The sequence below is a fragment of the Scyliorhinus torazame genome, chromosome 12 (genome assembly GCF_047496885.1).
Source record: "Scyliorhinus torazame isolate Kashiwa2021f chromosome 12, sScyTor2.1, whole genome shotgun sequence".
Classification (NCBI taxonomy): domain Eukaryota; kingdom Metazoa; phylum Chordata; class Chondrichthyes; order Carcharhiniformes; family Scyliorhinidae; genus Scyliorhinus; species Scyliorhinus torazame.
Window position 1 is genome coordinate 210,690,760 of NC_092718.1, and position 144,179 is coordinate 210,834,938.

The window sequence follows — 144,179 nt, forward strand, 5'->3', positions numbered from 1 at the left end:
TGAGACTGAGCCCAGTCTCATTCCCACCTAATGTCCGCACACATCGGCCTTCCAGGATGGCTCATTGACAATGGTGATGGAGAATGGAGTCTCGAGCTGACGTTTCTGTTCCTTAGCCCAGAGCCACTGAAGCAAGTGCTGCTCTCTAATTGCCCCTCCATTGAGGGCAGCAGGTATATCCCAGGCTTCTTTACAAGGAGCATTTCAGCAGCTGATAAAGGCACTAAGCTCAAAACTGATCGGAATCACCGCAATTCCCTCATTTTATACAGGATACATTATGATGAATAAATATGCACATTCTGAATATTAGGGCAGCACAGTAGCACAAGTGGATAGCATTGTTCCCGTACCAGCCTCCCCAAACCGACGCCGGAATGTGGCGATGAGGGGCTTTTCACAGTAACTTCATTTGAAGCCTACTTGTGACAATAAGTGATTTTCTTTTCATTTTCATTTCACTGTGGCTTCACAGCGCCAGGGTCCCAGGTTCGATTCCCGGCTTGGGTCGCTGTCTGTGCGGAGTCTGCACGTTCTCCCCGTGTCTGCGTGGGTTTCCTCCGGGTGCTCCGGTTTCCTCCCAAAGTCCAAAGACGTGCAGGTTAGGTGGATTGGCCGTGATAAATTGCCCTTAGTGACTGGGTTACGGGGATAGGGTGGAAGTGAGGGCTTAAGTGGGTTGGTGCAGACTCGATGGGCCAAACGGCCTCCTTGTGCACTGTATGTTCTATGTATGTAATTCTATGTAATAAACTCACCGTTGTGGCGAGGCTAACAGCGTCCAATTCAACTTTTCCCGAATGACCACAGAACGCAGAGCTGACAATAGACAGGAGAGCTGTCATCAGCTGTGACAAAAACTGTGAAATGAAAATGAACGCTGAATAATATACACCGGCCACTTCATTTTAATTAAACTCTTTTATATCTAAGAATAAGTGAGAGTAGGAAAGATAGCTCACAGTGTGCCATGAGGCACGATGGTTAAAGAGGCCAACAGATTTGTCTGTGCGGAAAGCTGTCACTCTGCAGAATGAATTTCGTGGGAACAGACAGAACGACAGCTTGCAACTGGACATTTTGCTGATTACACTTTGTTTTGGAACAGCACGACCAACACTCTCTCAAAGACGAATGATCCCTATATGCTACAGGATTGTTCAACTTAACCCTTCTAAAAAGCAGCAGCTTCCGCGATTTCAGCAGCGATAACCCTGGGACCAACATTCACAAGGATCCTGAGTTTGAGAACTCAGTGCATGTCCAACAGGGCGAGCCTGGCCTAGTTCTTTCCACGGGTAGTATATTTTGATTCATGTTGTGAGTTGATGTACCGTCAATTACCACAAGACGAGAATGGTGGAACAATCAAGGCTTTATTGAACGAGATGTTGTGCCTCCTGTAGCTGGAACAAGAATGGCTTCAGCGCAGGAGAGCGCACATATTTATACGCAGCCTGCTGGGTGGAGCCTCTAATATACGGACAGTGCCATAATACATATAGTATACCACTAGTGGTGTTCACCACATTCATCCCCTGTTAAAAAAAGAGTCCGGAAGGGGTGGTGGAAACATTACAAGTTAAGTCTGTCGGGGGCCTTGACCCTCCTCCGTGATTGCCTCAGTGCTGGTGGTGATGTGGGCGCCGACTTGCTCACCTGCGACTCCGGGAGCGTGTTGTCCTCGTCTTCGCCACCCCTGAGTGGATCCAGTGGGAGGACGGGTCCTGCTGAGGTGGGGGCTGCGGTGAGGTTCGCTGGAGGGAGGGTGAGTGACGCAGGGGTGAATGAGGCAACTGGGGGGGGGGGGCAGGTCGGGGGTTGTGGGTGGGGATCCAGCGGGTGCCAGGTCCCGGAAGTGTCCTTTCTTCCCACACCCATTGCAGGCCGCGCTCCGCGCCGGGCAGCGCTGCCTGGGGTGTTTGTTTTGTCTGCAGAAATAACAATTGGGGCCCCAGAGTTGGCTGGCTGCCGCGCAGCGCAGGCTTGCGGTGAGCTGGAGTTGGCAGCTGATGGGGCCCATGATGCCCACGAGGGTGCCGCACGGTCGGTGTCGTAGGACTTAACGTTACGGGAGGCCACTTCTAACGAATTAGCGAGCTGCCGAGTCCCCGCAAGATCGAGCGTACCCCCTTCCAGTAGCCTCTGGCAGACGTACGCAACCTTCATGCCTGTGACGTAAGTGTCTCTAATTAAAAGTTCAGTGTGCTGGACTGCCAAAACTGCCTGGCAGTCACAGTTCCTACCTAAGATGTGCAGGGCACGCAAGAAATCATCCAGGGTCTCCCCGGGGAGTTGCTGTCTCATGGCCAGGAAGTGCCTGGCGTACACTTGATTCAGCGGTCGAACGTAATGTCCCTTCAGGAGCGTCATCGCTTCGGAGTAGGTGGGCGCATCCCGGATGAGAGGAAAAATGTCAGGGCTCACCCGTGAATAGAGGACTTGGAGCTTCTGCGAGTCCGAGGGTCTGCAGCGGCTGCTCTGAGCTAGCCTACGAAGCAGGCTAGCCAGTGGTCGAAGGTGGACGTGGCATTGGCTGCTTGACAGCTCAGCTGCAGGCGATCAGGCTTGATGCGGAGATCCATCGTTTAAAAATCTCGTTCAATAAATTGATGCACCGTCAATTACCACAAGACGGGGACAATCAAGGCTTTATTGAACGAGATGTTGTGCCTCCCGTAGCTGGAACCAGAATGGCTTCAGCGCAAGGGAGCGCACATATTTATACACCGCCTGCTGGGCGGAGCCAGCAGGCAGGGATTTACCATTGTACCTCTAATATATGGGCAGTGCCGTAATACATATAATGTACCACAAGTGGTGTTCACCACATGAGTTTTGAAGCTTATGTAACTGTTTCAATGAGCATATAAATAAAGGTTTAAGTGAGTTAATTAAAGTTGTATTTAAAAGTCAATCAAATCTGAGGTGAGCATGCAACTGTATATAAAATCGAAAATGCCAATCAAAAATATATATTTTTAAACTTGCAGTATTAACTTGCTATGTCATCAGTTTATGCCAGCAGAGGGCAGCAACATAATCAAATTACACCGATGACATACCTTAAGGAAGATGCAATTTTCAAATGTTTTCATTGAGGTTTTCAAGGTTATGAAGGGAAAGTGTCAAAATTGAGCCAGGCAAAAAAATTATTCAGTGATGAAGGATTCAAATATCAGGACGCACAAAATTAAAAATTATGGTTTTTGAAAATGTTCAATTTCAAGGGAGTAAGTTATGGAGGACCTTCCCAGGCCATGTGTTGTCATTTCTGCTGATTGACCCTTTAAGGGTAACACAGCGGAGTAAGGGTCACCTGGTTTGGAAGACAAATTGGGACCCAGAGTGGGTAATCACCCCAGGGGGTGGAATCCTCTCTCAGGCAGAAGACATGTAAAATACCAAGGGCAGCCATTTGGCTGTACAGTTTCTTGTTTCTAATGAAGTGTGTTAAAGTGCATCATTACATCTGGCGATGAGGATATAATTAGCATGACACCGCATCTGGCCCTGTTAGTATCCTGGGCGGGAATCTGTCATCCTGAGGCCAAGTGTTGACGCCGTCGGAAACGCTGTCACGTTTCACGACGGTGTCAACGCGGCCTCAGGATCAGCAATTCTAGCCCCTGCAGGGGGCCAGCACGGCACTGGAGCAATCCACGCCACTCCAGCTGCTGATCCTGGCGTGAACTGGGCGTCGCGGGGCCCGCGCATGTGCAGTGACACCGGCGCCAACGCACCCATGCGCAGTGGCACTGGTGCCAACATGCGCATGTGCAGTGGCTCCCTTCTCCGTGCCGGCCCCGACGCAACATGGCACAGGGCTACAGGGGCCTGCGTGGAAGAAAGGAGGCCCACAGCCAGAGAGGCCGGCCCACCGATTGGTGGGCCCCGATCGCGGGCCAGGCCACAACGGAGGACCCCCCCCCCCCCCCAGTGTCGATCTCCCCCTCCCCCCCACAGGCCGCCCCCGGACCCTTCCACGCCGAGGTCCCTGCCGGCTGAGAGCAGGTGTGAACAGCGCCAGCGGGCCTCGGGTTTTTTGCGAGGGCCGCTCGGCCCATCCCGGGCTGAGAATCGGTGCAGAGAATCGCGTCCCGGCGTCGGGGCGGCGTGACACGATTCGCGCCGGTTGCAGGGATTCTCCAGCCCGGCCCCGGGCTCAGAGATTCCCGCCCCCTGTTTCAATGAAAGTCTGAAGGAAAAAAATTACTCACCCAAGTGCCTCGTATGGAGAGAAACAAATAAGAGAAAATAACCCGATGAAAATAACCCGAGCAGCAGCTTTAAGTTTGAAAAATAACAGAACTTAAGTTCAAAGAAAGCAGAGTTGGTGCAAAGTTTTTTTTTGAAAAGAAAGGAGAACACAGAAAGAAGTGTTTGGAGTGAAGAAGTAAAAAATGTCCCGAGGAGGTACAGCCAGATCTTCAGCAGCACAGGAAAATCAAGAGGCTGGAACTGACAAGCTCCCAATCGGAAGGGAATGTGTGGGTGTTCCACGGCAGCATTCTTTCCTCTGACGGGCTTGAAAGAGAGAAGTTTGAAAGCATTAAAAAGAAGAAAATTGAACCCAAAAAACAGCGCATCAGACAGAAGAAAAAGACAGGCTTTCCAAACAGCCAGAAGATAAAAACTGGGCGGGTCCTCCGAGCCTCCGCGGCAGTATCGCGATCGGCACGGGGGCGGAGAATGGGCGTCAAATCCGAGATCGGCTCTCCTGCAATTCTGCTGAGAATCTCCACCAATCGCGCGCGCGGTCGACGCGGCGCCGGTCGGGGGCCACTGAAAGAGGCCCCCGCGGCGATTCACCGAGTGCAGCTGGCCACGTTCCCGCCGGCGTGGTTCTCTCTTGGTTCCACCCGTCGGGAACTCGGCGTGGCGGCTGCGGACTCAATCCGCGGCCGCCCTGGTGGGGGGGGCGGGGTGAGCATTCACGAGGCTGGCCTCCAGTATGGCCAAGCTACTGATCACGGGCCACCGATCTGCGATGTTTTTGGTGCTCATCTGTGGTGTGGGTCGGCCAGGCCGCGCGGGACGGCCGACGCAGGCCGCTGCTATGCGCATGTGCGGACCCCCGACCGGAGGTGCAGGGCCCCGTATCGGTAGCCAGAGCTGCGAGGGCTACTCCGGGGCTCTGCTAGACCCTTGCAAATCGGAGAATCACCCTGGACTTTCTCCAGGTAAGCCCAGAGTGATTCGCACCCGTTTTTCCGCGGGCACGAGGACATAGCCCCATTATTGGAGAATTCCACCCACTATCTCTGAAGTGAGTTACCCTTAAAAACGGAGAAGTTTTAAACATTTAAAAAAAGAGCAGCCAAGTTCGTGTCAAAATGTCAAAAGCACGAGAGAAACACACAGAGAAAGGCAACTCAGTAAAAAAAATGGCAGTTTTAAAGCAGCAATGTCTTTGAAGAGGTAATACATTTAAAGTGGCAATATATGTAAAGTAGCAATGCATCTAAAACAGCAACTACAAGAAGGCACAAACAGTTATGGACAGGAAAATTGGAGAAGACCCCAGAAAGGGAGCAATGAAAGATCCCAGAAGGGGGCAATTAAAATCTCCAGAAAAAGGGTAATAAGAGACCCTAGAAGGGGGGGCAACTGAAGACCCCAGAAGGAGAGCAAATTAAATACTCCAGAAGGAGAGCACCAACCAAAGACAGTAAAGGATTAAATGAAGAGCAATGAAAGAATTGGAAAATGGAAACAAGTCAACACTTTGTCGGAGACAGACCTGACCAACAGTGAAACCAAAAAGGGTTTGGCTGAAGTTAAGACAAGTAGAAATGATGGTTCCATTTGTGAAATGTATATGTCCAGTCGGAACATAATTGATTCTCCTCCAAAGAAATGCCAAAATTAAAGGCTTCAAAAGAAATTAGGAACTATTGAACATAAAGAGGAATCGGCAAAAAAGAACTGAATCCCCCGAGAAGCCAATGAACGTCAAAATTAAGTAGCTGACGGCAAACTTGGAGATCAGAAAAGTTGCACAAATTAACAAAAAGAAGTTAAGAAGAAAGAGAACTGAACGAGACAATGGAAAATAAGCCGAACTGCATGAAAAAGCAACTCGAAAATAAGAGCAAGTCCAGCGAAGAATCGAATCCGGAGAAGAGCTCGAAAAAGGGGAGCTTGACAATGAGAAAGTCACTGGAGAGGTAACGAGATTGAAATTTACAGCAGAATCAGCAGTTCAGCCAGAGAAAGAAAGCCGAGAATACAGTGCCAGAGCAAGACTGATGAAATGGTCTCGAGAATGGAAAAGCACAAGAACCAATGTGGTGAAATGGTCGATGGAAAGGATGCCGAATTGGAATGCCGGAAAGAGAAGAAATGTCATCACTCGCCTTAAGTACCAGAAACAGAGTAAGCCAACCATCGTGACCACATGTGATGGACCAAGATTGTGAAGAAACTATCAAGATCATATTTGCAACTGTACATACTCAATGGAAGTGTTTATCTTTAAACACACAAGCCTCAAGATCTTATCAAGAAGCCGTTGCAACATCGAAAACCCATATTAAGTACATACTGTGGCATGGTGTCATAGTGTGAAACTTCCCAGTGATTCAAGTTAGATCCATGGAGTTATTAGGGGGATTTTCTGCGTCGGGAAAACTGCGGCGAAGGTTCGTTGTGGGTCTCACTGGCGATAACATGTGACACACCGAATCTTCACAGCGCCAGGGACATGGGTCGCTGGCTGTGCGGACTCTGCACGTTCTCCCCGTGTCTGCGCGGGTTTCCTCTGGATGCTCCGGTTTCCTCCCACAAGTCCCAAAGACGTGCTGTTAGGTGAATTGGACATTCTGAATTCTCCCTCAGTGTACCCGAACAGGCGCTGGAGTGTGGTGACTAAGGACTTTTCATGGTAACTTCTTCGCAGTGTGACTGTAAGCCTACTTATGACAATAATAAAGATTATTATTATATCTCCGCAATATCCGCCTGATTGCCTCTGAGACCGGACATTTGCCATACCAAATGGACATTCGTAAATACGTGGACCACTTGAGGAGTAGTGAGACGTTCCGGCATTCAGTGCTTCTATCAAGAAAGGTTTTCAAACCTGTGAGTACCAAAGTACCTGATCGACCTGTTGTTGACATGGCTGATGCCTCCATGGAAGCAAAGTGGGAATGAACTGCCTGTGCCAGAAGAGGCACCCGTTATTGCAGTTCCTGTTACTGTTGATACCATGGAAGCATCCCAGACAACACAATTACACCGCTCTACAAGAAATAGAAAAACCCTCAAAGACTCGAGTCACAATTGTCCAACTCACGCATAAAACGTTTAGCCAGAATTTAGGGCGGAGTAACCTTAGTTACCGAAGATTGTACAAAGGGGTTAAAGGGATTTTTGGTGATTGTCCCCTGAATGGCAACACAGCAGAGTAAGGGTCACCTGACTTGGTGGACCAATTGGGGCTGGGAGTGAGTAATTATCCCAGTGGATGGAGTCCTCTCTTAGGCAGAAGACATATTGTGCAGTAAGGGCTGCTGTACAATTTCTCTTGTTAATAAACATATTTTGTGTTTCTAATGAAGTCTGAGAAAGTGCAGGATAACACGAGGTTACTGAAAGGGATTTCCTAAACAGGCTCAATAAAATTAATTGTATAAATGGAACCACTGAATGGAAATTATCAATAGTGTGTGCTTGTATAAATGGATAAGTTAGGGAGGACTATATAACTCACGCAGTGAAGTGCATTGCTTAAATATGTTCATTGAAGGTGATAATATCAATACGCTTAGTGGGTAATTGGATCTTTTTCTGTAGAGTGTAATGTTTGACCAAAATGGGGAAATATTAGGTGGGTTTAAAATCACCACTGGGCTCGCCAACCTGGAAACACATTTCACATCCTGCCAGAGTGTCTTGGGTTTCAATCTCCTCACCTTCCTCAGGAACAGGTTATCACAGCTTCCACGGATCTTTGTAACATTTTCAGAGCTCGGTTGCATTGCATTCTCTATTTTTCCAATCCTTCATTGCAAATCTTTTTAAAATATGGTTATTTTACTTCTCCCATTGGGACGTCCCTCCTTCCAGACCCCTGTCCCAAGAACCATCCCAAGTACCTTACCCCTCCCCATTAAGTTCCACAGTGCGACACCCCTCCCCCCCCCCCCCCCCCCCCCCCCCGTAGCCATCTGGGATGGCCACTTACAACAAGAAACATGGACGTTCACAAAGCCTAAAGGGAAATATGGACAATGTAAGATTGAGGCAGGCACAGAGACTGAGTGTATATTCGTGAGCAGAGAATCCAGACAGAATTGAAACCCCCAACCGATTAGCATTTTAATGGCCCATCTCCGTAAGACAAAGGACTGATACTCAGGTAACCGATACAATCCCAGACACATCGGCGTCACTCCCTTTACTCTGGAAGCATAAACAGCAAGGTCGATGACCGCTTAGGACACGCCCAGCCATCAAGCACCCGCCCCTTTATTGGCTCAGATCGAAGGCAGTGATCGAGAACTGCCCAATTAATTGGGTCCAAACCTAAGGACCGCCCAAAAGAGCGCAAAACCCCCCCAGGATAAAGAGAGACACTGCCATGTGTTCGATCTCTTTTGGAGCTGGTGCTCCAGCAACGTCCATCTCCAATCGCAGCACCACGACCAGAAGCAAGTTCAAGTTCAACCCTCGCTACCAGGCGGATGAGCCCAGCTGAGCAGCAGTTACTTCTCCAGACCCAGCAGATCCAGATTCGAACAAAGCCCACTGTTCCTCTGACCGAAACCGGTGCCTGAAGTTAAGTACAGGTTGTCATAGTTGTTAGGTATAGTTTAGCTCATAGTGTTTATGTTGCATGTATAAGTTAATCTTGTGTGTAAATAAAGTGTTATTGAACTTGAACTAACTAACTGGTTGTTGGGTCTTTGATCGATATCAAACCTTGAACCTTGTGGTGGTATCATTTGATACCTGCCGACTCTGAAAGCAAAATAATATCGATATCCAGATAAAAGAAGGGCAACCTTATTGACTTCCATATTTATAGCGAGTAAATATAGCAACACCCCCAACTTCTGATGCAAGATATGGGTACAATCTTAAATCAACGTCAGCTGCAGTGTCAGATAGTTCAGCAGTTCCTGAGCGTGCGACTGTCATGGAGAACATTGAATCGACAAGTTCTGAGCAGCAAAGTCAAACTTTGAGAAGATCAACTGGAGTCAGAAGAAAACCTGATCGACTCAATTTGTAGATTTTGACTACTTGTACATGTTGGGCTGGATTCTCCACAAATGGGGCCATGTCCGCACGTCGGTATAAAAGCACTGGCCTTTCACGACAGAATTTCCTTAAAAAAATTAAGACCTATTCTCCTACCTGCAGGGGGCTGGCAGGGCCCCGGAGTGCTCCTCACAGCTTTGGCTGCGGATACGGGCCCCCGCACGTCCGATGCCGAGTCTGCTCGTGCGCATGGCGACGGCCTTAATTGGCTGAGCCGAAGGCGATGGCGGACACAGCCAGTGGACCTGGACCAACAAAGAAGGTCCCAACGATCTGCCCCGCGCCGCTCCATGTAACCCACCCGATCGCTGCCCCGGCCGCTCATGAGGCCCCCCACCGGTACTTGAATCCCCCACCCCCCCCCCACCAGGGCGGCCATGGACTGAGTCCGCAGCCGCCCTGCGAGAGTCCCGACCGGCCAGATGTGGTTAGAATCACGCCGTCGGGAATTCGGCCGGTCGGGACCGCAGCATCGCTAGGAGGGCCTCTGTCAATGGCCCCCCAGACACGCAGCGGGACCGGAGAATCGGGCCCGATTCAGGTGTAAAAGTGGATTCTCCGCCCCCACGCCAAACGCAATTTCGGCGCGGGCGGCGGAGAATCCAGCCCATTATGATTGATGTTCTTTTATATAAATGTTAGACCAGAGAACCATAGAATTTACAGTGCAGAAGGAGGCTATCCGACCCATCGAGTTCGCACCGGCCCTTGGGAAGCACACCCCCACCTAAGCCCACACCGCCACCCTATCCCCGTAACCCAGTAACCCCCACTTAACGTTTTTGGACACGAAGAGTAATTTATCATGGCCAATCCACCTAACCTAACATCTTTGGACTGTGGGAGGAAACCGAAGCACCCGGAGGAAACCCACGCAGACACGGGGAGGACGTGCAGACTCTGCACAGACAGTGACCCAAACCAGGAATCGAACCTGGGACCCTGGAGCACTGAAATAACAGTGCTAACCACTGTGCTACCGTGCCGGCTGTTAGGTGGGGTTACTGGGTTTATGGGGATAGGGTGGAGGCGTGGGCCTAAGGAGGGTGCTCTTTCCAAGGGCCGGTGCAGACTCGATGGGCCGAATGGCCTCCTTCTACACTGTAAATTCTATGATTCTATGAAAATGCGCAAAAGTAGTGGTTATGTGAGCTGAATCTTACCAACTATTTAATTACCTATTGCTTAATTTCAAAAATGTCGTTTAACGTTGCCGACATTGATGCAGTAACTGGGAATCAAAAGTATTTTACCCCAAAATAAGTTGATTAAAACAAGAGAGAAAAAGAAGAAAAAAATGGTCAATGAAGTACTTTCAAAGTGAAATCACTTTTGTGAGGGAGGAAACACAACAGCTGACTTGCACACAGCAGCTTCCAGAAACAGCAGCATTATAATGGCTACTTTTTTAATAATAATAATCTTTATTATTGTCACAAGTAGGCTTACATTAACTGCAATGAAGTTACTGCAAAAATCCCCTAGTCGCCACACTCCGGCGCCTGTTCAGGTACACAGAGGGAGAATTCAGAATGTCCAATTCACCTAACAAGCACGTCTTTCGGGACTTGTGGGAGGAAACCAGAGCACCCGGAGGAAACCCACGCAGACACGGGGAGAACGTGCAGACTCCGCACTGACAGTGACCCAAGCCGGGAATCGAATCTGGGAACCTGGCGCTGTGTAGCAACAGTGCTAACCACGGTGCTAACGTGCCACCCAATTAAATTATAATTAAATTAATTAAAATTATATTTAAATTATATTGACCGAGGGGTACGTATTGGGGATTAGAAACTGAGAATAATTTCCATGCACTTCTTTGAAGTACCGGTTGAGATCTTTTGTGTTCACCTGAAGGAGTAGATGGCTTTGTTAGTATCTCTCGCAAAAAGACGCCACTTCAGAGAGTGCAGCAACAGGGGTGTGGTTCTGCCGGTGCGTATCTGTGCACCGCCCCGGCAACTCCTACTAAAATCGTTAATGACTAGTCCTGTAATCCACTACTTTGCATGATTCACAGGGACCATAACAGATAGTTACCAACACTGCCTGTGGCATTTAGTCACCCACCCTTAACGCAAAGAGCTCTTGAGTCAACTCAACCTGTCCAAATGCAGTCTGTCTTTTCTGGCAACAACACAAATCGGTGCTAAGGGAGTAAATCACTCACAAAAGACTCATAAATATAAACCGTGAGGTTAGCTGTGACAAACATAACAGAACAGAAGATTAGTAGCTAGGAAAGCCATTCAGCTCCAACCTTATCCCACTTCCGATGCCTCCTATTTTACCTCTAGCCCCTCCTATTTAAAGTGTTATTACACCCTCGGCGGGTGCGTGGTCAATTCCACCCCCACATGTCCCAGAATCACAACACAAGTGAACTAACCAATAACACTTGTAAAAGTATCCAAAGTCTTTCAGCTGCATTCTCTGCCGGCGGGATGCTCCATTTTGCCGGCAGCAAGGGGGTTTCCCGACGGAATGGGGCTGCTCCACAATGGGAAACCACATTGACTAACCGGAGTAATGGAGCATCCCGCCAGCGGAGTGAAACAGAAATATGGCGCAGAGGGACGGAGAATCCAGCCCTTTGTTTCAGAACATGGGCGGGATTGTCTCAGCACGGGGCCGGGCCGGAGAATCCCCACGGCCGGCGCGGATCGTGCCACGCCGCCTCAATGCCGGCAGAGCAGAGAATCGGCGCCATTGGCGCTGCTGTGGTTGGTGCGGTGCCGGTCGGGGGGCCACTCTACGCGGCCGGCCCACCGATTCTCGGCCCGGGATGGGCCGAGCGGCCATCGTGAAAACGCCGAGTCCCGCCGGCGCCGTCCACGCCTGCTCTCAGCCGGCGGGAATTCGGCGTGGAAGGGTCGGGGGGCAGCCTGTGGGGGGAGAGGGGGGTCCGACCCCAGGGGGAGGCCTCCGATGTGGCCTGGCCCGCAATCGGGGCCCACCAATCGGCGGGCCGGCCTCTCTGGCTGGGGGACTCGTTCCATCCGCGCCGGCCCCTATAGTCCTGCACCATGTTGCGTCAGGGCCCGCGGGTTGAAGGAAGGCACTGCGCATGCGTGCGTTGACGCCGGCGCCACCGCCCATGCGCGGATCCCCCAGCACCCAGTCCACGCTGGGATCAGCAGCTGGAGCGGCATGAACCGCTCCAGTGCCGTGCTGGCCCCTTTTGCGGGCCAGTATTAGTGGTCGGGTCGGCCCGTTCACACCGTCGTAAAACGCGACGGCATTTGCGACGGCGTGGACACGGGATTAGAGAACATAGTTTTTCGTACACCTGCCTTCACAGCAAGTGTGCAAGTTAAAGTCTCTGTCTGCAGCCTGTAATGGTCTTCTTGTCGATTCATTCATTCAACCTACACCTCAGAGACTACAGCGGTTCAAGAACACAATTCTCCACCACCTTCTGAAGGACAACTAGGGATAGGCAATAAACGCTGGCCTAGCCAGTGACACCCACATCCCGTGAAATTAATTTTTTTTAAAGGACAAAGAGAGAGCTTTTCAAAGGTAAATGGAGATTAAAAAGGTTTCATTAGAAATGGAGAAGTTCTAATGAAATGGATAACAAGAGAAGGAGATGGGCAGAGGATTTCAGCTTTAAAACTGACTGTTTAAAAAGAGACACTACAGCAGGTTGAAGAAGGACATAATTCAGGACAAGAACCAAGTGGGGAGGTGTTTAGATTCATAGACGCTCTTTCAAATGTTGACGGAAAGGATGTGGAAGCATTCTTTATTTCATTTGAAAAGGTAGCTAAAAAGATGAAATGGCCAAAAGAAATTTGGACATTGCTTTTACAAGTAGACTGGTAGGTAAGGCTATTGAGGTATTGATATACCTTCAATTCACTGAGAGGCAGAGATAGCGAGTGAACATTAGGCTTCATTAGACATGAACTTGCCCAGCCAGAGTCGGTTGTACAGATGAATGCCGCCCACAGGCGGCCGGTCTACATATGACCCCGGTGAGGGCGGAGCCAGAGGTGGAGCCCACCGGGGTTACAGTACAGTACCTGGAAGCAGCTTTATCACCACTTCCAGGTCATAGGTCATAGGTTACAGTATCATGCATGCATTAGGTGAATACATTCACCACATTCACCCCCTGTTAAAAAGTAAAGTCCAGCGGGGGTGACGTGGGGTTATTACATATTCAGTCTATCTGGAGGCCGGATCGTTCTCTTCAACCTCCTCAGCTCTGGTGGTGCGGCGGGCACGGTGTTGCAGGTGGTGACTCCAGAGGCGTGTCTGGAGCTTGAGCCTCAGTCTGGCATGTCGGAGACGGTTGGGGTGTGGGGGTAGGCGGGGGGTGATGGGTGGCGGCAGTGTCGGTGCGGGACAATACAGGAGACCCAGGGGAGCATACGGGGCACTGGGGGTGGCGGCGGGAAGTGGGGAGGGGGGCACGTTGGTAGGGGAACCAGCTGGCGCCAGGTCCTGTAGGGAGCCCCTATCTTGCCGTCCGTCCTGGTGCGCGATGTAGGCGTACTGGGGGTTGGCGTGGAGCAGCTGGACCCTCTCGACCAGGGGGTCGGTCTTATGGCTCCTCATGTGCCTCCGGAGAAGGACTGGTCCCGGAGTTTTCAGCCAAGCTGGAAGCGAGACCCTGGAGATGGACTTCCTGGAGAAGATAAACAAACGTTCGTGAGGGGTCTCGTTCGTGGCTGTGCAGAGGAGTGATCTGATGGAGTGGAGGGCGTCGGGGAGGACCTCCTGCCAGCGGAGGATCAGGAGACTTCTAGACCTGAGGGCCAGAAGAACGGCCTTCCATACCGTCGCGTTCTCCCTCTCCACCTGCCCATTTCCCTGCGGGTTATAGCTCGCAGTTCTGCTCGAGGCGATGCCTTTGCTGAGCAGGTACTGACGTAGCTCATCGCTCATGAACGATGTGTCCCGGTCGCTGTGGACGTAGGCAGGGAAACCGAACAGTGTGAAGATGCTGTGCAGTGCCTTTATTACAGTGGCCGAGGTCATGTCGGGGCAGGGGACAGCGAAGGGGAAGTGGGAGTACTCATCGATGACGGTGAGGAATTATATATTATGGTTGGTGGAGGGGAGGGGCCCTTTGAAGTCAATGCTTAGGCGTTCAAAGGGCCGGGAGGCCTTTACCAGGCGTGCCTTGTCTGGCCAGTAGAAGTGCGGTTTGCACTCCGCGCAGACTTGGCAGTTCCTGGTCATTGCCTTGACCACCTCGGTGGAGAAGGGCAGGTTGCGGGCTTTCTTGAAGTGGGTAAGCCGGTTGACCCCCGGGTGACAGAGGTCATTGTGGATAGCCCGAAGTCGGTCATCTTGTGCGCTGGCGCATGTGCCACGGGACAGGGCATCTGGGGGCTCGTTGAGCTTCCCAGGACGATACTTGATATCATAATTGTAGGTGGAGAGTTCGATCCTCCACCTCCAGATTTTGTCATTTTTTATTTTGCCCCGTTGTGCGTTGTCAAACATGAAGGCGACCGATCGCTGGTCAGTGACGAGGGCGAACCTCCTACCGGCTAGGTAGTGCCTCCAGTGCTGCACGGCTTCCACTATGGTTTGTTCTTCCTTCTCGACCAAGGGGTGTCGAATTTCGGATGCTTGGAGGGTCCTAGAGAAGAATGCTACTGGCCTGCCCGCCTGGTTGAGTGTGGCGGCCAGTGCGATGTCTGACGCATCGCTCTCTACCTGAAAGGGGATGGACCTGCATGTCTGCGACGGCCTGCTTTTCTTTGATGTTTTTAGCTGTGGGTTTACTCTGAACAGATTGCTCCCAAACGCGGGACAATCTTTTAACTACCCACTTCTCGTTATGGGCCTCTTCTGAGGGATCATAGCTATTACAGGCATTCTGTCCTGCATCTGTGGCATGGGAGATAAGGGTGCTGGTCCATTTGGCCATGTTGTCTGGGGACAAATGGGCACGGTCTACGTCTCCAAAAACGGCTGCGAAGTGAATCCACAGGCGTCCAGCGAACGCTGTGGGGTGCTCAGATCTCTTCTGCCTACATTTATTTCGGCCATCTACGGGGTCACCCCGGTTATACCCGATCGCATCCAGGATCGCGGTATGCATTTCTGCAAGGGTGCCTCCTCCTACATTCTGTGGGTCGGGAAGGGCTGCTGCTACCGATGGATATAAACTTAGAACCATGAGCTTTACATGCTCTCTCTCATCCAGGCCGTACATGTTCGCCTGATGTTTGACGGTGGCAAAGAAATGGTGGGGGTCTGCGGCGGGGAGGAACGGTGTGATCTTTGCACACGCCTCCCGTAATTGGGTCACTGTTAAGGGGGTGGAATATAGGAATTCCGCATCGTCCGATGTGGCTGTGCGGTGGGTAGTTACAGGGTTAATTGGAGCCTGAACTACCTGCTGTGTGGAGGGTTGGGGTGCTTTTCTCCTTTGGGGCTTTCCCTGCGCACATGTTCCCTGAACTTTTCTCTGCGCTGTTTCTTGTAACTCTTCCCATCTTCCCAATCAGGGCCGTCTTCCTGGTCTAACTTTTCCCCAAAGGTTTCCTGAAATCCTTTCTGAACAGAAAGCAGTGACTGCAGCTCTGCAATCTGCTTCCGGCACTTTGCATGATCTATTGTGCTCTGTCTTTGTTCTGTGGTGGGAGCGTGGCGTGCTCTCAAGGCTGCCTTGAGATCACTGCATTGTTTCTGTAGCGTCTCCACCAGCTTTTCTGTCTCTTTCCTTACCAGGACTGCACGTTGCGTGTCCTGATAGGCCTTTTCGTACTGTGATTGGAAACTGCTTAAATGCGCCAGACAAGACTGGTGACCCCGTTTGGCGTCAGCCACCTCTTCATCCTTTGCTGCCAATTTTCTCCTTAACTCTAAATTCTCTTTCTCAACCTCGCTTACATTGACTTTACTCATCCGATGTATGCCCTCTACTTCTTTGCGGAGCGTCCTGACGACCTCCTCTGTGCCTCGCAATTGTGCCAAACAGGACACGATTGCCATCGGCTTGCGAGCTTTTCCCAAGCTCTTTTTATGTATCTCGCTCAGGTTCTCCCACCAAGTATGCCCTATACTTCCGGGACCTGATTCTTCATTGTTACAGAAATCATTCCACAGGGGTCATCCTTTCCCCTGGAGATATTTCCGGATTTCCTCTTCCCAAATGGGACACTGTCCCACTCTACTGCTGCTGGTCGCTGCGACCGCAAATTCCTCAGGGTTTATGAGGCGCTGCATTGCCTGCATGGCCATCTTTCCTAACCGATTGCTTTGTTTAAATTTGGAACAGGGGGCTAAGGCGGTGTTGTAGATGCGGGTACGGCTTTCGCTAATTTCCGAAAATACAGACTTCCGACAGTTTTGACGCAACAAAAATCTATCAGTTTTACCTTATAGCCCTGTTAGTTACGCATGCATACACACACTTCCGAATTATGACTATTAATCAGAACCGCTTGAACACTTGTGGTTTTATGTTTCCAATTAGGTTTCTAATTCAAATTTCTTGGGTTCTCCCGGAGTGGTTTTCCACTTCTCGATCGGGTCCCGTCAGGATGTCGCCAAAATGTTGCTCGTTTTCGCCTTAGTTTAATTGCTCTTGTTCTGTCACCTTTGCTATTGAGTCACCAGGTATCTTTCTGATACCGCCACGTGGTTCAAGTCCGAGAAATGATTAATAATCCAACACACCGCTTAGTAAGAGTTAAATCAACGCTCATTTATTATATACAGCAATCAATACTTACACATTAATTCTACTTCTAAGCTACTTCCTACAACTAACAGGCCAATACTTAACTTTGGAAATGGCCCACCAGGTCAGGGAAACGAATGGCCTTTCGAATGGGTTCTGAGCCTGCGGGATTCAAAAGCTGGTACAAGTCGATAGTCAGGAGTGCCTATCTGGTAGCGATCGTTGGAGTAAAACTTATTTACGTTCTCTTGCAGAAGGGTCTCGAATGGTGCGGAGAGGAGAAGAAGGGCCGATTTGAACTTGGCCCCTATTCTTATAGTCCCATGGGGCTTCCCGCCTCTCGGGGCGGACCTTGTACCTGGTTCCAAGTGATTAGACTTGGTGCCAATCACTTGGATCGATATTCTCCAATACTGGAGCGATTCCTTGATCGAGGGGTGGTCGTTTACCTTTCTTTGTGTCAGCTCCTGCTGGCGCCGAAAGGTCTGGGTCGGCTTTGTGTGTCTATTTTGTATCAATTGTTCCCGGGGATTGCTGCTTAATATGCAGATGGCTGGGGTGTTGTCATGTTGATGGCTGCAGGTATCGATTCGGTCTGGCTTCTCCAGAGGCAAATACACGGTCTTACCTGCAGCTGTCTGTTTGAGTCCAGTTGGCTGGTTTTCCCATCAGCCTCTTCCGTTCGCCATTTTAAATCGGGGTTTGGCCATTCTAATCGGGAGTCAGCCATTTTACATGGCTACATTCGTTAACTAGGGCTTTAAGTGTCCTTAATCGGCAGCCTGAGCGAACGCAACAAAGGAGGGTCCATATGATTATGCAGAGGAGGATGAGAAGGGCAAGGCCTATCGCGAAATACTTGAGGAGGGTCTTTGGAAATCCTACAAACCACCCGCCAATATCAGGGAGCCATCCCCATCAATCAAAAGGCTTTTCTTGAGCCACAGAATGGAGAAGGCGAACTTGCTCCTGTATGTTGCTCACATCCATCTCGATTCTTTGGTCCTCATTGACATAAAAGCAGCAAGGTTCGTTAGTGTCTGCACAGACTCCCCCTTGCGCTGCCAATAGGAAATCAAGAGCCACTCGATTTTGGAGTATCACCTTCGATAGGGATTGAATTTCTGATTGCAACCCCTGGATAGCATCCACGGTTCTGGTCTCAATGATTTCCATCGTGGCAGCGATGTTAATGATAGCCCTTTCTAATCCCGATACTCCCAGACCTGGGATTAGGGCCCGTACAAACTGGTGAAACCCGGTATTACGGGTAACCAGTGGATTCGAGATCGATCTTCTAGGACGCCCGGAGGTCCCAGGTGGTTATGGAGGGAGTGAATGGCAAGGTGTTTGACCCACGAAGGCTTCGGGGATAATATTGCCAATGGCGCAGGTCCCTATCCAATCAACGGGAAGTGACTCGTAGGCGCTATTCCCACAAAGCCAGTAGGAACCATTGCGAACAAGGGTCGGGTACCAAAAGGTATGGCTCTGGTGGTCTCTAGAAGACCTTCATGAGGATGAAATCGCCTGGTTGGTACCCTTCAGCCTCAGCGACCAGAGAATGCAAACTTTTAAGAGAAGTAGTCAATGCTATGCGGTAACCCAGCAGTCCCTCACCATGTTGTGGATGTCCATCTGTTTAACAGTGAGGGGTGGGGAAACAGTGAGGGGCATGGGGCGTCCCATCACTATTTCATGTGGTGAAAGGGAAGTGTTATGGTTGAGATGGGAGCGCATGGTCATGAGGGCCAAAGGCAAGGCCTCAGGCCACTTCAGACCTATTTGGTCACACAATTTAGCCAACTTGTTCTTTAGTATCCCATTCTGCCTCCCACTGCCTTCGTAGACTGGGGGTGGTAAGGACAGGAGAGGTGGTGTTTACATTGGAATGCTTTCAGCAATTCCCTTACCACCTTTCCTGTAAACGGGGACCATTGCCACTGGATATGATTTCAGGGATCCCAAACCTAGGTACATATTCAGGTAACAGTAACTTGGCTACGGTAACAGCATTATTCTTTCTAGTTGGGTATGCTTCTACCCATTGTGAAAAGAAGCACACAACAACAAGCACATAGCTATAGCCCTGTAGGACCATCAATATGACGCAAGGCAGGTTGTATTAACATCAATCAAGGCTTTATTGAGCAGACTTGTTCCCCAGCAGCTCGGTTACAGAATGCAGCTGCTGGGAGAACCTGGGTTCTTATACCCGCATTTCTGGGTGGAGCCCAGTAGGCGGCAGATCCTATAAGGACCCAGTATCCATCCACCAATAGCCTCTCGGCATCATGGTGTACCGTATTACCCCTAATACAGACCACCACAATCCCATACACTTGGGCATTTGAATAAAGCCCATTTGTAAATGCACAAACGGGCCCCACGGCTGTGGACCCGCCGGTACAGTCACTGGGGGTGTCTTTGCAGGGCTATGGCGTTGGCAGAGCAGGCACTGGGCAGCAACCTGCCCTGCCATGGTAGAGAATCCTGATGCAAACCATACCTTCAGTGCCATCCTTATCATCCCTCCCTTGCCCGCATGAGTAAATTCATGTAACATGCGGGCAAGCCAGGGCAGGAGTGACTTAGGGCCGACAGCTCGCCCTTCCAGGGAATACCAAAGGCCATCAGAGCGCTGGGTGCATTTGGCTTGTACCCACGCATCCTGTTCAAAACGCGGTGCAGTGGACTGTCAATGAATAACATGAAAGTAGAAGTAACAGACGGAAAAGGGGTGGCAGCCTGTTAGAGGGAAAGCAAAACGGAGCTGACCAGCCTGCTAATAAATAGCCAATACCCGTTCCCCCCATTCAAACTTAATTTCTAGTTCTCCTGTTGGAGGCGAGAAACCATAGGGCCAAGAACCTTGGCCTGTGAGCCATGAGTCACAGAAAGGGGTGACATGTGGGGCTACATTTGGCGGAGCTTGAAAAAGGACGCAGCAGAGGGCGGTAGGGTGACAGAGGCAGCGGCCCCCTCAGAGTCAACGCAAAGGGAGGTGATGGTAAGATCGTAACACTCAGCCAAGTGGGCAGATACCTCTGGGTCATGCTGAAGGTCGGGGCCATCCGCCGAGTAATGTGCAGTACAGTGGAGATGGTCATGCCAGTCTTCTAGGGAGTGACAGCCGTCACCGAGGGTCTCTTGAACCGCTCATCAGCCAGTAGATGAAGGGATATATTTTGCAGGCAGGACAAAAGGTTGACTTTATCAAAGTTTCACCACCACACTTGGGGTTGAAACGAGTGTTCAGCGACCTGAAGTAAAGCACAGACTGTTGGACAAGTTGACTTGGGACTTTGAGATGGACACCTTCGGTGGAACAAATGAGTATTACATCCTAGGCTGCAGAGGAGACCACGACCCACGGAGGTTGTTAGTAACATCAGAGCTGAGGAGGATTCGGTGTTCACCAGGTTGTCCTGTGAGGGAGAACGGAACCTTGATCACATTGTCCTGTGATCTGAGTCCAGCGACTACAATGAAAATGTTGATGAAGAGGATGGTTCCTGGATTCATCCTGTGGCTTTGTCTGTCATCCGTGTAGTTCTAGGGATCAAGCATAGTGTTGTGTTATTATCTTTATGTTTAACATCTGTATTTATCACTCTTTCTCTCTTATTCCGATTATCCGTTATAGTTGTGTTGACTGTCACTATGCGTGACTTCCCCATTTTGTTTTAAATAAGTATAAGAGAGAGTCAAGAAGTGCAAATTAAAGTGCAGGGAATTAAGTATGCCTGTTTCTCACAGCTTGTCTGGCCGAGGCTAAGAGTGGGCGGACGCTTTCTTCGACCAGTCTCTATCTTGATCACAACCATGTGTGGTTGAGGCTTTGCTTAACCAGCCGAACTTCAGGGCGGCCAGTTTCATGAAGTTTCGTCCCGGGAGCGCAGAGGAATTTTATTGTGGCACAGAAGTTCCAAGATTGTCAGGGCTGAATTTTAGGACAGCCCGTGTTCAGCAGTGATCAGCAATCATCGTGTTTTAAGTGTAAATAGCGTGTGGGAGGGGCCCAAAGGGATCTGGAAAAGTGAAAGAGGCCAGGGCTCAGAGTGGACAGAGTGTTGTGGGAATGCATTCTTCATCCCACATCCAACCAGAGAGTTATAGATCAGAGTTGAGGAGAAGATTAAGACCTGCCCAGGTCTATGTATTGTGGAGAAAGCCATTCCAGATAGTATGAGGGTATCATGAGGTGCGTGTGGGCCGCTGATGGTGACGAATGTGTGGGATGCCCGGGGTAGTGAGGGGGGGAAATGCCGTTTCTCCACTACCCGAGCAGTGTTTGACCATTTCGGAGTCCCCAGGCAGGGCGGGGAATAGTGCCGTGTCTCCCTACCTGAGTGGCTGTAAAGAACAGGACAAATTTGTAATCATGGGGATTGCACCTCGATAAGGCGGCATACTTGTATGAGTTTGACGCATGCTTCTATGAGTTTGGTCAGCTGTGTGAGACGATTTGGTGTCGGGCCGACATGAGTGCGTAGGATCACGGTACCATAGTGCAGTGTTAGGGGATAGAGTCGGGCGGTCATGGCCTGGGATCAGGGAGATGGAAGCAATGCCACTAGGGGAGTGCCGAAAAAGCAGTAGGGCGCGCCAGTCAGTCATGGGTCCTAAGTAAACCAAGTCACTGTCCTGAGAGAGGTAAAGCACGTCCTCTGTTGCAATTGCGTCGCCAGGTTCGCTATTCTTAGAAAGGGAAAGTAGGTCGGTAGGGTCGCTGCCCTCAGGAATATCAAGCCAGTCGCTAGTGTTGCTGTGAAGATCAAGCAGGACGTCGTCTGAGTCAAGTTCAAGTGTGGCGCCAGCAGGTGTGGGCGGTGATGTGTTGGGTGTTCTGGATCACATACAGGTCACCAACACTTGAAATAGTGCAACACTATTTTATTGAATCATTAACTGTTTAAACATACTCAGACTGTGGGTTAATACGATTTTAGCTTTAACTAAAGACCTTTGCCTTGTCCTAACCAGTCGATGCACTCAGCACATGGTGAATGTCTGTGTTACAGGCTGTGAGCTCTGTCCTCCTAGCTAGCTGCAACTCGAATGAGCGGGAACTCTGATGCCCCCTGTCTTTATAGTGCGTGTGCCCTCACTGGTGATTGGCTGCGGTGTTGTGTGTGTTGATTGGTCCCACTGTGTGTCCATCAGTGTGTGTCTGCACCATGATATACTGGTGTATATTATGACAGGCGGGGCAAAGTGAAGGGTGTCATCATGAGGGAGGAGTGGTTGGTCAGTGGGCGGGATGACATCATCTCCCATTGCCAAGGTGACGTGGTGGGTGTGGTTACGTTGGGCTCCATAGGCTTTGAGTTGATTGATGTGGAACCAACCAGTGTTGCCGTTAGGGTACGCTATCTTGCTAACGGAGGGGCTTTGTCTGAAATGGTGTAGGGGCCTGCGAATTTAGGGGATAAGAAGGAGCTTGGGTTGTACAGCGAGATCATAACTTGCTGGCCGACTGTATAGTAGCCTATTGTGGGCGACTACATACGCTATGGCTGCAAGTTCTGCGGCTTGGGCTCCTCGGCGTCCCAGCAATTTTAAAGCTACTTCTTCCAGTGAGCGTCCCTGTGAATCTCCATATATATACCGCACCCAGTTATCCTGACACCGTCCCAATAGTGCAGGAGCCATCTACATAGATTTTAAATGTGTCTCTTTATTGTTGTGACAAAACATAAATTTCTTTACCCGTCAGTCTGGCCTCAATAAAAGTCGAGATGGATTTGCAGGTATAGCATTAGTTATTTTATTTGACTTGCAAGTCTGACTCATTTCACACAGGTTCGAGTTTGGAAGAGTAATTTGCTACGGGCCGGTGCTTGTCCCCATGTTGCTGGGTGAGTACCGCTGTTGAACATCCTTCCAGAACAGTACAGTATATCTGGAACGGTCGGTCGTACAAGGGCCTCCCGAGGGCCGGTGCTTGTAACAAGGCCTGCTTCAGGCAACGGAAGGCCTTGAGTGCCTCGGTGGTGAGAGTAAAATTCCCCCCTTTACTAGTGTAAGGCGTCAGCAGCTTTGTATAGACAGCGATGTTTGGTATCCACTGCCGACAATAATTCACCATACCCAGCCAATGACGGGCCTCCTTGGCTATGGTAGGGGCGGGGAATTGGCATATTGGTTCAATCCTACTGGGTTCGAGACTTCTTTCTGTGGCTGTAAGTAAAACTCCTAAGAACTTGACCTTTCTCTGAGCCACCAAGACCTTTGATTGTGAAACAACATAACCCAACGAGGATAGGTGGTTTAATAGCTGGATCACATCATCCCTGTTACTGGGCTCGTCAGGACTCGCTACCAATATGTCATCTACACACTGCACTAGAGTGGAACTATGCTCCAATGTCAAGGCCTGGAGTTGGGTCTGCAGACATCTGGAGAAGAGCGTAGGTGAGTTGACGAACCCCTGTGGCAGTCGGGTCCAGGTATACTGCTGTCCATTGTAAGTGAAGGCAAACAAATATTGGCTTTCAGTTGCAAGTGGGAGGGCAAAGAAGGCGTGCTGAAGGTCAATTACGGCGAAGACCCGGGCTTGAGCTGGAATTTGAGCCAGTATGTGGGCAGGGTTAGGGACGAGAGCATGTAACTGCTGTACGATGGCATTGATTGAACGTAAATCCTGTACTAATCGGTACTGGTCTGGTTTGGCTGGTTTAGGCACAGCAAGTATGGGGGTGTTACATTCTGATTGGCAAGGGACCAAAATACCCTGATGCAACAGCTCTCGGATTAATTTGTCTATAGACGGGGCAGCTTGGCATTTCAGGGGGTATTGCCGAATGGAAGGCAGCTTTACATGGTCCTTAATCGTTACCTTAATATGTGTAACATTTGTCTTTTCCACATGTGATGGGTATTCCGCCCAGACCTGTGGATTGACATATTCCAAAACGTCATGTCCCCGGTGATGCTGCAGTCAAGTGTTAATCGTTTCAGGGACCACAAAATATTTTATGGCAGTGCCGTCTGGTGTAACTTGAAGTGCGTACTCTGTTGGATCTGAATGATCCACTGCCCTCCTTACCATAGGCCCCAGATCCCTGGCATGGTACTGGTCGTGGACCTGACGTGTAATATGAGGGCTTACCGAAGCTGACTGTGGCCATAAATGTGGTGGTATTGTAACAAAATCGGCTATACCTTCTTTTCCCGTGACTGTGGCTGTAACCTTGACTGGCCATTCGGTCCCAATTAATGGGTGAAAAATCCTCATCGCCACATTCCGGCACCTGTTCGGGTACACGGAGGGAGAATTACAGCACGTATTTCGGGACTTGTGGGAGGAAACCGGAACACCCGGAGGAAACCCACGCAGACACGGGGAGAACATGCAGACTCCGCACAAGTGACCCAAGCCGGGAATCGAACCGGGGACCCTGGTGCTGTGAAGCAACAGTGCTAACCGCTGTGCCACCGTGCCGCCCAGTCCTGTAATTAGGTTCTGATTAAGTTCTGTAATCAGCTCTTGTCATTCTTTATTTCTTCAAATGACTGAATGTACTGTGTCATACTTCGCATACCAATCACTTTTGGACATTGATATGTATTTTGTACAGATTTGTGTAATTTTAATGGTTAAAAAAAACTAATTTCAATAAATACCGAGAGAAGTAAGAACGACCTTCAAACGACCTGCCCAAAACATAAACAGCATATTTTCCCCAATCTGAATAAATGGGCAAGGGAGACATAAAAATATGAATATATCCCCAACAACAAGTAACATAAAACAAACATGAATGAGAGGGTTGGTCTCACAAGTAATTGACATCTCAGAAGGCCAATCAAGTGGACCAAAGCACCCCTGGGCTTATTTCATTTCAGGGACCAAAGGAAATGATATCAATAGACGACCATCACTCTCGAGACACCAATTAGAAATCGATAATATCCACCTAGACTTAGAGCCTTGATTGATCGCAATTACTTACCATTCACTGATCAATTTACACATTGAGTATCGAACTCAAGGTTCATTTCCAATGCCTGCTGTTCAAAAGGGAGTAACAATTGTCACGTTTGGGAACAATGGTCGAACTGGAGAGACCGAAGAGGGCAATTTGGGCATCTTTAGACAATAGATATTATACTGCAACCAGTTTAAAGCCTCCAGTTCCATTATTTACTGGGGGAATTCAAAGCTTCAGTTCTGACTGTGGGAACTGCCAATTGTAGCAAACACTACAAGGGCAGCACGGTAGCACAGTGGTTAGCACTGTTGCTTCACAGCGCCAGTGTCCCAAGTTCGATTCCCGGCTTGAGTCACTGCCTGTGCGGAGTTTGCACATTCTCCCCGTGTCTGCGTGGGTTTCTTTCGGGTGCCCCGGGAGCACCCGAAGGAAATAGTGGCAGCAACGGGCTAATGGATAGCATTAGCATACTTCGAGAGGAGCCATTAAACAGCAAGGAGGAAGGTGATTGATAGCTGCACCCCAGATATCGCATCACCAATATCACTAATTGCGAGACAACATGCATGTCTTTGAAATGATTGGATAGTTCACAATTAAGCTCGCGGATCTTTAATGTGATTGGTTAATTATTCACGTGCATTATGCATGATGTAACCTTAATTGATAATCATGATTGGACATAGCTAACTAGTAACAGATGATTGATATATGCTAATTTCTTGTACTCGAATCTCGATGTATCAGTGTAATATCCTTGAATCTGTGCTTTTTTGCCCTTGCTATAGCTTGTAATAAAGGACTAGTTCTTTAGCTCCAAGAGTCTTTGTCTGGATTCACGTGAGTGGGAGAGTGAAGTACACTGAGGTCGAATAGCTGTACTTTTCTCCACAAAAACTGCACCCAACAAGCTTTCCAGGAAGGTGTCACTGATTTGGACATAGCACTCTTCTTCACCTCCTACTCATTTGTGGAAATTCATGGGTTGCAGACATTGAGAATGATATGAGCGTGTGCGTTTAAATATGGAGTCCGTCTGATCCGAACGGGCGCTAACGCTATGTATGGGTTCTGCCTTTTTCTTACTGAGAGTGCCTGTTTGTTGGGCTCTCGGTGGCTTTTTAGGGGCATTGCATTCTTTGGCAAAATGTCCCAACTGTCCGAAGTTGTAGCATTCTTGCGGTTTTGCTGGGGGGCTGCTCTTTCCCTCGTTTACCCAGACGGGGTTGTGAAGAGTGGTTCTTACTGCCTGCACGTCTGCGGCAGCTTGTTTCTCCTCGGGGGTTCTAGCTGCGGGTTTGTTGTGGGCCGACTGTTCCCAAACACGGGACAATCTTTTGACCACCCACTTCTCATTATGAGCCTCCTCCGAGTGGTCATAATTACTACAGGCATTCTGTAGTAATTACAGATAAGGGTGCGGGTCCATTTGGCCATATTGTCTGCGGACAAATGGGCACGGTCTACGTTGCCGAAAACGGCTTCAAAGTGAATCCACAAGCGTCCCGCGAACGCTGTGGGGTGTTCAGACTTTTTCTGTCTGCACTTATTTAGGCCATCTACGGGGTCGCCCCGGTTATACCCGATCGCATCCAGGATCGCGGTATGCATTTCTGCAAGGGTGCCTCCTCCTATGTTTTGTGGGTCGGGAAGGGCTGCCGCGACCGATGGGCCTAAGCTGAGGACAGTAAGCTTTACCTGCTCTTTCTCATCCAGGCCATACAAGGTCGCCTGGTGTTTGACGGTGGCAAAGAAATGGTGTGGGTCTGAAGCGGGGTGGAACGGTGCGATTTTAGCACACGTGTCCCATAATTGGGTCACCCCAATTATGCCCATAACCCTGGCCCATAACATGGTCCTCAAGAAAAAATATCAAGAGAACTCCAAAATAGGAAACAGCCGCAGAACCATCCCATTTTACATTCAAGGAAAATGGACAAAAAGACAGAGAGGAAAGGCAGATGGAAAGACAGATCGAGGGAGCCACAAACAAACCTGAAAATATTCAAAAAACCTGTGTCAATGAGCTGCCCTTATGTAAAGCATTTTGCAAACTCAATTTGCAAATGGACCTGGCCTCAGGGTCTTTTGCAAAGTAAAGTCAGGTTAATTTGCCCATTGCTCACGCAAAGCAATGCACCCCCCACAAAGCTTTGCCATCTGCTCATTGTTATTTTGACATGATCAGTGTCTGGTGTGTCAGACCTCAACGCGTCGTCCCAAAACCTTGCTGACGGGAATTGTGGAACAAAGAACTTCAGGTACGTTGCTAACAAGCAATTATTTCGAAGCATTTGGAAGACTTGACGTTATAACATAGTTATGCAAATCAAACATAAACTGTAACAGGAGATGTTAACAGCAGAAACTTCATAAAGTTCTTGTAGAATCACTGATCTCGACTGTCAGTCTTGAATGGTCGTGAAGAATAACAACTTGCATTTATACATTAAAAATCTCAAGGTAATTTACAGCAGTGTGACCAGTCAAACACCAGCAGGTTGGGAAGCAAGGTCAGGGGCAAGGGGTGAATGGGACTTGGTGCAAGTTAGGAGTTGAGATGTAGAGTTTTGGGTGAGGACAAGTTGATGGAGGCTGCGAGTGAGTGATCTTTCCAGAGATCAATGCAGTGACTGTCACTGGAGGCCAGTTGGTTGGTGAGGTGAGCAGCACAGGAAGATGGTCGGTGAGTTTCGCCCAGAGCGGGTGTGACGATATAAGAAAAGAGCTGGTCATTATTTCAAACCTATTTTTTAAACACGTTTCCCGACGGCATGGGTTGGCCCACAATGGGAAACCCCATTTTCCGGCTGCGGGAACGGAGAATCACGCTGCCGGCGGGAGCCGGTCGCACCGGAAAATGGGATTGGCGGGACAGAGAATCCCGTCCAATATCCCTCGTTCATAAAAAGTGTGGAGCAAAATAGTTCAAATTTGACATTTCATAAAGTTTCTTTCAGTGCAAGTATTGCGTCTTACTTAATGGAATGTCAACCTTGAACTGATGTGTTATATCCTTCTACACTTATATACAGTGACAGGTTTATTAACAATATACATTTCGTATCGAACATGCAGCCCGAAGGGTTTGACACCGGTTCCAGCCCCTCGTTAGACATTGGGAGACCTTACACTGTGGCCGTTTCTCATGAACCTTTGCAGGGATTAAAATCAGTGGTGAGTAACTAGAAATTTAGATATAGGCCTTAAGTTTTAGGATGGTGGGAACTCGGCCCCTCCCGTGTTGGTGGGGAACACACCCTCGCCGACTCCAACAGGCCCGGTGTCACATTACGTTCTGATGAGCGCTGGCTGACGTAAGATGGGACCTCACCCTCAAGGAGATCCCGCCCTGGGGAACTGCTGAGGCTTGAAGAAGTACTGCAAGGGGGCTGCCACTAAGCAATGGGAACCAGAGAGCAAGGGTCCCAAGGCAGGAAGGGTAGGGAACACTTGGGACACTGATCGTGAGGCGATTGGGGTCTCGGGGGGTAGGTCAGAGGGTAAGGAAGGTCTGGAGAATGCCAATCTTAATGGGGAGGATGTCCCCAGTCAGAAGGGGGCTTCTGATGGAGGTGACCCACCCCCGCTTCCCGCCCGAGATTCAACTTTCTTTAATTCCACATTTGCCTACCACCCCCCACCACCCCCCCCCTTCCCCCCCACCCCCCATGAAAACTGAGGCTGGGTGAGAATCTGCTCTTATTTAGCCATTAATTAGCCACTTAAAGGCGTCAACTGGGGTAAGGGTGGTCTTCCCATCCAAAGCCTTGCTCACCCCAGCGTGAAATTACTGCACGGTTCGGGCGAGCAGGAAACCAGAAGGAATCCCGTCCGTGCGATTTCATGCTTCCCCGCACCCCCTCCCCCCCTCCCCCATCCCACTCCGAACCGACCTTAGAACCTGTGGGAAGGAGGATGGGGGTGGGAGGGGGACTGTAAAATTCTGGACAAGGGGCAAGATTCTCTAGGCCTCCCCACGGCATGTCTCTCGCCGGCTTGGGAGTGGGGGGGCCCATTGGCGGGATCTTCAGGTCCCGTTACTGTCGGTGGGATTTACCAGCATACCCGTGGCGGGTTTGCGCTGTCGGCAAGAGGCCGGAAGACCCCACCGAATGGGAACAGCCGGTCCATCTCACGCTAGCGACGTCATCGCGACCCCAAGATTGAGTGCATCCCTCAGCAAGTTGTACTGGATGTGAGAAGGGACCTGTCCCTAACGCTCGGTCATGGATGGCTTTTTTGTGCTGGAAAGCCAACAGTTGTTGGCAGATCAAAAAGCACCTTTCAAACATATTGTCAAAAGCACACACTTGGCTATGGGATCTGCTCTCACATTTGCTCTGACTTAACCAGCATACCTGCATTGTCCCTGCCCTTTCCCCTCCTGAAAATCGGATTAGTGTTGAATTTCCTGGGGCGCGATTCTCAGGCCATTGGGACTCCCTTTTCCCTCCGGCAGCGCACCCCACCCCACCCGGCGGCATGGGGGGGGGGGGGGGGGTGGCCGGGGCCGTCATTGGGAAATCCCATTGACAAGCGGCGGGAAGAGGGAATCCCGCACCAGCGAAGGGAGCGGCAGCGGCAAAAGCGCGGCTGGGGGACCCGAGAATCCCGATATCAGTTGGGGTGGAGCTCGGGGTGGTACAGGGTCACAGTCAACCCTGAGCCAGTGATGGGGTAAGTGAGCCCGGATTCCAACATCCGGTCACCCGGCAGTAAACCCTGCTGGAGAGGGTGAGGAAGGTCAGGTTCAGTTGTGATTCTGTCCACAGCCAATGCCTATTTGACAGTTTCGGATTATGCTATCCAACTCGTACACCTGTTGTGGGAAGTTGGGTTTTGAATATTTTCTTGCCCAAGTCAAATAAACACAGTAAATCAAAGAATCATAGAATTTACAGTACAGAAGGAGGCCATTCGGCCCATCGAGTCTGCACCGGCTCTTGGAAAGAGCACCCGGCTTAAGCCCACACCTCCACCCTATCCCCGTAACCCAGTAACCCCACCGAACCTTTTGGACACTAAGGGGTAATTTAGCACGGCCTATCCACCTAACGCGCACATCTTTGGACTGTGGGACAGAACCGGAGCTCCCGGAGGAAACCGAGGCACACACAGGGAGGAAGTGCAGACTCCACACAGACAGTCACCCGAGGTCAGAATTGAACCCAGGACCCTGGAGCTGTGGGGCAGCAGTGCTAACCACTGTGCCACCGCAGTTTAAAATGTATGCTGTGCTGAATCAAGCCACCATCTTTCTCCCTCTCAATCTGCCCCTCCCATGTCGCTCCCGCTGGGCGGAATTTTCCATTATTTGCACAGAGTGCTGGCTGAGAAAAGAAAGCCGGCGTCCAGCTCGCTGTCGGCACAGATGGCATTTTGCGCCACTTTGTGCAGCATTCTGGACAGAACGAACCTCCCAGCATGGTCCATTAACAGGGCAGGAGGGCCTAATAGAGTTAGCAATGGCATCTCTGGCTGGGGGCAGTGCCAGGTTACTGCCTGGATATATCCCTCTCCCCGTCAGGGGCTTAATTGCCTGTGCCCCCCCCCCCCTTCGCCTGGTTCACGTTTTGCAAAAGCATGTGTAAACCTCGCTTACGTGAGGCCGTGCTGGCTCGGGGGCAATGTTGGGGGAGGGACAGTGGACAGTGCGGAAGGCCTTTCATTCTATTACAATTCATTGTAATTAGGTTCCCGATCTTCGTGGGCGGGAACCTCATTCCATCACCACTGTGGGGGCGGGGAGACGGAAAATGTGGGCACAGAACTGTGGCATCTTTCGCTCTCTCTCTTTCCCGAAAAAGCATTTCACACTCATTGAAGCAACATTATTTTTGGTTCCTTTGCTTCAGGTTGTCAGCCATTGCCTATTGCGAAACGTTCTTCCGTTTCTGAGTCAGAGAGTCATTGCTTCAAGTCCTAGAGGGGAACTCTGAGTCCTTCTTTCAGGTTGGTACTAAGGGAGTACCGGGGGTTGGTTTAACTCAGTTGGCTGAACAGCTGGTTTATGATACATAGAACATACAGTGCAGAAGGAGGCCAGTCGGCCAATCGAGTTTGCACCGACCCACTTAAGCCCTCACTTCCACACTTTCCCCATAACCCAATAACCCCTCCGAACCTTTTTGGGCACTAAGGGCAATTTAGCACGGCCAATCCACCTAACCTGCACATCTTTGGTTGTGGGAGGAAACCGGAGCACCCGGAGGAAACCCACGCAGACACGGGGGGGAACGTGCAGACTCCACGCAGACAGTGACCCAAGCCGGGAATCGAACCTGGGTTTGTGGTGCAGAGCGAGGCCAGCAACGGGGGTTCAATTCCTGTACCCGGCTGAGGTTATTCATGAAGGACCCGCCTTTTCAACCTTGCCCCTTGCCTGAGGTGTGGTGACCCTTAGGTTAAATCACCCCTGGTCAGCTCCCCCCCCCCACCCTCAAAAGAGAAAACAGCCTATGTGAATATGGCGACTCTACAACTGAGGGAGTGCTGTCAACACTTGGGTGTGCCATCTTTTGGATAAGGTGCTTAGCTGAGGGCCAGCTGTGCCCACGTGTTACTTTAATTCCTTAATTCAAAGGCTGCAGCTGTCACTGGCAAGGCCAGTATTTAATGCCCCTCGATGAACCCATCAGTGAAGAGCAAAGGACCTCCCCTCGGGCTTGCTGACCCTGTAGACACCTAACAGCCACTGGGCAATTAATTGGCTCAAAGCGGAATTTGTGTCCCCATTGGAGATGAAGTCTAGCGTTAGAGAGCTGTCGGCTAATCCAATGGCCGGCAATAATGGTGACCATGAAACTATCATTAAATGTCACTAAATGTTCACAATCCGCATCAAACACAGACTACAAAACACCAGCACCTCAATTTTGGCATCATTTTAAATGACATCCCATACCGCTTATTTTTAATTTGCGGGATGTGGGCGTCGCTGGTTAGGCTGGCATTTATTGCCCATCCCTAGTTGCCCATCAGAAAATGGTGGTGAGTTGCCTTCTTGAACCGCTGCCGTCCCTGAGGTGTAGGTGCACCCACTGCGCTGTTAAGGAGGGAGTTCCAGGACTTTGGCCCAACGACAGTGAAGGAACAGCGACGTACTTCCAAGTCAAGGTGGTAAGCAACTTAATAATAATCTGCATTGTCACAAGTAGGCTTACATTGCAATGAGGTTACTGTGAAAAGCCCCTTGTCGCCACATTCCGGGAGAATTCAGAATGTCCGAATTACCTAACAGCACGTCTTTCAGGACTAGTGGGAGGAAACCAGAGCACCCGGGGGAAACCCACGCAGACACGGGGAGAAGGTGCAGACTCTACACAGACAGTGACCCAGCCGGGAATCAAACCTGGGACCCTGGCCCTGTGAAGCCTCAGTGCTAATCACTGCGCTACCAACTTGGACAGGCACCGCCAGGTGATGGGGTCTGCTGTTCTTGTCCTTCGAGATGGTCGAGGATTTCGAAGGTGCTGCCTCAGGAACTTTGTGGGATCCTGCAGTGCATCTTGCAGATGGTGCACACTGTTTGTCAGTTCGGGAGGGATTGAATGTTTGTGGAAGGGATAACAATTTTCCTGGACGTGTCAAGCTTCTTGAGTGTTGTTGGGGCTGCACTCAGCCAGGCACGTGGAGAGTATTCCATTACACTTCTGACTTGTGCCTTGTAGATGGTGGACAGGCTTTGGGGGGTCAGGAGGTGAGTTACTCACCATAGGATTCCCAGCCTTTGACTTGCTCAGATAGCCACAGTATTAATATGGCTAGTCCAGTTCAGCTTCTGCTCATTGGCAGCCCCCCAGTATGTTGAGTCTGGGGGATTCAGGGATAGTAATGCCATTGAATGTCAAGGGGTGATGGTTAGATTCTCTCTTGTAGGAGAAGATCATTGCCTGGCACTTAGTTGATTAAATCGGATGCCCTATGATCCAGTTTGAGGTCGTGCACCGGGCCCACATGACGGTGGCCCGGATGAGTAAATTCTTCGGGCTGGAGGACAAGTGTGCTCGATGCGCCGGAGGGCCGGCTAACCATGTACACATGTTCTGGTCGTGCCCTAAACTCAGGGGGTACTGGCAGGGATTCGCAGATGTCACGTCCCGGGTGTTGAAAACTGGGGTGGTAACGAGCCCGGAGGTGGCAATCTTTGGGGTTTCGGAGGACCCGAGAGTCCAGGAAGAGAGGGGGGCCGACGTTCTGGCCTTTGCTGGCCTGGCGACGAATACTGTTAGCATGGAGGGACTCAAAGCCCCCGAGGGCTGAGGTATGGCTATCGGACATGGCGAGCTTTCTTGGCCTAGAGAGAGTGAAGTTCGCCTTGAGAGGTTCGCTATTGGGGTTCGCCCGAAGGTGGCAGCCATTTATTGACTTCTTCGCAGAGGAGTCAGCGTCAGCAGGGGCGGGGGGGGGGGGGGGGGGCGGGGGCTAGAGTAGAGTAGGGGGATATTGAGGCAGGTCCGTGCGTGAACAGAGTCGTGGTTAGCATTATGTTTAATGTGGAATTGTGTCTTGACTTCTTTTTTTGTTTGTACTGGACAATGTCACTTTTTCTATGTGCCTAAAATACCTCAATAAAATTGTTTGTAAAAAAAAAAATCGGATGTCCTGCGGTCTGGCAATCCGCATAAGAATTCAGAGCACCTTTTTCTTTTGCTTGGCCACTGCATACAGTCGGCGGTGTTGGGTTGTATATTGTCATGGGTTAAAATCTCCAACGTGACCATTTCGCCCTTCCCCAGTTCACCTGTCTGCCTGCTTCCGGGACTACCCGAAATATCAAACTAACATTGTACACAAGACATGAATTTTTGTTGACAGGTACCCTGCCTTTGTTTCAGAATCAGCCAAATCTGTTGAAATCTCATTGCAGCCTGCGCTTTCTGCTTCTGTATGTTACACGCACCATTACATCGACTGCACTTTTAAAATGGTGCATGCAAATCGTGGTTAACCGACATTTGTATCAAGCAACCAACCTGCAACTGTAAACCACTAATATCCTGATTCACAATTATATCATCTGCAAATCACAAAACCTGTTTCTCACTCTCTGACATCGGTTTATCATTGGATAGTGATTTGGTCATTTTATTGGAGTTTGTGGGAGTTTTCTGTGTTAAAACTGGTTACACAGTAACATAGGAACATAGGAATTAGGAGCAGAATTAGGCAATTCGGCCCCTCGAGCCTGCTCCGCCATTCACTCAGTTCTCGGCTGATCGCTTCCTGGTCTCAAATCCATCTCTCCACCTGTTCCCCATATCCCTTGAACCCGTTTTTAAAATCAGAAATATATCTGCCTCATAGAAACATAGAAAATAGGTGCAGGAGGAGGCCATTTGGCCCTTCGAACGTAAACACCATTCAATATGATCATGGCGGATCATGCGAATGTAGTATCCCACTCCCACCTTCTCTCCATACCCCTCGATCCCTTTAGCCGCAAGGGCCACGTCCAGCTCCCTCGTGAATATACCCAATGAACCGGCCCCAGCAGCTTTCTGTGGTAGAGAGTTCCACCAGTTCACAGCTCTCTGATAGACAAAGTTCTTCCTCATCTCAGTCCTGGGCATTCCCAACATCGGGAACATTCTTCCCGCATCTAGCCTGTCCAGTCCCATCACGATTTTACATGAAATCCCCTCTCATTCTTCTAAACTCCAGTGGGTACAAGCCCAGTCGATCCAGTCTTTCTTCATATGTCCGTCCTGCCATCCCGGGAATTAGTCTGGTGAACCTTCGCTGGACACCCTCAATAGCAAGATTGTCCTTCCTCAAACTAGGAGACCAAAACTGCGCACAATACTCAAGGTGTGGCCTCAGCAAGGCCCTGTACAACTGCAGCAAGACATCCCTACTCCTCTACTCAAATCCTCTCGCTATGAAGGCCAGCGTGCCATTAGCTTTCCCCACCCCCTGCTGTACCTGCATGCCCACCATCAGCGACTGTTCCACCATTTCACCCAGGTCTCGTTGCACTTCCCCTTTTCCTAAACTGCCACCATTCAGAAAATAATCTGCCTTCCTATTTTTGACACCAAAGTGGATAACCTCACATTTACCCACATTATACTGCATTTGCCAAGTATTTGCCCACCCAGCCAGCCTGTCCCAGTCACCCTGCAGCCTCTTTGCATCCTCCTCACAGCACACACTGCCACCCAGCTTAGTGTCGTCCGCAAATTTGGAGATATTGCAATTCCTTCGTCCAAATCATGAATGTATATTGTGAACAGCTGGGGTCCCAGCACTGAACCCTGCGGTACCCCACTAGTCACTGCCTGCCACTCTGAAAAGGACCCATTTATTCACACTCTCTGCTTCCTGTCTGCCAACCAGTTCTCTATCCACATCAATACATTACCCCCAAGACCATGAGCTTTAATTTTGCTCACTAATTTCTTCTGTGGGACTTTGTCAAAAGCCTTTTGAAAGTCCACATACACTACATACACTGGTTCACCCTTGTCCACTCAACTGGTTAATCCTCAAAATAATCAGCAAGATTTGTCAAGCATGCTTTCCCTTTAGTGGATCCATGCTGACTTGGACCGATCCTGTCCCCGCTTCCCAAATGCTCATTTATTTCATCCTTAATAATTGACTCCAACATTTTCCCCACCACCGATGTCAGGCTAACCGGTCTATAATAACCTGTTTTCTCTCTCCCTCCTTTTTTTTAAAGTGGGGCTACCCTTCCAATCCATTGGAACTCTTCCAGAGTCTATAAAATGCTGGAAAATGATCACCAGTGTGTCCACTATTTCTAGGGCCACTTCCTTAAGTACTCTGGGATGCAGAGCATGGATTTAAATGCAATCAATTTCCCCAATGCAATTTCCTGACTAATAAGGATTTCCTTCAGTTCCTCCTACATGCGAGACCCTCTGTCCCCTCGTATTTCCGGAAGGTTATTTGAGTCCTCCTTAGTGAAGACAGATCCAAAGTATTTGTTTAGCTGGTCTGCCATCTCTTTGTTGCCCATTATATTGTCACCTGATTCTAACTAAGGGACCTACATTTGTCTTCGCCAGTCTTTTCCTCTTCACATATCTATAGAAGCTTTTGCAGTCAATTTTTCTGTTTTCTGCAAGCTTACTCTTGTATTCTATTTTCCCTTTCCGAATTAAACCCTTTGCCCTCCTCTGCTGAATTTAAAATATCTCCTAGTCCTCAGGCTTGCTGTTTTTTCTGGTCAATATATATGCTTCCTCTTTGGCTTTAATACTATCCCTGATTTCCCTTGTTAGCCATAGTTGAGCCACCTTCCCCGTCTTACTCCAGACAAGGATGCACAATGTTTGAAGTTCATCCATGTCTTCTTTAAATATCCGCCATTACCTGTCCACCGTCAACCCCTTAAATATCCTTTGCCAGCTTATCCTAGCCAATGCATACCTCATACCACCAAAGTTAGCTTTCTTTAATTCAGGACCCTAGTCTCAGACTTAACAGTGTCAATCTCCAACTTAACGAAGAATTTTATCATATTATGGTCTCTCTTCCCTATAGGACCTCGCATCACAACATTGCTAATTAATCCTCTCGCATTGCACAATACCCAGTCTAGGGTGGCATGTTCTCTGGGTAGTTCCTCGACATAATGATCGAGAAAACCATCCCTTATACATTCCAGGAAATCATTCTCCATCGCATTGCTACCTGATTGATTAGCCCAATCAATATGCAGATTGAAGTCATCCATAATAACCCTTACTGCACGCATCTCAAATTTCCTGTTTGATGCCATCCCCAACCTCACAACTACTGTTTGGTGGTCTGTACACAACTCCCATTAACGTTTTTTTGCCCTTTGGTGTTCCGCAGCTCCACCCATACAGATTCCACATTGTCCAGTCTGATGTCCTTCCTTACTATTGCGTTAATCTCCTCTTTAATCAGCAACGCCACCCCACCTCCCTTTCCTTTCCTTCTATCTTTCCTGTATATTGAATACCCCTGGATGTTGAGTTGAGTTCCCATCCTTGGTCACCCTGGGGCCAGGTCTCTGTGATCGCAATTTCATTATATCCTTTAATGATTGTGTGCACAGTTAATTCATCAACCTTATTACAAATGCTCCTCACATTGAGACACAGAGGGCTGGATTCTCCTACAATGGGACTATGTCCCCACACCAGCGTAAAAATGCTGCCATTTTACTCTGTAGATTCCTGGGAATAGGTGGAGCTAATTCACAGCCCTGCAGGGGGCGAGCAGGGACCCAGAGTAATTCACGCAGCTTAAGCTGCGGATACGGGCCCCCGCACTTCTGGTTTTGAGCCCGTGCATGCGCACGGCGACCGCGCAGAGTGACATGGCAGACTCGGGCCGCAGAGCCACACAAAAAAACTAGACCGCTCCCCCGATTGGCTGCGTGCACGAGCATCCGACCGCGCGGATCTGTCCCTGGGCCGCCTATAAGGCCCCCCCCCCAACGCGTGTCCGATTCCCCCGCCCCCCCCCCCCCCCCCCATCAGGGCGGCCGCAGACTGAGGCCATGAGCATCCCGACCAGCAATAGGTGGTTAGTTCCACATCGTTGGGAACTCGGCCGGTGGGGTCCCGGAGAGTCGCTGGACCGTCGCCGGGCCCAATTTCGGCGTGAAATTGGATTCTCCGCCCCCGCGCCGAACGGGATTTTGGTCGGGGCTGCGGAGAATCCAGCCCAGAGCCTTCAGGCTTGTTTTTGTGACACTTATTGCCCTTTTAGAATTAAAGGGCGATTTTTGATTTTTGTCCGACAAAGGAGTGGTTCCCTGATGATTGCCCTTTTTGATTTTTGTCTTTGGTTTCTCGGCCTTCCACTTTTCCCTTTACTGCCTTTTGTTTCTGTCCCCAACTCAACTCCCTCCAACTTCCTGCATCGGTTCCCATCCCCCTGCCATATTAGTTTAAACCCTCCCCAACAGCACTAGCAAACACTCCCCTGAGGACATCGGTTCCAGTCCTGCCCAGGAGCAGACCATCTGCTCCCACCTCCCCCAGAACGAGTTCCAATGTCCCAGGAATTTGAATCCCTCCTTCTTGCACCATCTCTCAAGCCACGTATTCATCTTATCTCTCCTACCATTTCTACTCTGACAAGCATGTGGCACTGGCAGCAATCTTGAGATCACTACCTTTGAGGTCCTGCTTTTTAGTTTAACCCCTAACTCCCTAAATTCAGCTTGCAGGACCCCATTGCATTTTCTACCTATATCGTTGGTGCCTATATGCACCACGGCCACTAGCTGTTCACTCTCCCCCTCCAGAGTGCCCTGTAGCCGTTGTGAGATATCCTTGAGCCTTGCACCAGGGAGACAACGTACCATCCTGGAGTCTCGTCTGCATCTACAGAAACGCCTGTCTATTCCCCTTACCATTGAGCCTCCTATCACTATAGCTCTGCCACTCTTTATCCTGTCCTCCTGCGCAGCAGAGCCAACCAAGGTGCCATGAACCTGGCTGCTGCCGCCTTCCCCTGGTGAGCCATCTCCCCCAACAGTATCCAAAACGGTATATCTGTTTGGGAGGGAGATGACCGCAGGGACCCCTGCACTGCCTTCCTACTCTTCCTCTGCCTGGTGGTCACCCATTCTCTCTTTTCCTCAGTAATATTTATCTGTGGTGTGACCAACTCATTGAACGCGCTATCCGTGATTTCCTCAGCATCGCGGATGCTCCGAAGCGAATCCACCTGCAGATCCAGAGCAGTCACGCTGTCTGACAGGAGGACACAGTTGGACACAGTTCTTGCCTGTGAAGGAGTCAGGGGCACCGGAAGGGTGCCTGAATTCCCACATCGTACAGGAGGAGCATGACACGGGTCTGGGATGTCCTGCCATGACGTAGCCTTTCAGTTAACTTTTTAGAAACAATATATTTATTCAAATTTTTCCAACTAATTTTTAACAAACCCCTCCCCCCAACAAAAAGAAAGAAACAAGAACACAACAATCAGAAATTATACATTGGATTTCCCCCATATACAATAACCCCCCAGAAAACATTTAAAAACACAAATAGGAACCCCCCCCCACCTTCACCCAAACGCCACCCCAAAAGAACCCCCCCCCTCCCTTCCCCCCTCCCTTGGGCTGCTGCTGCTGACCTCCTCATGCTCCGCGAGATAGTCTAGGAACGGTTGCCACTGCCCGAGGAACCCCTGCACAGACCCTCGCAACGCAAACTTTATCCTCTCCAGCTTGATGAACCCTGCCATGTCATTGATCCAAGCTTCCACACTAGGGGGCTTCGCAACTTTCCACAGTAGCAAAATCCTCCGCCGGGCTACCAGGGACTCAAAGGCCAGAATACCGGCCTCTTTCGCCTCCTGCACTCCCAGCTAGTCCGATACCCCAAATAATGCCAATCCCCAGCTCAGCTTGACCCGGGCGTTCACCACCTTGGACGTAGTCCTCGCAAAACCCCTCCAAAACCCATCCAGCGCCGGGCACGACCAGAACATATGGACGTGATTTGCCGGGCTCCCCGAGCACCTCCCACCTCTGTCCTCCACCCCAAAGAACCTACTCAACCTCGCCCCTGTCATATGCGCTCTGTGAGTAACTTTGAACTGTATGAGGCTGAGCCTGGCGCAAGATGAGGAAGAATTAACCCTACTCAGGGCATCAGCCCACAGTCCCTCATCTATCTCCTTCCCCAACTCCTCCTCCCACTTGCCCTTTAACTCCTCCACCGAGGCATCCTCCTCTTCCTTCAGCGCCTGGTAAATCGCCGAAACCTTGCCTTCTCCAACCCACACACCCGAAATCACCCTGTCCTGAATCCCAAGTGCCGGAAGCAGCGGGAATTCCCTCACCTTCCGCCTTTCTCGGGGGTAGCCCAAACTCCTCCTCCAGCGACCCTAGGCTCGCAAACGTCCCATCGATGAACAGGTCCCCCATTCTTCTAATCCCTGCCCGATGCCAGCTCCGAAACCCCCCATCCATCCTTCCCGGGACGAACCGATGATTCTCCCGAATCGGGGACCAAACCAAGGCTCCCACCTCGCCCGTGTCGCCTCCACTGCCCCCAGATCTTCAGCGCCGCCGCCACCACCGGACTCGTGGTGTACCTTGTCGGCGAGAGCGGCAGCGATGCCGTCACCAGCGCCCTCAGGCTCGTGCCCACACAGGACACCATCTCTAGCCTCTTCCATGCCGCCCCCTCTCCCTCCATTACCCACTTACGGATCATAGCCATATTGGCTGCCCAATAATAACCACACAATTTTGGCAACGCCAGCCCCCCCCTGTCCCTGCTACGCTCCAGAAACACCCTCTTCACCCTCGGGGTCTTATTCGCCCACACAAATCCCATAATGCTCCTGCTTACCCGTTTGCAAAAGGCCTTGGGGATCATAATGGGAAGGCACTGGAACACAAAGAGAAACCTCGGGAGGACCGTCATTTTGACCGACTGCACCCTACCCGCTAGTGAGAGTGGCAGCATATCCCATCTTTTAAAATCCTCCTCCATCTGCTCCACCAACCGCGTCAAATTGAACTTGTGCAGGGCCCCCCAACTCCTAGCTACTTAGATCCTTTCCGCCCTCTTCAGCGGTAGCTCGTCTATCCCCCTTCCCTGGCCTCCTGAATGCACCACAATGAACTCACTCTTCCCTACGTTGAGTTTAAAACCCGAAAAGTCCCCAAACTCCCTCAGGATCTGCATGACCTCCGCCATCTCCTCCACTGGATCCGCCACATACAGCAACAGGCCGTCAGCATACAGCGACACTCGGTGCTCCTCTCCCCCCCGGACCAGTCCACTCCATTTCCTGGACTCCCTCAGTGCCATGGCCAGCGGCTCAATTGCAAGTGCAAACAACAAGGGGGCCTTGTCCCCGGTACAGCCGAAAGTACTCCGACCTCTGCCGGTTCATAGCCACACTCGCCACTGGGGCTCTATATAGTAGCCTGACCCAACTGGTGAACCCCTCCCCAAACCCAAACCTCCGCAACACTTCCCAAAGATACTCCTACTTCACCAGGTCAAAGGCCTTCTCCGTGTCCATAGCTGCCACTACCTCCGCTTCCCCCTCCACCGAGGGCATCATAATCACATTGAGGAGCCGCTGCACATTTGTATTTAGCTGCCTACCCTTTACAAATCCCGTCTGGTCCTCATGAACCACCCCCGGGATACAGTCCTCAATTCTCGTAGCCAGCAACTTAGCATCAACATTGAGGAGCGAGATCGGCCTATACGACCCATATTGCAATGGATCCTTGTCCCGCTTCAAGATCAAAGAAATCAGCGCCCTAGACATTGTCGGGGGCAAGGTCCCCCCCTCCCTCGCCTTATTAAAAGTCCTCACTAGCAACGGGCCCAGCAGGTCTACATATTTCCTGTAGAATTCAACCGGGAACCCATCCGGCCCCGGGGCCTCCCCCGCCTGCATGCTCCCCAATCCTTTAACCAGCTCCTCCAGCCCAATCGGTGCCCCCAAACCAGCCATCTGCTCCTCCTCCACCCTTGGGAACCTCAGCTGATCTAAGAATCGTCGCATCCCCTCCTCCCCCGCTGGGGGCTCAGACCTGTACAGATCCCCATAGAAGTTCTTAAATACCTCATTTATTTTCACCGCACTCCGCACCGTATTCCCCCCTCTATCCTTAACTCCACCAATCTCCCTCGCTGCCTCCCTCTTATGAAGCTGATGTGCCAGCATCCGACTCGCCTTCTCCCCATACTCATACGTCGCCCCCTGCGCTTTCCTCCACTGTGACTCTGCTTTCCCCGTGGTTAACAGGTCGAATTCCGTCTGGAGATTCCGCCGCTCCCCGAGTAGTCCCTCCTCAGGGGCCTCTGCATATCTCCTGTCCACCCTTAAAATCTCCCCAACCAACCTCCCCCTCTCCCTCCCCTCTCTCTGCTCCCTGTGGGCCCTGATGGAGATTAACTCTCCCCTGACCACCGCCTTCAGCGCCTCCCAGACTACCCCCACCTGCACCTCCCCGTTGTCGTTGGCCTCCCAATATCTTTCAATACACCCCCGCACCCGCCCGCACACCTCCTCATCCGCCAATAATCCCACATCTAGACGCCACAGCGGGCGCTGGTCCCTCTCCTCCCCCAACTCCAGCTCCACCCAATGCGGGGCGTGGTCCGAGATGGCTATGGCCGAATATTCCGTTCCCTCCACTTTCGGGATTAGCGCCCTACTCAAAATGAAAAAATCTATCCGGGAGTAGGCTCTATGGACGTGGGAAAAAAAGGAAAATTCCCTGGCCAGTGGTCTGGCAAACCTCCATGGATCCACTCCCCCCATCTGGTCCATAAACCCCCTGAGCACCTTGTCCGCAGCCGGCCTCTTACCCGTCCTGGACCTAGAACGGTCCAGTGCTGGGTCCAGCACCGTGTTGAAGTCCCCCCCCCCCCCCCATTATCAAGCTTCCTACCTCCAGATCCGGAAACCGACCCAGCATGCGTTTCATAAATCCGGCATCATCCCAATTCGGGGCATATACGTTTACCAGTACCACCCGCACCCCCTGCAACGTACCACTCACCATCACATATCGACCTCCATTATCCACTACAATATTCAGTGCCTCGAACGACACCCACTTCCCCACCAGTATTGCTACCCCTCTGTTCTTCACATCCAGTCCTGAATGAAAGACCTGCCCTACCCATCCCTTTCTCAGCCTAACCTAATCTGCCACCTTCAGGTGTGTCTCCTGGAGCATAACCACGTCTGCCTTCCGTCCCTTTAAGTGCGCGAACACCCGGGCCCTCTTGACCGGCCCGTTCAGGCCCCTCACATTCCAAGATATCAGCCGGATGGGGGGCTACTCACCACCAACCCCCCCCCGCCCGCCCCCTGCCGACTAGCCATCTCCTTTTCCAGGCCAGCCACGTGCCCCCGCCTCCCGCACCCTCCAGTCCCCCAGGCGGCGGACCCCCGCCCCGACTACCTCTCCTACTTCCAGCTCCCCTTTGGCCAATGCAGCAGCAACCCAATTCCCCCCCCCCCCCCGCTAGATCCTCATCTAGCCACTTTGCTCCCCCCATGACACTCCCGTAAGTCAGCTGACTCCTGCTGACCCCGGCCTCTCCCGCCATTCCATCGACCCCCCAGTGTGAGAATCCCCGCACCCCTTGGCAGTCAGTGTGCGCTCCTCTCCAGCACCGCCCTCCCCCCCCCCCCCCCCGACCCCGCCCCCATCCTTCCCTAACGCGGGAAGAAACCTGCGCTTTCCTGAGCCGGCCCCGCCCCCTCTGGCACAGCTCATATTTTGCGGCCTTACCCCAACTTCCAATCCCCGGGCCTCCACCCCCCCCCCCCCTTCCTCCGTGGGGCCCTGCCCCTCCAACACCGACGCCCACACTCTCCCACAGCCCCCACATCAAATCCATTCACCCATCCCCACCCAGCACTCAAACAAAAGGAACATTCCCCAAACGCGGTAAACACAGTAAACATCCCCCCACGACAAACCCTCAATTTGAGTCCAACTTTTCAGTCTGTAAAAAGTTCCATGCATCATCCGACATGGAATGAGTAGTGCATCAAAATAGTGGTGCCGATCTTGGAACGTGACCCACAATCGTGCTGGCTGCAACATCCCGAACTTCACCCCCTTCCGATGGAGCACCGCCTTAGCCCGGTTGAAACCAGCCCTCTTCTTAGCCACCTCCGCACTCCAGTCCTGGTAAATTCGGATCTCCGTGTTCTTCCACCTGCTGCTCCGCTCTTTTTTGGCCCATCTCAGGACACACACTCTGTCCATAAAGCGGTGGAACCTCACCACTACAGCCCTTGGCAGCTCGTTGGCCTTGGGTCTCCTTGCCAGGACCCAGTGAGCCCCATCTAGCTCCAGAGGCCTCGGGAAGGCTCCCGCGCCCATCAGCGAATTGAGCATCGTGCTCATATATGCCCCGGCATTGGGCCCCTCCACTCCTTCAGGGAGACCCAGAATCCGAAGATTCTTCCTCCTTGACCTGTTCTCCAGGTCCTCGAATTTTTCCGCCCTCCTCTTGTGCAGCGCCTCGTGCGCCTCCACCTTCACCGCCAGGCCCAAGATCTTGTCCTCGTTCTCCAAGGCTTTTTGCCGCACCTCCCGGATCGCCGCCCCTTGGGCCTTCTGGGTCTCCACAAGCTTCTCAATCGCCGCCTTCATTGGTGCCAGCATTTCTGTCCTCAGCTCCTCAAAGCAGCGTTTAAGAAACTCCTACTGCTCCTGCGACCACTGCGCCCACGCTGCTTGGTCTCCACCCATCTTGCTTTTCTTGCTTCTTGCTTCTTGCGAGGGAGGAAAAGCCATCTTGTTTTTCCTCCCTCGCACTTTTCGCTGCACCAGGATCACTTTTTTAACCGCTCCACTCCTGGTCCAATCCATATAATGTCAGGGGGACCTTGCTGTCACCTTCCCACACTGGAAGCCGTCGAACAATTGCCGTTGGGGTCCCTCTGAAGAGCCCAAAAGTCCGTTCCCGGCGGGAGCTGCCGAACGTGCGACCTACCTAGGCATAGCCGCAACCGGAAGTCCCTTTCAGTTAACTTTACGACAACGCCAAGAGAGAATAAGAGAAAAGAAAATAGAAAATAAAAAAACATATATAAACTACGTGCCAGTCACCAGCCAATCACTCACCTGCTGGCTGTCATGTCACGGTGACTGAGTTGACTTCTCCCAGAATCTCTTCTGCCACCTCTGCTGCATTCCCTTTCTGAAACCAAATGAAACCATTTAATGATTCCGTTCCACCGCACTATGGGGCAGCGAGTGCCACAATGTCACCACCCTCTGCGAGAAGTAGTTCCTCTTCATCTCAGTTATAATCTACCACCTCTCAGCCTATATCCATGGTTGCAGCGTTTTCAACAATGGACCAGGAACTACATCGGAAAAATACTTCATCATCCGTCTTATTTTCTTGTTCTTTTCCTTGCTGACTCAAACTATGACAGGATAAACTACTTTTGAACCGTAGAGGCTGCTGCAATGTACACAACTTTAAACATCACTTGTGAGATTGTGCCAAAGAGAATTAAATACCTGGGGCGAGATTCTCCGACCCCCCCCCGCCGGGTCGGAGAATCGCCGGGGGCTGGTGTGAATCCCGCCCCCGCCGGTTGCCAAATTCTCCGGCACCGGATATTCGGCGGGGGCGGGAATCGCGCCGTGCCGGTTGGCGGGCCCCCCCCCGCGATTCTCCGGCCCGGATGAGCCGAAGTCCCGCTGCTAAAATGCCTGTCCCGCCGGCGTAGATTAAACCACCTACCTTACCGGTGGGACAAGGCGGCGCGGGCGGGCTCCGGGGTCCTGGGGGGGGCGCGGGGCAATCTCGCCCCGGGGGGTGCCCCCACGGTGGCCTGGCCCGCGATCGGGGCTCACCGATCCGTGGGCGGGCCTGTGCCGTGGGGCACTCTTTTCCTTCCGCCTTCGCCACGGTCTCCACCATGGCGGAGGCGGAAGAGATTCACTCCACAGCGCATGCGCGGGGATGCTGTGAGCGGCCGCTAACGCTCCCGCGCATTCGTCGCCCGGAGATGTAATTTCCGCGCCAGCTGGCGGGGCACCAAAGGCCTTTTCTGCCAGCTGGCGGGGCGGAAATTAGTCCGGCGCGGGCCTAGCCCCTTAAGGTTGGGGCTCGGCCCCCCAAGATGCGGAGCATTCCGCACCTTTGGGGCGGCGCGATGCCCGACTGATTTGCGCCGTTTTGGGCGCCGGTCGGCGGACATCGCGCCGATACCGGAGAATTTCGCCCATGATCGTTATCAGAGTTCAAAATAATGAACGTGTAATCATGACTTTATCCATTGAGTCTTTGTATTACAAACAACCATACAAATTAGAAGGAGAAATGGGAAGCAGAGTTGGGAATGAAGATCAAGTGGGGAGTATGGAGTGAGGCACTGCGTAGGGTAAACAGGACCTCCTCTTGTGCAAGGATGAGCCTGATACAGTTTAAGGTGGTGCACAGGGTGCATATGACTCTGATGAGAATGAGCGGATTCTTTCAGGGTGTAGCAGATGAGTGTGAGAGGTGTGGGCGGGGCCAGCAAATCACGCGCACATATTTTGGGATTGCGAAAATTTGGGAAGATTATGGGCGGGAGTGTTCACGGTCTTAGCCAGGATAGTGGAGGAGGAGGCCTTGACAAAGAGTCATCAGACTCGAAACGTTAGCTCTTTTCTCTCCCTACAGATGCTAACAGACCTGCTGAGATTTTCCAGCACTTTCTTTTTGGTCAGTGGAGGAGAAGGAGGACCCGGACCTTTTGGTGGCGATATTTGGGGTTTCAGAGAAGCCGGAGCTCATGGAGAGGAGGAAGGCCGATGTCTCAGCCTTCGCCTCTCTCATTGCACGGCGGCGAATTTTGCTGGAGTGGCCGTAGGCATCACCACCGGGGGTAGCGGCATGGTAGGGTGACCTGTATGGCTTCCTGTGGTTCGAGAAGGTAAAGTATGAGTTAAGGGGCTCAGCAGGGGGGTTTGAGGAAAGGTGGGGGATGGTTGTGACCATGTTTGAGGAGGTGTTTGTCGGGGGGAGGGGGGGTGGAAAAGGGGAAAAGTCTGTACAGACTGTATAGTTGAATAATGGGAAGCATGTTTCCCGGGGCGTTTATTTGCTGTAACCTGTTTTGATACATGTTTGTAAAAAAAATGCATTAAAAAAAACAAATTAGGAGGAGGAGGCCATTTTGCTCCTTGAGCCTGACCATGCCTGATCTGATTGCAATCTCCATTCTACATTCCCGTCTACTCTTGGGAACCTTTGACTTTCTTGTCAGTCAATAATCTATTTACCTCTGCCTTAAAAAGACCTAATGACCGTTCTTCCACCACTCTCTGGTGACGAGTGTTCCAGGCACTCACAACCCTCTGGGAGAAAGATATAGGGCGGGATTCTCCGACCCCCGCCGGGTGCCGAATTCTCCGGCGCTGGGGTTTTGGTGGGGGCGGGAGTCGCGGCGCGTCGGTTGGCGGCTGCTGGCAGCGCCCCCCCCCCCCCCCCGGGCGATTCTCCGTCCCACGGTGGGCCGAGTGGCCGCCCGTTTTCGGCGGGTCCCGCCGGCGTAAATCACAACAGGTCCTTACCGGCGGGACCTGGCTCCACGGGCGGCCTGCAGAGTCCTCGGGGGGGGCACGGGGGGATCTGTCCCCGGGAGGGCCCCCACAGTGGCCTAGTCCACGATCGAGGCCCACCGATCCGCGGGGGGGGGGGGGGGGGCCTGTGTTTTGGGGAGCACTCTTTCCCTCTTCACCGGCCGCTGTCAACCTCCGCCATGGCCGATGCGGAGAAGAACCCCCCCTGCGCATGCGCTGGGATCACGCCAGCACACGCTGGCGCTCCCGCACATGCGCCAACTCGCGCCGGCCGGCGGAGGCCCTTCGACACCGGTTGGCGTGGCGCCAAGCCTTTCCGCACCAGCTGGCGCGGCGCCAAACACTCTGACGCCGGCCTAGCCCCTGAAAGTGCGGTGGATTCTGCACCTTCGGGATGGCCCGACGCCGGAGTGGCTGCCCCGCTGGTTCGCGGCGAATCCCACCCATGAGATACGATCTAACCAAATTCATTCTAAGTGTGGTTGTGAGCGGGAATCGCCAGGCATTTCCTGACAGCCAATCCGGCGTCAGAATTATCTTGTGATAATTAGTCCACTTAACGATGCCCCACGGGCTTCACGCTGCAAATGACGGTCCCGCCGGCTGATTCACCGGGACCGCGCCCGGCAGCTCCCCGATAACGAGGGGGAGCAGCACTTAAACCGATCCCGCAGAGCAAACCCCACACAGCAGACAGCCATGCCACTGCGCAGACCAGCTCCACGATTCGGGGATGCCGACCTGGCCAGGCCGCTGGACGCGGTCAAGTCCCGGCGGGATACCCTGGGCAGGATTCTCTCACCCCGGGCCGGGTTGGAGAATCGCCGGGGGAGAGCGCGATTCACGCGACGATGCCCCGACACTGGTCCGCTGATTGTCCAGTCACCGGAGAAGCCCCCTGGCGATTCTCCGCGCGGGGTGGGCACAGTGGCCGGCGAGAGAGGCCAAGTCCCGTCGGCGCCGTTCACATGTGGTCCTACCCGCCGGATCTCGGCGTCCATCCTGTGCGGGGCGGCCTGGTGAGGGGAGGGGGGTTCCGACCCCAGGGGGGGGGCTCCACCGTTGCCTGGCCCACGATCGGGGCCTACCAATCGGTGGGCCGACTTCTCCTGGTGGGGGCCTCTTTTACTCCGCGCCAGCCTATGTAGCTCTCCGCCATGTTGCATCGGGGCCGGCGCGGAGAAGGAAACTCGCGAGTTCGCGAATTTGCGCCGGCCACAGCGCGCATGCACCCATTTGACGCCGGTATCGGCAGCTGGAGCTGCGTGAGGCTCTCCAGTGCCCCCTGTGAGGCGCAGGATCGCTGATCCTGGGGGCCTGTTGACGCCGTCGGGTAGCCCTCCGGGGATGGGGGGGGTGGGCGGTGTTGAAATGGCGTCCCGATCTCCGAGGCCCACAAAAAAATCCCGACCCCACCCAGCCCTAACACAACATGGGAGGGTCCCCTGGCCTGTTTCCAGGCAGTGGAAAGGTTACCTGTCCTCGCAGCAACGTTTTCTCCTCATTTTACCTCCTCTTCGTGTGTCGGCGGGAAAACAGGGCAGTGACATTCATGGGCGTAGTGCACGTGTGCTTTGCATCATCACGTCACCATTCTCAATGGAACGTTGATGCTCCAACAGCAACACCAACAATGGAGATGGGGAGGTGATGGATGACCATGAGGCAACACGTTGCACAGAGTCAACACTGGCTGCTAAGTCTGGACAACAGCATAAAAACCTCAATTTACAACAGCGAACAATGTCAGCCATGATTGAATGGCGGAGCAGACCCGATGGGCCGAGTGGCCGAACTCTGCTCCTATGTCTTATGGTCTTACAGGCTTCTAACTGGTTTATTTTTGCTTTGTAGTGAAGGATTGGAAAAATGGGGAATTCAATGCAATCAAGCTCTGCCCAGGACCATGAAAGCTGTGGTAACCTGTTCCTGAGGAAAATAAGAAGATTAATACCCATCAACTTCTGGCAGGAAGTAAAAAGTATTTCCAAACTGGCTTTACCAGTGGTGAGTTTACACCCACCTAATGCCACATTCTATCCTGCAGTGAGCTCTCCAGAAATGTATCTCATTGTTTCAACCCATTTCTATTGTTGCCTTCAAGTAACCCATTCACACAGTTCCTTTCACTACGCCCATAATCACTTTAATTAATGTACAGGGAGATCAGGGGTAATGGGGAGAAGCCAGGAGAATGGGGATGAGAAAAATGTCAGCCATGATTGAATGGCGGAGCAGACTCGATGGGCCGAGTGGCCTAATTCTGCACCTAGGTCTTATGGTCTTATACACAAGCATCTTCACTGAGCGCCTTTATCGAATTCCCTTCACTGATTGTATTTATACAATTTTACGTTTATTCAACCCATTTTGGAAATTGCTAACCCTGCAACTCTATAGTCTTTCAATTGAAATGGTTCCACCTTACTTTGTTTCCTCGCTTCACACAGTATCATTCTCCATTTTGTGCATCCAGATATTTGAATCCGTCCTTGGTGGATACGTTGCCTGGATCAACTTGACCGTTTTCTTTCTTAATTATGAAAACCTCAATAACGTCATCATTGCCTCCTCACCCTTTGAGAATCATACATCATAGAATTTACAGTGCAGAAGGAGGCCATTCGGCCCATCGGGTCTGCACCGGACCCTGGAAAGAGGACCCTATTTAAGCCCACGCCTCTACCCCATCCCCGTAACCCCTCCTAACCTTTTGGGGCACTAAGGGGCAATTTAGCTCGGCCAACCTACCCAACCTGCACATCTTTGGGGTGTGGGAGGAAACCGGAGCACCCGGAGGAAACCCACGCAGACACGGGGAGAATGTGCAGACTCCGCACGGATAATCGCCCGAGGCCGGGGTTGAACCCGGGGCCCAGGCGCTGTGGGGCAGTGGTCTAACCAGTGTGGCACCGTGCCGCGCGGGCAGAAGGGGGAAAAGAATAAAAAGGATGGGATCATCCGGACTGCCGGTCGTGTGCTTGTCCTTTGCTGCCTCCTGCCGGTGGGATTTCCCATTGTGGCCACCCCTCACCGCCAGGAAACCTGCAGGCGTGGGCGCGCTGCCGGCGGAACGGAAATCACAGCGGCGGAGAATCCCAGCCAGTGGCCTTCAGTAAGAAGTATCATTGGTGTAATTTGGCTTTTTTTTCGAAGTAACAAGAGTTTGATCAATGTTAAGTGGCCGGTGTATATTATTTATCGTTCATTTTCTTTCACAGTTTTTGTCACAGCTGATGATATTCCTACTAAATATCGTCAGCTCCGTGTTCTGTGGACATTTGGGAAAAGTTGAATTGGACGCTGTTAGTCTTGCCACGGTGGTGAGTTTTTGTTCAAAATGTGCACATTTATTCATCGCAAAGTATCCTGAATAAAATGATGATGGAATTGCGGTGATTCCTATCAGTTTTGAGCTTAATGCCTTTATCAGCTGATGAAATGCTCCTCGTAAAGAAATCTGGCCTTTATCTGCTGCCCTCAATGGAGGGGCAATTAGAGAGCAACAGTTGCTTCAATGGCTCTGGGCTAAGGAACAGAAACGTCAGCTCGGAACTCCAGCTCATCACCATTGTCAATGAGCCATCCTTGAAGGCCGATGTGTGCGGACATTAGGTGGGAATGAGACTGGGCTCAGTCTCAATGCTCTTCACGGACAGATAATCAATCGTCTGGCAGGACTTGACTCACACGTGAGGACTGGTCACTTGTGCAAGTTATTCATGGGCTGCTGAAGGACATAGGACTGTGCTGACAACAACAACTGGAATTTACACAGCGCATTAACAAAGTAAAACATCCCAACGAGCTATACAGGGGGTGCAATCAACTAAAAAGTCTGGACACCGAATCAAAGAAGGAAATATTCGGATCATTGATCAAAAGTATGATCAAGGACGTGGGTTTTAAGGACAGTGAGATACCCTCAATTACAACTCGAGAGAGATGATTGGTAATACAAAGGCTTTAATTAGCAGAGAACCAGACAGCTACCGAGAAGTGTGCTCACTGCACGCTGCCTACTGGACATTACCTTATATATGGCTCCCTGGGGGGGCGGAGCTGGAGGCGGAGTCCCCCAGGGTTCCAAACCCAGTCTTAAAGGGATCATGACATTAAAGGTACAGTTATCATTCATCGCAGACTTTTGTGTACATAGGAGTAAAACGAAAACTCCTTACTCCTAGGTCTACTAAATCTCCAAGGATCTACTCCTCCCATCTGCTCCATAAAATCCTTAAGCACCCTAGCTGCAGCCGGCCTCCTTCCGGTCCTGGACCTCGATCTGTCCAGCCCTGGGTCCAGCACCGTATTAAAGTCTCCACCCATTACCAACTTCCCCACTTCTAGGTCCGGGATTCGTCCTAACATACGCCTCATAAAATTGGCATCATCCCAGTTCGGGCCATACACGTTAACTAATACCACCACCTCCCCTTGCAGTTTGCCACTCACCATCACGTATCTGCCCCCACTATCCGCCACTATAGTCTTTGCCTCAAACATTACCCGCTTCCCCACTAGTATGGCCACCCCCCTGTTTTTTGCGTCTAGCCCCGAATGAAACACCTGCCCCACCCATCCTTTGCGTAGTCTAACCTGGTCTATCAGCTTCAGGTGCGTCTCCTGAAGCATAACCACATCTGCCTTAAGTTTCTTTAGGTGTGCGAGTACCTGTGTCCTCTTAATCGGCCCGTTCAGCCCTCTCACATTCCACGTGATCAACCGGGTTGGGGGGCTCTTTACCCCCCCCCCCCTTGACGACTAGCCATTTCCTTTTTCAATCCAGCTCCTCACCCGGTTCACACGTAGCTGTATCCCCCCCAGGCGGCGCCCCCCTGCCCTGACCGTCCCTCCCATACCAGCTCCCCCTTCTCCCCAGCAGCAGCAACCCAGTTAACACCCCCCCCCCCCGCTAAATCCCAAGCTAGCGTAATTGCACCCCCCATGTTGCTCCCAGAAGTCAGCAAACTCTGGCCGACCTCGGCTTCCCCCCGTGACCTCGGCTCACACTGTGCGAGGCCCCCTCCTTCCTGCTTCCCTGTTCCCGCCATGATTACCATAGCGCGGGAATAAAGCCCGCGCTTCCCTTTTGGCCCCGCCCCCAATGGCCGGCGCCCTCAGCTCCTCATCCTCCCTCACCCACTCCCCCACGACATGGGGAAGAGAGAGAAGTTACAGGGTCGCAGGTTTAACAACTTGGGAAGTCATCTCTTCCCCCTTTTCCCCCCTTCATCCCACATATTCACCCCCCCACTTTTGTCCCAAACGTTCTATTTCTGGCCCGCTCACTCCAGCTTCTCCTCGACAATAAATGTCCACGCCTCATCTGCCGTTTCGAAGTAGTGGTGTTTCCCTAGATGTGTGACCCACAGTCTTGCCGGTTGCAGCATTCCGAATTTGACCTTCCTTTTATGCAACACCGCCTTGGCCCGATTAAAGCTTGCCCTCCTTCTCGCCACCTCCGCACTCCAATCTTGATATACGCGGATCACCGCGTTCTCCCACCTACTGCTCTGAGTTTTCTTTGCCCATCTGAGGACCATCTCTCTGTCCTTATATCGGAGAAATCTCACCACTATTGCTCGAGGAATTTCTCCAGCCCTCGGTCTTCGCGCCATAACCCGATGGGCTCCCTCCACCTCCAGCGGACCCGTCGGGGCCTCCGATCCCATTAACGAGTGCAGCATCGTGCTCACACATGCCCCGACATTCGCCCCTTATGCACCTTCGGGAAGACCAAGAATCCTTAGGTTCTTCCTCCACGCATTATTCTCCAGCACCTCCAGCCTTTCCACACACCTTTTGTGTTGTGCCTCGTGGATCTCCGTTTTCACCACCAGGCCCTGTGTGTCGTCCTCATTCTCAGCAGCCTTTGCCTTCGCGACCCGAAGCTCCTGTTCCTGGGTCTTTTGCTCCTCCTTTAGCCCCTCAATCGCTTGTAATATCGGGGCCAACAGCTCCTTCTTCATCTCCATTTTGAGTTCATCTACGCAACGCCGCAGGAACTCTTGTTGGTCAGGGCCCCATATTAAACTGCCTCCTTCCGACGCCATCTTGCTTTATGCCTGCCTTCCTGGCCGCTGCTCTAGAGGAGCCACCGCAATCCGGCTACTTTCCTCTCTTTTTTCCATCCGTGTCCAGGGGGGATTCCCTTCTGGATTACCGCACAGTGTTATCTGCCGTTAAAATTGCCGTTGGGGCTCCTATTAGGAGCCCAAAAGTCCGTTCCACCGGGAGCTGCCGAAACGTGCGACTTAGCTGGTCATCGCCGCACCCGGAAGCCCATCGCAGACAGCTTTTAAGGAAAGGAGGAGCGCGAGGTGGTGATGCAGATAGGTTTAGGATGGAAATTCCAACGGTTGGGGTGCAGACAGTTGAAGGGTTAGCTGTCAACGGTGGGTAATGGAAGTGGGGGATGAAGCACAGGGCAGAATTGGAGGAACAGAGGGTTCTCGCAGGGGTGTAAGGATCAAACAATTAATAGAGATAGGGCATGAAAAGGCCTCTGAAGAATTTGAACACAAGTATAAGAATTCTAACTTTGAGTCACGAATGGATTGAGAGGCAATGCATGTCAGTGAGTACAGACATTCTTGAGTAATGTGGACTTGCCGTGTTGGGATACAGGCAGTAGAGTTTTGGATGAGCTCAAGTTGAGGGAAGGTGCCAAATTGGGTGCCGGCCAGAAAACCATTGGAACAGTCGAGTCCTGGATGGCTGCAGGAAATACACCAACAGTCCTCAGACAGCACCTACCAAACGTATGACCACTACCATCTAGAAGAACCGTGGGCAGCAGATACCCGGATACATGACCACCTGCAAACCCCCCTCCAAGCCACTCCCCATGCTGGCCTCGAAATATATCGTCGCCCCTTCACTGTCGCTGGGTCAGAACCGGGAGCCTGCTCCCTAACGGCACTGTGGGCGTACCTGCACCACAGGGACTGCAGCGGTTCAAGAAGCTCCCCACCACCTTCTCAAGGGCAATTAGGGGTGGGCAATAAATGCTGGCCCAGCCACAGCCATAAATGAAGAACAAAAATATCAAAAGCTGATACTTGCTGGGAAGGAAATGGAAAAGAATAAGAAGCCAAAATTTAAAAAATCACAATGGTACTTGATAATTTTATAGAAAAGAAATTGTAGAATTTTGTTACATTTTTCTGACATGATCAACAATCTTGCTAAATGCTCCCTTCCCTTCTTTCCTGCGGACAGGTAATAAGCATAACAGGTACCTCCGTAGGCATTGGTTTGGCTACAGCGTGTGACACACTCATCTCTCAGGTAGGTGAAGCAAACTCCAGGTTGGACAATGGGAAGCGCTTTCCTCTTTATACAGCGAATAATAATTTGTTAAAATTCTACAACCTTTCGGCCTTAGGAAACGCAAATTCCCTGTGGGAATGTCAGCCACACAAGGTAGGGCGTCCCAGATCCCATTCCTGCACTTCCCTGAATGAGCTGATTTCAGCTGGTTTCCAAGCCTTCCACAATTGGCCTTAAGGCTCTTTCAGCCGTGGGTCGGAAAATGCCCCGTTGACTCTGAACCAGCGAATGAATGAAACTGAAGAACGAATTCAGTTGAGAGCGAGCGAAATGGCCAAGAGCAAGTCAACTTTCCATTTCCCGCTCTGCACAATCACACTGCAAAATGTAAAAGAGGTTGGTGATTCACTCATGCACATTTTTGCATTCCGAAACAAAGTGACCTGCAACCTATTGTGTGACGTAGTCACAGTACGTAACTTTTGGCAGCACGGTAGCACAGTGGTTAGCACTGTTGCTTCACTGCGCCAGGGTCCCAGGTACGATTTTCGGCTTGGGTCACTGTCTGTACAGAGTCTGCACGTTCTCCCCCGTGGCTGCGTGGGTTTCCTCCGGGTGCTCTGGTTTCGTCCCACAAGTCCTGAAAGACTTGTTTGTTAGGTGAATTGGACATTCTGAATTCTCCCTCTGTGTTGCCGAACAGGCGCCGGAGGGTGGCAATTAGGGGCTTTTCACAGTAACTTCGTTGCAGTGTTAATGTAAGCCTACTTGTGGCACTGATAAAGATTATTATTATTCCCACTCTACGTATCATATTTGGAGTGGAACAAAGAACAAAGAAAAGTACAGCACAGAAACAGGCCCTTCGGCCCTCCAAGCCTGCGCCGACCATGCTGCCCATCTAAACTAAAATCTTCTACACTTCCGAGTTGTCACAATCCCAGGGCATTCAAAACTACTTTGATCCAATTAAGCACTTTACAAATGCCATCACCATTGTAATCTAGGAAGTTCCCGTAAAGAGCAATGAAGAGCCAAATTTTTTTTGTGTGATGAGATCAACCTCCTTCAGGTCACCAGAGATAACCTCTGCTCTTCTTCCTAATAAGGTTGTGGGATCCTATACCTGGGAGAGCAGTGGGGTCTTTTGCTTAACGTCTCATTGAAAAAAAACAGGACCCACAACAGTGCAGCTATCTACCAGTTCTGGACTGGTGTGTCAGCCTAGACGTCTGCGCAAATTCTTTGGAGTAGGACCCACAGCCTTCTGGTTCAGAGGCAAGAATCTGAGCCACTGAGGCGCAGTTCATGTGACACTAAATGCTCAAGGGGGTTTTCTGCATTCTAAATATTGGGAACTGCGACCATGAACTCTGGAGTCAGAATTGTCTGGCCGTTGACAGTGAGGTTGTTACGGTGGAATAGGAAGTGAGTGACACTGCCACTCAGGGCTTGACCCCACCTTAGCTGTGGGTTTTGGGGCTGCACCTCGGTGCAGTAATTGAAAAAGACAAATTAAGAAATCCTAATGACACAAAGGTGTCTTATCACTATCTATGGAACATGCTTGTAAATAACTGTTTAACAGCACTTTGTTCATGTATGTTATATATTCATTGTGTTGATTGTTGCTGCATTGGTCGGGTGTATTTAAGGGCAACGTACGTCAGTCCCGATCAGTCTCGATGATGGGGACCTCTGGGTTGACCAATTATTGGGTGAATTCTCCCATCGGATTAGGTGCAGTAGGGGAGGCAGAAAGGGAATGTTTCTCACTATGGGAACCACTCCTTTGTCAGGGTTCTCTGCTTCCCGACGGCAATTTCATAATCGGCGATCGGGCGGAGAATCCATTTTTGCGACCGAATGGGGGGGCGGCGCCTGTTTTATGCAGGTTACGCATGCTCCGCCCCCTCCAAAATGGCGTCAGCACGGCGCTGGCCGAACGCCGTTGGGACGGCCTCAGGACTCCCCAGATGCTCTACACCCAATGGGCCGAGCTCCTGACCCTGCGGTTGACGCGTAGCGGCTGTGGACTATGGCCAGCGCCGCCACAGTCGGGCGGGAGCCGTGCTGCTGGCCGGGGAACATTGGCGAGGGCTGGGGGGACTGGTGGGGGGTGGCCAGCGGATGGCCAGAGGCAGTCCAGGGCGGCACGACCTGGCAGGTTGGGTCCGCGCATGACCGGAGCCATGTTGTACGGTGCGACTGCTGCAGGTCGTCACTGTGCACATGCACGGCCACGGGCCCGGCAATTCTCCGGCCATTTATTTTGTGGAGGCCGTGAGTTATACGTGGTGCAGCTGCTATACCCTCACCTGTCGCAGGATCGGTGCTGGGGCGCCGCCGATCTTTCCACGTAAAACGGCGCAGATCCTCTGGACATGTCCTCAAAATCAGAGAATCCAGCCCCAGAGCTTTCGTCTCCAGCATAATTAATTATGCACCCTGGGGTTTCGCGCCATCTTCTGTGGTGGTACAGGCTTGATGGCATGAGTTCTGCCATGATTTAAAAAGCAAGATGGATCTCCAGGAACACTCTGGAAACTTGACCTCCTCGATGGCACTGGAGCTGGATGATCCGCCTGATCGACCCTTCCCCCACTCATTGCGGTGTTCCAGGCTCACTGCCGGCCTCCATCCCGAACTCTGCAGGTAGCCCCAGATTTTCTGCAGCAAGTCCTGACTTCTGTACGCCATGTTGGTCCAGCCGTGGTCTGGACCGACGTGTTCGCCCGCTGGCTTAACGTGAAATCGGGGATATGGAGAAGATTCCGGTCAGACCTCCAAATGTATCCCATTAGCAGGATGCAAACTGGTATTCCTGAACCGCCATGGTGGGCAGCACCGGAAGATCCCGCTGTAACTTTGCACCGGGATGAGACTGATTTTTGGTTCTCCCGCCGAATTCTACCCCTACCCCTCTGCCAGCCGATCACTGGTGGAGAATTCCACCCAATGTGTCATATCATCCATAGTGGCATCTCTGACATGTGTACGATGAAACGTTGGGTATCATTTGTAAAGATGAGGGGCTGGATTCTCCAATTCTGGGGCTATGTCCCCTCGGCGGTATGGGAATGGTGGCGTTTTGCCGGGGGCTGGCAGGACGGCAGCGTAGAGCACCCGGCTCTAGCTGCCGACACGCCTGGAAGATTTGCTGGGTCCGTGGCTGCGCACGCGCATGGCGGCGGCCTGCAGTGGCTGCACCGTGCAACATGGTGGCCGCCGCTCGCGGACGTGGCCCGCGAAATAGCACCCCCCCCCCCCTTCGGCCGGCTCGCGCGCCCCAGACCACCCCCCCCCCCCACAGTGCCCCCAAGCCCCAAATAATGTCCCCCACCCTGTCCGCGGATCGGGCCTCCCCCAACCCTAGCGGTGCAGGACTTAGCCCGCAGCCGCCACGCCGCGTTCCCGACGGGTGAGACCATGAGAGACCCACGCCGTGGGGAACTTAGCCGGTCGGGGACGGAGCACCCTGGGTGGAGCTGGCATATGTGAGCGATGGACACCCGGATCATTCTCAGCCACCTCTGGCATTGCCTCGTTGCCATCTGCAGGTAGTTGCACCACCTGCAGCACATCTAGCGGCACGCCAATGCTCGCCGTCGCGCTGGTTCCTCGTTGCCGGCATCCCGCGTCGCCCGACCCTCTGCTGTCGCACCTTGTTGCTGTTCTGGCCACTGATCTGTCTAACCCAGGCCCAGCCACCACCAGTTCCCCGGCAGTTGTGCCAAAGCCGGCACAAGCATTCCTATTAACATAAACAGAGCTGACACTTCCGGTTGCGGCTATGCCTAGGTAGGTCGCACGTTCGGCAGCTCCCACCAAGAACGGACTTTTGGGCCCTTTAGAGGAGCCCCAGCGGCACCTGTACGACGGTTCCCAGTGTGGGAAGGTGATAGTAAGGTTCCCCCAGCACTGTATGGAGTGGACCAGGAGTGGAGCGACCAAAAAAGTGGTTTTGGAGCAGCAAAGAGAGCGGGGGAGGAAAAGCAAGATGGCGGCGGGTGGCCATCAAGCAGCGTGGGCGCAGTGGTCGCGGGAGCAGCAAGAGTTCCTTAAAAACTGCTTTGCGGAGCTGAGAGCAGAAATGCTGGCGCCAATGAAGGCGTCGATCGAAAAGCTGGTGGAGACCCAGAAGGCCCAAGGGGCGGCGATTCGCGAGGTGCGGCAGAAGGCCTCAGAGAACGAGGATGAGATTTTGGGCCTGGCGGTGAAGGTGGAGGCGCACGGGGCGCTACACAAGAAGTGGCAGGAGAAGTTTAAGGACCTGGATAACAGGTCGAGGAGGAAGCATCTTCGGATACTGGGTCTCCCTGAAGGAGTGGAGGGGTCCGATACTGGGGCATATGTAGTTACAATGCTCAACACGCTGATGGGCGTGGGAGCTTTCCCCGAGGCCCCTCGAGCTGGATGGGGCTCATCGGGTCCTGGCAAGGAGGCCGAAAGCCAACGAGCCGCCAAGGGCTGTAGTGGTGAGGTTCCACCGCTTTATGGACAGAGAGTGCGTCCTGAGATGGGCGAAGGAAGAACGGAGTAGCAGGTGGGAGAATTCGGAGATCCGTGTCTACCAGGAGTGGAGTGCGGAGGTGGCCAAGAAGAGGGCTGGTTTTAATCGGGCCAAGGCGGTTCTCCATCGGAAGGGGGTGAAGTTTGGAATGCTGCAGCCAGTGCGATTGTGGGTCACGTTTCAGGACCGTCACCACTATTTTGAGACGCATGATGAGGCGTGGACCTTTATTCAGACTGAAAAGCTGGACTCGAACTGAGGGCTTGTGGTGGGAGGGTGTTTACTGTATTTTGGGGGTGTTCTTCTTCTGGTTTCAGGTTGGGAAGTGGGGAAATGGGAAGGGGTGAGTGGATATGATGTGGGGGCTGAGTGAGAATGTGGGCTCCGGTACTGGAGGGGCAGGTCCCCGCTGATGAAGGGGGGGTTGGAAGCCCGGGGTTGGGGGGCTGTTGCGCGGTCGCAGAAAAAGGAGCTGCACCATAGGGGGCGGGAATGGAAATGTAGATTTATGAAAGGGAAACCATATTTGACAAACCTACAGTTGTTTTTTGAGGATGGAACGAGTAGAGTATTTAAGGGTGAACCAGTGGATGTGGTGTATTTGGATTTTCAAAAAGCCTTTTCTAAAGTCCCACATAAGAGGTTAGTATGGAAAATTAAAGTGCATGGGATTGGGGGAATATATTGGTGTGGATTGAAAATGTATTAGCAGACAGGAAACAGAGGGGAGGAATAAATGGGTCCTTTTCGAATTGGCAGACATTGACTAATGGGACCCCATAGGGATCAGTGCTCGAGCCCAGCTATTCACTGTATACATCAATGATTTGGATGAGGAATCAAAAGTAATATTTCCAAGTTTGCTGAAGACACAAAACTTAGTGGGAAGGTGAGTGGCGAGGAGGATGTTCAGAGGCCTCAAGGTGATTTAGACAAGTTGAGCAGGTGGGCAAGCGCATGGCAGATGCAGTATAATGCGAATAAACATGAAATTATTCACTGAACATGGAGAAAGAGAATGGCAGAGTATTATATAGATGGTGATAGATTGGGAAATGCTGGCGCGCAAAGTGATTTGGATGTCCTGGGACGCCAGTCACTGAAAGCAAGCATGCAGGTGCAGCAAGAAGTGAAGAAGGCAGAAGGGTCTGTTGATCTTCGTTGCAAGAGGATTTCAGTACAGGAGCAAGGATGTCTTACTGCAGCTGTACAGGGCCTTGGCGAGACCACACCCGGAGTATTGTGCACAGTTTTATCTCCTTATCTAAGAAAGGATCTACTTGCCATAGAGGGAGCGCAGCGAAGGCTCACCTGGCTGATACCTGGGGTGGCAGGACTGTCGCACGGGGAGAGAATAGGTCAACGGGGGCCGTATTCATTGGAATTTAGAAGATTGAGAGGGGATCTAATTGACACACAAAATTCTGAGAGGGCCGGACAGACTGGATGCAGGGAAGACGATGCTGGAGGATCTAGAACGAGGATCACAATCTCAGGCTGTGGAGGCCAAATCACTGAATATCTTTTGAATGAAATAGATACATTTCTTGACTTTAAAAGTGTCAAAAGGGTATGGGAAGACCACTGGAGTATGCAGCCAGACTCATGTTGAATTGCAGAACAGGCTTGAAGGGCCGAATGGCCTACTCCTGCTCCTATTTTCTGTTTCTATACAATTCACTTTAATTTTTGTTCTGATTTTTCAGACTTTTGGCAGCAAGAATTTGAAGCGAATCGGAGTGATCCTCCAAAGAGGGATCCTCATTCTCAGCATAGCCTGCTTTCCCTGCTGGGCCATCTTCATTAACGTCAAGCACATTTTACTGGCTTGCAGACAGTCTCCAGCGGTGGCCAAGTGAGTATCTTGTTTATTTTTAATTACAAAAGGAGATGCAGGTATCTGAGTGAAAGAAAGCAGGACATTCACTGGCTGGATGGCAGAGTGTGTTAGTGAACATGGCAGGGTGTGTGTTAGTGTGTTAGTGAACATGTGTGTTAGTGAACATGGCAGAGTGTGTGTTAGTGTGTTAGTGAACATGGCAGAGTGTTGGGTCAAGGAATGTTGGGAAGGAGGTTCCAAATTGCCTATTTACAGACACCGAGGGGTTAAAATCAGTTGGATCAGTGTCGAGCAGAGACCAGATGGTCTCGCCAACAGAGGGTGGGCCAATGAAATGGCGAGTCAGCCATCTTACAGTGGACACCACCTGGCATCCAGAGTAGGCAATATCACTGGGGGATAGCAACAGATCACAGTGTCGGCTTGATCAGAATGGGAACCAACTTAAAATTCACAAGAGATCAAAATAATGCAAGAGGGAAGGTAAGAGTGTTGCACGAGCCAGGTGTTCATACAAAGACCAGGGGCTGGATTCTCCGTTTCAGCGACTAAGTGCCGGCGCCAGCGGAGACATGTGTGGACTTTTAAGACCAAAAAATCACCACGGAACCTGCACCGATACCTGTACCGGTAAGGAGCTAGCACCGGCGGCGAGTGAAACTCCCGCGGACCGCGCCGAAAACGGCCGGAGAATGGACATGTCCTGGACCGGGCTGACAACATGGCGCGAACCCAATCCGCCAACCACGGCCCCACAGTCCACCCTCTGGCCACCACCCAGCCTTTGCAGAAGGGCTATGGAGAATCCCGCCCCAGGTTTACCTGAGACGGCCACTTCCCTTCGTTTTCCTTCTTTGTGCTTGACACGGGAGCCTGGCTGTGACTCTGTGCCAGGTCTGACCACCTGCTTTTCGTTACCATGGGACCTTTTATCAGTATTTCACTAATGCTGCAAGACTTTGCTGCCTGAGTTTACAGTTACTTTTGGTTACAGTTGCTGATGTTCTATGGTTTCCCTGTTAGTAACTTTAACTTCAACTTTCCTTACAGCTTAGCGGATCTCTATGTTTTGATATTTATTCCTGGCATTCCGGTATGTACTTTGTGATTGGTGACGCACACACATACACACACGCCTCAACTAACTTGGTAAGCTCACTATTCATCAAACTATATCCACCCGGATGACAAGTACAACATCAAAATACTGCGGATACTGGAAGCTTAACTAAAAGCTAAAATTACGGAAATGCTCAGCAGGTCTGGCAGCATCACCAATGGGAAAAACGCAAGAGGAGTGGCAGTGGCAAACCGCTACTGCCACTGGACTAGTAATCCAGAGACCCAGGGTAATGCTCTGAGGACCTGAGGAACTGGTTTCGAATCCCACAAGGGCAGATGGTGAAATTTGAATTCAATAAAATACCTGGAATTAAAAGTCTAATGATGACCGTGAAACTATTGTCGATTGTTGTAAAAACCCATCGGTTCGCTAGTGTCCTTTAAGGAAGGAAATCTGCCGTCCTCACCTGGTCTGGCCTACATGTGACTCCAGACGCACAGCAATGTTAAATGCTCTCCGAAATGGCCTAGCAACGCAGTCAGTTCAAGGGCAATTAGGGATGGGCAAATAATGCTGGCCCAACCCGTGATGCCCACATCACTTGAATGAATGACAAAAGAACAAATTAACACCCCCAATTTTTTGTGGGCTGGTGGAAACTCCACAGACCTTAAGCAGGGTTGGCTCAGATATGAAAGTCCCGCCTCCACTCCCAGCAGATTCCATTTTTGCTGGTAGGGGAAAGGGAGCAGGCTTGACTCACATGCGAAGAAAATCAGGACACATGTCTGCCAATCATTCAAGTTCTTTTAATCCCAACCCTTTAAAATAAAAAAGGCATGTCCTTGCCTACGGGAGTTGAAATAACGCAATATTTTCAGGTATTTAACTCCCCATTCCTGTTGAAGCTTGAAAATAAAACTGCCTTTGCCGGTGAGGGTTGACAAAATCTGTTCCAGGAGTTACGATAGCTGTATGTTGACATTATCCCAAGAACTATTGTTATATCATTATTAACGGTTGGATGCTTTCCACAACCTGAAATTATCCCAGCAAAGGTAATTGTAAGTTTACAGTTGATTGGCAGCTGAAAGAAGTTATTAAAAGATTCGCTGTGTTAGATGTGGGGTTATGAATACAAATCTGTTTGTTTTAATGAGGGTGAAGCACCTGAGGGACTTTTAATGTTTTGAAAGAGCATTCATGAATGAAAGTGCTTTTTATTGTAATGAAAGCTGGGATAAGTATAAAAATCTTTATTTCATCTAATCGTGACTCCTGAGGTCTGCCCATGATGGATACTAAGTGACTTGACATAGAGGGTGGTGGCTGGAAAGGCACGGAGCTAGCATGGATAATGCACAGAATGTGGGTGGGGTTGATGGGCTGTGAGGGGTGAGAGCTAGCGGGCCTAATATTTCACAAAACAACTGGGACGACGCTTCTACAATTGGCAGCTCCCTGCGCCTACCTCCAATTTGCATCCAGGGTTGACAGGCACGACTCCATCCCACCCCATCCATTCCCCCCTCCCACCTTGAAGAAATTCTTCCCAAGGTGGGTGCTCCAAACCAGGAAATGTCCCCACTTGAGGTATGTACATCACGAGGGAAAATCTGGCGCATTGTCTTAGGTCCGTGACCTTTCATCAGAGCTTTCCTCAGAGTTGCACCATGAGCGTCAGCCTAGATTGCTCTGGTGCAAGACACAAATCCACAATTATCTGATTCAGAGCCAGATGCACTAAGCCATGACTAGCACATTAGTGCTGCAGCTCAGGCCAAGTAGCACTTGTGCGAATAGTCTGCAGTCAGGTTGAACAGAATCCCAACACACCCCTGACTGAAACTTTTGAAGAAAGTATGAATGTAACTTCTTTCCTCTTTCAGTAGTGGTTTATACGCTGCTAATTATTTTTAATATTCTTTCTTAGGCTATATTTCTCTACCAGTTACAGATCAAATACCTTCAGAATCAGGTAAAGAAGCTGAATTGTGGAGCGTGCATGAAATTGCTTACAAATTATTGCAGGAAAATATATTTGAGGTGGCGTCAATGTTCATTGATAGACTGAGCGCAGAAACCTCCAAACAATTCGTCCACTTCACCGTCCATGCACCACTTTCTGCATATGTAGCAGAGTTTCGCAAATCACACATTGGACTTATCAATCATCCCACATCTCATCAAACCGGAGTGGAGGCGAGGGCAGGATTAAACGACTCCCTTACCAGTGGGTTTTCAGGGGGGCCTGTAAAATTGCCCCGGTAACCTGCCCTCCTTCCAGCTTGTGCCTGACTTTACAGGGAGAGGACGAGGCCGAGGGCAGCCTGACAGCCCACACTCCAGTTGGGGCCTTTAAGTGGTCAATTCATGGCCACATAAAAGCCACTTCCCACCTAGCCTCAATTTTAAGGGGGCTGGGAGAAGATCAGAGATGAGGGAGATGCTCAGCCGGTTACCCTGCTCGGGTTTCAGGCAATATGAGGGACAGCCTCACTCGCAGGCCCTGTTTCCAGATCACATGCTCCGCCCCCCCCCCCCCTCCCTCCCACCCCGCTGCACCCCCATATCTGCTCCCCCTGGTGGCTCCCTCCTTTTCCGGCCTCTCTACTCATCCACCCATCTCTGCCAACTACCCCCCTCACCTCACTCCAGGCCCCCGCTGCCATCCCTGCTGTGACAAACCCCACACCTGCACTGACCTTCATCCCGACTCCCAGAATGACACGTGGTACCGCTTGTAGTCCCAGCAGTGGCCACTGCCCTCACTGGCGCTGCTGGTTCCACAGAGCTGATGGCCATTGACCAGCAGCTCTTTCAGGCCGGGCTTCCTCCCGATTGATGGACCATAGATTATCATAGAATTTACAGTGCAGAAGGAGGCCATTCGGCCCATCGAGTCTGCACCGGCTCTTGGAAAGAGCACCCTACCCAATGTCAACACCTTCACCCAATCCCCATAAACCAGTAACCCCACCCAACACTAAGGGCAATTTTGGACACTAATGGCAATTTATCATGGCCAATCCACCTAACCTGCCCATCTTTGGACTGTGGGAGGAAACCGGAGCACCCGGAGGAAACCCACGCACACACGGGGAGGATGTGCAGACTCCGCACAGACAGTGACCCAAGTCGGACCATCCTTTGGATTCTACCCCAAGTCATTCTACCCCAAGTCATTCCCAATCCCAAGGGGCGGCCTAAGAAGAAGGTCCCTCATTTTAATGGTTGTTGCAAACAGAGAAAAGATTCCTAATATAATTCAAAAGTGGTGGCTGCAGCCATACAGTATTAGACAGCATTTGCACCACAGGAGTCGATCATACAATCCCACGCCCACTCTGGCGTGTGTGGCCCACATGAGCCTCCTCCTATCCTTTCTCATCTCATCCAATCGTATCCTTCTCGAGCTTCCTCCTTCGCGTGCTTATTTCGCTTACCCTCAATTGCACCTATGCTATTTCATCTCAACTATTCCTTGTGACTAGAGAAACAAAACTAGTTTCTCAGCCCCCCGGGATCAAACGGGGATCATTTCCACCTTCACAGCCTGGACCGTAATAGGGTGGAGTCCATCGTCACTGCAGAACCCGCCCAATTCTCCTGCTACTGAAATCAAAGGGGTAAAACGGGTGACCTCCACAATGAGCAAGCAACCTGCTTTGCCAGGTTATCACCCGGAATGCGAACGTAAACATTTACAGTGAATTATTATTTTTAATGACAGCGAATCATTCCCAAGATGAACTCACAGCTGATATAGTCGTTGTCGTTGTGCCCACATCCACGAGAGAGCCAGCTATTAAAGGAGGAAATTTGACATTGCCTTATTTGTCAATTGCTCCATTGTTGAGCCCAGCACAGAGTGAGGAATGGCAACATCGCGGGCCATGGCTGAATGAGTCCCTCATCAGGGAGACAGCAGGCTATTGAGTAGACCAGTGAAGTCAAAACTCCTGCATTCTGGGGAAGCACAGATCTGGTGGGCGGGATTCTCCGATTGCCGATGCCGAAATCGCGCTCGCCGATCGGCCGGAGAATCCCCGTTTACGCCGGAATTGGGGACGGTGCCGTTTTTCCGATGCTCCGTCACCTCAAAAACTGCGCGCTTGGGGATTACGACGCACGCAGTACGGGCGGCCTCAGGACGTCACCTGAGGCCCTCCCCCGAAGCTCCGCCCCCTATGGGCCGAGTCCCCGATGGCGTGGGACACGTGTGCTCACGGCGTTCGGCGACCTCGCGTGGCGGCTGCGGACTGAGTCATGTTGTACGGCGCGGCCGTATCCGCAGGTAAAGCCGCCGTGCGGCAGCCAGCCCCCCCACCGGACGGAGGATCGGTGCGGGGGCGGCGCCAACTTTTCGATCGTTAAACCAGACCGGCCCTGCGGACATAGCCACAGGTTCAGAGAATCCAGCCGAGAGTATCTGCCTGGAGTGCAAAGAATAGGAATTTGATGATTTAACTGCAAATGTGGGAATGACCAACAATCAAATGTTCCAGCAATGAACCTGATTCAACCGAGGGGAAATTGGCCCTCCTCGTTTGGGGGAGCAGTGTATCCTGCACATGGACATTAGGAGAGCAGTCGTACTCTAGCTTCCCGCTATCCTGGCACCATATCCTGTTGGTTTATTGAAGGATAATTTCAGCAATGACTATTGTTTTGTTCCCAACTCAGGGGATCACCATGCCTCAGGTTTTCACTGGCCTCATAGCCAACATCATCAATGCTATCATCAATTACATCTTCATCTTCGTGCTGAAGCTGGGAGTGCAGTAAGTGACAAGCATCTTTAAAAAGTTTAAAATATCTGGGATAAATTTTCACTGGATGATAACCCAGCCTTCATCAGAAGCTGCTGTTAATATTGTAATAATCCCCCACGTGGATGACCCGATTGATTTCACCATGGGGCTCAAGGAATACCAGCGCCCCCACTAAAGGGTGGGGGTCCAACAGCGAGGCTTGTTAGATCGGGCCGATAAAACCAGCCAGGTTGGGAAGCAGCATCTTCTGACTGGTCCCAGCTGGCACTGGATGTACCGCTGCAGCCTTGCATTTATTTACAGAATAAAGCTCGAAGTTTAAATCCTTCTCGGGGCTCCTGTGATTATAATATACATTCAAACTTGTTTTCCAGAGGCTCGGCCGCTGCCAATGTTATCTCTCAGTACTGTCAAACCATTCTCCTGTTTGGATACATTCGATGGAAAAAGCTATACGTCGAGACATGGGCAGGTAGGTTTTGGAGTGATCTCTGTATATCAATGTACATGATCAATGTATGTAAAACAAGTACAGTCAACTCAACACTAGAGTCTCACTCTCAGATGGTATAAGAAAGACTTTCCCGCTCCTTCTGAGAGAGTGTGCTTCAGGAGAGTGAACAGACAAGGGGCGGGATTCTCCGAACCCGCGCAGGGTCGGAGAATCGCCGGGGGGGGGGGGGGGGCGGGGGCGCAAATCCTGCCACGCCGCTCCGACGCCGGGCTGCCGATTTTCCGGTGACCGGACAATCAGCGGCAATCGCACCAGCGCGGTCACTGCAGCGCCGGTCGGGGGCCGTTAAAAGCGGCCCCGGGTGGCGATTCTCCACGCTCGATGGGCCGAGTTCCGCCGCCGTCATTCACGTATGGTCCGACCCGGCGGGACCTCACCGAATGATCGGGGGCCAACGATCGGCGGACGCACCAATTCTGGGGGGAGCCTATGCTCCTCCGCGCCGGGTCCCTGTAGGGCTCCGCCATGTTGCCCGGGGGCAAGCGCGAAGACGGCCGTGACGCGCATGCGCGGACCCGCGCCGGCCGTGTAGGGCCGGCTTTTGACGCCGGAGCAGCGCACAGCACTCCGGCGCCGTTCTAGCCCCCGAGGAAAGAGAGAATGACTGGGCCGAGAGGCCCGTAGATGCCGGCGTCGCTCGCGCCGGTTTTGACGCTGGCGTCAACACTTGGGGCGTCATTCTCCGCCGGCGGGAGTCTCCGTTCTGCCGGCGCTCGGGGGTTTCCCGACGGCGTGGGGGTGCCCCACAATGGGAAACCCCATTGACCGGCCGATGTTACGGAGACTACCGCCGGCCGGTCGGCGCAGAAATGTGGCGGGGCGGGTAGGAGAATTTCGCCCATGGTTGGGATTTCGGAGAATCCCGGCCAATACATAGAGTAGCTAGAGAGAGAGTGAAGTTATAAATTATTTCATTATTACATTATATAGTTAGTTAGTTATCTTTACTGTATTTTATTTCTTTTACTAGCTGAGTATTAAGTAAAAAGGACTCACAAACATTACTAATATTACTCAATAAATTAGTTCATCTTTACAAGAAGACTATTGTTCATTTCAACTCGGCTGGTTCAAAGAGTAATAAACTATATTACACAAGGTAATATAACAAGTTTCAGGGAGGCTAGTTTGCATTTTAGGCAATGATGTGAAATGGACAATATTCAATTAGACCCTCATTATACACCCCCCTGGCGGTACTTAACATGGCAAAAACATGAAGATACACCAAGAGTACATTTGAACGCTAAAGTGATTCATAGAAAAAGGCCCTTCGGCCCATTGTGTTTGTGCTGGCCATCAAGCACCTACCTGTTCTGATTAAATGTTCCAGCACTTGGTCCATGGCCTTGTATGCTAGGGCGTTTCAAATGCTCATCTAAATGTCGCTTAAATGTTTCAGACAGTGAGTTCCAGACTCCCATCAGTCTCTGGGTGAAATGTTATTTCCTTAAATCCCCTCTGAATCTCTTGCCCTCTTATCTTAAATCTATGCCCCTGGTTAGTGGCCCCTTTACTAAGTGCAACACGTTCTTTCTATCTAGCCTATCTACATCCCTCATAATTCTGTACAATTAATTCACATCCCCCCCCCTCAGCCTTCTCTGCTTTATGGAAAACAACCCCAGCCTAACCAGCCTCTCTTCACAGCTGAAATGCTCCAGCCCCGGGCGACATCCTGGTGAATCTCCTCTGCACCCCCTCCAGTGCAACACATCCTTCCGATAGTGCGGTGACCAGACTAGCTATGGCCTAACAAGCGTTGTCCAACAAGCGTTTTCTGCAGCTCCACCATAACCTCTCTATTCTTATATGTGTCGTAAATGATGTTCTCTCATCCTACGTATTACTGTGCTTGTAACTCTTGTTTTTTTTTGTGTGTAGGGTGGACTGCTGACTGTCTGCAGGAGTGGGACCAATTTACACGTCTCGCAATTCCTAGCTTGCTTATGTTATGTATAGAATGGTGGGCATTTGATATTGGAACTTTCCTCGCAGGTAAATAAATTACCTTACTTGTTAAAAAGTAGACCTTTTCTATTGTTAATTGGGTGAGATGATGACAAATATCAGTCTACATTATACAGAGCAAATAGATACACACAAAGGAGAGTGATGAATGCAGAAATTGTTCGATATTATATTTTATATCTGTTGCGGTAGTGCTATTAAAAGCCTGGGTTAAGGTATAGGGCGGTATTCTACCCCCTCCCCCCGTCGGGTGGGAGAATCGCCGGGGCGCCGCGCGAATCGCGCCATGCCGCACCGACCCCCCCCCCGCACGCAATTCTCCCCCCCCCCCGAAACCAGCGCCGCACGAATCGCGCCGGGCCGTTCAGAGAATCGGGACCAACCGATCGGCAGGCCGGTCTCTCTGTCGGCGAACCTCCTTTCTTCCGCAGGCGAGCCTGGACCCATCCGCCATGTTTGTGCGGGGACGGCCTGGGGGAGGACGGCCACCACACATGCGCTAGTTGGCGCCGGCCCAACTGCGCATGCGCGGGATCCAAGGCGGCGCGTCTTTTACGCGGCGCCGAGACTCTGATGCGCGCCAAGGGCCCCCCCCCCGTAAATCCCGCGACGCTCCTGCTAGCCCCACGGAGAGGGGAGAATAGGGGTCTGGGAACGGGCGCAGTCTGTTTCCAGAAACACTTTGGTTTTTACTCCGGCGTCGGCACTTAGACTCCCGTTGGGAGAATCCTGCCCATAAACCTTGGGCGTCATAAACCCCCCGCCGGGTCGGAGAATGGCCGTTGGCCGCCGTGAATCCCGCCCCCTGCCCCCGTCGAAGTCTCCGGTACCGGAGATTGGGCGGGGGCGGGAATTGGGCCGCGCCGGTTGGCTGGACCCCCCACTCAATTCTCCGGCCCGGATGGGCCGAAGTCCCGCCCAGAAATTGCCTGTCCCGCCGGCGTAAATCAAAGCTGGTATTTACCGGCGGGACCAGGCGGCGTGGGCGGGCTCCGGGGTCCTGGGGGGGACGCGGGGTGATCTGACCCCGGGGGGTGCCCCCACGGTGGCCTGGCCTGTGATCGGGGCCCACCGATCCGCGGGCGGGCCTGTGCCGTGGGGGCACTCTTTCCCTTCCGCCTCCGCCATGGCCTCCACCATGGCGGAGGCGGAAGAGACTCTCCCCACTGCGCATGCGCGGGAAACTGTCGGCGGCCGCTGACGCTCCCGCGCGTGTGCCGCATTTCCACGCCAGCTGGCGGGGCACCAAACGCCATTTCCGCCAGCTGGCGGGGCAACAAACGCCACTTCTGCCAGCTGGCGGGGCGGAAATCCCTCCGGCATTGGCCTAGCCCCTCAATGTTGGGGCTCGGCCCCCAAAGATGCAGAGCATTCCGCACCTTTGGGCCGGCGCGATGCCCGTCTGATTGGCGCCGTTTTTTACGCCAGTCGGCGGACATCGCGCCGTTGGGGGAGAATTTCGCCCATGGTCGGAGTATTTTTAAAGAACCTACATTGAGGTATCCAGACTGTGTGTCTGCTAAAGCTGTAAGTAAGGTGTCGTAAAAAGTGAGTTAATCCATGGTTTCTAACCATTTACTTGTTTACATATAGATGGCTAATCATATATTGTTATGCTTCCTGGTGATTCGCTGGGGTGTAGATAATTTGTGAGGGATTGTATTTAGTCCTAGCTAAGCAGGCGATGGAATATCTTAATGGGATACATATGATGTAATTAATGGGAGGAGCCAGGTCTGTCTATAGTTTTGAAGTCTGTTATAAGGTTTTAAGTTGAACAGCAATTTGCCATAGAATTTAAGCCTGACAAGACAGAAGTGTGCTGGACCTACTCTTGAAAGGGTTTCTTTCTCTCCAAAAGATCTGCATAGAAATAAGCAAGTATACTTGTTCTATTAACTTTATTTATAAGTGTGATTTGAACTGTATTGGGTTGCTTAATTGGAGTTAGTAGCAGGTACAGATAGTAAGTTAACATTTTTCCTTGTGTTTAAGAACTGTTTAAGTGATAATTGTAAAGCTACTTCTTTGATGTTAATGTGATTAATACTGTGTTTCAATTAAAGTTTGTTTGAACATAAAAGATACTTAGTGGTCAGTGTTATCACTCCTGAAGTGAAGTATCCTTTCCTCACAGTTTTACAAGTAGAACCATTGTTTGGGGTACTTATCTGGGGCGTCATTCTCCGACCCCCCGCCGGGTCGGAGAATGGCCGTTGGCCGCCGTGAATCCCGCCCCCGCCCCCGCCGAAGTCTCCGAAGGGAGAAAAGTCGGCGGGGCGTTAATGGCGCCGCTGCCGCGGAGAATGTCACGGGCCTGCGCAAGGCAGCCGATTTTCGGCCTGCCGATATTCTCCCTTCCGGATGGGCCGAAGTCCCGTCGACGTGATGACCGTTCACGTCGACGTCAATCAAACCTCCTTTTCATCGGCGTGACCCGGTGCTCCAGGCTCACGCCGACCAGCGAGGAGGTGAGTGACGGCCTGGGGGGTTGGCTCTGGGCAGGAAATGGCGTGGCCGCAGACTGATTGCCTGAGAAGAGGTGTGTCTCGGCTTGTGTGTGTGCGGCGGGGGGGGGGGGGGGTGGTTAGAGTAGGCTGGGCTCCGGGGGAGTGCCGGGAGGGGGTCCGTGCCGGGGTGGAGGTTGTGGAGGGGGTCCGTGCCGGGGTGGAGGTTGGGGGTTGTGGAGGGGGTCCGTGCCGGGGTGGAGGTTGGGGGGGGGGGGTCCGTGCTGGGGTGGAGGTTGGGGGTTGGGGAGGGGGTCCGTGCCGGGGTGGAGGTTGGGGGTTGTGGAGGGGGTCCGTGCCGGGGTGGAGGTTGGGGGTTGTGGAGGGGGTCCGTGCCGGGGTGGAGGTTGGGGGTTGTGGAGGGGGTCCGTGCCGGGGTGGAGGTTGGGGGGGGGGGGTCCGTGCTGGGGTGGAGGTTGGGGGTTGTGGAGGGGGTCCGTGCCGGGGTGGAGGTTGTGGAGGGGGTCCGTGCCGGGGTGGAGGTTGGGGGTTGTGGAGGGGGTCCGTGCCGGGGTGGAGGTTGGGGGTTGTGGAGGGGGTCCGTGCCGGGGTGGAGGTTGGGGGGGGGGGGTCCGTGCTGGGGTGGAGGTTGGGGGTTGTGGAGGGGGTCCGTGCCGGGGTGGAGGTTGTGGAGGGGGTCCGTGCCGGGGTGGAGGTTGGGGGTTGTGGAGGGGGTCCGTGCCGGGGTGGAGGTTGGGGGTTGTGGAGGGGGTCCGTGCCGGGGTGGAGGTTGGGGGGGGGGGGTCCGTGCTGGGGTGGAGGTTGGGGGTTGTGGAGGGGGTCCGTGCCGGGGTGGAGGTTGTGGAGGGGGTCCGTGCCGGGGTGGAGGTTGGGGGTTGTGGAGGGGGTCCGTGCCGGGGTGGAGGTTGGGGGTTGTGGAGGGGGTCCGTGCCGGGGTGGAGGTTGGGGGTTGTGGAGGGGGTCCGTGCCGGGGTGGAGGTTGGGGGGGGGGGGTCCGTGCTGGGGTGGAGGTTGGGGGTTGTGGAGGGGGTCCGTGCCGGGGTGGAGGTTGTGGAGGGGGTCCGTGCCGGGGTGGAGGTTGGGGGTTGTGGAGGGGGTCCGTGCCGGGGTGGAGGTTGGGGGTTGTGGAGGGGGTCCGTGCCGGGGTGGAGGTTGGGGGGGGGGGGTCCGTGCTGGGGTGGAGGTTGGGGGTTGGGGAGGGGGTCCGTGCCGGGGTGGAGGTTGGGGGGGGGTCCGTGCCGGGGTGGAGGTTGGGGGGGGGTCCGTGCTGGGGTGGAGGTTGGGGCGGGGGGGGGTCCGTGCCGGGGTGGGTGATGGGAGGGCAAATGAGTTGGTCCACCTGGCCAGGTGCCAGCCTCCAACAGTTGGACCCATGCGGTCCATGCCACCTGGCTGGGGGGAGGAGGGGATATGGGCAATGATGACATGTCGTCGTTCCCCTCCCCCCCACCAGGTCGTCATGTTTTCAGATCATCCAGCGATGTTGGCCGCCGTGGTGGCAGCCGCTCATGTCTATGTTGCCCTGGATGAGGAGGAGGAGGAGGAGGAGGAGGAGGAGGAGCGTGCCAGAGAGGCGGCGCAGGCTGCCGCAGAGGGGCAGGCGGCAGCCGCCCAGGCTGGAGGGACACCTGACCGACAGGACGAGGAGGGGGAGGAGGACGTCGCGGCCCCACGGCAACGGAGGCACCCGAGGGCGCCCCGTGTGTACCGGCCCCGGCAGTCATACCAGGACCTCACGGACCGGGAATGCAGGAGGAGACTCCGGATGAGCCGGGAAACCGTGGCACACATCTGCCACCTGCTGGCACACCTGTCACCGCGTGGCACTGGCGGGGGACACCCTCTCCCCGTGTCCGTCAAGGTTACGGTGGCCCTGAACTTTTATGCAACGGGGTCATTCCAGGCACCGAGTGGGGACCTGTCCGGCATATCGCAGACATCGGTGCATCGGTGCATCCGGGCAGTGACAGATGCCCTTTATGCCATGGCGCACCGCTACATCCGCTTCCCCGTGGACCGGGCCAGCCAAGATGCCCGGGCCGTGGGCTTCTCTGCCATTGCCGGGTTCCCCATGGTCCAGGGCGCGATCGATGGGATGCACGTCGCCGTGCGGCCACCTGCAGATAACAGGGCCGTGTTCACTAATAGGAAGGGGACCTATTCGATGAACGTACAGGTGGTCTGCGACCACCGCATGATGATCCTGCACGTCTGCGCCCGTTACCCAGGCAGTGTACACGACTCATTCGTGTTGTCGCGGTCATCCATCCCCGGCATGTACGAGGGACGCCATCCCCGGCTGAGGGGCTGGTTGCTGGGCGACAGGGGCTACCCATTGCGATCGTGGCTGATGACGCCTATACGGAGGCCACGCAATGAGGCGGAGAACCGCTACAATGATGCCCATGTAGCGACAAGGGGAGTGATCGAGAGGTGCTTTGGCGTGCTGAAGATGCGTTTCAGGTGCCTGGACCTCTCTGGGGGCGCCCTCCAGTATCGGTCAGATAGGGTCGGCCGCATCATTGTGGTGTGCTGCGTCCTGCACAACATAGCCCAGCAGAGGGGCGATGTGCCGCAGGCAGAGGAGGGCGGAGTGGAGGAGCAGCAGGAAGAGGCCCAGTCCTCCCCAGATGAGGGGGATGGGGGCAATGGTCAGGGCAGACGGGGTAGACACAGACGGGTGGCTGTCCACCGTTACCGGCTGGCCCAGCGGGCACGGGACAGACTGATAGACGCCCGCTTCACTGACTAGATGGGCGTGGGAATCGGGTAGTATGGCCACAGACCGCACACCATGACAACAGCCGACCACCCACACCCCCCACCCATCCATCCACCCAGCACCATCACCCCCCTCCCCAACCCCACACACCCCACCCGCATGCACACCACCCCCCCACTCCCAATTGCCGATCCACCGGCGGCACAACGGGCCGGGCTCACCCAGTTGCGGGTGGACGCGTGTCTATCGCAGGCCATGGAGAATGATGACAGCCCGCCTCCGATGAGCTCCTGGCTCTACATCGTTGGACTATGTCTGACCCATGGCCACAGTACCACCATCCACCCGGACCATCCCTGCATGCGGCTGTGATACTGCAGCGCACGGTCCCGTCCTCTGCCCGGGGGATGTTGATGGCGGCCCAGGGGGAAGGGGGCAGACTCACCTGGGGCTGAGGTAAGACCACCCCTCACACACACACTTGCGCTCAACGTACATGACACCCCCGCACACTTTGGACAGAGCATAAAGGCAGCTTCGGTAGGTGTAACATTGACTTTAATAACCAAAGGAGTTCATGCACGTGCCCTAGCGCCTAAAACTCATCTGTGCCCTGCACCCGTGCCAACTTACTCAGTGTCTAATTGTTTGGCCTTACGGGCCCTTTGACTACGTCTACGTGGTTCCCCAGACGGTACAGCAGAACTGGAGGTGGACTCCTGTGATTCCTGCCCTCTGACACTGGATCCCTTTGGCGGCCGTTTCCTGGGGCGTCCTGGCCTAGATGGGCCAGGCTGCGGCCCGGGCGACTGGGATGGCGAGCTGCCAGCCTGTCCTGCCCGTTGCCCACCCGATGCACCTGGGACGGAAGGGGGGGAGTCCGAGGTGTCGCGGTGTACCGGGACCTCCCCTACAGAGGGAGCCGGGATGGACCACACCACCTCCTCCTCCCTCGGGGTGCCCGATGGCCCCCAGGCCTCTACATGGGTGGGGGATGCGAACGGACTGGCCATCCGACGCGCCCCCGACATCTGGCGCTGCCAGTCCTGGAGGCCCGTGCTGGTATCGACAGGGGTCTGCAGGTTTGCAGCCATGGAGCCCAGGGGGTTGTCGAACCCTGTCTGCGACAGTGCGACGCCAGCTCGCACATGGCCACTGGCGCCGATGCCCTCAGCGATGGCCTGCTGAGACTGGGCCATGGCCTGCAGAGACTGGGCCATGGCCTGCAGAGACTGGGCTATGGCCTGCTGAGACTGGGCCATGGCCTGCTGAGACTGGGCTATGGCGTTGAGCGCCTCTGCCATCTGGCGCTGGCACTGGCTCATGGCCTCCTGTGAGAGGGCAGCCATTTCCTGGGCCACAGACGCCGCCTGCACGGAAGGCCCCAGGCCTCGCAAACCGTTCCCCATGTCTGACACCGTCGCACCCATTGCCTCCACCGCGGACGCCACCCGTGCGGTGTCAGCCTGGGTGGCACGCATGACCGGGACCACTCCCAGCTCCTGGACGCGGGTGGACTCCTCCACCTGCGACCGCAGCCGCCGCAAGCCACCCGTCACCCTATTCGCTCGTCTCCGTGTCGGTGGTTGCATCGGATCTATGTGTGGGTGTGGTAACTGCAGGAACCCGGGATCCATCTGGGCGGCAGATGTTCGCTTGGCCTGGGCTGCCCTCCGACCGCCCGGTCCCTCTGCTGCTCCTACCTCCACCTGCTGTACCGGGACGGCTGTGTTGTGCGCACCAGTGAGTGTACCAGACGCCTCATCACTAAAGTGCCCAACCGTGGTGAGTGTTTCTGCGATGGTGGAGGGTGTTGGTGACAGCAGTGGCGTTGTGTCGTGCTCTTCGTCCCACTCTGAGTCCATGGCACTTTGGGGTGGGGGTTCGTCTCCACCCATCCACTCTGAGTCACTGTCCGGTATTTCGTCTTCCCGGGTAGGGGTGTCCTGGGTAGTGCTGTCCCGGGTAGTGCTGTCCCGGGTAGGGGTGTCCTGGGTAGTGGTGTCCCGGGTAGGGGTGTCCTGGATAGTGGTGTCCTGGGTAGTGGTGTCCTGGCTCGGATGTGACGGGGGCCTGTGGCTGCCCCCCTCATCGCTGGGTGGTCGCTCCCGCACGTGACGGGGGTGTCGTCTCCCTGTTGCTCCAGGTCTCTCCGTCTCCCGTGGTCTCCGAGGGGCATCCTGCGGGCGTCGCATGCTGGAGGGTTCGGGTCTCTCCGTCTCCCGTGGTCTCCGAGGGGCATCCTGCGGGCGTCGCATGCTGGAGGGTTCGGGTCTCTCCGTCTCCCGTGGTCTCCGAGGGGCATCCTGCGGGCGTCGCATGCTGGAGGGTTCGGGTCTCTCCGTCTCCCGTGGTCTCCGAGGGGCATCCTGCGGGCGTCGCATGCTGGAGGGTTCGGGTCTCTCCGTCTCCCGTGGTCTCCGAGGGGCATCCTGCGGGCGTCGCATGCTGGAGGGTTCGGGTCTCTCCGTCTCCCGTGGTCTCCGAGGGGCATCCTGCGGGCGTCGCATGCTGGAGGGTTCGGGTCTCTCCGTCTCCCGTGGTCTCCGAGGGGCATCCTGCGGGCGTCGCATGCTGGAGGGTTCGGGTCTCTCCGTCTCCCGTGGTCTCCGAGGGGCATCCTGCGGGCGTCGCATGCTGGAGGGTTCGGGTCTCTCCGTCTCCCGTGGTCTCCGAGGGGCATCCTGCGGGCGTCGCATGCTGGAGGGTTCGGGTCTCTCCGTCTCCCGTGGTCTCCGAGGGGCATCCTGCGGGCGTCGCATGCTGGAGGGTTCGGGTCTCTCCGTCTCCCGTGGTCTCCGAGGGGCATCCTGCGGGCGTCGCATGCTGGAGGGTTCGGGTCTCTCCGTCTCCCGTGGTCTCCGAGGGGCATCCTGCGGGCGTCGCATGCTGGAGGGTTCGGGTCTCTCCGTCTCCCGTGGTCTCCGAGGGGCATCCTGCGGGCGTCGCATGCTGGAGGGTTCGGGTCTCTCCGTCTCCCGTGGTCTCCGAGGGGCATCCTGCGGGCGGTGTGCATCTGCGGGGATGGGTGCCTGGACGTTTGGTCCTGCGATACACAATGAAGCATGCATGGTTAGACATCAGGCAGTGATCAGGTGATACGGGAGAGGGGGATATAGGGGAGGGGGGATATGGGGACGGGCTGTTGGTGGCTCACTTGCTCGTGGGGCCCCGACCTCTGCATCAGCAACCTCCCGGTCGTCAGGTCCGCCAGCCAGTTCCAGGGCCCTTTCCTCGTGTACGGTCAGTGGCCTCTCATCAGCGGGCCCTCCTCCAGTCCTCACATGCTCCCTATTGTTGTGTGCGCGCTTCTCCTGGGGGGGGGGGGGGGGGGGGGTGGTGGCAGGGGTAAAAGGCAACAGTGTTAGGCAGGTATATGAATGCACGCCATCGGTTGCGCGTGCATTGCAGAGGTTAAGGTTAGGGCTGGATTCACTTGGGGATATGGGGGAGGGGGGATATGGGGGAGGGGGGATATGGGGGATATGGGGGAGGGGGGATATGGGGGATATGGGGGAGGGGGGATATGGGGGATATGGGGGAGGGGGGATATGGGGGAGGGGGGAATATGGGGGATATGTGGGAGGGGGGATATGGGGGAGGGGGGATATGGGGGAGGGGGGGATATGGGGGAGGGGGGATATGGGGGATATGGGGGAGGGGGGATATGGGGGAGGGTGGATATGTGGGAGGGGGGGATATGGGGGAGGGGGGATATGGGGGAGGGGGGATATGGGGATATGGGGGAGGGGGGAATATGGGGGATATGGGGGAGGGGGGGATATGGGGGAGGGGGGAATATGGGGGATATGGGGGAGGGGGGATATGGGGGATATGGGGGAGGGGGGGATTTGGGGGAGAGGGGATATGGGGGATATGGGGGACGCTCACCCTGCCTGCTCTGACGAGGTCGTTCACCTTCTTGTGGCACTGGGTGCCTGTCCGTGGTGTCAGGGCCACAGCGGTGACGGCCTCTGCCACCTCCCTCCACAGACGCCGGCTGTGGCGTGGGGCAACTCTGCGGCCGTGCCCGGGATACAGGGCGTCCCTCCTCTGCTCCACCGCATCCAGGAGCGCCTCCACATCGCGTGACTCGAACCTCGGGGCTGAGCGACGGCCAGCCATCAAGTCGGGTGTTGCGGTCGGCTGTTCCGGTCGGGTGGGGGGGGAGCTGCGCGGCCTTATGAGCCGTCACGCCGTGCAGCGCGTATGACGCTGCACGGCGTGAACCACTGCGCAAGCGCGGATCCCGTTACGTCGCTGCTAGCCCATTTCGGGCCGCAGACTATCGGCCCATTTTTATGACGTGACGCAAGTGGGATTTGCGCCGTTTTTTGCGCCGATCGGCGGACTTTCCGCCGATAACGGAGAATTTCGCCCCTGATATCCGAACAAAAGTTGAGGTCTGGTCCAGTATCCTAACAGGAAACAAGCAGGTCTGAGGATATGGGGTCGACCATTTAGGACAGAGACGAGGAGACATTAATTTACCCAGAGGGTGGTCGGCCTATGGAATTCGCTGCTACTGATAGTCGAGGCCAGTTCGATATTGCACTTGGGACAAAGGGGATCAAAAGGATATGGGGGGAAAGGCGGGATCAGGATATTGAGTTGGATGATCAACCATGATCATAATGAATGGCGGAGCAGGCTCGAAGGGACGAATGGCCTCCTCCTGCTCATTTTTTCTATGTTTCCATGACCCGGGGGTCACAGAGTGAAGATCTGTTTCAAAGATCTCTGTGCCTCTGGATGTTATTTTTATTATAAATTGAGAGTGCCCAATTATTTTTTCCAATTCAGGGGCAATTTAGCGTGGCCAATCCACCTCCCCTGCACATCTTTGGGTTGTGGGGGTGCGACCCACGCAGACACGGGGAGAACGTGCAAACTCCACACGGGCGGTGACCCGGGGCCGGGAACGAACCCGGGTCCTCAGCGCAGTAGGCAGCAGTGCCAACCACTGCGCCACCATTCCGCCCCCTGTGAATGGTTAACCTTTCCCTTTAGAATGTTTCTCTGAGGCTGACCCAGCTTCCAGGGGAGGATCGTTCCGCAAAAATAAAACAACAAGTTACTCAGAAACTCATTGGCTTCGGTGGCAGCAAGGTCCCTTTAAGGGGTGATCCCTCCTCGTCCACCTGACCGGCTCTGGGCCTATCATGCATGAGCTCATGAACCCTGACGAATCGGGAATTAGCAGAGGGCCCTGCCTTAATAAACCCCTTTTGCTGATACAAGAAGCCTCCGCAGTGTTGCCTCAAGCTACCACATTGATGACGAGGATTTAAGTGGACGAGGATCGCAAGTCATCGCCAGTTTCATAATGTGTGGGAGAAGGGGTTACCTCGGGAGCCTCCGGAAGAAAAAAAGAAGGCAAAGTCACCGAGTGGGAAAAAAACATTCCTATGATTGGGAAACCCGATCAGTTCGACCAGGGAGCCAAAGACTGGGGCCAATGTACTGAGTGGCTCCGGTACTTCTTTACTGCTAATGAGATCAAGGGGGAAGACAAACAAGACAAACAGGTCTCTAATGGTCTTATGGTCTTAAAAGATTATTTTGTTAACAGTTTGTGGGCCCCAGACCTACAACCTCATGAGGAATGTTCCATCCCCGGGGGAGTTCCCAACACAAAATCATTTGACCAATTGGTGGCGCTTGTGAAGGACCACTTCAACCGCAGACCCTGCATCATACATGTTGAATTCGGCTGTCGGGGATCCAGGGGAGGTGGATGCAGATCTCAGCTTTCGTCAGCAGACTCTGCCGAATGGTCGAACATGGCCGATTCGCCATGGCTTTGGACGACATGCTGGGCGACTGCCCGCTGTGCGGCATCAGTGGCATCAACGTGCAGAGGAAACTGCTGGCCGAGATAAGGATTTCCCTGGATAAGGCGATGGAAATAGCCCAAGCAACCGAATGTACTGAGAGGAGCATGCCAATGCGTGCAAGAGAGTGAGGTAAAGAAACTGTGGAGCAGCATGGCTAACAGAGGTGCACCCAGGTTGACAGGCATAGGGGAAGTTCAGCCATGACCCCAGAAGCAGGATCAAAGTCAGAGGTCAGGACGGGTCATCAACCCATCAGACACAGGAGGACCGAAAGGTCACAAGATTTCTCAGCTCAGTTGGCCGTGAAATGTTTGTGCTGCTACAGAATCTCGTTCACACAGCAAAACCAGGCGACAAATCCGTCAGTGAATTAATGAAACTCTTAATGGGACATTTTCTCTCCTAAACCGGCATTGATTGTAGAAAGGTTCCGATCCCACTGCCGTAGTCAGGAAGAAGGTGAAACGCTGTTACAGTTTGTAGCGTTTTGAAGAAGATATTGTGACTTTGGTACAACACTTGATGATACACTCCGAAACAGGCTGGTTTGTGGATTATGAAGCAACTCAGATGAAGCTGCTTACTGCAAATGTTTTAACTCTAAAAGCTGCTGTGGGAGTTGCCAGATGTATGGAGCTGGCAATGAGAGAAGCTTCACTGATAGGGGGGTGGAGCAAAGATCCACAAAATGAATACCTCAAGGAACAAGGCTGCAAAGCTGCCACCATGTCACCGTTTCTTTTTAATAAACATTTTATTGAGGTATTTTTGGTATTTTAACAACAACAAAATAAACAATGTACATGAAACTATAAACATAGTGCAAAAGCCATCTCCCTCCCTTACAGGTCCCTTATTAACCCCCTACTCTAAGCTAAACTAAACCCCCCCCCACTTCTGCTGACGATTAATTTCCGCGAAGAAGTCGACGAACGGTTGCCACCTCCGGGCGAACCCTAACGGTGACCCTCTCAAGGCGAACTTGATTTTCTCCAAACAGAGAAAGCTAGCCATGTCCGATAGCCAGGTCTCCGACTTCGGGGGCTTCGAGTCCTTCCAAGCTAATAGGATCCGTCTCCAGGCTATCAGGAAGCAAAGGCCAGAACGTCTGCCTCTTTCTCCTCCTGGATTCCCGGGTCTTCCGACACCCCGAAAATCGAGACCTCTGGACTCGGTGCCACCCTTGTTTTTAACACCGTGGACATGACATCTGCAAACCCCCGCCAAAATCCCCTGAGCTTCGGACATGCCCAGAACATGTGGACATGGTTCGCTGGTCCTCCCGCACATTTTGCACACCTGTCTTCCACCCCAAAGAATCTGCTCATCCGGGCAACTGTCCTGAGAGCCCGATGAACGACTTTGAATTGTATCAGGCTGAGCCTGGCACATGTTGTGGACGCGTTGACTCTACTCAACGCGTCCGCCCATAGACCATCCTCTATCTCTCCTCCCAGCTCCTCCTCCCATTTGCGCCTCAGCTCCTCGGTCTGCGTCTCCTCTGACCCCATAAGTTCCTTGTAAATGTCAGAGACGCTCCCTTCTCCTACCCACCCTCTGGAAACTACCCTGTCCTGAATCCCCCTTAGCGGTAGGAGTGGGAAGGTTGACACCTGTTTACGTACGAAGTCCCGCACCTGCAGATACCTGAATTTGTTTCCCGTCGCCAGCCCAAACTCCTCCTCCAGCGCCCTCATACTCGGAAAGATCCCCGCTATAAACATATCCCCCATCCTCTCAATCCCTGCTCTCCACCATATCCGGAACCCCCATCCATACTCCCCGGGGCAAACCGGTGATTATTACAGATTAAGGACCAGACCGATGCTCCCTCTGCTCCCACGTGTCTCCTCCATTGCCCCCAGACTCTCAGGGCCGCCACCACCACGGGGCTGGTGGAGTACCGTGCCGGCGGGAACGGCAGAGGCGCCGTTACCAATGCCCCCAAACTGGTGCCGTTGCATGAAGCTGCCTCCATACGCTCCCATGCCTCCCCCACCACCCACTTCCTGATCATGGCTATATTCGCCGCCCAGTAATAGTTACTAAAACTTGGCAGCGCCAGCCCGCCCTCTCCCCGACTCCGCTCAAGCATTACCTTCCTTACCCGCGGGGTCTTGCCCGCCCAAACAAAGCCAGTGATCACTTTGTTGACTTGTTTAAAAAAGGACCACGGAATAAAGATGGGAAGACACTGAGACACGAACAGGAATCTCGGGAGGACCGTCTGTACCCTCCCAGCCAGTGACAACGGGAGCGTGTCCCATCTCCGAAAATCATCCTTCATTTGGTCTACTAGCCAGGCCAGATTGAATTTATGCAGCCGGTCCCATTCCCGCGCCACTTGAATGCCTAGGTACCTAAAGCTTCCCCCTACTAATCTAAACGGCAGCTTCCCCCCCCAATCGCCTCTCCTGGCTCCTCGCCTGGACCGCAAACATCTCACTTTTACCCATATTTAGCTTATACCCCGAAAACCAGCCAAATTCCCCTAGAATCCTCATGATTTCTTCCATCCCCTCTAATGGGTCTGATACACACAGAAGCAGGTCGTCTGCATAGGGCGAGACTCTGTGCTCCATCCCCACCCAGACCAGCCCCTTCCAGCCCCTTGAGGCTCTCAGAGCAATTGCCAACGGCTCTGTAGCTAGCGCGAACAACAGTGGGGAGAGGGGGCTACCCTGTCTCGACCCCCGGTGCAGTCTAAAATAGTCCGTTGTTGTCCTAATCGTCTGTACGCTTGCCACAGGAGCCTGATACAGTAACCTGACCCAGTCAATAAAGCCCCACCCAAATCCGAACCGTCCCAGTACGTCCCACAGATATTCCCATTCTACTCGATCAAAAGCCTTCTCTGCGTCCATTGCGATCACTACCTCCACATCCCTACCTTCCGGGGGGATCATGATCACGTTTAACAACCTTCTTACACTGGCCACCAACTGCCTGCCCTTAACAAACCCCGCCTGGTCCTCCCCAATAACATCCGGAACACAATCCTCAATCCTGGAGGACAACATTTTGGCCAGCAATTTGGCATCCACAGGGATATCGGCCTGTAGGACCTACACAGCTCCGGGTTCTTGTCCGCTTCAGAATCAGCGAAATCGTGGCCTGCGAGATCGTCGAGAGCAGCACCCCTCTTTCCCTTGCCTCATTGAACATCCTCATCAACACCGGCCCCCAATATCCCAGAGAACATTTTATAAAACTCCACTGGGTACCCGTCCGGACCCGGGGCTTCACCCGACTGCATAGCCTTCAGACCCTCCACTATCTCTTCCAACCCAATCGGGGCCTCCAGCCCTTCTACCAGATCCCCGTCCACCTTTGGGAAATTCAGACCCCTCCAAGAAGTGCCTCATCCCCTCCGGCCCCATAGGGGGTTCCGACCTACACAGCCGACTGTAGAAATCCCTGAATGCCTTATTCACCCCTGCTGAATCTCCAACCAGGGGCAAAATTCTCCATCCCGCCCCGCCACATTTCTGCCCCGACCCGCCGGCGGCATGCTCCGTTACGCCGGCCGGTCAAAGGGGTTTCCCATTGTGGGGGCAGCCCCACGCCGTCGGGAAACCCTCAGGCGGCGGCAAAACGGAGACTCCCGCCGGCGGAGAATGACGCCCCTGGTTCCCATCTCCGTCATTTACTTTCCCTATCTCCCTGGCTGCCTCCCTCTTCCTAAGCTGCTGTGCAAGCATTCTGCTGGCCTTCTCTCCATACTCATAGATCGCCCCCCTCGCCTTTCTCAGCTGCTCCACCGCCCTCCCTGTGGTTAACAAGCCGAACTCCGCCTGTAGTCTCCGCCGTTCCCTTAAAAGCCCTGCTTCTGGGGTCTCCGCATACCTCCTATCGATCTGTAGTATCTCCTTAACCAGTCGGTCCGTCTCTGCAGTGTCCACCTTCTCCCTATGGGCCTGTATCGAGATCAGCTCCCCCCTGACCACCACCTTCAGTGCTTCCCAGACCACCGCTGCTGAAATTTCCCCCGTGTCGTTGACCTGCAGGTAGTTCTGAATACATTTCCTCAGCCGCTCGCACACCCCTCCATCAGCCAAAAGTCCCACATCTAACCTCCAGTGCGGGCGCTGGTTACTGTCTTTACTAACCTGCAGATCACCCAGGTCAACCCAGTGCGGAGCATGGTCTGAGATTGTGATCGCCGAGTACCCCGTGTCCACCACCCCTGCCAGTAAGGCCCTGCTCAAAATAAAGAAATCAATCCGGGCGTACACTTTATGCACGTGTGAGTAGAAGGAGAACTCCTTCACCCTCGGCTGCCCTAATCTCCATCCATCCCCCCCCCCCACCCTCTCCAGTTTCCCACTGACCATAATGTGCTGCCCTCCCACATCCGAAACTATTCTACCCGCCTCAAACACCACCCGCTTATTGATCAGGATCGTGACCCCTCTAGTCTTTGAGTCTAGTCCCGAGTGAAAGACCTGACTGACCCAGCCTTTCCTCAATCTAACCTGGTCAGTTACTCTCAGGTGCGTCTCCTGCAACATTACCACGTCCACCTTCAGTCCCCTAAGATGCGCAAACACACGTGCGGTCTTGACCGGCCCATTTAACCCTCAAACATTCCAAGTGATCAGGCTATTAGGGGGGCTCATTGCCCCCACAATTCGCTGATCAGCCATCCCCTTTTTTGGGCCCGCCTCCAGCCCATGCTCCTCACCTCCACCGGCCCGCCCCCAGGCAGCCTCCGCCCCCAACCTCCTCTCTGTCCCTTGGTCCAAGTCCCTCCCTTGTCAGCAGAACATTTACCCCACCTCCCCCCCCCCTAGTAACAATACTCTCTAACCCAACCCCTTTAATAAACCGAAGATATGTACCCCCCCACTGCGCCTCCATGAGCTAGCCCGCCCAGCTAGCTTGGTGGCCCCATCCCTGGCGCCGGATGGTCTCCCACCTATTGTTCCCTCCTCACCCTCCCCCCGCTCATATAAACATGCTCCAACATCAAATAATCCCCACACAATTGCCCGACAGAAAAACACCAAAATCTAAACAAGCACACCTCCATCCCCCAACAGTGCAAATGAAATCCTTAACTCACTCAGCTCTGCCACTGGTCCCAAATCAATACAGAAGGCATTACAAACAGCTTCCACAAAACAAAAAACGAGATACTTTTTTTTTAAAACAACAGAAAAACAAAAAAAACCATGAACATTGCAGCAAAGTTTAAAAGTTCTCAGTCCACCACCAGTGGACGAAATCCAGCGCGTCCTCAGACGACTCGAAATATAAGTGCTGTTCCTCGTGCGTGGCCCAGAGACGGGCCGGATACAACATTCTGAACTTCACCTTTTTCTTAAAAAGGATCAACCTTATCAGGTTGAAGCTTGCTCTTCTCCTGGCCACCTCCACACACAGGTCTTGGTAAACCCGCAGGATACTGTTGTCCCACTTACAGCTCATGTCTGCTTGGCCCACTGTAGAATGCGCTCCTTATCCAAGTACCTGTGGAATCTCACCACCATTGCCCTGGGGGGTCTCCCATTCACGGCTTCCTCGTGAGTGCTCTGTGAGCCCTGTCCACCTCCAAGGGTCGTGAGAATGCCCCATCCCCCAGCAGCTTCTCAAACATGTCTGTGATGTATGCCCCAGCGTCCGCTCCTTCGGACCCCTCCGGGAGCCCAATGATTCTCAAGTTCTGCCGGCGGGACCTATTCTCTAGGTCCTCCACCTTCTCCAGGAGCTTCTTCTGCTGGTCTCTCAGCATCCCCACCTCCAATTCCACCGCAGTTTGATGTTCCTCCTGCTCAGCCAGCACCTTCTCCACCTTCTGGATCGCCCGATCTTGGGCGTCCAATCTAAGCTCCAGCCGCTCAATTGACTCTTTTATCGGGTCCAAGCAGTCCCGTTTCTGCTTAGCAATGCCTTCCTGGATAACTTGCATCAGCTGCTCCGTTGACCGCTGGGTCGACAAACCAGAGGTCCGGTCCTCCGCCATTCTGTCTCCTGCTGCAGCTTCAGCCCAAGCCTTCTCTGTCTTTCTATTTCTGCCTTTACGAGCACTTCTAGTCCTTCTCTCCATGCACCGATGTGGGAATTCAGTTCACAACTGCCTCTGTCTTCAGTTTTACAATTCAAGTCCAGTAGAAAATCGGGGGGAAAGGTCTAAAAGTCCAACCCGAGCGGGAGCCACCAAATGTGCGACTCACTCCTTCATAGCCGCCACCAGAAGTCCCAGGTCACCATTTTACACAGGTTAGACACTCGGCGGGGGAATGCTGGAGTAAATAGCATTGCTACAAGAACTGCGGCAAGAGGGGCCACATTACCAAGGCGTGTTGGGCTCAGAAAACCTCTCCTACACCAAGAAGGTACAAGAAGGACAACCCAATTAAACAATCTAGTCTTGTCCACAAATAGTGGATAAGGTCAAGAGACAGCGAGTTTCCGCAAGAGCTTAAGCTCGGTGTCTTGCCAATGCAGAACGATCAACAACTTTTTTGAGCATATCCAAACCTTGAAGGTCATCAAATTAAAATGGAAGTGGATACGGGCACAGTAGTATCACTAACAGCTGAGACAATTTACTATCAAAAGCTGAAACGCCTGCCTTTAAAATCGTCACGTGATCCTTCGGATATACACTGAAGAGGTTGTACCATTAAAAGGCTGCGTAGGGTGAAAGTAGAAGCAAATGGGTAACGACAAAGTTGTTTCTTCACGTTGACCGTGTTAGTTTTTCTGGGGGTCCCCCTATTACAGGGGTCCCTCCATTTTCCTCCAAGCAGTCCAGATTCAGCGTGGAAGATGGTATCCTGTTGTGGATGCATGTGTTCAACCCAGAAAAATGGCAGGAGCTAATACTAAAGGACCTCCACAGAGGTCATCCAGGCATGACCGAAATGAAGATGTTGGCACGGAGTTATGTCTGGTGGCCAGGCCTCGACGCTGACATTGAGAAGATGGCCCAACACTGCCCCGTTTGCCAAGAGCATCAGAAGCTTCCGCCAGCCACACCCTTGCATCACTGGGAATGGCCAGGGCGGCTTTGGGAAAGCCTGCATGCGGATCCCGCCGGCCCTTTTCAAGGATCCACGTTCCTCGTATTGATTGATGCCCAATCGAAGTGGCTCGAGGTGCATAGGATGGCGGGCACAACGTCCCGCGCGACCATAGAGAAGATGCGCTTGTCTTTCAGCACGCATGGCCTCCCCGAGATGCTGGTCTCTGAAAATGGGGCTCCTTTCACAAGTGAGGAGTTTGCGGGTTTCATGAACGTGAACGGTGTATTGCATATTCACACCGCTTCCAATGGGTTGGTGGAGCACACACAGCAGACAGTAAAGCAGGGCCTCAAGAAACAGTCTTCCAGGTCCATGGACACGAGACTGGCTCGTTTTTTTGTTTTCTTATGGTACCACTACCATGTGGTGACTGGAGTAGCTCCCGCAGAACTCCTGTCTTCGTACCCGCCTCAGCATGATTTTTCCGGATGTTGGCTCATTAGGTTTGATTTTACCATTTGTTCCTTTCCTGTCCACAGGGTTACTTGATCAAAATCAACTGGGAGCCCAAACCATCGTTTTCCAAATTGAATTGGTTCAGTACCTGGTAAGTGTGAGGATTCTGCTCAAACCACATTATTTACAAGCACGTTTGACGAAAGAATGTTATCACACAAATGGGACTAAAATCACTCTTAGCAGCTGGAAAAAAGCATTGTGTGAAGGTTAAACATTCTCCTCTTTTTACAACACTTGAAATAAATGGCAATTCCATGGCGGGTAACCTGGTCCGCAGCTCCACTGATGGCTCAGCTGAAGGATTACCCTGCTCCTTCAGCAATACCACGAATCTACTTGTTCAGGCGGTAACCGCTTCTCAACTGAAATCTGGGGCGAAATTCTCCCCCAATGGCGGGATGCCCGCCGACTGGCGCCAAAGCCGGCGCCAATCAGACGGGCATCGCGCCGGCCCAAAGGTGCGGAAGTCTCCGCATCTTTGGCGGCCTAGCCCCAACATTGAGGGGCTAGGCCGACGGCGGAGGGATTTCCGCCCCGCCAGCTGGCGGAAATGGCGTTTGTTGCCCCGCCAGCCGGCGCGGAAATGCGGCGCATGAGCGGGAGCGTCAGCGGCCGCTGTCAGTTTCCCAGCGCATGCGCGGGAGCGTCAGCGGCCGCTGTCAGTTTCCCGCGCAATGCGCAGTGGGGAGAGTCTCTTCCGCCTCCGCCATGGTGGAGGCCGTGGCGGAGGCGGAAGGGAAAGAGTGCCCCCGGAGCCCGCCCACGCCGCCTGGTCCCGCCGGTAAATACCAGGTTTAATTTACGCCGGCGGGACAGGCAATTCCTGGGCGGGACTTCGGCCCATCTGGGCCGGAGAATCCAGCGGGGGGTCCCGCCAACCGGCGCGGCCGGATTCCCGCCCCCGCCCAATCTCCGGGAGCGGAGACTTCGGCGGGGGCGGGATTCACAGCGGCCAACGGCCATTCTCCGACCCGGCAGGGGGTCGGAGAATGACGCCCCAGGGGCGCGATCCTCCGACCCCCCACCGGGTCGGAGAATCGCCGGGGGCTGGCGTGAATCCCACCCCCGCCAGTTGCCGAATTCTCCGGCACCGGATATATGGCAGGCCCCCCCCAGCGATTCTCCGGCCCGGATGGGCCGAATACCCGCCGCTGTCAACCCACGCCAGCCGGCGTGGATTGAACCACCTATGGGACGGCGGGACACGGCGGTGCGGGCGGGCTCCGGGGTGCCGGGGGGGGGGGCGCGGGGCGATCTGGCCCCGGGGGGGCCCCCACGGTGGCCTGGCCCGCGATCGGGGCCCACCGATCCGCGGGCGGGCCTGTGCCGTGGGGGCACTCTTTTCCTTCCGCCTTCGCCACGGTCTCCCCCATGGCGGAGGCGGAAGAAACTCCCTCCACTGCGCATGCGTGGGGAAACTGTCAGCGGCCGCTGACGCTCTCGCGCATGCGCCGCCCGGAGATGTCATTTCCGCGCCAGCTGGCGGGGCACCAAAGGCCTTTCCTGCCAGCTGGCAGGGCGGAAATCAGTCCGACGCGGGCCTAGCCCCTCAAGGTTAGGGCTCGGCTGGTCAAGATGCGGAGGATTCCGCACCTTTGGGGTGGCGCGATGCCGGACTGATTTGCACCGTTTTTGGCGCCGGTCGGCGGGCATTGCGTCGATTTCGGAGAATCCCGCCCCAGGTAACTTAGCAGAAAGGAGAGGCAGCGGGGCACGATTGAAATAAAAAACAAATGCGAGTCTGATGTTCCAAACGCTTGTAATGGTGGAAGTGGCCCCGCTATCTAACGGCATTTTGTTGCTATTTCGTTGCAGGCGGAGAACACCCCCCTCCCCCCCGTTCCCCCCCGCCCCCGTTCCCCCCACCCCACCCCTCCCCAAGGCCACACTTAGTGCCTTTTCTTGTGATGTGTTGGGTGCTCTAGATCCGTGGAACACATACAGGCCACCAACACTTAAAATAGTGCAACACTATTTTATTAAGTTAGAAACTGTTGAACATACTTTCACTGTGGGGTAACACGATATTAGATTAAACTAAAGACCTATGCCTGTCCGAACCAGTCTATGCACTCAGCACATGGTGAGGATCTGTGCTGTAAGCTGTAAGCTCTGTCCTTGTAGGAGGCTGCATCCCGAATGAGCGGGAACTCTGATGCCCCCTGTCTATATAGTGAGTGTGCTCTCACTGGTGATTGGCTGCGGTGTTGTGTGTGTTGATTGGTCCCACTGCGTGTCCATCAGTGTGTGTCTGCACCATGATATACTGGTGTATATTATGACATCTTGCACTGAGGAGCTTTGCTAAGTGCAGCCTCCGGGGTAGGGTGGTGGGGGGGGCAATGTTCCCCGCCAGGGGGCAAAATAGCAACAAAGTGCCATTAGATAGCAGTGCAGGAAGAGATCGGGGCACCATTTTTAAATGACGTCCCCATCTCTTAACACCCCGAGGTGACCCCTGGACCCCTCCCCCTCCCCCCCAATGTCCCTATTTATAAGGGGGTCCTCGGGCACCCTACCTCAAACGGGCAGGGCACCCGAGGGCCCAATCCCCGGTGTGCGCAAAATGCCTGCTTGGCACCTCAGCACTGCCGACCAGGCACCCTGATGGTGCCATGGAGGCACTCGGGCGGTAGTGCCAGGGGAAGCAGCCTAACTAGAGGTCGACCACCTGGGGGCTTCCGACCACCTGGAAACCCCCCCCCCTATCCCCCAACTGAGTGCCATTCCACCTGCTCCCCATATGTGAGGACCAGTACTAAATGGCACCCAGCCAAGTGTCCTCCCCCTTGGCGAGGGGTGTTGATCCTCGGTCAGATCTGGCATCGGCAGATTTAAGTGGACTTTTAAGCTCACTCCGCTTTTCGAGTCTGGACCCCTGCCCATTGTGAGCGGGATCCAGACCACGACGTCTCGCGGGATCTGCATAGATTCCGCAAGGCGTAACGCCCCATTGGGGAGTCCCGGGAGAGGATGTTGGTATGTTGGATGGGGCAGTTACCTTCAGCACCAGATTAAATGGAAGGAAAAATTGGAAAATAACTAGCACAAGTAACTGTTTGTGTTCCTACCCCTGCAGATTCCACTGTCGTATGGTATGGCTGCCACTGTTCGTGTGGGTAACGCTCTGGGTGCCAGTGACCCAGAGCAGGCTGTCAACTCTGCTAAAGTTGCTCTGTGCTGCATTGGTGAGTCCAACAGTTTAAACTCACTGACTGAACCTGTGGTTATTCGAACAATGGAACCCTCACAATCTCACCATTATTCTCCCATGTTAAACCCTCCTGACGGGCGCGAATCCCGCGACGCCGCCCCGATGCCGGCCTGCTGATTCTCCGGCAACTGGAGAATCAGCGGCAATGGCGCCGGCGATGTCGCGGTGGCACCGGTCGGGGGCCGCTCTACGCAACCCCCCCCCCCCCGCGGCAATACACCCCGCGCGATGGACCGAGTGCCCGCCGGGTTCAGCCGAATCCCGTCGGCATCGTTCACGTGTGGTCCTACCCAGCGGGGCCTCAGCGTTCTGGCTGCGGGTGGACGGCCTGGTGGGGGTGGGGGGGGGGGGGTGGGGGGGATCCGACACCAGTGGGGGCCTCCACGGTGGCCTGGCCCGCAATCGGGGCCTACCGATCGGCGGGTGGGCTATTCCGGTGGGGATCTATGTCCCTCCGCGCCAGGCCCCTGTAGGGCTCCGCCATGTTGCGTTGGGGCCGGCGCGGAGACGGCAACCCACGCGCATGCGTGGACCCGCGCCGGCCGTGCTGGCGCCCGTATCGGCAGCTGGAGCTGCGTGAGGCGCTCCTGTGCCGTGCTGGCCCCCTGTGCGGCGCAGGATCGCTGCTCCTAGGGGCTAGTCGACACCGTCGTAAAACTCTCCGACGTTTACGACGGCATCAACACTTAGCCCCATTATCGGAGAATCCCGCCCGAAGCGTTTTACTCCTCATTGCAATATAGCTCCCCGGGTGTCAGCATCCTTCCCAATTGGCCATTCTTTGTGAATGAGCCTCGGCAGTAATTGTTGCCAGGCTATTTGACTGCAGGAGTTATCACAGCGCAGCCTGATTCTGCCCTAGCCTGATGTCCACACCCAAGGAACTTCCACTCGGGTTTTTTTAAACATTCTGTTATTTAAGGTTTTGCTAATGCTGTATTTATTGCCTCTTCCTGGCTACCCTGAGAGGGTGTGGGTGGTGGTCCCCCTCATTCCTGTTCTGATGGTGCTGGTGGTTCCACAATGGTGTTAGGCCGGGAATTCCCGGATTCCGACCCAGGGACAATGGCGGAATGATGATTATATGGTCAAGGCAGGATGGTGTGTGAGTTGGACGTCCATTTGGTGATGGTGAAGTTTCTTCTACATCGACACGCTTCTCCTTCTCGGAGGCAGCAGTTGCTGGAGGTGGAGATGTTGTTGATGTGACCTCAGCCGCTTTCTGCATCCTGTAGATGATACACATCACAGTCACAATGTGGACGCAGGGAATGGGGAGGAGATTGATTCTGATGGCAGGGGAGCCGTCATGTAGTGGATGGTGCTGAGTGTTGTTGTGGGTATTCCGGGTAAATGGTGAGTATTCTGTCACAGCCCCGATTTGAATCTCTTGTAAATGGTGCAGAAGCTTTAAAGGACCAGACTGTCCACTCTCTGTCCAGTTCCTGTAATCAAGGTGTTGAGGTAACTGCTCTAGTTAAGCTTCTGGACCACGCTGAATCCTCTGGAGCTGGCTGATGGGACACTCAGTAGTGGCCGTGCCATGGAAAGGGAAGGAGACAATTGATCACCCCTGCCTCCCACCGTCCCATCGACCTCCCCATTCATTTTTATCTTCCCTGCCCCCTGTGAGGTAATGCATTTTGGAAGGTCTAATGCAGGTAGGGAATATATAGTGAATGGTAGAACCCTCAAGAGTATTGACAGTCAGGGAGATCTTGGTGTACAGGTCCACAGGTCACTGAAAGGGGCAACACAGGTGGAGAAGGTAGTCAAGAAGGCATACGGCATGCTTGCCTTCATTGGCCGGGCCATTGAGTATAAGAATTGGCAAGTCATGTTGCAGCTGTATAGAACCTTAGTTAGGCCACACTTGGAGGATAGTGTTCAATTCTGGTTGCCACACTACCAGAAGGATGTGGAGGCTTTAGAGAGGGTGCAGAAGAGATTTACCAGGATGTTGCCTGGTATGGAGGGCATTAGCTATGAGGAGCGGTTGAATAGACTCGGTTTGTTCTCACTGGAACGAAGGAGGTTGAGGAGCGACCTGATAGAGGCCTACAAAATTATGAGGGGCATAGACAGAGTGGATAGTCAGAGGCTTTTCCCCGGGGTAGTGGGGTCAATTACTAGGGGGCATAGGTTTAAGGTGAGCGGGGCAAGGTTTAGAGTAGATGTACGAGGCAAGTTTTTTACACAGAGGGTAGTGGGTGCCTGGAACTCGCTGCTGGAGGTGGTGGTGGAAGCAGGGACGATAGTGACATTTAAGGGGCATCTTGACAAATACATGAATAGGATGGGAATAGAGGGATACGGACCCAGGAAGTGTAGAAGATTGTAGTTTAGTCGGGCAGCATGGTCGGCACGGGCTTGGAGGGCCGAAGGGCCTGTTCCTGTGCTGTACATTTCTTTGTTCTTTGTTCTTGTTTGTTCTTTCACCTGCTTTGAAATTTGATCCATCTCTAATTGTTGTCAGTCCTGGCTCCATCTTCCAAAATCGGGGGCCGCAGGTGGGGAAGGCCACACCCCACAGCCCTGGTGTGGGGCGTCTGGAGGGGTTTCCGCATTGATCCAAGGACCTATCAGACGAATCCCTTTGTTTTATGCGTTTATGATTAGTTTAACTCCTACAAGCCGTCTCCATGTTGAGGCACCTTCAAGGTCACCTACCTACCTCAGCATTGCCTACTCCCCTGTTGGGGCAACTGAGGCTCCATCACTGCTGGCCCTCTGACTGCACTTCTCATTCTGAATGGAAGTGGCCAATTAGGAGGCCACGCCTGGGAATATTGCGGAGCCAGTCACCTTGCCAACAAAATGTGGATTTGGGATCCTATTGGTCCTGACATCTGGAGCCCACAGCAAAATCATGCCCATTACCTCAGTTTCACTCTTCACAGACCTCCCAGGTATTTCCATCTCTTTCTGACCTTATTTTATGTTAAAACTCCTCCATGTTGAACACCAGCCGGAACAGAATTGTACTCAACCGCAATCTGTAACCTCATGGCCCAGCATGTCCCCCACTCTACCATATCCACCAAGACAGGGGATCAACCGCGCTTCAATGAAAAGTACAGGAGGGCAAGCCAGGAGCAGCACCAGGCATGTCTAAAATGAAGGCCGGGATTCTCCGATATCGCAATCGGCGATTGGGCAGAGAATCCCTTCCGACGCCCAAATCGGGGGCGCCGCCGGTTTGATGCCGGTTTCCGAGCCTCCGCCCCCTCCGAAATGGCGTCATTGTGTCACACGCCGCACACCGTTGATACGGTGTTGGCCCGTCATCGGAAGGCCCTCCTGTGATGCTCCGCCCCCCCCCCGATGGGGCCGGGTTCCCGACGTGTGGCCTGAGCGGTCGGGAACCCGGCGCGGCGGCTGCGGACTGCGTCCAGCGCCGCTGCACTCGGCCGGGATCTGTGCCGCTGGCCGGGGGAGCTTCCACGAGGGCTGGGGGGGACGGGTGGAGGTGGCCAGGGGGTGGCCTGTGAGGCCGTATTTGACAGATCGGGTCCGCGCTCGGCCGGCACCATGTTGTACGGTGCGACCGCCGCAGGTCGTCGCCGTACGCATATGCGGTCTCGGACCCGGGCGTTCCCCGACTGCTTTTGGCGCGGCAGTCATGAGTTTCACCAGGCGCCACTGTTAGCCCCTCACCGGTCTCGGAATCGGTGAGGCTTCGGCGCCGATTTTGGCATTCTAAAACGTCAGCACTTACCGCTGAAACGGAGAATGCAGCCCTAGGTCTCAACCTTCTGCTGAAGCTACCACACCTGTCTGCTTGCATCACAAACATCGAAAGCAGCGAAGTGATGCCACGACCAACAGATCAGATCTAACCTCTGCAGTCCTGCCACAGTATACTGGTGGACAGCTGAACAACTCACCAGAGAAGGAGGCTCCACAAGTATCCCCATCCTCAATGATGGGGAGCCCAGCACAGCTTCACAAAAGACAGGGCTGAGGCCTTCGTAACAATCTTCAGCCACAAGTGAATGATTCCTCACGGCCTCCTCTGGAGGTCCCTAGCATTACAGATGTCAGTTTTCAGACAATTTAATTGACTCTACATGATATCAAGAAATGGCTGAAGGCCCTGGACACTGCAAAAGCTATGGGCCCTGACAATACTGGGACTTGTGCTCCAGAACTTGCTGCAACCCTAGCCAAGATGTTCCAGTACAGCTACAACACTGGCATCTACCGGGCAATGTGGAAAATTGCCCAGGTGTGTCCAGAAATTCTCAACAGATAGCAGGACGAACCGCATTTGACCAAGTATGGCATCAAGTAGTCCAAACAAACCTGGAGTCAATAGGAACCATTGGGAAAAATCTCTGGAGTCATACCTGGCACAAAGGAAGATTGTTGTGGTTGTTGGAGGTCAATCATCTCAGTCCCGGGACATCACTGCAGGAGTTCCTCAGGGTAGTGTCGTAGCCTAACCATCTGCAGTGCCTTCATTATGACCTCCCTTCCATCATAAGGTCAGAAGTGAGATGTTTACTGATGACAGCACAATGTTCAGCACCGTTCACGACTCCTCAGATACCGAAGCACTCTGGGCGGGATTCTCCGAACCCCCCCCCACCGGATCGGAGAATCGCCGGGGGCTGGCGTGAATCCCGCCCCCGCTGAGTTGCCGAATTCTCCGGCACCGGATATTTGGCGGGGGTGGGAATTGCGCGCGCCGGTTGGCGCCCCCCCCCCCCCCCCCCCCCCCCCCCACAGCGATTCTCCGGCCCGGATGGGCCAAAGCCTCGCTGCTGGAATGCCTGTCCCGCCGGCGAGAATCAAACCACCTCTCTTACCGGTGGGACAAGGCGGCGCGGGCGGGCTCCGGGGTCCTGGGGGGGACGCGGGGCGATCTGGCCCCGGGGGGTGCCCCCACGGTGGCTTGGCCTGCGATCGGGGCTCACCGATCCGCGGGCGGGCCTGTGCCGTGGGGGCACTCTTTTCCTTCCGCCCTCGCCATGGTCTCCACTATGGCGGAGGTGGAAGAGACCCCCTCCACAGCGCATGCGCAGGGATGCCGTGAGCGGCCGCTGACGCTCCCGCGCATGTGCCGCACGGCAAAGTCCTTTCCGCGCCAGCTGGCGGGGCACCAAAGGCCTTTCCCGCCAGCTGACGGGGCGGAAATCAGTCCGGCGCGGGCCTAGCCCCTCAAGGTGAGGGCTCGGCCCCTCAAGATGCGGAGAATTCCGCACCTTTGGGGCACCGCAATGCCGGACTGATTCGCGCCGTTTCTGGCGCCGGTCGGCGGGCATCGCGCCGATTGCGGAGAATCCCGCCCTCTATGTCCGTACGCAGCAATAGCTGGACAATATTCCGCTTGGGCACTAGTGCCAGGCAATGGCCATCTTCAACATAGAGAATCCAGCCATCTCAACTTTATATTCACTTGCATTACCCTTGCTAAATCCCCCACTACCAACATCAGGGACGATTTACCATTGTCCAGAACCTGGACTGGACTAGCCACATAAATACCGTGGCTACAAGAGCAGGCCAGAGCCGAGTTGCGAGTAACTCACCTCCTGACTACTCAAATCCTGTCCACCACGTACAAAGTACAAGTTAGGAATGTGATTGAATACCAATCCAGGATTTGACACCATCCAGGACAAAGCAGCCCATTTAATCGGCACCCTATCCAATACCTCCAACATCCATCCACTTCACCACCAACGGACAGGAGCAGCCGTGTGTACCATCTACAAGATGCGTTGCAGTAACTCACCAAGGCTCCTTTGACAGCACCTTCCAAACCCTCAAACATCTCGAAGGACAAGGGCAGCAGACACATGGGAACACTGCCACCTGGTGGTTCACCTCCAAGCCACACACCATCCTGACGTAGCAATATATCGCCGTTCCTACACTATCACGGGTCATGATCTGGAAACCATTCCCCAACAGCACTGTGGGTGACCTACACATATGGACTGCAACGGTTCAAGAAATCAGCTCACCACCACCTGCTCAAGGGCAATTAGGGATGGGCAATAAAGATGCCGGCCTAGCCCATAACCCATGTAATAATTTAAATATATATATAGGTTGATCCCATGTTCGATGTCTGAGCTGTGCTGAGTTAGCTAAGATGCCAGTTACTGTCATACGACCAGCCTAAACAATCTGGGTTTGCAGGGGGGGGGGGGGGGGGAGGTTGGTCACAGGATCTGCCCCTGATGGCTATCCAGGATGTGGGTGTGGATAACGAGGATAGGAACAGACCCGACGGTGATGACTCCGCCATCGCAGTCAAACAGATTGACATTTACTGGCCAGGATTAACTGGGAAGAAGATTCCCGGAGCAAGTTACGGGAGTGAGGTGAGGAGAGATAGAATCCATCGCACCGTACCCTGACAGGGAGCTAATACCCAGAACGTCAGCGAGGAAGGTGGGGAGTGTCGTGTTGGGTGCTCTGCTACACAGATGAACCAGCACGGTGGCGAATGGTACAACTCAGTTTTATTACTAACTATATATACATTGGTTAACTGGTTACTGTGGTTCGTTCATTACCCTTGTATCTGTGGACCTAACCCTAACACTAACTAGGAGAAGCACTCAGCACATGGTGAATGTCTGAGTGACTTGCTGTGAGCTCTGTGCCCTGAGCTGTCTCCTGCTGGAATGCCCAGGAAGTGTTGTGTTCTCCATTTTATAGTGTGTATGCTCTTGTCTGTGATTGGCTGTGGTGTTGTGTGTGTTGATTGGTCCGTTGATCTGTCCGTCAGTATGTATGTACCATGATGTTTACCTGAATATCATGACAGGGAGGTCATGTCTTGGGAGCAGGGAGCAGGGAGGGTAATCAGAAGCAATTTCCTTTGAAAAAATCTACAGATCTTCAAGTCGATTATTTGACGAGAATCCCTCATGTTTTATTCTTTTTTTCCGCAGTGTGCATCGCTTTAGTAATTGCAAGCATACTTCTCGCAATAAAGAATGTGGTTGGCTATATCTTTACAAATGACAAGTTAGTAAAAAAAACTCTTCCACAAGCATAAAAATCACCAATACGCACTTACAAAATGGATTCAGATTGTGTGAAAGTTTTCCAATGTCCCTCTTTTTATCTTTCAGAGAAATTGCACATTTAGTTTCACAAGTAATTCCATTAAATGCGGCTTTTTATTTGATTGATTCCATAGCAGTGAGTATTTCAGTATTTTTGATATTTTCTCAGGTCCTCAAGTGGCATTTCTGTTGTCTGTTGTTCTAAAGTGCTAACTCCACTATTTTACATTTGTTCTGTCATATCAATAAAGCCTTACCTACATCACCCATCCATCAGATATGCTTCGCCCGAGGGCGGCAAGGTAGCGCAGTGGTTAGCACTGCCGCCTCATGGAGGCGAGGACCCAGGTTCGATCCCGGCCCCGGGTCACTGTCCATGTGGGGTTTGCACGTTCTCCCCGTGTCTGCGTGAGTCTCACCCCCGCAACCCAAAAATATGTGCAGGGTAGGTGGATTGGCCACGCTAAATTGCCCCTTAATTGGAAAAAAAAAAGAATTGGGTCCTCTAAATTTGTTATTAAAAACATGATTACTCTTCACCAGATGGGCTTGATTCTCCATCGGCGCGATTCTCCGTTTCGCCGGCAGCGCACTTACGCCCGCGGATTTACCGAAGCCATAGGGGTGCCCACAATGGGGGACCCCATTGGCTGGCTGCTGGGACGGAGAATCCCGCCCCGTGTCAACGTACTTACATCGTGCATTCATCGTACGTTCTGTGTTTTTCACGTATGAAACAATACTTTTCACGGTACCTCGGTACACGTGGCAAAAAAAATCCAAATCAATCATATCACTCAGGTTCTCCCCGCCCTTGCCCAAATTGTCTTTTATCTCACAATGGTTTGAAGTGTTTCCCTGTCTTTTTAATTTTAATTTATGTTTGAAACTGTTTAACGAGGGCGAGGGCTGTTTGGAACATGGAGCCCACAACCGTGGCACGCAGTCACATGGAGAAAAGGTCACATCCCATTGCTGTTATCACAATGCAATGGAGATAGCAGCCACATACGTTAGGATCATAGGAACAGGAGGAGAAATGTAATTTAGCCCCTCCAGTCTGCTCATTTAGGTCACAACTAATCCGTCTCCAATCTCCATTTCCCCATCTTGGTTCTGTAGCCCTTGATACCACAATACTCTAGCGACATTTGTCTTGACAGTTACAATTTATCCCTCCGCATCCATAGCCTACTGAGGGCCATCCACTCGATGTGCGTGCTTTTGACTTCAAATTTAGGGGGGAAAAGGCTGCATTTGTTACCGTCAACTATAGCAGCCAGGAAGATGCGTTGACCACATGAGCTATTCCCAACATAACATCGGTGACTGTGTTCAAACCGTAATCCATGGGTTCTGAATTACCCGAGGACATCATAGAATAGAATTTACAGTGCAGAAGGAGGCCATTCGACCCATCGAGTCTGCACCGGCTCTTGGAAAGAGCACCCTACCCAAGGTCAACACCTCCACCCTATCCCCATAACCCAGTAACCCCACCCAACACTAAGGGCAATTTTGGACACCAAGGGCAATTTATCATGGCCAATCCACCTAACCTGCACATCTTTGGACTGTGGGAGGAAACCGGAGCACCCGGGGGAAAGCCACGCACACACGGGGAGGATGTGCAGACTCCGCACAGACAGTGACCCAAGCCAGGAATCGAACCTGGTACCCTGGAGCTGTGAAGCAATTGTGCTATCCACAATGCTACCGTGATGCCCAATGTGAATACGCTAGGTTTTGTTTCCTTCCCATAGAAGCAAGTTGCTGTGGAACCTCTGTAATATATTCTGTTTGTCTACTCTACAGGGTGTAAGCGGTGGAGTGTTAAGAGGAGTTGGGAAGCAGAAACTGGGAGCTATCGGTAACCTGATCGGGTTCTACGTAATTGGGCTTCCCATCGGAATCTCACTGATGTTTAAAACCAAACTTGGCATTATTGGTAGGAATTTAAACAGCTTCTCATTTGTTCTTTACCAGAAATGATCCCCCTTCGCTCAAGCCCTGAGCATTTGAGATCAGTACAGGAGAGTGTAATTGGTGTAAATTCTGTCTCTGAGGTTCCACGTGAGTCTAACTAGTCCCTGTGTAATTTTGGGGCCAATGCCTACCAATGCTCACCCTGTATCATTAGACAGGGTAACCTTCCTCCCATGACCATATTTTGTCTGTGAACCAGAGACACTGGAATTTTGACAGGCCTGGGCCAGGGGTATCATCCAAATTCCACACAGGCACATTTCAAACATAGATCATTCGATATTAAACAGGGGTGGCATCACTCGCTAAATTCTCCACCTCCAAAATCCATGGGTGCAGGGTCAAACAGGGACAAGTAGCTCCATGCATTCTGATATCAGCTATCTGATAAAGATGAGATATTCCACAGAGGAATGAAGGCGAAAGGAAAACTCAACATCATTGTCTCGGTACTCACCACACCATTATTATTTTGCAGGGCTCTGGACCGGAATGCTCATTTGCGTGGTTGTACAAGTAGCTTTTTTTCTGACAGTGATTTATAGAATCGACTGGAACAAAGCGACTGAGGATGTAAGAACAGATGATAAAGATCATTTATTACATCAATGTTTTATTTCCCCTCCCCCCCCTCCCCAATTTGTCTCCTTGTGCCAGGCACTCTGTCCAGTTGGCAGAACAAACCGTCAGAGAGTCTCTCGGGCCCAGATTTGTGTTCCTGGCTTGCGTGTGAACAATCAGGAAATTTCACACCTCCGCAAGTCCGACCTTTAAAAATGTCCAAGTTGTAAGAATTCGTCCTGTTTATTTCCTTTGTTCCCATAGATGTTCTTTTATTTCATTATTCTGGTCTGTTGGGCCCATAATCGGGATGAGCCTTTATGCAGAAGACTCAAGGTTGAAGCAGCCTGCTTGCCAGGACACTGTGTTCCCAGGTTTTGTATTTTGGAAAGGAGAAGCCAGACCTGGCATCGAGTGGACCGTAGGAACCAGTTTGGGAGGGAGCCTGTTTGATTGGTTAACTGGCAACCACTGGGTTGGCCAGGGACCGTGTTCTGCCTGGCAACAGTCAGTGATTGGTTCCTGAATGATGCTTTTTGAGAGAACTGGGCAGAAGCATTTAGACTTTGGAAGTGAAAGGCACTCTCTCTTTCTCTTTCTCTCTCTCTCTCCTGCTTGCTGAAGTGATCAAACTGCTTTATTGTTCAGAAAGCAATGAGTGTCTGGCACACCCTTTGCTATAAACCTGAAAAGAAGCTGGGTAGGCAGAGAAAGTAGACAACCTTGCCAGAGAAAACCATCTCAAGCCTAGCAGGAAGAAGTACTAATACAAAAGCTTGAACGTCAGAAAGACATTGACTGGACGTCGCCCCAGTGCATCCTTACCCTTTTATTTTTATTAATATTTTCTTTCCACCTTTCTGTGTTGTTTGTCTGTGTATGTGTGTGTGTGTGTAGGGAGGGGGAATTGTTAGAAAGGAGTAGCAGATAGTCAGTTACATTTTCGGTTTGTTTTATTATAATACCGTGCATTATAAAAGGTTACTTGCGTTGTAAAGTTACAGACCGGGTGGCTGTAGTTCATTGGGCTCCACCAAGGACCGTGGGTCTTTTGAATAAAATAAAATTTCACTTATGCTGCAACTCCAGGTCAGGTGGGGTTGGAAGCCCAGGGTGTGGTGATAATCTGCAGGTCGGAGTTTGGTTGAAGAGAGTGGTGACAGGCTCAAATAATAATTGGGGCGGGTGTCCCCTGAGCTAATGTGGAGGCTGTTGGGTGTAGAGGTAGATTGAATACAAGGACTGCCTCTGTGCTCCGGCACTGTGTTTAAATAGACATAAAAATACCCGATCGCGGGCCTGACACCCATTCTCCACCCCCGCGCCGAGCACGATTGCGGCGTGGAGATTCGGAGAATCTCGGCCATTATATTTTATATTTGGTCAGAAGCCGTGGAGAAACAGAGTCACTAGAAAACAACAAGAAAAAAAACATTTATTAACCCTGAAAAGTTTTATTATTTTTTATTTTTAAATTGGGAGTACCCAATTTACTTTTCCAATTAAGGGGCAATGTAGCGTGGCCAATCCACCTACCCTGCACATCTTCGGGTTGTGGGGGTGAAACCCACGCAAACATGAGGAGAATGTGCAAACTCCACATGGACAGCGACCCAGAGCCGGGATCGAACTTGGGACCTCGGCGCTGCGCCACCATGCTGCCTTGAAAAACTGTATTATAATACAATACTCCTTCAGTTCCCCTTATCTTCACAAATGTACACCAATTGCACGGATACCATCCCACTCTGAAATCAAATGGCCAATGCCACCCAGTCGATCTTCGGTGGATTTCTTTTCAAATTCCCCACAGATGATTGTCGCATGAGTGTTTCCAAATTCCACTCAAAAAAGAACACACTTTAAAACCTTCTTTCAAACAACATTTTCCATCCGCTGTTTTCATCAAGAATCCAGATCCAGGTTTCCCAACTATTCGTTCAAGCAAAGCTTCCTCTCCACTGTTTTAATTTGGATCCACCTCCAAGTTTTCCAACTCTCCTTTCAGGATTCTTTCGTCATGAATGCTTTTTGCACATAATCCAAGATTCAGCCTTCTTGGAAGGACGGTTTGTGAGCTTGGAGGGGTTGACAGAGAAGTTTGGGAATCCACGGGGGGGATGTCGTTAGGTATATGCAGGTGCGTGATTTTGCCCGGAAGGTTTTCCCGACATTTCCAGTGACACCTCCCTCGTAGTTGTTGGGGGGTTTCTGTCAGTGATGGGGTTGGAGGGGGGATCATCTCCGTGGGAGGATTCTGGAGAAGGATACGGTGTCGTTGGAGGGGCTTAAGGCCAAGTGGGAGGAGGAATTGGGGGTGACACTGGAGGAGGGATTGTGGTGTGAGGTGTTGCGGAGAGTGAATGGCTTGACTTTGTGCGCGAGACTGGGGCCCATACCATTGAAGGTGGTGCACAGGGTGCACCTGACGAGGTCAAGGGTGAACCAGTTGTTTGAGGGGGTGGAGGACACTTGCGAATGATTTGGAAGAGGTCCAGCCAACCATGTTCTGTCCTGTCCAAAGTTTGAGACATTTTGGAGGTCTTTTTTCAGCACCATGTCGGCCTAGTCCCCTGGCGGCCATATTTGGGGTATCGGACCTGTCCTAGCTGCAGGCGGTGGTGGATTTTTTAGTTTTGCCTCGCTGATTGAGGGTCCTGTTGGGGAAGAGGTCAGCTTCTCCGTCCTGTGCCTCAGTGTGGCTGGGGAACCGGATGGAGTTCCTGTATCTTGAGAAAAGGAAGTTCACCATGAGAGGGGAGATTGAGGGGTTCCATAAGAAATGTTGTCAACTTATTCTTCACTTTAAAGAGTTGGTTACCGTCAACTGTTAAGTGAGGGATTGTTCGGGAGGGGGATTGGATGGTGGGGTTTTTCTTTGAGTTATATAGGGGTTGGTGGATAGAGGGGGTTCTTTTAGCATTTTTTTTCATTGGTGGTTGTTTTGTTCTATGTATAAAATGTTAAAATGTTAAAAACCGAATAAAGATATTTTCAAACAAAGGCTTGAGCCACAATGATTTCAATTGGCGTCTCACAAATTGTAGTAAGGCTTACAAAATTTAGAACCACTTCAGATAACTCTCTGGCTTCTGACTACCCAACGCCTTTTCAGCTGTCTGTCTTCACTAAACAGTATCCTGTTCTAGACTCCATTTCCTCTGTTCCTTTAACTTCAGGCTTCCTGGAAACTCTTCTTCATTTCTCCAGTTTCCTTAACTAGCTGCGTTTTCGAGTTCTGGAACTGGCTTTCTTAACATTTGCTCCATTCTGTTACAACTCCCTGGGCTTTGGAGATTCAAGGTCATTTCAACTAGATAGTAAAGATGTGCCAGGCACTCTGGTTTTAGAACAATAAGGCAACCCTTTATTTCAGCAGAGAGAGAGAGTGAGAGAGATTCTTCTTCATTCAAGATCTAATCGCATTTGCCCAGCTCTCTCAGAAGCATTCCTGAAACAACTCACCTAGTACCCTTGTACACTCCCTGAAAAGCTTTCACACCTGCTGGACAGATGGACAGTGCCTTGGTAGCCTCATGGTTCCTAAACAACTTGACAGTTCCTTGACAGCTGCACAGTTCCAATAAGTATGTTTGATTCTAACAATCCTGAAGGGTGCCTCAGCCACTGGCAACCTCTGCCATTCGCGCAGGCATAAACTCAGGCTTGAATCCAGTTCTGCCAGCGAGAATGGGAAATTCTGGGTTTGAGGTGGGACTTCGAAAATTCAGCCATGTGTTTTGCCACAGTGGAGAGGCTGTTAGTCATGACAAAAATATGGACCTTGTCAGTTTGTAAATTCCAACCTGGATGACTAGGATCATCACTTTAAAAGTCTGCAATTACCCCCTTTAAAAAATGCATTAAAGGTTTGATTAGGGATTGTTTTGAACAGAAAGTGTTGGTTATGTCCCTCCACTGCTTTAATGCTGTTCTTTGGGTTTTGTTTAAGGCTCTGGTTAACGCAGGTGTGATGAGAGACGTGCAAACCTCAACCGGAACCTCGGCTGGTCAAACCCAATATCTGTCAACAGGTAAAAGAGAAAGTTGTGCTGACTTTAAATAATAATAAGAGTAATCTTTATTATTGTCACAAGTAGGCTTACATGAACACTGCAATCAAGTTACTGTGAAAAGCCCCTAGTCGCCACATTCCGGCGCCTGTTCGGGCACACTGAGGGAGAATTCAGAATGTCCAAATGACCTAACCTGCATGTCTTTTGGGACTTGTGGGAGGAAACCGGAGCACCCGGAGCAAACCCACGCAGACGCAGGGAGAACGTGCAGACTCCGCACAGACAGTGATCCAAGCGGGGAATCGAACGTGGGATCCTGGTGCTGTGAAGCAATAGTGCTAACCACTGTGCTACCGTGCCACCCATTATTCCACTTAAGGAGTGGAGTAAGAAACTTTGGTATATTTCCATTAAATTATACGGCGCGATTCCAGACAAAAGTTTAAACCCACTTTTGGGCGCATTTGGTGAGGTGTTGGCTGACGGCCACATTGGCAAGACTGGGGCCTGTATTCAATGGCATTTCATGCCAAAAATGAGCCCCCACGAGAATCCCGCCATTACTGGCAGCCTCACCGCATGATCTTCCCAACCCGCGCCTCAGCTGCTCGCTGCTAACAAGGGGGAGCTGCTTTTAAACGCCCCCTCATCACTCACTCCCAGTCAACACACAAGCATGGCAGAGTGCAGACCTGCTCCTCACTTTGGGGATGTCAACCTGGCTTGGCTTCTCAACACCATTGATGAGAGGCGCGACACCATGTCTCCCCGAGGGGGGGGGGGGGGGGGGGGGGGAACCAGCAGCAGGGTCAGCAATGCTGCCTGGGACGCAGTGGTAGCGGCTGTCGGTGCGGGCAGTATGACCAGGAGGACTGGCGTCCAATGTTGGAAGAAGACCAACGACCTCCAGCGAGCTGCAAGGGTAAGTTGCCACCTCTCTCCTGGCATCGGTTCCGCCTGCCACCCCTGGCACTGAGGCCAACACTGGGCCTGGAGCACAACGTCCGCATCTTGAGTGGCGGTGTCCAAGGCAGGGCTCAGTCTGTGACGGCCATGGCTGAGGGCCTCGACATCATGTCCCATCCCCTGCGGGACGTGTCGCAGATGCAGGTGGACATTGCTGGGACACTGCACAGCATGGCCCAGTCACTGAGGAGCATCGCCTAGGCACCATGGTGCAGACAGCAGGGAACAGGCAGCACCAAATGACTCCGAGGCCTCTGGAGCTCACTCCAGCTGCCCCTCCATCCCATGGAGTGAGCCAGGACCTTACAGGCACCCTCAAGGAGAAGGAAGCGCTGGAGGCCAAACCAGGACCTGCCACCACGGAGACGACAGTGGTCTCCAATTCTTCTAAATCTCTCCTGACAACAGTACATCTCAAGGGCAGCGGACAGAACAGGGTGGCATGCTAACGGGAATGGGGGGAGGGGGTGGTGTTGAGCTGATGCACTAGGCCTCATCCTCGATGAATCTGGAGGCAATGAGGGCCACCCTAGTCCTTTTGGCATGTCGGACCCACACCGCAGCGTGTCCTCCATCCTTCAGCATCTCCACAGGGTCGTCCTCCTGCCCCTCCTGGTCCACCTCCTCCTCAGGCGAGGTTGCATATCTCTCTGCCTTCTCCTCCTCCTCCCCCTGCATGTCGCCTAGTACTGTGCCGGATTGTGGTGAGCACAGTAGGCCACCAGAGAGCGGGAGACCTTTTGGAGGGTGTACTGCAGGGCACTGTCAGAGTGATCAAGGCATCAGAACCACATCTTGAGCAGCCGTTGCACTGCTCAATGACAGAACCGGTGGCAACGCGGGCCTCATTGTATTGGTTCCCCACCTCAGTCTCAGGCCTTCGCACCAGCGTCATCAGCCATATCCTCAGCGGCCGACGCTTGTTCCCCACCAACCAACCCGTCAATCTGGGGTGTTTCTCAAAGGCACTGGTGATCTCTGAGTGCCCCAGGATGTAGCTGTCATGGATGCTACCAGGGCAGCGGGCACACAGGTGCATGATACCGAGGCGGTGGTCACACGCGATCTGAACATCAGGCACCCCTTCATGTTAATATAGGGCACTCCCTGATGTCCGGGTCCTCGCATGGCGACATGTGTGCCATCGGTCGCCCCCTGGACCTGGGGCATTCTGGTGATGGTGGCGATTCCTGCAGCCTGGGCATTTTGGTAGGTCTGATCCAGGTCGAAGTTGATCGAGTTTGATGCCCGGGCATACAAAGCATCCCTCACCCCCCCCCCCCCCGACCAAACCCAACCCCCCTGAAACCCCCCGCCCCCCGGTGCCCTTGAACTGCATGCCGGAGTGTAGAAATGGCTACTCACCTCTTCCCTGCCCCTCAGCGGCCACCACGACAGCCTCATGTTTTTGAAAAGTTGTACCAAACAACACCCGCATGACTTCCTGTTGGGGAGTCGAATAGTTCCCAGGAGGCCGCTGCATTCGGCCTCAATCTCGTTAATGAGATTGAAATGAATGCAAATGAGGGTCAATGATATTCTCGCCATTTCGGGGTAAGACCCGGAACTCACCATCGGGAGTGGGGCAGGTGAATCGCAAAATGGTTCGCGCCCGCGCGAAGCTCGTATTTGCCCTCTCCCGCTATTCACCCAGCAGGCCCGGACCCGCGCTGGGCACAACGGGGTCGCCGAATCGGGCCCATAATTTAGTTATAATCTAATTCCTCTTGTCGTGTTGTGTGTTCCGCGGTTGTAGATGGTACAACTCTGTTTTATTATTCTTGATAACAACAACTGTTAACTTCTGGCTGTGGTTCGCGCTTCATCAGCTAACCTGTGGACCCAGCCCTTGCACTATCTTAGTGAGGCACTCAGCACATGGCATATGTCTGAGTGGCACGCTGGGAGCTCTGTGCTCTGAGCTATCTCCTGCTGGAATAAGCGGGAACTGTGGTGCTCCCTGTTTTATAGTGCGTGTGCTCTCACTGGTGATTGGCTGCGATGTTGCTTGTGTGTTGATTGGTCCGTCGATCTGTCCATCAGTGTGTGTGTGTGATTGCACCATGATATGCTGATGTGGATATCATGACACCTCTCACAATGAGTAGAAATGTAAAATGGGGCAATGTATACAGTGCAGGTTAATCTCCTCTTAAGAGTTGTGTTGAGGTGGCCCCCTTAAACCTATTGGAAAGGCCGCACAGCCAACTCTGTGAAGGCAGAGATTGGAGGAGACATATACTGCAGTAATTCAAGGGCAGGAGTCCACGGGTTAAGTTGGCTTCTGACAGAACTGATCCAGTGTATATACATCAACACCGGGTGACCATGGAGAAAATCATTGATCCGAGGATTGGATAGGGTGGACAGTGAGAGCCTTTTTCCTCGGATGGTGATGTCTCGCACAAGGGGACATAGCTTTAAATTGAGGGGAGATAGATATAAGACAGATATCAGAGGTAGGTTCTTTACTCAGAGAGTAGTAAGGGCGTGGAATGCCCTGTCTGCGACAGTAGTGGACTCGCCAACACTAAGGGCATTCAAATGGTCATTGGATAGACATATGGACGATAAGAGAATAGTGTAGATGGGCTTTAGAGTGGTTTCACAGGTCGGCTCAACATCGAGGGCCGAAGGGCCTGTACTGCGCTGTAATGTTCTATGTTCTATGTTCTAGATCACCAGCACAATTGGTCAACTGGTGCCATCATACACTTATAACTTTTCAATGCGACTTTCCTTCACAGGCGTGGACACAGGAAAGAGTGCAGCGAATCCCATTCCCAATGCTTGTGAATTGGAGCCAAAGGTAAACAATGGCCGGGTGTCAGATAAATCTTCCATTCTGGGCGCCGGAGTCACCACGGTTGGAGAAATCTTGACCACAAAACAACTGATCATTCGTCGTGGCCTGGCCTTCCTTACAGGACCACTCATCCTGGCAATTGGACTGGCGATACACTTTAGTCTTGAAAAGGGCTCGTAGGTCCCAGTGAACGTTGCAGAGACAAAGCCAGATTATTGTCTACGGCATGAATGGTAAAAGGGCAACAGAGGGAAATGTTCACACACGGCCTGTTGCTACTGATGAATTTGAATCAACTGTCAAAATAAATATTAAAGAAAAAATTATTAGCAATGATCAGTTATGAACAGATTTCTAAATGCCTGGTGTACTGTTGTCATCTCTGTTGATTTGGACTTTGAAAACGTCATTTTCGTTGTCAGAGTCCAATTGGGGAATTTTCCACTCTCGTGCCCAGAGGGTGGATGTTTTAGATTAGATATCAACGGTCTTATTGATCCAATATCCCACCCCTTCCATCACACTCCCTGAATATATTTTGTCCTGTGCACCGACGCTTCTCAGAGGGTTGTAGAGGTGAAGCAGGACCCTGGGGGCTATTTGAAAATGAAGATTCGAGTTTTAGAATCAAGGCTTTGTTTGCCAATAGAGTCATAGACGTTTACAGCATAGAAACAGGCCCTTCGGCCCAGCTTGTCCATGTCGCCTAGTTTCTACCAGTAAGCTACTGCCACTTGCCCGCATTTGGCCCATATCCCTCTATACCCACCCTGCCCATGCAACTGTCTAACTGTTTTTTAAAGGACAAAATTGTACCCGCCTCTGGCACTGCCTCTGGCAGCCCGTTCCAGGTGCTCATCACTCTCTGGACTCTTTTGCATCTCTCCCTTCTCACCTGAAACCTATGTCCTCTAGTTCTAGACTCCTGTACCCTTGGGAAAAGATGTTGACTATCTACCTTATCGATGCTCCTCATTATTTTATAGACCTCTAGAAGTTCACTCCTAAGCCTCTTACGATCCAGGGAAAAAGGTCCCAGCCTATCCAACCTCTCCCTATACCTCAGACCATCAAGTCCTGGTAGCATCCTCGTAAATCTCTTCTGCACTCTTTCTAGTTTAATAATATCCTTCCTATAATAGGGTGACCAATGTAGGCCAGTTTTCACAGGAATGATGGATAAATGAGACTTGGTGTGAGTTTGGACATGGGCAGCGGATTTTTGATGAACTCGCATTTACAGAGGTTGACCAGATGTGCGGTGTGATATTCAAGTCTAGATGGAAAAAAGGAATGGATGAGGGTTTCTATAGCAGATAGGCTGAGGCAGGGATGGTTCTTACTTTTTTAAAAATTCATTTATGGGATGCAGGCATCGTTGGCGAGATCAGTATTTATTGATTTGATTTGATTTGATTTATTATTGTCACATGTATTAGTATACAGTGAAAAGTATTGTTTCTCGCATGCTGTACAGACAACGCATAGGGAAGGAAGGAGAGGCTGCAGAATATAATGTTACAGCAAGGTGTAGAGTAAAGATCAACTTAATACGAGGTAGGTCCATTCAAAAGTCTGATGGCAGTAGGGAAGAAGCTGTTCTTGAGTCGGTTGGTACGTGACCTCAAACTTTGGTATCTTTTTACTGACAGAAGACGGTGGAAGAGAGTATGTCCGGGGTGCGGGAGTCCTTAATTATGCTGGCTGCCTTTCCGAGGCAGCGGGAATTGTAGACAGAGTCAATGGATGGGAGGCTGGTTTGCGTGATGGACTGGGCTACATTCACGACCTTTTGTAGTTTCCTGTGGTCTTGGGCAGAGCAGGCTCCATACCAAGCTGTGATACAACCAGAAAGAATGTTTTCTATGGTGCATCTGTAGAAGTTGGTAGCTGACATGCCAAATTTCCTTAGTCTTCTGAGAAAGTAGAGTCGTTGGTGGGCTTTCTTAACTATAGTGTCGGCATGGGGGGACCAGGACAGGCTGTTGGTGATCTGTACACCTAAAAACTTGAAGCCCACGACCCCTTCTACCATTGATGTAGACGGGGCATGTTCTCCACTACGCTTCCTAAAGTCAATGACAATCTCCTTCGTCTTGTTGACATTGAGGGAGAGATTATTGTGGTCGCACCAGTTCACCAGATTCTCTATCTCATTCCTGTACTCTGTCTTGTCATTGTTTGAAATCCAACCCACTACGGTGATGTCATCAGCAAATTTGAAAATCGAGTTCGAGGGGAATTTGGCCACACAGCCATAGGTGTATAAGGAGTATAGTAGGGGGCTGAGGACACAGCCTTGTGGGAGGATGATCGTGGAGGAAGTGTTGTTGCCTATCTTTACTGATTGTGGCCTGTGGGTTAGAAAGTTCAGGATCCAGTCGCAGAGGGAGGAGCCGAGGCCAAGGCTATTGCCAAAGAATCATAGAATTTATAGTGCAGAAGGAGGCCATTCGACCCTTCGAGTCTACACCAGTCCTTGGAAAGAGCACCCTACCCAAGCCCATGCCTTCACCCTGCCCCCGCAACCCAGCAACACCATCTAACCCCTTAACCCCTTGGACACTAAAGGGGCAATTTACCATGGCCAATCCACCTGACCTGCACATCTTTGGACTGTGGGAGGAAACCGGAGCACCCGAAGGAAACCCACGCAGACACGGGGAGAGCGTCCAGACTCCGCACACACAGTGACCCAGCGGAGAATCAAACCTGGAATCCTGGAGCTGTGAAGCAACAGTGCTAACCACTGTTGCCCTTTGTACCGCCTAGTGTTGTGTGTTCTTGACTGCTCTCCCCCGTCTTTCCCTCACAGTTTTATAAATTGAAAAATTGTTTGATGGTTCTTGTCCGGTATCCTAACAACATTTGGGTCTGGTCCGGAATCCTAACAACAGTTGGGGGCTCTTTACCAGGATTAGAAAGTGTAATTCCTTGTTTGGCCTAGGATTATTGAAGTTGAAGAGAGTGTGAGTGAGTCTCTGGTGCTTTCTTTCAGAGTTTCTTCGGTGTTGAAGAAGTCACTCTGGCTGGTTTACAAAGGGGGGTTAAACCACAGCTCTTTGATTTGTCAGACAAACTGCAGTTGACTTAAGGGGTGAGGAAGGTGGAGGGAGCCCAAGCTTTAGCTCACCATTTAGATTTCATAGAATTTACAGTGCAGAAGGAGGCCATTCGGCCCATCGAGTCTGCACCGGCTCTTGGAAAGAGCACCCTGCCCAAGGTCAACACCGCCACCCTATCCCCATAACCCAGTAACCCCATAACCCAGTAACCCCACCCAACACTAAGGGCAATTTTGGACACTAAGGGCAATTTATCATGGCCAATCCACCTAACCTGCACATCTTTGGGACTGTGGGAGGAAACCGGAGCACCTGGAGGAAACCCACGCACACACGGGGAGGATGTGCAGACTCCGCACAGACAGTGACCCAAGCTGGAATCGAACCTGGGACCCTGGAGCTGTGAAGCAATTGTGCTATCCACAAGGCTAACGTGCTGCCCAAAAAAATGTTTTTTGTTTTTTTTTTTACAAATTTAGAGTATCCAATTATTATTTTTCCAATTAAGGGGCAATTTAGCATGGCCAATCCACATAACCTGTACATCTTTGGGTTGTAGGTGTGAAACCCACACAGACATGGGGAGAATGTGCAAACTCCTCATGGATACTGACCCAGGCCGGGATTCGAACCCGGGTCCTCAGCGCCGTAGTCCCAGTGCTAACCACTGTGCCACGTGCCACCCCTCTTTGTCAGAGACACAGTCTGAATCATTGGAATTAGCTGTAATTCAGTTCTAAATGAAACAGTTTCAACATAAGAAATAATTGAGACAGCTTGAATTGGAATTGAAAGGAAAAGATAGAGAGAGTGGCAATGGCAGAAGCAAAAGAAAAAGAGAGAAATTGAACATCGGAACAAAATGGAACTACAAAGGGGCAGCACGACAGCACAATGGTTAGCACAGTTGCTTCACAGCGCCAGGGTCCCAGGTTCGATTCCTGGCTTGGGTCACTGTCTGTGCGAAGTCTGGACGTTCTCCCCGTGTCTGCGTGGGTTTCCTCCGGGTGCTCCGGTTTCCTCCCACAGTCCAAAAATGTGCAGGCTAGGGTGGTTTGGCCGTGATAAATTGCCCTTAGGTTAGATAGGGTTACTGGTTTACCGGGATAGGGTGGAGGTGTGGGCTTAAGTGGGATGCTCTTTCCAAGAGCTTGGTGCAGACCCGATGGGCCGAATGGTCTCCTTCTGCACTGTAAATTCTATGGTGAAAGAGAAACTGGGCAAATGGGAAATCCACAGGTGAACAAGGCAAAGGAAGTTTAGTTGGAGATACTAAAGAGGTTTTGCCTCAGTTTGAAAAGGAAATTTATGAGGGTGGAAGATAGATAACAAAACACAAATATTTCATTGTAATAAGGTTGGACGCACAAAGCTGCAGTGTTGACCTCTCAAGAAAGGTACTGGGGAGACACACTCTTTAAAACAATAACCAGTGGGGTTTATTAAAGTAGGAAAAAAACATGGTTGCCGCTAAAGAAGTGTAAAATAGCGTACAGCTGGTTCAAAGATTGGTTGATAAGAAGTTGACAGATCTTTTTCAAGAATTTATTTGTGAGGGTAAGGTTTTCTCATGTGTACAAGGTGGAGCATGCAAGGGGGTTCAGGTCTTAATGGGTACAGGAGAAAGTCCATAGAACTATAGAATCCCTACAGTACAGAAGGAGACAATTTGGTCCATCAAGTCTGCATCGACCCTCTAAAGAGCATCCTACCTAAACCCACTCCCCTGCCCTATCCCCGTAACCCCACATAACCTGCAAATCTTTGGACCCTCAGGGGCAATTTTAGCATGGCCAATCCACCTAACCTGCACATCTTTGGACTGTGGAAGAAAACCAGGGCACTCGGGGGAAACCCACGCAGTCACGGGGAGAATGTGCAAACTCCGCAAAGTCAACCCAAGGCTGGAATTGAACCCGGGACCCTGGTACTGGTATTGTGAGACAGCAGTGATATGCACCGCATCGCCCCATAGAATCATAGAATTTACAGTACAGAAGAAGGCCATTTGGCCCATCGAGTCTGCACAGGCCCGTGGAAAGAGGACCCCATTTAAGCGCACACTTCCAACCCATCCCCGTAACCCAGTAACCCCACCCAATCTTTTGGGGCACTAAGGGGCAATTTAGCCTGGCCAATCCACCTAACCTGCACATCTTTGGACTGTGGGAGGAAACCGGAGCACCCATAGGAAACCCACGCAGACACGGAGAGAACGTGCAGACTCCGCACAGACAGTGACCCAAACCAGGAATCGAACCTGGGACCCTGGAGCTGTGAAGCAACTGTGCTATCGGTGTGCTACCGTGCTGCCACATCTGCAGATCCTGAGGAGCTGCCCGCAAACATTCACTTGGGTTTAAGAGTGGAGAGTGTATTTGCTCACAGTCACCTTGTCTGCTTATAAGGGACTTTGTGTTAATGAAATCATTGTAGATTATGATGTACTTTGTGTGGTAGTATGTATTGGAGGTCATGTGGGACTGGAAGCCCGAATGTCATTGGCTGACAGATCCCGGGTCCTGGTTGGCCGTTGACCTCAAGCTCCGCCCTGAAGGCGAAGTATAAGAAGCCGGTGTCTTCCCCCGCAGGCCAGTTTACTATCAAGCTGCTGGGGAACAGACACGCTTAATAAAGCCTCATCGACTTCACTATATTCGTCTCACGGAGTCTTTGAGCGCTACAATTTATTAAGCGTGCCTAAAAAGGACTATGGAGCTCAGGATCATTCCAGAATGCCTGAGGATCAGCCCCCACGCAGTGAATGCGGCAGCAGCCTTCAAACACTGGCAGACTTGCTTCGAGGCCTACATCAGATCGACCACAGGCCGAGTCTCAGACGAACAAAAACTGCAGGTCCTGCACTCGAGGGTGAGCACGGAGATTTTCACCCTCATTGAAGACACCGACGATTTCCAGACGGCCTTCACAGCACTGAGAAGTCTCTACGTTCGCCCAGTTAACCAAATCTACGCTCGCTACCAGCTCGCGACAAGACGGCAAGCTCCCGGAGAATCGATGGACGAGTTCTACGCCGCGCTGCTGATTTTGGGACGAGCCTGCAGCTGCCTGTCGGTGAATGCAAACGAACACACGGACATGTTAATGCGCGACGCTTTTGTGGCAGGTATGCAATCCTCCCAAATCCGCCAAAGACTTCTAGAAAAAGAGTCGCTAGGACTCTCAGAGGCACGGGCCCTAGCAGCCTCCCTAGACGTGGCCGCGCGTAATACCCGCGCCTACGGCCCCGACCGCGCGGCAGGCCATTGGGCCCCGTACGTACCCGTCGCGGCAAACCCCCTACCCCCCCCCCCCCGGACTCCCCACAGGCTTGCGCAGTCCAAACGCCGAGTCACACCGGGGGCGCCCGCTGTTATTTCTGCGGCCAGGCGAAACACCCCCGACAGCGCTGCCCGGCCCGCGCAGCTATCTGCAAAAGCTGCGGGAAAAAGAGCCATTATGCGGTGGTGTGCCGATCCCGCGAGGTCGCCGCCGTCCCAGGGCCACAGGGAGCCCTACAAGCAGTCTATGCGTCCCAACCCCCCCAGCATGCCATGTGCGACCCGCAGGCGCAGCCGCTCTGGGTCCCGACCACCGCGGTCCCGGGAGAACTGGGAGCCCTGCACGCCGCCTACGCTCCCCAACCCCCCTCCCCGCAGCCATGTACGACCCGCCGCTGGCGCTACCGCTTTGGGTCCCGGCCAACACTCTCCACGGAGAGGAGGGGCTTTTTCGTGTCCCTAACGCCACCCTCACCCCCGTCCCGTGCCCCACGCCTGACCCGCCGGCGCCACCTACTTGGACCCCGACCACTGCTGTCCCCGGTGAGGGAGCTCCTCGCGCTCCTTGCGCTCGCGGCCCCACGCCTGACCCGCCGGCGCCGCCGACTTGGGCCCCGACCACCGCTGTCCCCGGTGAGGGAGCTCCGCGCGGTCCTAGCGCTCGCGGTCCTAGCGCTCGCGGTGAGGGAGCTCCGCGCGGTCCTAGCGCTCGCGGTCCTAGCGCTCCCCAGATCCCCCAGCACACCATGTGCGACCCGCAGACGCCGCCATTTTGGGTCCCGACCACCACGAGGGGAGGAGGGGCGCCGTTGTGCGACCCGCAGACGCCGCCATTTTGGGTCCCGACCACCACGAGGGGAGGAGGGGCGCCGCCATCTTGGACCGCCCCCGACCTGTACGACGCATGGGGGCAGCCATTTTGTCCACCCCCACCGCCATCTTGTGACCCCCCAGCCACGTGCGATGTATGGGGGCGGCCATTTTGCCCATCCCCGACGCCATCTTGGACGGCAACAACGGACCCCACCCCACTACTACAACCACGGCTCGCTTCGGTTACGCTCGATCAGGCTCGGCCCCGGACACTCCAGACAACGACGACAACGGTCCTAATTAACGGCCACGAGACGCCATGCCTAGTCGACTCCGGGAGCACGGAAAGCTTTATACACCCCGACACGGTAAGACGCTGTTCCTTGACCACCTATCCCAGCGCACAAAAGATTTGCCTAGCTGCAGGATCCCACTCCGTACAGATCCAGGGATTCTGCATAGTTACCCTAACGGTGCAGGGGAGGGAGTTCAAAAACTACAAACTTAACGTCCTTCCCCAACTCTGTGCCCCCACCTTGCTGGGGTTAGATTTCCAATGTAATCTACAGAGCCGTACGTTTAAATTCGGCGGCCCCATACCCCCAATCACTATCTGCGGCCTCGCTACCCTCAAGGTGCAACCCCCGTCCTTGTTTGCGAACCTCACCCCGGATTGCAAACCCGTCGCCACTAGGAGCAGACGGTACAGCGCCCAGGACCGGACCTTCATTCGGTCCGAAGTCCAGCGGCTACTAAAGGAGGGCATAATCCAGGCCAGCAATAGTCCCTGGAGAGCGCAGGTGGTAGTAGTGAAGACAGGGGAGAAACAAAGGATGGTCATTGACTATAGCCAGACCATCAACAGGTACACACAACTAGACGCGTACCCTCTCCCCCGCATATCCGACATGGTCAATCGGATTGCCCAGTATAAAGTCTTCTCCACCGTGGACCTCAAGTCCGCCTACCATCAGCTCCCCATCCGCCCAAGTGACCGCAAATACACAGCCTTCGAGGCAGACGGGCGATTATACCATTTCCTACGGGTCCCTTTTGGCGTCACAAACGGGGTCTCGGTCTTCCAACGGGAGATGGACCGGATGGTTGATCAACATGGGTTACGGCCACGTTCCCGTATCTCGACAATGTAACCATCTGCGGCCACGATCAGCAGGACCACGACGCCAACCTCCAAAAATTCCTCCAGACCGCCAAAGCCTTGAACCTCACGTACAACGAGGACAAGTGCGTTTTTAGCACCGACCGGCTAGCCATTCTGGGCTACATAGTACGCAATGGGATAATAGGCCCCGACCCCGAACGTATGCGCGCACTCATGGAATTTCCCCTCCCGCACTGCCCAAAAGCCCTAAAACGCTGCCTGGGGTTCTTTTCATACTACACCCAGTGGGTCCCCCAGTACGCAGACAAGGCCCGCCCCCTAATACAGACCACGACCTTCCCTCTGTCGACAGAGGCTTGCCAGGCCTTCAGCCGCATCAAAGCGGACATCGCAAAGGCCACGATGCGCGCCATCGACGAGTCCCTCCCCTTCCAGGTCGAGAGCGACGCCTCCGACGTAGCTCTAGCGGCCACCCTTAACCAAGCGGGCAGATCCGTGGCCTTTTTCTCCCGAACCCTCCACGCCTCAGAAATCCGCCACTCCTCAGTGGAAAAGGAAGCCCAAGCCATAGTGGAAGCTGTGCGACATTGGAGGCATTACCTGGCCGGCAGGAGATTCACTCTCCTCACTGACCAACGGTCGGTAGCTTTCATGTTCGATAATGCACAGCGGGGCAAAATTAAAAATGACAAGATCTTAAGGTGGAGGATCGAGCTCTCCACCTTCAACTATGAGATCTTGTACCGGCCCGGAAAGCTGAACGAGCCGTCCGATGCCCTATCCCGCGGCACATGTGCCAACGCACAAATTGACCGCCTCCAAACCCTCCACGAGGACCTCTGCCACCCGGGGGTCACTCGGTTTTACCACTTCACCAAGTCCCGCAATCTCCCATACTCTTTAGAAGAGGTCCGTACAGTCACAAGGGACTGCCACATCTGCGCGGAATGCAAGCCGCATTTTTTCAGGCCAGATGGAGCGCACCTGATTAAGGCTTCCCGCCCCTTTGAACGCCTCAGTCTCGATTTCAAAGGGCCCCTCCCCTCCACCGACCGCAACGCATATTTTCTCCGACATGACCGCGGCCACAGTCATTAAAGCCCTGAACAGCATCTTCACACTGTTCGGTTACCCCGCATACGTCCACAGCGACAGGGGGTCCTCTTTCATGAGTGACGAGCTGCGCCAGTTCCTGCTCAGCAAGGGCATAGCCCCAAGCAGGACGACCAGCTACAACCCCCGGGGGAACGGGCAAGTAGAAAGGGAGAACGGCACGGTCTGGAAGGTCGTCCTACTGGCCCTACGGTCCAGGGATCTCCCAGTTTCACGGTGGCAGGAGGTCCTCCCGGACGCTCTCCATTCCATCCGGTCGTTATTATGTACAAGCACTAATCAAACGCCTCACGAGCATCTCCTTGTCTTCCCTAGGAGGTCCTCCTCTGGAACGTCGCTGCCGACCTGGCTGGCGGCCCCAGGACCCATCCTGCTCCGAAAGCATGTGCGGGCACATAAGGCGGACCCGTTGATCGAAAGGGTTCACCTCCTCCACGCAAACCCCCAGTACGCCTACGTGGAGTACCCCGACGACCGACAGGACACGGTCTCCCTGCAGGATCTGGCGCCCGCACATACTACCATACTACCACGCACACCCCCCCCGACACCATCAACCCAACCGCCCCCCTTCCTGCCACCGCCGCACCCCGCGACCGCCCCCTTCCCAGGAGGATCAGTCCCCCTCCCCTTTGCACCGACAGCTGAAACCATATGGCTCCTGGAGGCGACAACACTTGTACAAGCACCACCACCGCCGGGGCCGAGGCGATCGACACGGACGACCAGACCGCCCGACCGACTCGTGGCGTCGATGTAAAACAAAGATGGACTGTTCAAAGAACATTTTGTTTTTTTCCTATACCCTCTGTAAATAGTTGCAACAGGACAAAACTGTCCAATACTGTACTACCATGTGAATGTTCTATCCTCCCAGGACCAGCCCTGTAAACCCTTACCACCATACGAAGCATCACCCCGCCGGGTTCATTTTTGACAAGGGGTGAATGTGGTAGTATGTATTGGGGGTCATGTGGGACTGGAAGCCCTAATGTCATTGGCTGACAGATCCCGGGTCCTGGTTGGCCGTTGACCTCAAGCTCCGCCCTGAAGGCGAAGTATAAGAAGCCGGTGTCTTCCCCCGCAGGCCAGTTTACTATCAAGCTGCTGGGGAACAGACACGCTTAATAAAACCTCATCGACTTCACTATATTCGTCGCACGGAGTCTTTGTGCGCTACACTTTGCAATCTGTGTTGATCCTAAAACCTGTGCATAATTGTTAGGCCAACAGGGGAGTAAAGGAGTATTGTATAATAATCCAAATTTTCATGTTTAAGAAATGTGTTTTTCTTCTTGTTGAAACTAATTAGCAGTCCTTTGACTCTGCTCCTCCATGTTTTACTAAACACAAATAAAGGTTGCAGCCTTTTGAGCCAGGGTTCCATCCTGGAATCTTCCCGTCCAGTTATAACATGGAACTAAGAGATTCCGCCACCAACAGATCAGACCTCAGCTCTGCAGTCTTGCCACATTCTGCCGTGAATGCTGGTGGACAATTTAACGACTTGCTGAAGGAAGAGGCTCAAAAAATAGTCCCGTGCTAAACGGAGGCAACCAACACATCAGTGCAAAAGATGAGGCTAAAACATTAGCAAAAATCTTCAGCCAGAAATGCCGAGTGGCTGATCCACTTTGGCCTGTTCGGGAGGTCCCCAGCATCGCGTATGCCAGTTTTCAGCCAATTCAATCCACTCCATGTGATATCAAGAAACGGCTGAAGGCACTGGATACTGGACATCCAGTTTTCTATCCTTCTCAATACACTAAATAAAATAAATAAAAAGGCATAAGCAGGTGGAAGTTGCTTAGTGACTGAGGCCTTGTAAGGTAGAGAATCTTTTAAGATTTAATTTAGCTGATTTGATTGCAGTTGGAGATAGGTAGTGAGAGAAAGGGCAGCTCTCTGCTATAAACAGTTGGTTTAGAAGGCTAGAGAGGGATCATCTCTCTCAGCTTTGCTAGAAGAAAAGCCATATCATGGAGTAATGGTTAAGATAAAAAGTTCAGACTTCCGGGTGCGGCGATGACCAGCTGAGTCGCACGTTTCGGCAGCTCCCGGTGGAACGGACTCTTGGGCTCTTAATAAGAGCCCCAACGGCAATTTTAACGGCTAAAAGTACTGTGCGGTGAACCAGAAGGGAATTCCCCCCTGGATACGGATGAAAAAAGGAGAGGAAGGTGGCCGGATTGCGGTGGATCCTTTAGAGCAGTGGCAAGGAAGGCAAGCAAAAACCAAGATGGCGTCGGAAGGTGGCAGTTTAATATGGGGCCCTGAACAAAATGAGTTTTTGAAACGCTGCGTGGAAGAACTCAAAAAGGAAATGAAGAAGGAGCTGTTGGCCCCGATATTACAGGCGATCGAAGGGCTAAAGGAGGAGCAAAAGACCCAGGAGCGGGAGCTTCGGGTCGTGAAGGCAAAGGCTGCCGAGAATGAGGACGACATACAGGGCCTGGCGGTGAAGACGGAGATGCACGAGGCACACCATAAACGATGTGTGGAAAGGCTGGAGGCGCTGGAGAACAACGCGAGGAGGAACAACCTAAGGATTCTTGGTCTTCCTGAAGGTGCGGAGGGAGCGGACGTCGGGGCATATGTGAGCACAATGCTGCACTCGTTAATGGGAGCGGAGGCCCCGGCGGGTCCGCTGGAGGTGGAGGGAGCATACCGAGTGATGGCGCGAGGACCGAGAGCAGGAGAAATTCCTAGAGCCATAGTGGTGAGATTCCTCCGTTTTAAGGATAGAGAGATGGTCCTTAGATGGGCAAAGAAAACTCGGAGCAGTAAATGGGAGAACGCGGTGATCCGCGTATACCAAGACTGGAGTGCGGAGGTGGCGAGAAGGAGGGCGAGCTTTAATCGGGCCAAAGCGGTGCTTCACAAAAATAAGATAAAATTCAGAATGCTGCAACCGGCAAGACTGTGGGTCACATATCGAGGGAGGCACCACTACTTTGAGACGGCGGATGAGGCGTGGACTTTTATCGTGGAAGAAAAATTGGAATGAGCGGGTTATTAAAAAAAGAACGTTTGAAACAAAGTGGTGGGGCGAGTATGGGGGGGGCGAAGAAGGGGGTAAAAAGGGGGGAAAGAGGAGTTTTATGCTATTAATCCTGCGATGTGGTAACTTTTCTCTCTTCCACAGGAGGTGGTGGGGGGAGGAAAGGAGGTGGAGGAGATGGGGCGTTGGCCATTGGGGGTGGGGCCAAGGGGAAGCGCGGGCTCGGTTCCCGCGCGATGATAATCATGGCGGGAAGAGGGAAGCAGGAAGGAGGGGGCGTCGCACGGTGCGAGCCGAGGTCACGGGGGGAAGCCGAGGTCGGCCAGAGTTTGCTGACTTCTGGGAGCAACATGGGGGGTGTAACTACGCTAGTGGGGGATCTAGCGGGGGGGGTGGGAGGGGGGAATTATTGGGCTGCTGCTGCTGGGGAGAAGGGGGAGCTGGCATGGGGTGGGATTGGCGGGGGGGCACCGCCTGGGGGGGGACACAGCTGCGTGGGAACCGGGTGAGGAGCTGGAAAAAGGGGATGGCTAATCGACAAGGGGGGGTAAAAAGCCCCCCAACCCGGCTGATCACGTGGCACGTGAGAGGGCTGAACGGGCCGATAAAGAGGGCACGGGTACTCGCCCACCTTAAGAAACTTAAGGCAGACGTGGTTATGTTACAGGAAACGCACTTGAAACTGATAGACCAGGTGAGACTACGCAAAGGTTGGGTGGGGCAGGTGTTCCATTCGGGGCTAGATGCGAAAAACAGGGGGGTGGCTATATTAGTGGGGAAGCGGGTAATGTTTGAGGCAAAGACTATAGTGGCGGATAGCAGGGGCAGATACGTGATGGTGAGTGGCAAATTACAGGGGGAGACGGTGGTTTTGGTAAACGTATATGCCCCGAACTGGGATGATGCCAATTTTATGAGGCGTATGCTAGGACGCATCCCGGACCTAGAGGTGGGAAAGTTGGTAATGGGGGAGATTTCCATACGGTGTTGGAACCAGGGCTGGACAGGTCGAGGTCCAGGACTGGAAGGAGGCCGGCAGCAGCCAAGGTGCTTAAAGATTTTATGGAGCAGATGGGAGGAGTAGACCCGTGGAGATTTAGCAGACCTAGGAGTAAGGAGTTTTCGTTTTTCTCCTATGTCCACAAAGTCTATTCGCGAATAGACTTTTTTGTTTTGGGAAGGGCGTTGATCCCGAAGGTGAGGGGAACGGAGTATACGGCTATAGCCATTTCGGATCACGCTCCACATTGGGTGGACTTGGAGATAGGGGAGGAAAAAGAACGGCGTCCACCCTGGAGAATGGACATGGGACTAATGGCGGATGAGGGGGTGTGTCTAAGGGTGAGGGGGTGCATTGAAAAGTACTTGGAACTCAATGATAATGGGGAGGTCCAGGTGGGAGTGGTCTGGGAGGCGCTGAAGGCAGTGGTTAGAGGGGAGCTGATATCAATAAGGGCACATAAAGGAAAGCAGGAGAGTAGGGAACGGGAGCGGTTGCTGCAAGAACTTCTGAGGGTGGACAGGCAATATGCGGAGGCACCGGAGGAGGGACTGTACAGGGAAAGGCAAAGGCTACACGTAGAATTTGACTTGCTGACAACGGGCACTGCAGAGGCACAGTGGAGGAAGGCACAGGGTGTACAGTACGAATATGGGGAGAAGGCGAGCAGGTTGCTGGCCCACCAATTGAGGAAAAGGGGAGCAGCGAGGGAAATAGGGGGAGTGAGGGATGAGGAAGGAGAGATGGAGCGGGGAGCGGAGAGAGTGAATGGAGTGTTCAAGGCATTTTATAAAAAATTATACGAAGCTCAACCCCCGGATGGGAGGGAGAGAATGATGGGCTTTCTGGACCGGCTGGAATTTCCCAAGGTGGAGGAGCAGGAAAGGGTGGGACTGGGAGCACAGATTGAAATAGAGGAAGTAGTGAAAGGAATTAGGAGCATGCAGGCGAGGAAGGCTCCGGGACCGGATGGATTCCCAGTTGAATTTTACAGGAAATATGTGGACTTGCTCGCCCCACTGCTGATGAGGACCTTTAATGAGGCAAAGGAAAGGGGACAGCTGCCCCCGACTATGTCTGAGGCAACGATATCGCTTCTCCTAAAGAAGGAAAAGGACCCGCTGCAATGCGGGTCCTATAGACCTATTTCCCTCCTAAATGTAGACGCTAAGATTCTGGCCAAGGTAATGGCAATGAGGATAGAGGATTGTGTCCCGAGGGTGGTCCATGAGGACCAAACTGGGTTTGTGAAGGGGAGACAGCTGAATACGAATATACGGAGGCTGCTAGGGGTAATGATGATGCCCCCACCAGAGGGGGAAGCGGAGATAGTGGTGGCGATGGATGCCGAGAAAGCATTTGATAGAGTGGAGTGGGATTATCTGTGGGAGGTGCTGAGGAGATTTGGTTTTGGAGATGAGTATGTTGGATGGGTGCAGCTGTTGTATAGGGCCCCAGTGGCGAGTGTGGTCACGAATGGACGGGGATCTGCATACTTTCGGCTCCATAGAGGGACAAGGCAGGGATGCCCTCTGTCCCCATTATTGTTTGCACTGGCGATTGAGCCCCTGGCAATAACATTGAGGGGTCCCAAGAAGTGGAGGGGAGTACTTAGAGGAGGAGAAGAACACCGGGTATCTCTGTATGCGGATGATTTGTTGTTATATGTAGCGGACCCGGTGGAGGGGATGCCAGAGATAATGCGGACACTTCGGGAGTTTGGAGAATTCTCAGGATATAAACTGAACATGGGGAAAAGTGAGTTGTTTGTGGTGCATCCAGGGGAGCAGAGCAGAGAAATAGAGGACTTTCCGCTGAGGAAGGTAACAAGGGACTTTCGTTACTTGGGGATCCAGATAGCCAAGAATTGGGGTACATTGCATAGGTTAAATTTAACGCGATTGGTGGAACAAATGGAGGAGGACTTCAAGAGATGGGACATGGTAGCCCTGTCACTGGCAGGGAGGGTGCAGGCGGTTAAAATGGTAGTCCTCCCGAGATTCCTCTTTGTGTTTCAGTGCCTCCCGGTGGTGATCACGAAGGCTTTTTTCAAAAGGATCAAAAAGAGTATCATGAGTTTTGTGTGGGCCGGGAAGACCCCGAGAGTGAGGAAGGGATTCTTACAGCGTAGTAAGGATAGGGGGGGGCTGGCACTACCGAGCCTAAGTGAGTACTACTGGGCCGCCAATATCTCAATGGTGAGTAAGTGGATGGGAGAAGAGGAGGGAGCGGCGTGGAAGAGATTGGACAGGGCGTCCTGTAGGGGGACTAGCCTACAAGCTATGGTGATGGCCCCATTGCCGTTCTCACCGAAGAAATACACCATAAGCCCGGTGGTGGTGGCGACTTTGAAAATTTGGGGACAGTGGAGACGGCATAGGGGAAAGACGGGAGCCTTGGTGGGGTCCCCGATAAGAAATAACCATAGGTTTGCCCCGGGGAGAATGGATGGGGGATTTGGAATATGGCAAAGAGCAGGAGTAACGCAACTGAAAGATCTGTTTGTGGATGGGAAGTTCGCAAGTCTGGGAGCGCTGACCAAGAAATATGGGTTGCCCCAAGGGAATGCATTCCGGTATATGCAACTGAGGGCTTTTGCGAGGCAACAGGTGAGGGAATTCCCGCAGCTCCCGATGCATGAGGTGCAGGACAGAGTGATCTCAAAGACATGGGTGGGGGACGGTAAGGTGTCAGATATATATAGGGAAATGAGGGACGAGGGGGAGATTATGGTAGATGAGCAGAAAGGGAAATGGGAAGAAGAGCTGGGGGAGGAGATTGAGGAGGGGCTGTGGGCGGATGCCCTAAGTAGGGTAAACTCATCGTCCTCGTGTGCCAGGCTAAGCCTGATTCAATTTAAGGTGTTACACAGGGCGCATATGACTGGAGCACGGCTCAGTAAATTTTTTGGGGTAGAGGATAGGTGTGCGAGATGCTCGAGAAGCCCAGCGAATCATACCCACATGTTCTGGTCATGTCCGGCACTACAGGGGTTCTGGGTGGGGGTGACAAAGGTGCTTTCGAAAGTAGTGGGGGTCCAGGTCGAACCAAGCTGGGGGTTGGCTATATTTGGGGTTGCACAAGAGCCGGGAGTGCAGGAGGCGAGAGAGGCCGATGTTTTGGCCTTTGCGTCCCTAGTAGCCCGGCGCAGGATACTGTTGATGTGGAAGGAAGCCAAGCCCCCGGGGGTGGAGACCTGGATAAATGACATGGCAGGGTTTATAAAGCTGAAACGGATTAAGTTCGTCCTAAGGGGATCGGCTCAAGGGTTCACCAGGCGGTGGCAACCGTTCGTCGAATACCTCACAGAAAGATAGAGGGAATGGAAAAGAAGAAGACAGCAGCAGCAGCCCAGGGGGGGAGTGGGGGGGGGGGGGAAGGGGGGGGGGGAGGGTGGGGGAGGAGGAACCAGAAGGACTCTCAGGGTTGTTGATATATATGTATAATATGTATAGGTCGTTGCTATAAATAATTGTATATTGGACTGTTAAATCATATTTTTGGAGAGTGTTTATCTGAGACAAGGCAGTTGCCATTTAGTTTTAGTTTTCGTTTTTGTTATATATTATTTATTCTTTGTTTATAAAACAGGTCATTGTTATTTATACTGTTATATTATTGTGTAAGGGATACACAATGTACTGTGATGGTTGACCAAAAATTTTCAATAAAATATTTATTTAAAAAAAAAGATAAAAAGTTCAGATATCAGAAAGTGCAGCTTGTTGAGAAAACTAGAGAAATGAAGAAGTGTCCAAGAATTCTGGAGTTGTGTGAACAGAGACCAAGGTATTGTTCAGAAGAATTCAAGAAAGAGTGAACAAAGCATTCTCAGTTAAAGAGACAATTGGAGTCACCTGATTTAAAGTGGGACAGCAGTCTTCAAAGATAAAACAACGGTCTGATGCCATTTTAATAAAGTCTGGAATCGAGAGTTAAAGCAATTGTGAGCAGTTTACATAGCAGTCCAGGCCAAGAAATCCCAAAGGGGTTGATGTGTAATCTTGGACTGGGATTTGCTGTTAAAAGTGGAGTGGAAGTTTTGTTCAAAAGTTAAATTTTGAAAACCTGAATGATGGAATGCAAACTGCTAAGGAAAAGCATACCTGTGAGGAAAGATTTTAAAGCATATTTTGGGAGTGGAGTATGGGAAACTCTCATGTGACAATCATCTGGGGGGATTCTGAGGAGACATCTGCAAACACTCACTTGGGGTTCAGAGTGGAGAGTGTATTTTTCCACAGTCATCTTGTGTGCTTAAAAGGGACTTTGGGTGAATGAGATAATTGTGGATCAAGATGTACTTTGTAATCCATGTTAATCCTAAAAGCTGCGTATAATTTTTAAACTAAGAGGGAGTAAAGGTGTATTGTACTATAGTCTCATTTTTTCACACTTAATAAATGTGCTATACTTGTTGTTAAAACGAATTAGTGGTCCTGTGACTCTGTACCTTCACGTTTCATTAAAAAATATATAAGGTACGGTCTTTTAAATCAGGGCATCCATTCTGGGATCTTTCTGTCCAGTTACAATATCAACGAGAATCATAACAGAAAGGAATGATACCCAAGGACAGAGAAACACAAACGGCATCAGCTAAAATGGGAGCAAGGAAAGGAAATCCAGGAATCAGTAATTCAATGGGATTAACCATTGCAGTGATAGCACAAGTTCCTCCAAATGCTCCCAGCTGCCCTAGCCTTTAATTCACTTCTTTCTCGAGTTTTTAACCAATCTTCCCTGATCTCTCTGAGATAATCATGGCCGTGAGGCCTATTCCCTCCCTCCTCAATCCCATTCCTACTAAAATGCTGATTGCCCAATGTCCCCTCCTGGCCCTTACGTTAGCCAATATTGTGAACAGTTCTCTCTCTTCAGCTGCTTGCCGCTCTCTCCCCTCTCAACCAGCCACCATCATCCACTCGCCCAAAACCAACTTTTGACCTCTTCAACCTAGCAAGCTACCATCCCATCTCCAGCGCTTCCTTCCTCCCGAAAGTCCTTGAAGGTGTTGTCTGAACTTAATCAGCTCTTTTCAAACTCACAGGTGACATCCCGTATGATTGTGACAAAGATGAATTTTCCTTCCTAATCCTTCTTGCCCATGCCTGCTGGAGGATCCTCCTCCAATGCCTCTCCAGCAGGGTGGGACTGCTCTGACCTACTCCCATTCTTATCCAATTGTAGCCAGAGAATCATTTGCAAAGGCTTCTCCTCCTGCTCCATTATCGTTACCTCTGGTCCGGCCAACTGAGCCAAACCAGCCCCAGAGCGAGGCCAGCAGCGCGGGTTCAATCCCCGTACCGGCTGAGGTTGTTCGTGAAGGCCCCGCCTTCTCAACCTTGCCCTTCGCCTCAGGTGTGGTGACCCTCAGGTTAAATCAGCACCAGTCAGCTCTCCCCCTCAAAGGGGAAAACAATCGATGATCGCCTGGGACTATGACGACTTTACTATTTAGCTCTTGTATCCTCCAAAGATCTATTCTCTGCTCCCTCGTATTTCTCATCTACATGTTCCGCCATGGAGACACCATCTGATGTCACAGGATTGGTTTATGCTGGTACTACCCAGATCTACCTAACTCACTGTCAGCTCTTTCTATTCCTCCTCTGTTGTTAATTATCGGAATGTTTGTACCGCAACTTTGATGATGTCGTCCAAGTTTCAGCCGCGTACAGCAGACACGGACGTTTTAGATTCCTGATTGTGGGCAGCTGTGACTTTGGGTTTTTTCGAAGGTCTTGCCTGAAGCTTCCCAAATGCGTCAGCTACACTACCAATACGAGCTTCCCACTTCCCCATCGGGTTCATTCCAATTGAAACCATTGATCCCAGGTATCAGGATTTGTCTATATTTTTCACTTCAGGATTGCTCAGTGTTTGAGCTGATTGGCTCTTTCTCAGGCCGACCACGAGCACTGATTTCCCTGCCGCAGTTGAGAAGGTGTTTTCCAAGTGGCTGCCGTTCTTCGGCTGGACCAGTCACGAAGGCCGAATCGTCAGCAAACCGGAGTTCACGGGCTGATTTAGCGCCGCTCACAGGAGCGGCCTCGGCGGCAGGCGGGGCCCCCATAATCCCGGGGGGAGACCATGGATCCCATTCAAGTTGGCGGGAAAACAGATCCCATTCAGTCAGCGGTGGGATGGGGCTGAAGCAGGGAATCTACCCGCTGGTGAAGCGGACTTATTACCCAGCTACGTAAAGCTCATTGTCCCTGAATCCATCGAAATTTAGCACTGGCACGATGTAATAACCTTCATGAGACCCACGGGGATGACCCAATTGGTCTTCCCATGGGCTCGTGGAATACCAGCGGCCCCACTGAGGGGCAGAGGCCTAGCAGCTGGGGCCCGTGAATCTAGTGCTTAAATGCCGGGCGGATTGAGACCGGCAAGATCGGTAGTCCCGGCTGGAACGTACGTGCCTTTTGTCTCCAAATCAACCTTTGTTTGCGTGGCCTTCTGGGCATTCCTGAAGATTTTATACACAGTGATTCGCCCTATCTTGTATGGGTTACGGTGCCTCCTGAAGGTCACCCAGCTGCCTCCCGAGGGGTCCCTCTTTCAAAGGCAACGAGTGCCCAATGAAGGCCCTGAGGGCTCAGTCGATCTGGCCCTGGCATGGGAAGGGTGTGCCCCGAGTGCCACCCTCCTGCCCTTGCATCTGACCACCCCTCCCCCATCCATTTGAAGTCATGCATCTCATTCTCTCTCTGAAACCTTTATCCCGGGAGCCACCCATGAGGAGGCAGGAGAGGAACATAGAACATAGAACATTACAGCGCAGTACAGGCCCTTCGGCCCTCGATGTTGCGCTGACCTGTGAAACCACTCTAAAGCCCATCTACACTATTCCCTTATCATCCTTATGTCTATCCAATGACCATTTGAATGCCCTTAGTGTTGGCGAATCCACTACTGTTGCAGGCAGGCATTCCACACCCTTACTACTCTCTGAGTAAAGAACCTACCTCTGACATCTGTCCTATATCTATCTCCCCTCAATTTAAAGCTATGTCCCTCGTGCTAGACATCACCATCCGAGGAAAAAGGCTCTCACTGTCCACCCTATCCAATCCTCTGATCATCTTGTATGCCTCAATTAAGTCACTTTTTAACCTTCTTCTCTCTAACGAAAACAGCCTCAAGTCCCTCAGCCTTTCCTCATAAGATCTTCCCTCCATACCAGGCAACATTCTGGTAAATCTCCTCTGCACCCTTTCCAATGTTTCCACATCTTTCCTATAATGCGGCGACCAGAATTGCACGCAATACTCCAAATGCGGCCGCACCAGAGTTTTGTACAGCTGCAAATGACCTCATGGCTCTAAAATTCAATCCCTCTACCAATAAAAGCTAACACACCGTACGCCTTCTTAGCATCCCTCTCAACCTGGGTGGCAACTTTCAGGGATCTATGTACATGGACACCGAGATCTCTCTGCTCATCCACACTGCCAAGAATCTTACCATTAGCCCAGTACTCTGTCTTCCTGTTATTCTTTCCAAAATGAATCACCTCACACTTTTCTGCATTAAACTCCATTTGCCACCTCTCAGCCCAGCGCTGCAGCTTATCTATGTCCCTCTGAACATGAAACATCCTTCCGCACTGTCCACAACTCCACCGACTTTAGTGTCATCTGCAAATTTACTCACCCATCCTTCTACGCCCTCCTCCAGCTCATTTATAAAAATGACAAACAGCAGTGGCCCCAAAACAGATCCTTGTGGTACACCACTCGTAACTGGACTCCAGTCTGAACATTTCCCATCAACCACCACCCTTTGTCTTCTTCCAGCTAGCCAATTTCTGATCCAAACTGCTAAATCACCCTGAATCCCATGCTTTGTATATTCTGCAGTAGCCTACCGTGGAAAACCTTCTCAAACGCTTTACTGAAATCCATATACACCACATCAACTGCTTTACCCTCATCCACCTGTTTGGTCACCTTCTCAAAGAAGACGCTGAACAGCGATTGGTGCAAGAACACAACAGCTTTACCGCAATCAGTCTTAATGTTGGGAATGTCTTCAACATCAGTCCATTGGAGACAATCCTTACATTCATTTCAATGTGGAAGGATTCCATGATTTGGAGTTTTGTGCCAACCAGGTCTACAAAAACAGCACTTATTGGCTTCTGCTGGTCTCTGCAATTTCTTCTGAATAACTTTTTTAATGTTTATTTATGGGATGTGGCTGTCAAGTGCTGGGCCAGCATTTAATTGAGTGGCTTGCTGGGCAATTAAGAGTTAACACATTGCTGTGGATTCAGAGTCAGCACATGTAGACCAAGCTTCACTCCCTAAAGGATATGAGTGAAGTGAATCAGATGGATTTTTATGACCAGCAACAATGGTTTTTGTAATTCCAGTGGTGGAATTCGAACCTGGATCCCCCAAGAGTACTAGTCAAGTGACAATACATGGGATTTGAACCCAGACTCCAGATTATCAGCCTGGATTCTGAATGATGACCCCAGGGGCGATACCACTATGCCACTGCCTCCCCTGGTCACCTAAAACTCAGCTCCCTGTGTCTTACCTCGCACCAAGCCCCATTCTCCTCTCAATCTTCTGCTCCCTGTTATCGAGCAACATTTGGATTTAAAGATTCTCCTCTTTGTTTTCAAATCCCACCTCGGCCTCACCCCTCCCTATCTCTGTAGATTTCTCCAGCCCCACCTGTAACCATCCACCTTATCCTCACTCCTACAATTCTGGTCCCTTGAGCATCCCAGGTTTTAACCGTTCCCTGGCAACATCTTCAGTTGATATGTCTTTATGTAAAGCATTATGCAAATGAGCCACTCATCAGGGCTTGTTGCAAATTAAAGTCAGGCTCATTTGCTCATTATTGTTCTGACGCAAACAGCGTGCGTTATGTGTCACAACGCATCATCGCAAAATCTTTCAGATCGGAATTGTGAAATAAAGAGCTTCAGGTAAAGTTCTAACAAACAATTCTTTCGAAGCATTTGGAAATGTTGATGTTATAATGTAATTCACCTGTGTGATTCAAACCCATCCTGTAATAGGAACCATGAACAGTAAAAGCTTCACAAAGGCCTTCTAGAAACATTGGCCCAGACTGTCAAAAGAGTGCCTAATGTTGACGATTTATCTCTTCTACTAGGTCTTTTCTGTGGCTCTGTTCCAATTAGGGCAATCAGTGAATTTGCCTTCTTTCTATATTGTCTATGTCCAAATGCTTAGAGTCGCCAGGTATCGAATGATACCACCACAAGTTTAAACCGGCTATCGATCAAAGAGCCAAACTCCAGTTAGTTACTTCAAGGTCAAGGATACTTTATTTACATACAATCAATCATGCAACATAAACACTACTAGTTAACTACACCTATTACTAAGACAACCTGTACTTAACAATTCTGGTCGCCGCATTATAGGAAGGATGTGGAAGCATTGGAAAGGGTGCAGAGGAGATTTACCAGAATGTTGCCTGGTACGGAGGGAAGATCTTATGAGGAAAGCCTTCCTGACTCTTGGCTTGTCCATTTTACCCATCAGTCTTTGCGAGTTGCTCTGCACTTAGTTGGAAGTGGCCATCCCAGGTGGCTACACTAATATACAGTAAAATGCCTCAAGGCACTTGCCGGAGGTTTAATACGATAAAACCTGGCCCAAAATTAGGATAATATAAGGGAGTCCCAGATATTGACTCAGTGACAGTGGAGGAATGACAATTTCGTCCAAAGTCATGGTGTGTGTGGCTTGGAGGGAAGATTGCAGCCAGTCCTGTCCCCTTGTCCTTCTGGATAGGAGAGAATAGAGGCGGGATTCTCTGAACCCCAGAATGGGTTCCGCGATGGGATGGAGAATCGGGCATCGGGGCACAATCAAGATCGATTGATGACCCATTTTAGATTTGGATTTAATTGATTGTCGCGTGCACCGAGGTACAGTGAAAAGTATTGTTCTGCGTGAAGTCCAGGCAGATCATTTCATACATGAAAAACATAGGACATAAGATAAATACACAGTGTAAATACTAGACACAGACATCGGGTGATGAATACGGAGTCGAGTGCTACACAGTAGAGAAAATGCATGGAGAGATCAGTTCAGTCCATCAGAGAGTCATTCAGGAGTCTGGAACAGTGGGGAAGAAACTGTTTTTTGTGTCTGTTAGTGCGTGTTCTCAGACTTTTGGATCTCCTGCCTGATGGAAGAGGTTGGAAGAGAGAATAACCCGGGTGGGAGGGGTCTTTGATTATGCTGCCCGCTTTCCCTAGGCAGCGGGAGGTGTAGGCAGAGCCAGTGGATGGGAGGCGGGTACATTTGATGGACTGCGCCGTGCTCACGGCTCTCTGTATTTTCTTACTGTCTTGGGCCGAGCAGTTGCCATACCAGGCTGTGATGCAGCCAGGCAGGATGCTTTCTATGGTGCATCTGTAAAAATTGGTAAGAGTCAATGTGGACATTGTTATGGGCCAGGGTTTAGAAAACCCCAAAGTGTATCATGGAGTTCACCTGACCCACAACTTTTAATAGATTGTGGTATGGGGCACACACGGTCCATTCTACAGGTGTGGTACAGCAGAAATGGAAAAGTATTTTTGAAAGCAAAACAATGTTTATTCTATGAACTCAAGTTAAACTTTTTAAAACACACAGTCAACATCTTAGCAACCATCAATTCAAATACAACAGCCAAAGCATACAACACTAAGTAATCCTTAATAACTTCCCAAACAACATCCAGAAGACAAAAGAAACACCCTTTAACAGAAGCACATCAGGCTTACATACACTACTGAAAACATTTATCATTCTGAATTCACCAAATGATCAAGAGATAGTCTCTTCATGGCAGAGAGATCAACAGTGCACCTGCTTTTTCTGGCTTCAGCTCCAACACTGAAAACGAAACCAAAAAAAAACACAGACACACCCAAGCTTTTCTCAAAGTGAAACTACAAAGCAGAGCCAGAGCTCAGCTCCACCCACACTCTGTCATCACTGCAGTAACATGAGCAGGCAGACATTTCTTAAAAATAACATTCTCATGACAACATGCAGAAATTGCTTAGTTTCCTGAGGAAGTGCTGTAGTGCTCTGTTGGTCGCAGCGTCAACATGGGTGGACCAGGACAGATTGTTGGTGATGTTTACACCTAGGAATTTGAACCATCTCCACCTCGGCCCCATTGATGTAGACAGGGGTGTGTACGATACATTGCTTCCTGAAGTTTATAACCACCTCCTTAAATTTGCTGACAATAAAGGCGAGATTGTTGTCATTGCACAATGCCACTAGGTTCTCCAACTCCCTCCTGTATTCTGACTCATTGGTTTCGGAGATCTGACCCATCTGCATCTATTTAGTGGGCATGGCGGCCTAAGCTCCCGTCTTCCCATGATTTTCCGGTCCCTGTGGCCGGGAATCATGTGGGCAATATTCACTGTGGCCTCAGCAATCGTGAACTTGATGTGGTGGACCTTGCAGTGGGCCAAGAGGGCAACCGTTGCCCTCTCAGCTCACTACAAGGTCCACCGCGCCAGGGCCACATTAGAGGGACCATCCAAGCCCATCCCCCCTTCACACCACAAATCAGCCCTGAATCCCTGAAATGCTTGGATTGTTAGACGTTTAGCTGCTGTTGTATAAAGAGTCAAAGGTTCTGCTCCTTTTCACAAACACCTTTATTTCACTTTAACAGACTCTGCACAAAACACTATCATCACATCACCTGACACAAAGGCCACCTGAAGCTTCTTTACATATCAATGTAAATTACTGGATACTTAACATAAATGAGACATTTAATTGGAATGTCTCTTAATCCATTCTTTAACAGTCGCCCCTTCCTTGGAGAAAAAAATAATAATTTGGTGAAAACAAAATTACAAGAAACTCAAAAACACACGCAATTCCGCCCCCCCCTTTTTTTAAAGTTTTGGATGGAAAAAAAACAAAGTCACAGAAACAGGCGCCCTTCATTAACAACATCCAAACGTTTCTGTGAACTAGCCCCTCTTTTCATAAAACAGTCAGACAATTGATAGCTGCTGTCGACCCATTTAATTTTTGCTATACTCCCCTCTGTCCAGCCTCTGCTTCAAACTTGCGATATCTATCCTTAATCTTTCCTCATTGACACTTTTTGTAGAGTGCACATTTTCCCACAGGGATTTATTGCCAATGTGACACTCAATGGGTGTTTTGCCCAAATCCCATAATCCCAAAATTTCTGTCAATATCTGAGATATATAAAATGCCATATCCACCACCTCAACAAGGCTTAATATCTCAGCAGCCAATGTGCTTTTGACCACTCTCCTTATTTTCTTTGTTTCCCACACAAGAGGGCAACATTTACCATTGTTCCCCAAAAGGAAAAATATAAAACCTCCTGCGCTTGAAACCCCATCACATAAATTTGCATCACTATAAACTCTGAGCTGCACAGTATTTATATACCTTGGTTAGTTAAATATCTGGTCTGGATTCTCCCAAAATGGGACTGTGTCCCCACACCGGCATAAAAACGGTGGAGTTTTACTCCCGAAATTCCGATAAAAAAGTTGACCTAATTCAATGCCTTGCAGGGGGCTAGCATGGACCCGGAGTAAATCTCGCAGCTTTAGCTGAGGATACGGGCCCCTGTACTTCCGGTTCGGAGTCCGCGCATGTGTACGGCGGCTGCCTCCAGCGGCCGCGCAAGCTCCATGCCACACCGAGAAATGAGCCCCCCCCCCCGCGATCGGCCACGCACCCGAGCTTCTAACCCCGCGGATCTAACCCTCGGCTGCCTAAAATCGCCCCCCCTGTCTCCGATCCCCCCCGTGCCCGACCAGTGCGGCCGCGGACTGAGTCCGCAGCCGCCACGCCAGCATCCCGACTGGCAATAGGTGGTTAGTTCCACGCCGTCGGAAACTCGGCCGGCCGGGAGCGAAGGATTGCTGGACGGGCCTCTGGCAATGGGCCACCAGCCGCAGGGCGTACTCCGCGGTCATGCCGATTTTCGGGGGGCGGAGAATCGCCGGACCAGCGCCAGGCCCGATTAAGGCGTAAAAGTGGATTCTCCGCCCCCATGCCGAACGCAATCACGGCCTGGGGCTGCGGAGAATCCAGCCCCTGGTCAATGGTAACCTCAGGATATTGATATTGAGGAATTCACAATTGTAATATTATTGAAAGTCAAAGTGAAGATGTTTAGATTCTCTCCTGTTGGAGATATATTAGAAATGTTTTTTTATTGGGTTTTTGAACTAAGTATATTTACCGTTATGTACACAGAATAAAATATATATATATGAGAAGGGCACACACAAACATACCCCCAAAAAAACGCAATAATACAAAATAAAATAAAATAACTGGTAGGGTATTGTGCACCAGCTCAACAGCAGCAACTCTGTACAACTGGCAACATTATTTACAACACATAAGTCGGCAACTGTTTATGGGGGGGGGGGGGGGGCAGGGGGGGCGGGGGGGGGGGGGGGGGGAGACTGAGGAAGTCGATATACAATTACAGTGGGCAATACTCGAATGGATCTGGAGTTGGTGTTGTCATTAGCTTCTTCCGGACGGATTTCACTGCCGTTGTCGTCTCGCGTTTGTCATGATATTCAAACACACACATCATGATGGACACACCAACAGACAAATCAGAGCACACAACACCACAACCAATCACACACAAAGACACCGACCACATAAAAGCACGAGCACGACACCTAGTGGACAGTAGGTCTGGGGACAAAGACACGGACAAGACCTGTTACAAGATCACAAACAGGGAATCCCCACGTGCAGAGTATCAAGACAAAACTGTACATAGAAAGTTTAAATAAAATAGCGTTGTACCATATACAACCGTGTTGGCTCATCTGTGTGTCAGAACGCCCAACACCACATGGTACAGGAGTGGATCGATACCTGCCAACTAACCTGCCATTCTGGACATGGACCACACCGACAAACCGCAGCCGTTGCAAGTCGCGGGGAACCTAGGTACCAATTGGAAGCTCTTCAGGCAGCGATTTGACCTGTACATCCGAGCCAACGGAAAACAGAGTGCCTTGGATGAAACGAAGATTGCAATGCTCCTCTTCTACGCAGGTCAGCACGCCCTCGACGTCTTCAACTCACTGGTGTTCGAAGAAGGCGAAAACCAATCCAAGTATGACACGGTCATCCTCAAACTGGACCAGCACTTTAAGGTTGAAGTGAATGAAAGTTTTGAAAGATACCTCTTTCAGCAACGCCTGCAAGGTAAGGAGGAGCTTTTTCAACCCTTTTTGACGCACCTCCGAATTCTAGCGCAGTCCTGCGGTTACGGCAGCACCACAGAGTCCATGATCAGGGACCAGATTGTTTTTGGCGTTGCCTCTAGTGGCCTACGCCAGCAGCTTCTTAAAATAAAAAGCCTCACCTTAGCGTCTGCTGTGGAAGCCTGTGTCCTCCACGAGAATGCAACCTGCCGTTTTGCCCGATTTCAGGCGTCCGAGTTGGCACGGAGGGGGTCCCCAGCCGTCGAATCGGCAAGCCAGGCCGCCCACGACGCCGAACGCATCCAGGCCGTCGATTACTTCCCGACCCACGGCCCGGACGACAGCGGCCGCTTCCCGCGCTTTTCGTGGTCTCCCGCGCTGGTGCGCGCCAAAAATAACGGCCACATCGAGGGACGCACTGCGCAGGCGCGCCCACCGCAAGATCGCACTGCGCATGCGCAGTGGCGCAACGAACACCGTGACGTCATGACGTGCGGCAATTGTGGAGCTGTACACTTAAAAGGGCAATGTCCTGCTAAAAACCGACAGTGCCTCAGATGTGGCAAGATGGGCCACTATGCTGCCCACTGTCGTTCGGCTCGACCCATGGATCCTGCACATCCCCGACAATCTCGCAGACAAGTCAGGACCGTCCAGCCCACGCATCAAGACTTCCAGTTAAGTGATGCAGATGACCAGGATGCCTTCCGCGTTTCCGTCATCGATGTCAACAAGGTCAATGCCATCAATCCAGCCGATGAGTGGTGTGCCACCCTGACGGTCAACCCGAACTCGTCGCAAGCCCATTAGACTGGACTTATAACACCGTTCATATGTCTAACAAGTTACACAATTTTATATGATAACCTGTTGTTGTTTATCGTTCCAGATATCGTCTGACTGGACCACTGTTCAAGCTTTTTTTTCTCGTTCGCATTCATGTTCTGTTATGGTACAACCTTGTTCATGTGACGCACCCGACATCGCCCCATGTAAATAGTTACGTCATATGCACATGCTGTACACAACACACACATACTCTTAGATGCATTCACGACGCGATCATATTTATTACCACGTAGGCACATATCTTTGTAAAAAGGGGGGATGTCATGATATTCAAACACACACATCATGATGGACACACCAACAGACAAATCAGAGCACACAACACCACAACCAATCACACACAAGGACACCAACCACATAAAAGCACGAGCACGACACCTAGTGGACAGTAGGTCTGGGGACAAAGACACGGACAAGACCTGTTACAAGATCACAAACAGGGAATCCCCACGTGCAGAGTATCAAGACAAAACTGTACATAGAAAGTTTAAATAAAATAGCGTTGTACCATATACAACCGTGTTGGCTCATCTGTGTGTCAGACCGCCCAACACCACAGCGTTCACCTCCGCTTCAACCGTTCGTCCCGCCTTTCGCCTGGATTCTCCTTGCTCTCAGTTCCTGTAGGTGCCAAGTTTGTTATCGTTTCCCGTGCCCCCCTTCCGGCTATCATTTCCTTGCCTCCCCCCCCTCACTCCCCTGGTTCTCCTCTCTTGTTCCCTGTCTTTTCCCTCTTCCCCCTTTCCCCCCCGCTTCTGCCCCCTCCCCCCTCCTGTGGTTTGCATTTCTTTCCTCTTAGTTTTAGCTGCCCCTGGCCCCCACTCCCGGTCTATCCCTCCCTCTCATGCCTTGGCTACTTTCCCCTGATTCTTGGCTACCTGGCTATTCTTCTGCTTGTTCGTTGGCCACAAACAGGTCCCGGAACAATTGGGTGAATGGCTCCCACGTTCTGTGGAAGCCGTTGTCTGACCCTCGGATGGCGAATTTGATTTTCTCCATTTGGAGAGATTCCGAGAGGTCGGACAGCCAGTCTGCAGCTTTGGGTGGTGCTGCTGACCGCCAGCCGAACAGGATTCTACGGCGGGCAATCAGGGAGGCAAGGGCGTCCGCCCTCCTCCCCAGGAATAGATCTGGCTGGTCTGAAACCCCGAAGACCGCCACTTTCAGGCATGGCTCCACCCTCATCCCACCACTTTGGACATTGCCTTGAAGAAGGCTGTCCAGTACCCCGCAAGTCTGGGGCAAGACCAGAACATGTGGGCGTGGTTGGCCGGGCCTCCTTGGCACAGTTCACATCTGTCCTCCACCTCCGGGAACAAAGAACAAAAAAGAACAAAGAAAAGTACAGCACAGGAACAGGCCCTTCGGCCCTCCAAGCCCGTGCCGACCATGCTGCCCGTCTAAACTAAAATCTTCTACACTTCCTGGGTCCGTATCCCTCTATTCCCATCCTATTCATGTATTTGTCAAGATGCCCCTTAAATGTCACTATCGTCTCTGCTTCCACCACCTCCTCCGGCAGCGAGTTTCAGGCACCCACTACCCTCTGTGTAAAAAACTTGCCTCGTACATCTCCTCTAAACCTTGCCCCTCGCACCTTAAAGCTATGCCCCCTAATAATTGACCCCTCTACCCTGGGGAAAAGCCTCTGACTATCCACTCTGTCTATGCCCCTCATAATTTTGTAGACCTCTATCAGGTTGCCCCTCAACCTCCATCGTTCTAGTGAGAACAAACCGAGTTCATTCAACCTCTCCTCATAGCTAATGCCCTCCATACCAGGCAACATCCTGGTAAATCTCTTCTGCACCCTCTCTAAAGCCTCTACATCCTTCTGGTAGTGTGGCGACCAGAATTGAACACTATACTCCAAGTGTGGCCTAACTAAGGTCCTATACAGCTGCAACATGACTTGCCAATTCTTATACTCAATGCCCCGGCCAATGAAGGCAAGCATGCCGTATGCCTTCTTGACTATCTTCTCCACCTGTGTTGCCCCTTTCAGTGACCTGTGGACCTATACACCAAGATCTCTCTGACTGTCAATACTCTTGAGGGTTCTACCATTCACTGTATATTCCCTACCTGCATTAGACATTCCAAAATGCATTACCTCACATTTGTCCGGATTAAACTCCATCTGCCATCTCTCCGCCCAAGTCTCCAAACGATCTAAATCCTGTTGTATCCTCTGACAGTCCTCATCGCTATCCGCAATTCCACCAACCTTTGTGGCGTCTGCAAACTTACGAATCAGACCAGTTACATTTTCTTCCAAATCATTTATATATTCAACGAACAGCAAAGGTCCCAGCACTGATCCCTGCGGAACACCACTAGTCACAGGCCTCCAATCAGAAAAGCACCCTTCCATTGCTACTCTCTGCCTTATATGACCTAGCCAGTTCTATATCCATCTTGCCAGATCGCCCCTGATCCCGTGTGACTTCACCTTTTGTACAAGTCTGCCATGAGGGACCTTGTCAAAGGCCTTACTGAAGTCCTTATAGACAACATCCACTGCCCTACCTGCATCAATCATCTTTGTGACCTCATCGAAAAACTCGATCAAGTTAGTGAGACACGACCTCCCCTTCACAAAATCGTGCTGCCTCGTGCTAATACGTCCATTTGCTTCCAAATGGGAGGAGATCCTGTCTCGAAGAATTCTCTCCAGTAATTTCCCTACCACTGACGTAAGGCTCACCGGCCTGTAGTTCCCTGGATTATCCTTGCTACCCTTCTGAAACAAAGGAACAACATTGGCTATTCTCGAGTCCTCCGGGACATCACCTGAAGACAGTGAGGATCCAAAGATTTCTGTCAAGGCCTCAACAATTTCCTCTCTAGCCTCCTTCAGTATTCTGGGGTAGATCTCATAAGGCCCTGGGGACTTATCTACCGTAATATTTTTCAAGATGCCCAACACCTCGTCTTTTTGGATCTCAATGTGACCCAGGCTACCTACACACCCTTCTCCAGACTCAACATCCACCAATTCCTTCTCTTTGGTGAATACTGATGCAAAGTATTCATTTCGTACCTTGCTCATTTCCTCTGGCTCCACACATAGATTCCCTTGCCTGTCCTTCAGTGGGCCAACCCTTTCCCTGGCTACCCTCTTGCTTTTTATGTACGTGTAAAAAGCCTTGGGATTTTCCTTAACCCTATTTGCCAATGATTTTTCGTGACCCCTTTTAGCCTTCCTGACTCCTTGCTTAAGTTCCTACCTACTTTCTTTATATTCCACACAGGCTTCGTCTGCCCCCAGCCTTCTAGCCCTGACAAATGCCTCCTTATCTACTCATACTGGTTCTTGTTAAGTGGGCTCTATGTACCACTTTTAGTTGCGTCAGGCTGAGCCTTGCACACGTGGAGGTGGTGTTGACCCTGTGCAGTGCTTTGCTCCAGAGTCCCCATCCTATTTCGATCCCCAGGTCCTCCTCCCATTTCTTTCTTGTTGCGTCCAGTACGGTGTCGGCCCTTTCTACCAGTCGGTATTACATGTCGCTACAGTTTCCTTTATCTAGTGTGCTTGCTTCCAGTAACTTTCCCAGTAATGTCTGTCATGGCAGTTGTGGGTACGTCCTGGTCTCCTTTCGTAGGAAGGTTTTGAGTTGTGGATACCTTAGCTCATTCCCCCTGGCTAGCTGGAATTTCTCTGTCAGTTCGTCAGTGTTGCGATCCTGCCGTCCGTGTATAGGTCCCTGACTGTCAGTGTCCTTCTGTCCTGTCCCCACCTTTTGAAGGTGGCGTCAGTCAGCGCTGGTGTGAACCTATGGTTGTTGCAGATGGGAGCTTAGTCCGACATTTTGGTCAGGCCAAATTGCTGCCGCAGTTGGTTCCAGGACTGGAGGGTGGCTATCACCACCGGGCTGCTGGTGTGTCTTTTTGGTGGGGATGGGAGTGATGCCGTGGCGAGGGCCCGGAGGGAGGTCCCCATGCAGGAGGCCTCTTCCGCGCACACCCACACTCGGCTTCTGGTTCCTTGATCCATCCCCTGGTTCGCTCGGCCGTCGTCGCCCAGTGGTAAAGTTGTAGGTTTGGGAGAGCTCCCCCCCCCCCCCCACTCTTGGATTTTGTTTTTTGTCGGACCTTTTAGGGGATCCTAGCATTCTCTACCCCACCCCCCCACCCCCCCCCCCCCCCCCCACTCTTGGATTTTGTTTTTTGTCGGACCTTTTAGGGGATCCTAGCATTCTCTACCCCCCCCCCCCCTCCCATACGAACGCCATGATTAGTTTGTCTCGTGCTTTGAAAAAGGCCTTGGGGATGTAGATCGGGATGGATCTGAATAGGAAGCGGTACCTGGGCAGCACGTTCATTTTGATCGTCTGGACTCTCCCGCGAGGGACAGTGGGAGTGTGTTCCACCTTTGCAGGTCCTTTTATACTTCCTCTGTCAGACTGGTGAGGTTCCATTTGTTGATCTCTTTCCAGTCATGGGCTATTTGGATCCCCAGGTCGCGGAATTTGTGTCGGGCTTGTTTAAACGGCAGTCCCGTTAGGGCTGCCTCCCCTACTTGTGGGTGTACCGGGAAGATCTCGCTTTTGCTCATGTTGAGTTTGTGGCCCGAGAAGGCGCCAAACCCTTTCAGGAGCGCGATGATTCCGTCCATGCTGCTTTGTGGATCCGAAATGTAGAGGAGCAGGTCATCTGCATAGAGTGAGACTCTGTGCTCTCTGCCACCCCTTCGGATCCCCCTCCAGCTTTTTGCTGCTCTGAACGCGATTGCTAGTGGCTCGATCGCTAGAACGAACAGCAGCGGGAACAGTGGGCATCCTTGTCTGGTGCCCCTGTGCAGCTGGAAGTATCGGGAGTTGGGATTGTTGGTCCGTACGCTCGCCATGGGAGCGCTGTATAGGGGTTTTACCCAGGAGGGGGTCATTATCACGTTCAGCAGGTACCTGCTGTTCGAGGTAAGCTGTCTACCTTTGACAAAGCCCGTCTGGTCCTCTGCGACCCCCTCTGGTACACAGTCTTCTAACCTTTTGGCTAGGATTTTGGCATCTGCGTTCAGCAGTGAGATGGGTCTGTATGACCCACATTCTGTTGGGTCTTTGCCTTTCTTAGGTATCAGCGAGATTGAGACCTGTGCTAGCGTGGGAGGCAGTGTGCCCCTCGCTAGCGAGTCTGTGAACATCTCCCACAGGTGCAGGGCCAGTGCTGTCACAAATCTTTTGTAGAAGTCCGCCGGGAACCCGTCGGGCCCCGGCGCCTCCCCGCCTGCATGGAGCTAATGCTGTCCATGATCTCTCCCAGGGCTAGTGGTGCTTCCAAGCCCCATTTTCTGCCCTCCCCATGACTGGAATGTCCAGTCCATCAAGGAACCGTTTCATCCCGGACTCCCCCACTGGGGGCTCTGAGGTGTACAGCCCTTGGTAGAAGGCCTTGACGGTTTTGTTGATCTTCTCTGGTTCTGTTTCTAACGTGCCTCTGGTATCCCTGATTTGTGCAATTTCTCTGGTGGCTGCCTGCTTTCTCAGCTGGTGTGCCAACAGGCGGCTGGCTTTGTCTCCGTGTTCGTATAGGGTCCCACGTGCCTGGCGGAGTTGGTGCACTGCTTTCCTGGTGGAGAGCAGGTCAAAGTTCCTTTGTAGCTCTTTCCTCTCCGCCAGGAGCTCTACGTTCGGGGCCTCAGAGTATTTACGGTCTACTTCCAGTATGGAGTCGACCAGCTGCTGCCCAGCCGCCCTTTCCTCCCTATCTCTTCGCGCTTTGAAAGCGATGATTTCCCCTCCTAGTACGGCCTTTAGTGCTTCCCAGAACGTGGAGGGTGAGACCTCCCCGTTCTGGTTGTTCTCTGTGTACTCTGCAATGGCCCGTGATAACCTTTCGTTGAAGGCCTTGTCCGCGAGTAGGGCGACGTCCAACCTCCATGTGGGGCGTTTGGCCCTGCCCGTCTCCAGCCTCACGTCCATGTAGTGTGGAGCGTGGTCTGATATCACAATTGCGGAGTATCCCACTTCGTCTATCCCCGGAAGCACCGTTTTCCCCACCACAAAGAAGTCAATTCTAGTGTATACGTTGTGTACTGGGGAGAAGAAGGCGAACTCGGGTGGGCGGACCTCCAGGGGTCCACCGCTCCCATCTGTTCCATAAAGTGACCGAGTTCTCTCCTGTTGGGAGATGGCCATTGCCTGGAATTATGTGAGATAAGATCACATGATCATAAAATATAGGAATAAGAGTAGGCCATTCGGCCCTTCGAACCTGCTCCACCATTCAATAGGATCATGGCTGATCCGACATTCCTCATGTCCATCTTCCTGCTCTTTCCCTGTAATCCTTGATTCCCTTACTGATCAAGAATCTATCTCAGCCTGAAGTATACACAAGGACTCTGCACCCACAGCACCTCAGCTGCTCGCCCCGAACAAGGGGGAGCTGCTTTTAAACGCTCCCTCACCACTCACTCCCAGTCTAGAAACAAGGCTGTCAGCCCCCTGGCAATGCTGACCTGGCCAGGCCTCTACACTTCACACTGACGATGAGAGGCGTGGCACCCTGTTCCGCGAAGGGGGGGTCAGAGAACAAGCAGCAGGGTCAGCAATGCCGCCTATCAGGCAGTGGCAGCGGCTGTCAGTGTGAGCAGCCTGACCAGGAGCCCCGCCGTCCAATGGCGGAAGGAGACAAAAGAGCTCCAACGAGCTGCAAGGGTGCGTTGCCATCTCCCTCCTTTCATCAGTTCCGCCTGCCACCCCCTCAATTTCCCAACCCCTCCCTTCCTCCACCGATCCACTGACTGACACCTCGCACCCTCCCAACTTTTGACCTTCAAGCTTGTTGCTCGGAAACCCCTGGCACTCATTAGCACTACCCCTTCATGCACAGGCGTGGTGCACACACATGCCAGCTGCGAATTTAACCCGAATCAGAATCAATATAAATTAAGGGTGAATTACCAGGTGTAACATGGTTGATACAAGCACGTGGAATGGCAGATACAGCAAAGGTTATCTCTGGAGTTAGTAGGCAGTCCATTCGAACTGCACGGTCCTAGTTTCAGCAGCAAAGTCCTTCAAAGCAAAGTTCCAGTCCCTTTCCTGCAAGCACCTGACGAATTCTCTGTAGACCGCAGATGGATTTTCCTGTTGGATTTTCCAAAGAGTCAAGCAAGCAGCTTTCCCGGTGTTTATATCCCAATCGGACATGAGTTTCAATCACCTCAGTCGCACACCGTTTTCAGTCTGGCCGCTACATGTGGCTGCAATGGACTCTGGGGGAGAGAAAGGCTGACTCAGTTCATGAACTGAACCTTCCCGCCAACCAACCTGCGACCCTGACAGGGGGCAAAATTTTCCCTGAATTGCATTGAGTGCAGTGGCGGTCAGCGAACCGGCACTGCTCCTGCCGGCGGCAATGGCGGCTTTTTAACCACTGCTTCGCCCCGGTTCCGCCTTATTAATTTTGCACTCCCGTTAAATCCGCCAGGTGGCGGGCGGGCAGCCTCCAGATCGCCAGCCCCGACGTGACCTCGCCACTTCCTCAATGCGGGTGCCATTTTTGAAGAGGCTTAGTGTGGTAGTATGTATTGGGGGTCATGTGGGACTGGAAGCCCTAATGTCATTGGCTGACAGATCCCGGGTCCTGGTTGGCCGTTGACCTCATACTCCGCCCTGAAGGCGAAGTATAAGAAGCCGGTGCCTTCCCCCGCAGGCCAGTTTACTATCGGGCTGCTGGGGAACAGACACGCTTAATAAAGCCTCATCGACTTCACTCTATTTGT

General features: G+C 52.2%; 1 protein-coding gene across 3 annotated transcripts; it reads left to right on the forward strand.

Moving 5' to 3' along the window:
- Nucleotides 1-27,028: 27,028 nt before the first annotated feature.
- On the forward strand, nt 27,029-108,287 carry LOC140387288 (multidrug and toxin extrusion protein 1-like). Of its 3 annotated transcripts, XM_072470228.1 has the most exons (19): nt 27,051-27,122; nt 30,720-30,816; nt 48,764-48,916; nt 50,131-50,232; nt 54,134-54,202; nt 60,404-60,552; nt 61,588-61,630; nt 63,534-63,578; nt 66,287-66,384; nt 66,750-66,847; nt 68,774-68,887; nt 87,398-87,465; nt 90,457-90,565; nt 97,503-97,578; nt 97,686-97,755; nt 99,435-99,567; nt 100,084-100,178; nt 104,119-104,200; nt 107,896-108,287. In XM_072470228.1, exons 3-19 carry the CDS (start codon nt 48,779-48,781, stop codon nt 108,132-108,134), a joined length of 1,728 nt encoding a protein of 575 aa, XP_072326329.1. In that variant the 5' UTR covers nt 27,051-27,122; nt 30,720-30,816; nt 48,764-48,778; the 3' UTR covers nt 108,135-108,287. The 3 variants fall into 3 exon arrangements, with proteins under 3 accessions (XP_072326328.1, XP_072326330.1, XP_072326329.1); XM_072470227.1 differs by lacking the exon at nt 30,720-30,816 and having other exon boundaries at nt 27,029-27,122; XM_072470229.1 differs by lacking the exons at nt 30,720-30,816; nt 50,131-50,232 and having other exon boundaries at nt 27,029-27,122.
- Nucleotides 108,288-144,179: the final 35,892 nt, after the last annotated feature.

Coding starts and splice junctions, on each gene's coding strand:
- LOC140387288 (XM_072470227.1), top strand. CDS start 48,779: ATGGGGAATTCAATGCAATCAAGCTCTGCCCAGGACCATGAAAGCTGT. Junction 54,203..60,403: donor GTGACACACTCATCTCTCAG/GTAGGTGAAGCA, acceptor CTGATTTTTCAG/ACTTTTGGCAGCAAGAATTT. Junction 97,756..99,434: donor ATTTGATTGATTCCATAGCA/GTGAGTATTTCA, acceptor TCTACTCTACAG/GGTGTAAGCGGTGGAGTGTT.